Raw genomic sequence first — 130,756 nt, 5'->3', positions numbered from 1 at the left:
ATAACACTTTTACTACAGCCCGCCCTGAACAGCTAACACAGCTAACAGTCTATAGTCAAGTTGCACTCAAATACAATATTGATTAAGTACATCAACCTCCTGACCCAAATTGATAGTGAATCTCAATGGGATTGGAACTGAATACACAATCTAATATGGCTACACAGGTGATGTACTTTAAATTAGCAAGCAATGATCTTTTTGACAGAAGCTATCTGTTAGTAATCTTTGCCAATAATGCTGCTGCATACTAATGCTTTTAGCAGAATACACCACCTGTGTCACCATATTAAATATGACAGCATTCTCTTTATAAGTACTGTCTATAAGCGTCTTCATAGGAGATGAGATATTTCATTCAATAACAAAAGCAGCACACAGTACACACCACATCCTGGCATCTTCCAATGCTGGGTGGAAGCTCTTATTACAGAGATTATTGACGTTTGAAATTGCTGATTATATTTTAATGTCAGATATTTTTAAAGCAAATACAAAATGATGCATGGTGCCCATAAAGCTGTAGACACAAATGCAGTGTTATGGTGTTTCTGGGTACATTGAATAAATGATTATAATCTCATGTGGCCTAATGGTGGTGTCTAATTCCTAACGATTTTCCTTCTATCTCCCACTCCAAGTCAGCTCTTGCTTGTCTGCGCAGAGATTTGGGGTCTATGGCTCCTGCGGTTGCCTAGCAACAGTGACAAGAAGCCTGCCTCTTTGATTATGTGTGTGCTGGTTTTATGTTTGGGCTCATATCAGTCTAAATAATGACTCACGCTCCAAATCAGGCACACACACTTCCACATATATGCGCACATGCACAGACAAACACTTCAGTGCCGCTGGCATGAACATTTTGGCCATGATTCATTCTTTCATTCATTCTTTTATGAGATCTAGAACTGGTTGCACCTGAAATTTTTTTTGCATTTATTGTTGCTTCTCTTAATGCACAGACACATAAACGTGGGTGTGATCAGATCTGCTCGTGTTGTACAGACATTGATACATTGATTCCTTCGCCTCCATGTCCACAAGGCTGCTTAGAAAGGAATAGTATTGACAGACAAGGAGCCCTCCCTCCAGAAACATAATCACTACTGGCAGCTTAACAAGCTGTGAATAAGCAGCACACAGCTCACACAGCTCTGAACCATACATATCATTTATTTTGTGGAACGTGTCATTATCTCACTTCTCAAAATTTAAGCTGCTCTCATAGATTGTGGCATGGATTCCACAATATGTTGGTAATATATTCCTTTGAGATTCTGGCAATATTGACATGACTGCATTATACAATTATACAAAGCACTTTTTATGCTGTGAATGTTTCGTTCTACCACATCCCAAAGGTGTTCAATGGGATTTGGCTCGGTGACTGGGAAGGCTATCGAAGAACACTGAACTCTTTGTAATGATGTTCATTACACCAGTTTGCGATGACTTCTGCTTTGTGACATGGTGCATTATCATCCTAGATGTAGTTGGATTAGAAGATGGGTAAATTGTGGCCATGAGGGGATGCACATGGTTGGCAACAACATTCAAATAGTCTGTGGCATGTCTGACTGGTATTAATGAGCCCAAAATGTACAAGGAAAACCTTGCCCTCACCAATCGACACCATTGACCCAAGGCAATGGACTTGTCTCTAAATTCTGACCCTACCATCTGTGTGTCCCAGCAGAATCCAGGATTCATAAGACCAGGCAACCTCAGCCTTCTGTTCTTGGCTGATAAAAGTGGAGCCAGACATGGTCTTCTGCTGTGGTAGCCCATCCACCTCAAGGTTGGACATGCTGTGCATTCTAAGATGCTCTACTATTCACAATTCACAATTGTTCAGAGTGGTTGGCTGAGTTACTGTAGCTTCTCTGTCAGCTCAAACCAGTCTGCCAATTCTCTGTTGACTTCTCTCCTCAAATGTTTCTGTCTGCAGAAGCGCTGCCCTCTGAATGTTTATTCTTTATTATACCATTCTGACTAAACTCTACAAGCTATATTATCTATATGTCTTCTTGCACATATGCATATAAGATTAGCTTATCTTAGGCAGCATATACTGCATCCTAAACAGAATCTTCCATATCTACATAAAAGATGTATTTTAATGTCTTATATATCAGTCTGTTTTCTAGCCACCAAGCTCTCAGAGCCTTACTCTGTAAGCGCACAGCAGATGTGGCACTGCAGCAGGAGACTACCAACACTGTGAAACAGTGTGTGCTGCATCTACGTCCTCCTACATGGGTCACGATCCATACAATTGCGCATGCAAATGTATGCTAATCTCCTGGTCTAATTGTTGAGTTGTGCATGCAAATCATGACTATGCACAAGAATTATGAGCACTTGTAACAATAACTGATATTACATAGCAATATTCTACTAGTATTACACACTACAGTTTATGGACAATTATTCCAATAAACTGGCATTTTGGAAACTAAGAAAAATCTGAAAAGGCAATGTGGTTTTTTTCCTTGTTCTTGGAAACCTTCCCCAAACCAGATTTAAAATAAATTATGTAATGTAATTTTGTTTAAGAAACATTTTATAAGTTTATAAGTTAGATGACTTCTAGATGATTGTGGTCATTGGTTTGTATCATTTGTCTATATCTGCATTCTCTTCAAAATTGTATTCACATTGTTATCTATACAGTCGCACTGACATCAGACTCAATATACTGTATTGGACGGCTTAAAAAATGAGCTGGCCCACAATTTGATTTCCCAGCTAATGCGTCTATGTGGGGCCTGTATGTGTAGCCCAAATAGAAACCAGAAAGTTGTGTCTTTGGGTTCTACATTGGCCCCACATATATGTATGCCCACCAGGGTCACTGATGGCACCAGAAGGGGTTACACTTGCACCCCATTTGGGTTATACACTGCATATGGGGCCTAGATGGGACCCATGTGAGATTGAAGTGGTCTGTAATGTACCTGTAAAAACGTATGCACAAACCCACTCAAAGCCCATGTCCATCTGGAACCCACCTAGTCCACATGAACATGTTGGCTGTCTTGTTATTTGATGTTCGTAGACTTACACATCTCTGTACCCACTTGTAACAATCAGCTCCAGTCTGGAGTGTCAAAACTGGCTAAATGGAAAAGGAAACCATAACACACTATAAAAAGCACCCACCCTCACTTTATCATAAGCACTTGGTGACCACCGAGCTGAACAAAGTAACATCAGCACCTGTCACTCACTGCACAGTCTAATGGCAACACCTGTTATGCCACAATGGCAACCTTTCCCCACAACACAGTCAGCATCACCTTTTTCCAGTGAACAACAGCTGAGGATTTGCTGGGATAATAGAGCCTGGGGGTTAGAGGACAGTGAGCTTAGCAGATATTGATCAGAGAGGCTAATTAAAACACAGACACCCTCCATCTTTATTTGGTTCATAAGCTTCAGGCGTCTGGGTAAAGGCTGTATTTCACAGAAGGGTGTGTGCCGTTTTATCTTTGTAGGAGCAGAGGAGTCAGATATGGAGGAATATTAGGCAAATGCATTGTGCTTATCATGCAGTACATTAATGCAGTGGTGTGGGACCTGACGTGTACTGATGTCACTAACCCTATATTCAACGCTACTGCATAAAATCAAACATATGCATAAAGACAAATAACTACAAACATTTGCAACTACAAATGCCTTTGGAAATGTGTCACAGACTGACACACTCAGCTAGTTGATTACAAGGCCTACGAGAGAGAGAGAGAGAGAGAGAGAGAGAGAGAGAGAGAGAGAGAGAGAGAGAGAGAGAGAGAGAGAGTTCAGACAGAAGAGGCCATATTGTTCTATACAGTTCTCCTGAGGAACCCAAAGGGATTTATTCTTGAAATAAGTGGCTAGATGATGTGCAGTAATAATACCAGCTTAGAAATTGTAACTGATTGCTAAAACAAACATTCAAAATGTCACATAATCTACAGAAGATGACCTTAATTTGTAATTTGATCTAAGACAAATTGATATTCGCCTTTCTAAGAATAAAAATAACCTGATTTAATCTTCCTATCCTGCTTTTCTGTGACTATAGTGTGCTGCACCACTTTCTTGATATAAATATCGACCATTCAGACTAGAATAGACCTGTCTTCACACCTGCACTCCTGCCAGCAGCAGGCAGCTGATCAGTGACCTGCTAGATCAGAGTCTGCCCCCTGCTGGACTGAACTGAACAGGAAAGTTTGTTGAACCATCCATTAAACATTCTGTAATTTACGTACTGAATTAAATTTATTAATTTATGTAAAAAAAAATATATATATATATATCACAAAATCTTTCTCATGGTTTATTAATACACTATTTGTTTTTATGATATGAATGCAAAATATGAAAACATGCATGCTAATCAGCTTCAAAAACTGTATATATGAGCTACAGTAGAGTGTTTTAGATTTAGTTGCTTGATCTAAAAAACATATTTCGCCTACATTGTCAGTAACTTGCAAGTACAGACAAATACTTGCAGGTATATTTATGAAAATCATGCTTCATTCTTCTAACTGCTACCTTCACTAGGCAAATACATTAGCTTTGCCACTGATTTTGCTACTTATTCAAAGGGCCTCTAACTGATGGGGGCCATTAAAAGTTATTAGAGTTGTAGGGACCAGTGTAATATCTTTTCATGAGGTCTAAAATCCATGGCAGCGCTCCCGTTTATACCTCTCAAGCCCACGCCTGGCATTAGGCATGGCACCGAAAGCCTTATGTTTATCTGCTCCAGAGAGTCCTATTATACTGGTAATACTTCTCTACAGGGAATAGATACACTGTGTAGATAAGGAGGTGGCAGGCACGGGGTATAGAACCTAGACTATGTAATATAATAACTAGTAATATAACTAATATTACTAATAATGATAAGAATGTTGCAGCATTACTTCAAACTCTTGTATTAATTCAAAGGGGATGTAAAGGGGACATCCTTTTGTATCCAACCTCAAATTGAGCCCTGAGTAAAACTAAACCAACCTGCAGCACCAATCACTGTCGTCTCATCAGCTGACAGTATCAGTCATCACTATCTTAACACTCCTTTCAGCAAGAGACGTAAAAGTACAAGCCATCCCCAGAGAAGTTCATCAGCAGTGAGCCAAGGCCTCTAGCCACCAGAACTGACACTGACAGTGAAGAGAAGCAACAGAAACAGGACCGGAGCACCATGTAATGGAGACATGGGAGAATCATTGCAGTAATAATGAGAGATTAAAGTACCTGATCATCATTAGTACAGACAGCTAGAATGGCCTGGTGAGGTCATGGCACACAGTGGCCCTGTGACTGAATTGGTTTTAATGAGATGCAGTTGGCAAGACCCGTCTCTGAATCAGCACAGCCGCTCTGTCTCCTCACTGTTGGGAAAGAATGATTTGTGGGGCTTTATAATGAAATGCAGAGACATGCAAATCTTCCTGTCTATGGAGGCAGCCTCTTTGAGGGGATCTGTGTGTTCCTGTTTAAGCTGGTTAGAGTGTATCAGCTAACCGCCTGCAGACTTGGCTAACTAAGATAAGCCTCTTCATAGAGTCTGCATACCCGGAAAGTGCATTGGGTGAGACTGATGCACTAGATGATAACTTCTGCTTTAAACAGATGCTAGCCGCTAGAGGTTTGTAGTTCGGCAGCTACATGGGAAACCAACACAAGATCCCAGGCGAGAGGTTGAGGGTACTTTAAAAATTCACTTTTTAAAATATGATCTAATACAGTGCTGACTGCAGTACGAACTTTAAAGGAGCTGTTTAAAAAACTTATATTACTGTAGTTAATAGTAGACAAAACTGATATTGTCGTAGGTATAAGTAGTAGGTATAAACCCACATATATTGGATATTACCCAAATTTCAAACACAATGTTTAAATAATGACCCAGCTGAGCTGTAGCTTGATGCATCCATAGCATAACCACAATTTTTGACCCAAAATGTAAGGTTACATGTGTCTGTCAATTATATTAAATAAATAATTTTATATTATTTTCTTTTTACCATACAATAACTACTGATTGACTGGGTGAAAGCTCTGTGATGTCAGATTTATTAACAAGCTTAACCATCTCAAGTCTTTTTCTAAGGTAATTTATTTGATCATTTGTCATATAGGATAGGCAAAATATTATATATAAGGAGCCAACCTGGTTTGACAAAACGGACAAAACCAAAAGTGGTCTGTGGTGCTGAAGAGCAATGTTTATTGATTAACAGTACAGGCAAGCTCAACTGAGGCTCATACTGGGAAGAAGACACAAGATGCCGTTCCCAAAAGGCTTTTCTGGCCTGGAATGTCAATAGATATTGATAAATGGGTGATTAAGCTTCACAACCAGCTATTGGTAGATCCCAATCCTGTGTCATGGTTGGGGATGTGAGCAGAACAGACAGTCTCTTGATTGATCACCTTCAGCATGTTTCTCTTTAACCTGTATATAAAGCATAAGTGTGCAGACATCATTTACACACGTGTCATACTGTGCGGTGTGCCATAGACCTTGCACACCTGGCTAAGGCCATGTCCCATTACTCTCCCTTGCGCCCTTGCACTCTCGCACCCCGCTAAGTGTGCAAAGCTGTAGGGTCTCCTATTTCTTTAAATTTCACCAACAAGGATGCTTACGAGCGCCCCCTATGAACACTAGATGCGCCCCTCCCGTATGTCTGCATCAGATCACACATTCGTGAAGGCAATTACCCATGTTCCACTGCGATCCGACGAAGTTTCTCATATAAACTGAATGAATAAATCGTGTGTGTTTTATCTAAACTGAAATGACTGTGATAGTAACGTATTTGGAAATTCTTAAGTTATGAGAAAACGCACTGTTTAACTGCGTTAATTGTAATGTTTCATTTACCTTAAAGTGATTCTCTGCCATCAACCATTTATCCCCTTTAGCAGCAGCACAGTGACAATAGCAGCAGACCCTATAGAGGTGATGGGACCTGAGGCAAGGTGTGTCCCAATTCTTCAATTTGACAACTTGAACAGTGCACTTTCTAGAGGGGCTTAGGGCAAGAATTGGGACAGGGCCCAAAGGTCGCCTCTACTTTGAGACCTGGTGGAGTCGATTCTTCATCACTCGATTCCGGCGTAGCCGCTGGTAGGAGTGTGGCAAGCGCCGGAGGAAGCTTTCAATCAGTCGCCGTAAGTAATTTATTCTACTGGGTAAAACATCTTCTTCGTCTTCAGGTGTAGGTGTTGTTAAATATAACAGGGTTTTAAATAATCATTTTAAAAATAGCAACCAAGTGTCCGTCTAAGCTCTCTGTCGTACACCTGGCAATGTAAGCATGCTTGTGCTTCGTTCGTTTCATCTGAACTCGGTAATACTCCTAAACAAGTCTCTTACTAACAAGAAACCACACAATTCTGATTTATTCTTTAATTCCATTAAACGCCACATCGGAGCAGCATGAAATTTAGATTAATATAAATTGGCTTCATTCAGATCAGATTGCTAAACCTGAGTGGCTCCAAAACACTTCGATGCATTTGGGCCTGTGCGTTTGCGGGGTAAGGAGCACGTTTGACAGAATTAGCTACATTTCCATGAAATTGTATTGTTTCTCTACATGGATTGTATTCGTGCAAACGACTCACTTCCCCACTATTAAATATCTCGCTAGTTCTCCTGAGAAATGATCTGCTGACCTGGGAGTAAAACAGGGTAAAATCTTAGATAGGCTCAGTAAAGTCATGCAGTAAATAAGCCCCAGGCTTTCGTGGCAGAAGTACTAAATACTGGTACAAGTTTAAGGGCTACAGTTACATGCTCCAGAAAGTACATCTGGTTATCACAGGGGGGTTAATTATATAAAAAAAAACCCTATTGTATCATTTTAACGGTGATATAAACATTCAGACTTTTTTGAGCAGTCAGTTCATTGTTTTGAACAGTTATGCATATTTTCAAGACGGATAGGAGTCGACTCAGGAGTCGTAAACATACTGCTTTTGAACAAGTGATTCAAATTATTTATAAATTGATTTAAAAATTAAAATCTGATTGACTAAAGAGCTGCTGTGTCTAAAGGTTTCTGTTCATTTTAAACACTGACTGAAGTAGAAAATGGTATTTGAATTTGAAACTGTGAGCAGTTGCCATTAATTCCTTAATTATGTCAGCCTGAGTAGACATCCTGAATAAGTAATGTAAAACTATTCTTTTCTAAGATATTACGGCCCCAATTACATAATTAAGTGCTGAATCTTTGATCATGTTTGCTCTGTAATTTGTAACTTTTTTTCTTTCTTTCTTTATTTCAGGCCTTTAATGCTGTGTTGGCACTGCAGTGTTTCAGTCCCAGTCAGACTGCTGTCCTGAAGCACTATTGACTGAAGCTCTGGCAACACACCAGAAGCTCATCTCTACTCCTACATGCAGTTAACGGAGCAGTCAACTGTGTGGCAGCAGAGCAATGCATAAAGTCCTGCAGCTTCAGGTAAATGTGGGTCAGAATTTGGTTTTATTGGTTTAGATAATTCTGATATTTCTTAATAAAACAAAGTGAGAGGATCTGGCTGTGATTTATGGAATTTATTGAAGTCAATAAAATAAAATGTTTGTAAAAGTGTTCTGTGTGACTTTTTTATTTTTTAATTAGACAAACGTTTTGCTATTTAGGTTTAGATTAGGTCCACTATATTTGATCAAGAATCTAAATAAACAAATATAATTTCAGTTTAGAACTACAACAAAATTGTGAAAACATTTACTTAATAAGAGAAAGAGCTTACAATATAGTCAAAACATTTGCCATCACTTAATTCACTATAGGATTGCACACAAGCCTTACATCCTCTAGGCTTTGACACATAGCAGTGCACAACAGCGCCACAGCTGGACAAAGTTATACCCAATCAAGTAAAACTTTGGGTCATAAAATGGGAGGATTGGAAGGGATGGTGGCCCAAAGCGAGAAAGGCTTTTAGGATTTCCGTAGTCCCACAGTACTCACTATATCAAATGGCAAAAAAAAACTTTTATCTAATAAAATTACATGCCTTAAAGGAAAACTTGTCCAAATGTACTGGCTCAGTTTTCTTTACAACGGGTGTGATTACGAACTACAGATCACCATGTTTCCAAGACAAATACAGCCATTTGATTTGCTGTTCAAAAGCACCAGTGAACCTAAATGTGTCTTCTGACCTTTACATGTAATGGTAAATATAGGTATGAAAAATAGGTCTGCTTGAGGGCTTCAGCATTCTGCATTTATTGAAAAAATGTTTGTGAGCTATTTTTCAGAATTACTCTGAACATTGTCAGGCAGTATATTCATAATGTTATATGAGGAAGTTATGTATTTATATATATTATAAATACATATAAAATGATATAATTAGTAAGTAGAAAGTGGAATTCCCATTTTAGGATTCATAGTTTCCCCCTAAAACTCCATGTGCAATGCCTACAAAACTACCTGCTCAACCTAAATGGCTTTTGTCCAGTTGCACTTGGTGTATCGCATATCCGGAGAGCCATTTCATCACCTGTGACAAAAAGCAAGGTGTTGGTATTAAGTGGCCTGGTAGTGGTCGGCCGGGCAGAGTTAGTCAGTAAGCAGCTGCCTGGCCTCTCTCTGCCGACTGCACAGGAAAGAGCCTGGAGGAAAACACCAGCCAATGGGAGGACAGCTCGCTTCCTCCATATGTCACTCGTTTTGTCTGTGTGCAGCAGGTGTGTAGGTGCAGCCCCAGTCTAATCTCACTAAGTGCTACAAGTACTGTATATAAAGAACTTCACTGATGCCATGAGTACAACACAACAGAGCACAAAACACAATAATAATTATAGGAATTTCATTTAACAAACATTTAAACCAAGTTGGATAAATACACATGTATCACAATTCATCTGATGCAAATCAATGCATCTCTCAAAACATTAAAATCCAAACTAAATGCAGTCCTAATAGACTGTGACAGATCTATCAGTCTAGGGGTGTTTCCCATCTTTTTTTTAAGAAGCTTCCGTTATAAAAAAAAGCCTGCCCTTTATGAACTGATAGAATGGATGTATCTATAGATCTGTTTCAACACAGCTAAGAAAGAATAAAAAAGCTTAAAGTATGATAAATATTTAAAGAGCACTATCGGTTTCCTCATGGTTGGCTTTCTCAGTAACCATGGCAGAGCTGCATGCATTATTAACATATTAACGGTAACACTGGCAATGAGGCTGCTGGAGTCTAGCTCAGAGTGCAGCTTTTTTTCTGGAGCACACACTAACTGGAATACTCTGCTGGGAAATATGGAGAAATAAATGCCTGCCTGCTTCCACACAAAACTGGAAGATTAAAGGCCAACAGTCTGTGGGAGATGTAACCTATCTGGATGTTTCCAATGGAGGGGACTCTGCCAACGGGGGGCGTTGAGAAGCCCCAGAAGCGGGTGAGGTTCCGGGTGGCGTCCGGGAATAGCGGGCGGGTGCTGAAGGAGATGTTTAAGGATGAGGGTCCAACAGACTCTCTGGACTCTGACTGCACCAGCAGCTCAGAGGCAGACCGGGCCAGCACGCCCTCCACCAGCGGGGAGCTAAACGGACACCCAGGGGGCTACCTGGGCTCAGAGCTGGATGACAGCGAGAGTGAGCCTGATGACCTGCTGCTGTTTGCTGGAGGAAAGGACAAGGACAGAGTATTCAGTACCAAACGGGTCAATATCCTCAGCAAGAATGGGACAGTGCGAGGAGTCAAGCACAAAGTCAGCGCTGGCCAAATATTGTTCGACAACCTGACTAAAGTCGGCGGGGTGAGTAATGAATAATCAGAAGAGGTGGACGTTCAGGACTGTCAGGCCTACGGTGTCCAGCAGGTCACAGACTGGCACACTGAACCACCTGAATATTTCATTCCAATTTACATTTCAGCTTAAACACTGTCATGCAGACCTGTCAGCAGTCCCTGACCTCAGTTCCTCACTCTCAGAACTACAAAATCAACCAATTAGTGCCACCATTGTTAGTAAATTATTGGCAGTAGTTACTGGATAAGCATTAATAACATGCAGCTCTTACTCTACCAAATCACCATAAGCTCATGCATAAGCAAAATCTAGCTCATCAGTGTACCCAATTCCAGCAACTCAGCAGCCAACTCTTCTGAGAATCATTCATCCTGAGTGTCCTTAAGCGGGTCAGAGTGTCCTTCCTGTGCAGCGATTGGTTACAACCCTCTCTCTCATGCTCTGGCTGCACTGTCTCAGTGAGCTGTCTCAGAGGACAAGGTCACTGTATGATTAAACATTAATGATACATTTCTTTAAGTGTTTCAGCTAAACTAATCAGCTTAATGAATTCCCATGACTTCCACTTTCTACACACTGAGCTAACACCAACTTTTCTTCAATATCGAATTCGATCCAGTTTTACAAATCCACTTGAGTCTAAATCGGTCGTTAAATTTGAAAAATCGAAACTTGAGAGCATCACTTAATTCATTGTATAACATATTGTGGTGTATAACATATATCAACAGGGTTTGTAATACACGAATACTACATACAAAATGAATCACTTGCATCAGATACAATATTTGTGCTTCATGAACCACTTATGTACAGTAAAGGAATACTGATGCTGATTTTAATGGCTGTATTAAGGCATTTGTGCAGGTTTTCAGTGCAGAAGTTGAATGGCTGAATCCTTGGCACAGAGCAGATCCTAGATGGGTGTTCTCATTCTGAAATGTGGAACAAGGCCCAGTTTTCAAAAAGCACCTTCGCTGGTAGAAAGAGTGTTTAGTGCAGTGCTCACTCTATCATTTACAAACAATCTTTTGCTAAGGTGCTTTTGGGAAAGCAAAAGGTGTAGGTCTCACTACATAATTCCACCAGTACAAAAGTTTGAAATCACTTGTCATGTTAATAATGCTGTTGTTTTAATTGAATAATAAATGAAATTGAACTCAGACACTATCAACGTTGTACCATAAAGGTCTAACATTTCTTAATTTCCTGGCTAATTGTGATAAATTTGTAATAGCCTTATAATAGAGACAGTTCATACCAGTGTCTCCAACAAACTGGTTTAATGATATTGTCATTATTTAATTATAATGTTGAAAGCTTCAAGTCCAAACTTTTGTTAATGTTGCAAGTATGACAGAAATGTGATTTTTTTGGGCATGAGTCTGAGCTGTGAGGAGTTGGGAAGCACTGGATTGTGTGAAATTAAAGCAGGTTTGAGTTTAGACATGAATTACAGATTTCCAGCGATCGATTTCTGAGTGAAATACATTCCTATTTAGGCGGCTTTCCAAAGTACAAATCTTTTGTAGTTGTGCTGTTAATAATTACAAGAAGGCAGATTAGCATTATCCGCTAATCCAGTGATTTGAGGTTGAATTAGGCTTTTCTGTTCACTGTATGATTTAGCAAAGCCTAATTAGCTGAAATATGCACAACTATGGGTGAAACACAAAATTCCTTCTTCACTTCCTTCTTCAGGGTCACAATTACAGATAATTGAGTGTTATGTAAATATATTAGAAATGACATGGTTGATAAAGATGCCAGTTTTAAGTTACCTGATATTTTTGGCGTATGTTTATAAAGAATATAAATATAAACAACCATCTTTAATTCATCTCAAACAGACACACTTCTGTTCTCATTGCATTTCCTGACTTTGGCCTGCTAGCACCCTTAAAGGTAAAAAGGTAGTAAACTCACTATCTTGTGATCAATGATCCAGCACTCTAATCGCTGAGCCACCGCTGCACTGCTGTAGTAGCTGTCTTGATCTACTGGCTGAAATTGGTTCTAATCTTTATATTTGTATATAATTGTAATATTTGCTGACTTAATAGTTAAAATGTTGAAAGGATTTTTGAGGTGTAAAGGTGCTATATTTAAGATTCAAGGTTAAAGAGTTTTATATTTATAACGTTGCTGTCCAATAAAAAAACATCTCCAAGTTCCAAGTAATTTAGAGCATTTCATCTATTTCATCGAGTCTATTCATCCAAAGTTATGTAACTATTACTTTTACTAACAACCCTTGAATGCGTTTTAAGACTGTAGAGTTGGTTTTCTATGTAGATGATAAGGGATCATTTAGACAACAGTTATTTTGCTACATTTTTTTTTTCAAACAAACATTTGGCTACATTATTCAGGCATTCATCTCCTCAAACACACTTCATGTTGATCTGTGTGCTTTGTTTTGTTCACTGTGCCATAGCCTGAGCTGACTCTGGAGTTTGGGCGGATTGTGATCTACACCACCAGCTTCCGGGTGGTCAGGACAACGTTTGAGCGCTGTGAGCTGGTGCGCAAGATCTTCCAGAACCACAGGGTGAAGTTCATGGAGAAGAACATTGCTTTGGACAGTGATTATGGAAAGGAGCTTGAGGTTCGTTGCAGGAGGGTTGGAGAACCCCCCTCCCTGCCTGTGGTCTTCATCGATGGACACTACCTGGGGGTCAGTGCTCTTAACAAAACCTTCATGACCCCTTGTTTAATCCTGAATTGAGGTTTGGGCACCCCGGCCAAAATGTCTAATACTGTGAATAGCTGGATAAGTAAAAAAGCAAAAGGCATTAGGTTAAAGATTGAACATTTATTTAATGTTTATTTATTTCTATTTTTTACAGCTTCAAAATAACAAAAAAGGCAAAGGACCTCGAGCATAAGGAGAGTTTTTGCTTATTTTTTCTTACAAAGGCTTCTAGTTATGTAAAATTCTTGGGCCATACTGCTGCACTGCTCTTATGACGTCTATTCACAGATTTTACATGTTTGAGGACACATGAAAGGTTTTCTTTGGGGGACTTTTTCACAATGGTCATATTTGCTCAGGTGTTGCGACACAGTAGAACAGTGCACCAACATACAAGAGTCTGAATCTTGCTGAAGGTCTTTTTCAAACAGTGGTTTTGATTTGCCTTTCTAGCAAGCATATGAGGTCATACAGACATTAACTTGACCTTCACCGTTCCACTTGACCTTTCCTGCCAACTGCCATTTCTTAATTACACTACAAACTGAGGAAACGTCTACCTGGAAATGCGCTGCTGTCTTTTTTTAGCTGGAGTCAGAGTATTTATAAAAGTTTGAACTTTGCATCACTTGTCTTTCCTGACGAGGATTGTAAACATTCCATAGCTTTGATGAGCTAATTGAGATCTGAGAACTTGGTAACAGTTATCTTAAAGCTCAGTTTTTTTGGGCCAGAACATTTGCATGGTGCTCCCTTTTTTCACTATAAGATTGTTCTTGGAGATCAGTTCCCCTGCATTTTTCCCCATATTTAGAAAACACATTTTAAGTCTTCCAACTCGTGTAATAACTTTCTGTAATGTAGCTTTTAGAGAGAATACACTCTTCAGATGTCTGGTTTCTATCAACACCACTCTGAACAATCCTGACCAAACCATTTAGAATGAGCTGTAACAATCCTTTTTAAAAAGCTGCTTAAAAGCCCCTTTAAACCAAGTCCATGAAAGCACACTAAAATGTTATATTCTAATGATATATGTGATATATACCGTATGGACAAAAGTACTAGGACGCCTGTTCGTTCATTGTTTCTTCATGATCACTAACTGATAAAAGTTAAGAGGCCTTGGCCTTGGAAAGGTAAAAGTTGGGGGACTTTATACCCTACTTGCCCACACCTGGCATTAGGCAGGGAACTAATAGTTTCATGTTTATCTGCTCCAGACAGCCCTATTGTATTGGCAATACTTCATGGACTAGACAAGCTATGTGCATAGCATTTGCATATCTGTCTCAGCAATTTATGAAACTTAATGTAGCTAAATGCATTCATTAGAAGGAATGCCCACAGACATTTGGACACATAGCATACCATTATATTTTTAATACAATATTTCATGTTACATTGCTTCATGAGAGAGACGCCTTTACAGATACATTCAACAGTCAAGGTTCTGTTTGTGTTTTACAGGGTGCTGAGAAAATCCTGGGTATGAATGAATCTGGGGAGCTGCAAGATCTCCTAACCAAAATTGAGGTAAATAGGGGTCAGATTGTTTTGGTCACATGACACATGGGGAAATTGAAGAGATACAAGCAGCTCCAACTGAAGAGTAGGGGAAGAGAAATCAGTCGGTGTGAAGGTCTAGAGCTGAGACCCGTTCAGTAAAGGGTGTCAGCATCTGAGAAAAAAGCATGATGAACTATGAATAATACATCAGTGAACTGTCATACATTTTGCATAGACATCAATAAATGTCCCATGAATAATAAATAGTGGCAATATTGATTCAGTATATGAACCAGCAAGCCCACTGAAACACACACACACTTGCAAGCCCATTCAGCAGTTGTGAGTCATGCACTGTGACTCAGGATTACTGACAACGCCAAAGGCAATGAGCTTTCATAAACCCTGACCCCCCATTTTCGCAGCAACCTTCCACTATGGCATGTACACCATCTAAATCTTCAACTGATACCACTTTTGTGTTACTTCGTAGAAGGAATAAACCGATTTGTCAGTTTATAAGGTAGACTATACAGTCATGTGCAAAAAAAAGCAGTCCTGTTTAAAGTATGTTTTACTGATTTTCTGTGAAAATCAATGAAAATAGTAACATTAATTAAACTAATCCTCTACAGACAGCACACCTCCACACATTTAACACATAATTAAATAAAGTGTGGTATTTACAAAGTTTAAGGCACATTTTAAATAACTTCTTTTTAAATGCTATACACTTATTTTCACTGAACATAAGTGTATAGTCAATAAAATATGTAATCTGGAATGGAATATCTTGTATACAATCGAAAGGTTTGGTTCCAAAATGGATTAAAAGCCATTTTCATCGATCAGTTTTTTAACACACAACAAATTTCAGTTCTACACATTTAGAAAAAAGGGCTCTTTCACTCATAATGACAGTGGAACCCTTTTAAGTGTGACAAAGAACCACCTGCAAAAGCTTTTTCACCAATCAGAAAACCTCTTAACCAGGGTAAGAACCACTTCAGCATCCAAATGGTTCTTTTAATTGCCACAGATCTGCACAGTACCATAGTGCATAGTATTACTATCTTACTAAATTACTATCTTACTAAATTACTAAAAATCCTTGAAGAACCCTCTTAAGCATGTGTTTTCCACCATTGGTTAGTTGAAGTTATATATATATATATATATATATATATATATATATATATATGGTCTTTTTCACATTGACAAACAGGCTTATTTTATTTACGAGTCCCACAAAACAATTCAATTCTCAGACAAAACACGTACATGCAGTTAAAAGAAGAAAAGCATGTCTCTGGTTTTGTTTTGGACAAAGCTTATCGGTACACAAGTTAATCAAGCAGTGGTGGTGTAGTATTTTAATATTTGCACAACAGGAGGGATAGATAACGCCTCGAAGCATCTAACCGTTATGGCTACAAATGTGTTACTGCTTCAAAAACCTCGTTCTGCCCATCCCTACAGATCACTGTACTGACCAGATATCAGACAGTAACGTCCTGTTCAAGTCTGTTCACTCGGTGTCTGTCGGGCAGTTATTTCCAGTCACACAAGACCAGGCTCCTATATCTATGATTGGGGAAAGACCAAAATACTTGAAACTTAAGGTCCAATTACAGTTTCAAAACGTATTTTAAATCACTAATAAAATCTGACAAATATATGAATAGTTTGTAGCGTTTGTCTCAATAATGCACATAAACGGATTTTTCGGCTTGTTCTGGCTACTGCGCTTGTGCAGAGCTCCACAACGTTGTGCGCTCCACTAGCCTCTTCCCTCCTCGGCTCTTTTTGCTGAAAGGGCCATGTTGAGCTTGAAGATAACTTCAATTCATATCTCAAGCAGTGGTCTCATTTATAACGTCACTGACATTATTTGGTTGGTCAGTATTCTCAGATCAGAAGCAACACCAGCATAATAATGGCACTGTAGAGTGTGTGGTGCCTGTACAAGTCTATGTTGGGGGTTTTACACAACCTGCACTTACCGGCCACCAGTTGTACTGGTCTGTGTGTACGATTAAAAATGATAGCTTATCTCATGCCCCACAATTTGTGTTTGTTGAAATCTTACTAAGGCTAATTCTTGCTGCATTGTTTGTGCTATTTCACAGAGGGTACAGCACCCCCACGCATGCCAGACGTGTGGCGGCTTTGCCTTTGTGCCCTGCTCTATGTGCCATGGCAGTAAGATGTCTGTCTTCAGAAACTGCTTCACAGACTCGTTCAAAGCTCTCAAGTGCACGGCATGCAACGAGAACGGCCTTCAGCCATGTCCCAGTTGCTCTCACTAAGGTCCTCTTCAAGTGCCGGCTTACTTAGCCCTTATTGCCCCTCATTCAAGCCTTGCCCTCTCGACCTTTTGGCCATGGAAGCGACTGCACCAGATAGAGAGATGACTGCTGTTTTTTTTTCTCCTGTGGGGATTGTGAATAAATTTTGTTTATTAAGAAAACATCATTGTCGGCTCCAGTATGTCATTTTTCTTTGTTTTATTTGAATTGACAGCATATCTGAGATGACAGGTTTAACAGGCTGTTTGCAATAAACCAAACAAGCCATAAAAAATGTAAATAGCTTAACACAACTAATATACCAATCCCTCAACACAAAAAGCACCTTTTAATGACTACTGCAGCTTTAGAACCTCTTTATAACCCTTTTGCTGTTATGAACTGCTGCAAACGTGATGCATAGCTGGCAGTGTTCCTGAGAAATCTGAGCTCATTCCTCACAGGCAGTGGCCTCCAGTTCACTAAAATTCTTGGGTTTATGTGCTGCAACTGCCTTCTTTAAATCCCATCAAAGATTTTCTATAGGGTTCAGGTCAGACAACTGTAACGGCCACTCCAGAACCTTCCAGGACTTCTTCTGAAACTGAGCCTTGGTGGACTTGGTGGAGGTTTGCTTTGGATAATTCTTCCAAATATACCTGCAACATTTCAGTTTTGCTTCATCACTTTACAGACCAGTTTTGGGATTATGTTTTGTGGAACGATGAAACAAAACTGCAACTTTTCTGACCTATGGATCAGCGGTATGTCTGGAGAAGGAAGAATGAAGCTCACGCTGAAATAAGCACCCTGCCTACAGTGAAGCATGGTGATGGCTTGGTGATGCTCTGGGTCTGCTTTGTTCTTTTGGTACTGAAAACCTGGACCATGTGGAAGGTAAGATGGATTCAGTCAAGTATCAGGAAATCCTAGGAGGAATCCCACCTTGTTTGTGTACCTTTGGGTGCACAGTTACAAACTGTAGCTCTATAATCTGTAAGTAACTGGATTGTGAGGCTTTTTTGTTATTTATAGTACAGACCTATAGAGAATATGCATGTCCACTTTGGGTGAATTGTGTACAGCCCTCACATTTTACGGTAGTGACTTGATGTGTGGAGTGGCTGTTAAGTTTCTTTCTGGAAAGGATATTTGCATCAATAGTGTTGCCACTGTTTTTTAACATGAGGGCAAAATGAAGTAATGCCAGTAAAGCTGTCCATAATGATCTTTTAATGTTATAATGGCAAAATTATCTTAGGGCAGAACACAGTGCAGAGTTTAGCAGTACTAGGCAGTCATAATTCAAAAATCACATCATCTGTTAATCATGGTGGCATGGATATGTATGGCTACCACTGCAACCAGATCATTCATCCTTATTGATGTGTCCAAAGGCAGGATGGATTCAGAGTAGTACAGACACAGAAGCATCTCGACATCTAAATCATTTGCTTCAAGCATTAATCTTATTTACTGAAGACAAAACTGCAGGTCATTAAACTGTAGGCTATATAGACCGTAGACATCACAAGTGTCTACTGGTGGCTCTATTGGTGGGTCGCAGCTACCGGGGTTGTAAAGGGTTGTTGACTGACTGTTGAAGGACTGGCACATGAAAATACATTGACATACATATTTCTTTGTCCAATTATTAACCCCCTTAAATGGATGGTTTACACTATATGTCCAAAAGCCTGTAGACACCTACTGATCTAATGGTTTGTCTGAAATCAAGGGTATTAAAAACAAAGCTGCAGTATCATTTTCTCCTCTTCTAAGCTTTACACTAGATGTTACAACAATGGCATTTGATTGAATTCAGCCATAAAAGCATTAGTGCGGTCAGGTACTGATTTCGGATGCTTGGTCCTGGATTAGAAATGCCAATCCAACTAAATCCAGAGGTACTGGATGAAGCTACATCAATTCAGAGAATGCAATTCAGTTCTGCTCCACAGCCCAGTGCTGGAGGTGCTTTACACCCCTCTAGCCAACACAAATGTCATTGTGCAAGGGGAGCTTAGACTCATCTGCTCCACAGCATCTCAATCCATAGACATAGCTTTTCTATTGAGATTATACAAGCTGTTTGTATGCAATAGGCGACCTGTGGACAAAATATCATGCATACAACTGATGATTCCTATAGGGTTCCTACAATGTAGATGCAAACATTCTCCAAATGAAAGAATTCAAACCTTTCCATTCAAATGCACTGTATCAAAAACTGTTACTGTCCAAATACTTACGAACGGAGTGCATCCTTCCTATGCAGCAATGGGAATACACAATGGAAAGAAGGCCAAGTGCAAGCTTTAACACAAGCAGCAATGTGTCAGCAGTGAACAAGAGGTCAAATTATCTGTCATTTCCACAACAGTCTCCTGTCCTCAGTGCTGTACAGTATGTCCATTTCAGGATCGCTCACAGAGACGCTGATGTGTGTGTACAGATGCTGTCATTGCCTGGCAGTCCGCCGTGTCCCAGAAACGCAGGGCTCCTTTTCTGAAGTGTGTGTCTCTGTGCTGTCATAGCCCTGTACAATGCTGCTTGATTCTGATGCCACAAGGCAGCATTGTAAAGAGGCTCAAAGCGCAGAGCAGGATCGGCACACGGTGAGGGCGAGCTCGATTCCTCCTCCTCCTCCTCGAGAGAGAGAGAAACTGCAGGGTTGAAAAGGGGCTCCGAAAATAGGTGGAGAAAAAAAGAATCGTGCAAGAAACGAGATGTTTTAATGCCCAGATCCCGCTGTCATTTCCAGTTTTCAGAACATAAAGCGAGCTACCAATGAATGACGGTAGATGGGGACAAGACTGGACATGTTACGGTAAACAGCGCCACCTGATGGTGTGTTTGTGTGGAAGTACAGGGGTTAACAACATACTAAGAAAATGCACAGCTTCCTTAAGATAGGTAAATTAGCTGTTTTAAACATGCCAGCAAACAGAGCAAACGGACTTGAATTAGGATTAAATGATCTTTAGATGGGTTTATCATCGATCATTTTCGAGAATCGTCTTTTCGTACTGCCTCAGATTTTTTCTTTTTTTTTTACCAATATAAACAGCAATAGGTCGTAAAATAGAGCTACACTATGGAAATACCTATGATATACAAACAAGATAGTACAAACAAGAATTTCTAAAGAAATCCAATTAGGAAAGTGTGATTTTAAGCCATTTTCTCTACTATCCTAAAAATACAGTGGCTAAATATTATAAGGCATCTCTACAGGAATTCTATTATATATCTATACTACTGTCGCCTACAGTAATACTACAGTAATACTACAGGTGTATTAAACAGCTCTACTGCAGAAATACTGCTGCTGCTAGCTAATATTGTAGATTTTCCTGTAAGGGAACAGAAGCACCTCAAGCATCCTTGATTGCTCCGCCATCTTTCAACACGGCATATAGCTGACATTTACCACAGAAACCTGCCTGACGTCTCTTCTCTTGACATAACGCATAGCGGGTGATCATGTCCGTGATAGCAGGAGGACAGGCGCCGCTGAGCCGCTGCAGAAGCTTCGCAGCTCGGTCTCCTCCAGCTGGGCGACGCACCGCGACCTTCTGCATTGAGCACTGATTAAAGGAAGGTTCTGAAACCGTAGCCATTTCCAGTGCTGAAACATTGAACACCTCACTCCCCTCCTAGTTATAACCCTTATAAAAACCCTTCATCTTATACATATAGACTCACGTAGCTCCCGAAATACGGCACCATTTTGAGGAAACCATGCATTTTTTGATTTAGGGTAGGAGTTCCCATGGTATTTTAGTTTTAATGGAAAGATTTCTGAGCCAATCCAAATGTTAGTAACGTCTATTGATGATGCGGCTGACCAATGGCTTCGGTTCTTTTCCAGTATACTGAACTATATACATATACACACATTACACACACAATATATATATATATATATATATATATATATATATATATATATATATATATATATATATATATATATATCCAAGGTTTGCTTGGACAGTGTGTAAAATAATTGCATGTCAATAAAGAACACAAAACATTAGAATACAATAAAAAGGAGACAAAACAGGAATAAATACGGTCTCATAAATTAATAGCAGTTTATTCATTCAATTTCGGTTAGAGGTCCATTGTGCTAACCACACATCAAGCTGACATATTCAATAAACATTTAATAAAATATAGAGGACCTTTAATTAACCTAAACCCAGCCTGAACAACAACAAAAAATCTTAAATAGCTCTCACTGAGAAAACAGGACTTCATCCTTGATCTAAGCTCACAGAAGTCTTCATTCCACCACATTTGGCTGTTCTGGAGAATGTAACATTGAGTTCCTGTCACTGAGGGGAATATGCAGTAATACAGGTGTAATAATGTCCAGTACGAAGCACAGGTGGGAGCATACACTAGGTGACTTGTCCTCACTGAAACATGAGCAAGAGAGAACAGCCTAAGGTAAACTGTCGGAGAACTTTCCCCCTAACAGATCACTGCAAGAGACATGAGTGTTAAGCACTGACAGAGGATTTAGCTGAACCTGGGGTTTTGTATCCTCCTTAATAAACACCACTACATTCACAAGGACTTGTAGGGAGCAGGGCTATTTTCACAGGCTATTATTTACAATGGAGAGAGATGCAGAATACCTGCTGTGTTTGGATGTTCACTCATTCGCTAAGATCCTTTGTTTCAAAAGGGTAACATGGAGAAGGGTGCATTTCCTGCATAATCTCAACAGTGTTTTTTGTTAGCGTTGTGTTAGTGTTCGCAGAGAAGGAGGATGAAGATGAAGAGTATAGTCTATCTGCAAGTTCTTTACATGAACAGAAGAGCACCAGAAGGTTACGCAATGTTTGCATCTTTATCTGGCATCAGCAGGGCTGGGTTTTATTTAAAATATTGCACCGCTGATTTCTGAAAGTTAATTGTTTCAGTACCTTCTTTAAAACTACAAACTACTAACTGAATTGGATGCTGGAAGTGGGTACACTTACTGGCCGTAACAGACGGCAGAATAATGAAGAAGTGATCTGCAACCTGCAAAAGGAGACCTAGATTTTGAAATGTGCATGCTTACTGAAAGCGGGTAACACTGACTACTCTGGTATTGAAAGCCATGGACTTTTTCAGTACTCAGGCGTGTTTAAAAGGATAATCTACATTTTTATTTTATTTCCCTGAAATCCAGATGACGTGTTATTATGTAGCAAACCTGGTCGAAAGTTAGTTATACATGGCTATGTCCCAACCTCTGTTTATGCCTTTAAACTAAACAGGCTGCTTCTGGGCCTTTAAGATTGGCAGTGATGTAATGACATAATACATAAACAAGCTCTGTTCTGATTGGTTCTCCAGTATAGTAAAAATATGTAACTTCAGCATGAAGTGGATGGGGCTACACTGCTGTCCAATGAATAATATGATATATGCAAGCTGGTTTGTTTTTTGATAATTTTTGAATTCCAAATGGGCTGCTTATATGGACTGTGGGGACTGAAAATGGGATCTGAAAACTGAAAACATACACTGAATACTACACAAAACTCTTATTTTAGCAAACAAGGGAAATTCAGGTTTTTGTGAAAGGAGCCCTTTAAATACAACGGTTGGAAAATCAAAAACTACAGAAGTAGTGAATGCTGATACCCAGCCCTTGGCATCAGAGTGTTTCCATCAGTATTCTGAGAATGACAAAACGTCATCATAACTCATCCACAGACATGTGCATCATTCTTTATGTAGGGCCTCACAATACACAGAAAATGAAACATCTTGCTGCAGATTTCTACATAAAGAACATTTGCATAAACATGTCAAATTTGACATGAGTGATTTTAGATCAGTTTCAGGCTCTGCTTTCATACCGCATGCTTTTCATGTCCTGATTCATGCTGGTTATTAAGACCAGGAGTGGGCTAAAAGGCTGAACCCAGATCAGCGCTCTGACATACAGGATAAAATTAACTTAAAGGAAATTTACAACAGACATGTACGCAATATTAAAATAAACAAACAAAAACCTTTAACTTTGACTGCTTTAGAGTTGCTCTGACTGCACGCTAAGCTCATCTTCTCTCAATATGTAGCTCAGCATATCCAGCTTGCTCTTAGAAATGTAAAAACTGATCACACCTGTTTTAAACAAAGCTTGTATGCCTCAGTCCTTATCACTATAAACTGAATGATCATGACTAACAAGAACACACAGTTATTTATCTGCTTCAGTTACTCCTCATCAGAACATCAGGGAAGTATGGTCTATACGTTCTACACAAGCATCCACTTCCAAAGAAGCTCCCCCCCACCATATCTGCTTTGCACTGTAAATAGAATACTTGTGTAGTAAGTAGTGAGACATTGTGTTGTTGTTTGGATGAGAAATGATACTGGTCCTTTTAGTTATTCAAGTCCAGTCCTGCCCATGACATCTCATACTACAAAGACCCACTGACTGTGCTTTGTTTGGTGCTTCACCAAGTTCATTAAAAGAAACTGCAGTAACTCACAAGGTGATCGTCACATCAAAGACCCAAAATCTTTAAACAAGAGTCAGAACTGTCCAACAGGTTAAAGTTTTGCCTTCTGTTTAAAGCTCTGTGCTGTTTCAGGACCAGTTAGTCACTGAAATACTACTGAACACAACTTAAACAGACATGATCCTGGACCAGCACAACTGTACATTAACCTGAGGTCAGTTTATGACTGCTCAGTGATAAAGGTCCTGTATTGATTGCTCTGTGTGATTTCTTCTTTTGTGCATTTAGCAGCAAACCTCGTAGAGCATCAGTACTGTAAGCTTACAAATGAGTTGTCATGCAGCTCTGGCGAGCACTTTGATTGATGATTTGGGACTCTGAAAAAGTAAGACTTTGTTTGACTGGTGGGTCTGAGCTGGGTCACTCAAGGTCCAGATTGCCTGTATCGTTCTTCCACTATCCAGCATTTTTCCTGTCAAACTGACGCTGCTTCTCTCCTTTGGTCACAGCATCAGAGGATCTCCAGATCCACGTGCCGCACTTCCGGATTGCGTTGCTGTTTCCAAAACAACAGAATGAGTCAAATTCTACAAACTCAATGTCAGAAAGTGTAAAGCAAAACATATGCCGGATCAGCAGGCCGTTTTTAAATCTGAGGTTATAGTCAGAGGACTGCAGAAATTTGCATATTGCATAATAATATAAAACTCCACTGACAAATGACTTTGACACAACTTCATAGCAGGTCAGACAGCTGTCCATTTCAATTACTAGGACAGCATTCCATACTAGAATAGAGTTCCATATAAAGTCATTTACAGTTAAACACCAAGTTTTTTCCCCCGTCAAAATACAATACTGAGAAAAGGGAACTACATTTCAGTTTATTTGAAAAGGCTAAATGGCTCAGCTAAGTCAGCTCGTTCTGATTTCAAGTGTGTGAGGTCTGTTGTATGCAGCTCTAAATCTACTCTGACAGCACTGGTTCAGCTTTCATATAAAAGAGGAAATGCTGACAATCTGTAAAAACAGAGACCAAATCATCTAGAAATCTACCAAAGTTACCAGCAGCAGGTAAAAATGCTCAGCAAGCACTGTGTGCTTTTTACCTACTACAAATAGGCTAAATTAAAATTACACCATAAAATGTGTGTATCTGTGTGTTAAAGAGAGGAAAATTTACACACCTTAAGCTCTTTTTCCAAACGGTCCACTTCTGCTCCCAGTGTGTCTATGATGTTTTCCCCGTGTTTCAGCATAAAAGCCTCCAGCTCTTCTGGAGTCCTCACCTGCTGAATATCCTACCAACCACATTCACACAACAGTTCCATTTCTTTGTTTTTGCACAGTGTAGCGTGAACAGAGAATAAATAACGGTAAAGATTATTTGAATGCTTTAATAACAAAACCTGTTGATACTACTCTACATTTTGAAAACAAGTGTCATTAATATTTAGTGCATAAATACTACAAGCAGTGCGGAGAGCAAAATGTTCCTGTGTTTGTAATTTTGTTTTGTACGTACAGTAAGGATCTGATCAATGTCCTGCTTTTCCAGATAAGAGCGTGTAACCACCCGCCCGTCAAAGTCCACCTCAGCCTTAAACCGCACTGTACTCAACCCCATATCCGTGGCCTTCACATCGTGAATCGCCCTGGAACACAATGCAAAAAGTCATGCATACTAAAATTAGGAAAAGTTTCTGATGAGCAGTGTGGGTCTTTGTGGTGCTATGGGGCAGTGGAGGCTGACCTGACGGCAGGGTCACTCTCTAGGAACTCTGTGAGCTTTTGAACGTGCTCTGCCTGAATGGAGCGGCCCAGCAGAGCCTCAGTGTTGGTGTAGATGAGGAACGCAGAGACCGTGCCCAGCAGAGCGCCCACACCCAGAGAACCCAGACTGTCGTAATACGGACTACCTGAGTGAGAGAAAAGCAAAGTGACAAAACAAACAAACAAAAGCATAAGTCAGGCTAAGTAGTATTTGTGCATATTTCTATGCAGTAAATTTAATCTTAGATCTCAGGTGTTCGGAATACGGTGGAAGAATACATAAAAACGTTTAAACAAACTACATTTTGCTAACTCACAACATACAAATATTTAAGACTAATTCTGCATGAATTACTGACTTTGGTAGTATGAAAAGTCATGCAAATCAACACAGCAAATCCATACAAAACTACTCTGTTTTGAATCTCATGTTTAATTTATTTTTAAAAAGGCAATTTATTGAGTCCCAAGGGAACATACAGGGATAAGCTCTTCAGTCAGTGTCTTTTGGGCACATGACAATACCAACAATATACACAGAAATGTCTATTGGGATATAATTTATTGTGATTCTATCATATTGGTATACACCGCCACCGCTCACTAATCTAATTACTAAATTACTAAATACTAAACTAATCATTTGTGATGGGTCTACTTACCTGTGAGTGAGGTCAGACCCATACATCCGGCAGCCAGCATCACTCCCAGAACAGCTGCAGCATCCTCCAGAAGGACCACATTGGTACTTGGGTCTCGACTCTGCATTACTGAAACACACACGTCCGGCACAGCACACCAAATAACAAGTAACCTCCAGTTAGTTCAGACACATGCCCTCCTCTCCAGAACATTCAGGCTCAGTATACAAGCCAAGAGCAACAATGGCTCAGTGTGTGAGCCTTGTTACAGCACTTCTGAGGCAATTTCATAATGTCTTGCGCAAGTACAGCAGCCTTGAAACAAAGCAAACCTGCTCAACAGCTCGACCATTACACAAGACATCAAAAAAGCAATACAAATAACACCCAGGTTTCATATTAAATCCTGAACTGAGTTGAATGGATGAGTCTTTCATACCATATTCATAGAAGGAGATTCCTTGCTTATGAGCACTCTTCTTGATCTCATTGATGGCCACCAACAGTGTTGCTGTGAGAAGATACCAGAAAGTAATGCATAATGTGTCTTACCCTTCAATAAATCACCTGAAATAACCTTTCTCCTTCATAGATAAAACCAATGCAGCTTTGTCAAAGTGTGAAATTTATGAAGACAAGTAATTACCTCCTTCAGACACCAGAGATCCAGCCAAAATACAGTATGCCTGCAACATATGAGCAGATTTATGAGATAATTCACAGGTAACACTAGCTAGACTCTTTCACATCTAAATGGGAAGTCACCAACCCAAAGCAGTGATTCCATGGGTTGTGGATGCAGAAGTCCCATAATGCCATGGTACCAGGACAGACCAGCACCCATCATGAAGATGCCCACTCCGCTGATAAGGGATGCGATGTAGCGCATGTTGGAGAAGCCGTACCTTTGAGACACAGAAGAAAAGAAACCCTGTAAACAATGTTGTCCATTAACAAATTACAGTAGCAAAAAAAGTATGTGGACCCTTTGGAAGTTTATGGTTTTTAGCATTATTTTGTCATAAAATGTTATCTGATCCTCATCCAAGCGTATTGACAGATATAATATAATATTATATAATATATAATAATATGTAATAACACCAAAAAAGCTTTGGTACTGTGGCCTGTCAAAATAACCCCAAGAGCACAATCGAGACTCATCAATGAGGTAAAGAAACAACCCAAGTGACAGCCAAAAGGCTTCATTGGTACAGGCTAATCTGTGTTAACAAGTCTAGTTTGTAAAACCTTATACAAGCAGGGTGTCTATGGTAGGACACCACGAAAAAAGCAACTTCTTTCTAAAAAAAGACACTGCTGCACGCCTGAAGTTTGCGAAAGAAAAATCTGGCATATAAAAGGCACTGCACATCACCATGGAAATATCATCCCATTCGTAAAGTATGGTGGAGGGAACAGTATGATTTGAGCATGCTTTGCTGCATCAGGGCCTGGCCAGCTTACAATCATGGAGGGGAAAATTAATTCCCAAGTGTATCAAATAATTCTACTGAATAAATGAAGGTCTGTACAGCAGCTGAAACTCGTAAGTTGGGTGATGCAAGGGGACAATGACCAAAAACCCCAAAGGAAGTCAAGAACAGAATGGCTTATGAAAACTAAAACTCACCTTTTGGATGGTCAAGATCTGAGCCCAGATCTCAACCCTACAAAAATGCTTTGAATTGACTTGACGAGATATACACAAGGCGTCCAAGCAACATGACTGAGCTAAATCAGTTCTGCCAGGAATAATCTGGTCTGATACACAGCTACAGGAAGTGCGTAACCCTGGGCGTAACCCAGGGTTCATTTACTTTGTGTGTGTGTTCAATAAAGACCTGCAAGACCATATATTGTTAAAGTTCTTATTTTAGGCACATTGTATTTGTCAGTACGCTTGACTTGGATGAGGATCAGATTACATTTCATGACAAATTCATGCAGAACACCATACAATTCCAAAGGGTTCACATATTTTTCCTGCCACTGTGCATCCAATTCTTTCATGTATTTGTAAGAGTTGGAGTGACCAAATTCTTACGGATGAACAGGATCTGGGTTGCGTACAGACTGGCTGATGCCCAGTGCAAGAAGAGCCTAAAGGACAGGTTGAGTAAAAGAGAGGTAATACAATGAATTCAGAAAACACAGGCACTCAAAACTGCACTTAAAAGCTAGAATTGCTTTTAAATTAGGAACAGCAAACAAACAGATCTAATATATATATATATATATATATATATATAAACATAAAATGGGGTAAATTAAATCAAGGATGAGTTAAAATATGCATTTAATGGTTAAGTATCTGGTAGAGTAGAGTGGGAGAGGGAGAAAGACAAATGCTGGAGAGGTGAGGAGGAAGACAGAAGCTGTGTCCCGAAACACAGGCTGCAGCTGGGATTGCAGGCCGAATTTCTCTGCCCCTACAGCATATACGGCTTTTCTAAAGTGAAGGATCCTTTGTATACAGCCTAAAAATGCAGCTGATGACAACTGATGTATCCTTCCAGGACTCTAGGTTACCCACAGTTATCTGTGCACATACAATGCAAGAAAAAACACCACCACCACAGCACCACGAAAATGGTAGAAAACGAAGCCTCCATTAGCAGAATCTGTTTAAAAATGTTTATTACCATGAAATAATAAAGGCTACTAAGGAGTTTTCATATGACAGTCCTACCTGGAATCTGCCCCACCTCAGCTGCAGCCTAGGCTTTAGGATGCAGTCAGAGAGTGCAATGCAAAACAGAGTGTGTATAATACCTGGTTACATGTATCAGCCAGGGAGTGGATGGCTTCTGAGAACATGCTGGCTGACCCAGTGTACACCCAGGCAAGAAGTTTGAAGAAGAAATTCAGTCCATTTCTGAGGATCAAGACAGAACGAACACTCAAATCGATCCATAAACATTCCACTGAACATCATATATAAATATAGCAACTATCATAGTGATAAAAAAAAAAAAAAACTTCACCACACTTTTTGTTTTTTTTTAAAAATGATTTATTTATTTATTTATTTTAAACATAGGGCGCACTACCTATTACTTTGCCGTTTTCTAGGTTTATTTAAAACAGATGAACTACACTGATCTGATGGGTTCCTCATGTGAGTGCACGTGTTTAACTCAAGATCTCCTTAATCTAATAGAGAAACAGGACACAGCCACTTAGTCTCATTACAGTGTCCCATTCCCTTCTTCCTGCTGAATTGACATCTGCATACTTAGAAAGGAAAGTGCTCCAGTTACTGAACTATGTGGCACATGGATGCATTTTCAGTGTTAAGAGAACAAAGCCTAGTTTCTCAAAAGTGTCTTGGTGTTAAGATCATCTTTACAGGTAGAGATAATGTACAGTGTCATGCCTTCATCCGTAGATGCCTTTGGGGTAACTCAGCTTTGACAGTTACATAGTTTTTTCCCCCCAAATTTATGCAACATTTAGGTAAGTTAGGAAACTCACATGCAAATAGCTACCATCACCACTTTTCCTGGGCCCTGGAGGAAAGTTGCCCTCTTGCCTGACCGCGGCTGTGGAAAAAGGTTCCAAACTCCTCATGTGAGATAAATTAAAAACAGCAGACAAATGCTGATGCATTCCTTTTCCTTCACCCAATAATCAATTAAGAGTTAATTAACCAAAATACACAGCGACATTGCAAAGTACATAGCAGATTTGCACATATACATCTTCTTAACTTCTTAACTTTAAATTAAAATAGACATATTTTCTTACTTTTGTATTTCCCCAGAAGTCTTTGTATTCCTTCAACAATTTCTGATTTCTAAACAGATCTAAGAAAGAGAGAGAAAGCAAAATAGAGATTATTATGACAAACATCCACCGATCAGATTTTTATACTTTCACTACATGAATCATGTAAGCACAACCTTTAACTAAGTCTAGAGCAATACTGCAGATGATGGTCCAAAAAGGGGGAAGAAGAAGAAGAAGAAAAAAAAAAAAAGGGGTGCAACTGGACTCCTAAATATGTAGACATGTGTGATTTCACTGGCTAAGAACCACACTTACTTTCTTGGTACTGTCTCTCCACCTCACTCCTGAGTTTCCTCTCCCGTGCCAGTGCCTCCATACTGCCCCAAACATCCAAGGCCCTACCAAACACAAGCAGAAAACAAACGGCAGCATAACCAACCTTGCTTTACCAAAACGTGAACACAGTATAAACGTCATGGTTTTGCAGGGATTATAGAACTTACTTGGCCTCCACATCTGAGCGTAGAAAGACTGTGAATGCCTCTGTGTCATCATGGGGGCTGCGTCGCCGGATCTTCCTCAGCTGCTCCAGGTCACTGAAAACACAAACAAATGGCCAATACAGACACATCCGGGCCTGTCTCACAAAACAGGCTTTCTTGATTAGCTGGCAAACCTTAGACGTAGTTCAGCTGAACTCTGAACTGAACAGCTGTATTTTTTGCTCATGGATCTCTGTTTTCCACAACATACACTATACATCTAGCCTGCTTAGTGACAGGTTACATTAAGGATCTTAAAATTACTCTTGGAGGAAAAAAGTTTCAGAAATTTCAGATGAGCGTGGATACCCTTCAGTCCTTGAAAGGTGGATGATAAAATAGGGCGAACGTCCCCTTTAAGTCAAGACATGCATATCTTCTACCAACAGAGAATGTCACAACTTATGAAAAGTTACACACAGTTTGTTAAACTCTACATTCTTCACAAACATAAATGGTAAAGTACTTATCTACTTAACTAGCACAAATAAAATGTGACAACTCTACATTCAAGTTAATCCCATGCCAGTCTTTATCTTGCTCTTGTGAGTGAACCTTATAAAACTGGGTTTACCTATATTTACCTGGGTTTGAGACAGAACTCGTTCATTGCCCTCACAGCCGTGATGAAATTGTTCTGGGTGTATCTGGTACCATATTCCCTCTTTTTCAGAACAGCCCTCACTGAAAACAGAATAGCACAGGGTCTCACTCTACAGGCCAGAATACACAAACCAGATTGTTTACAGCAAACATGTGACAAATTGCATTACCTTTGACTTGAATGTTCTCTGCTTTTGTCAGGACCTGAGATTTGGTTTCTTTAAAAAATATAAGAAGAACAAACACTATGAATTAATACTTAATAATCACAAACATATATATAGGCTGTTTTTATATGCATAAACATATGACAATCACTTACCAGAGGAAATAAAGAAAAAACAATCATTAGATATTGCCTATTAAAGACAAGCCAAGATATCACCAAGATATAAAGGTCTCAACACCTTTAATTAAATTTGAACAAAAACGAACAATGATGCTACTACCAGTTGGCTCTTTGGAGGGCTGAGCAGTGGAGACTTTTTCAGAGGGTTTTGCTTCATTACTTTCTGGTGGTCCATCCTTACTGCTGCCCGCAGTAGAATAGTACTGAACCTGTGCCCAAACCAAAGAGGTCCCTCTGTGGTCAGGGAAATTTAGCCACAGGCTGTGGTCCTTTCCTCCACTTTGCCAACCTGCATACAGAAAGCCAAATGATCTACAATGAAAGCTGAATACACAGAGGACCAACACATCTGGCCATTTTTAAAAGCCTCCGTTGCCATGAAAACACAATGGCAGATTGAATGATTGTACAGCAAGGCTAGTATTAATCTGTATCTACAGATGAGTGCAGTGTGTCCCACAACAATGCAAAATGATCTGGACTGACAGAAATGTCACAGCAACGAATTAACCAAGCGACTTACTATAACATGGCCGTGTTATTCTAGGGGGAAGCTGAGACAGATGGGCTCGCTGTTGCAGGTAGATCCTGCAGAAGACTTGCCATGGTCTATGGGCCAGGCAGGGAAACATCCTTGCAGTGGCAAGATGAAAAGAGCAACACTGGATCTGGCTTGGGATTCACATGCAGAACATACAAAGCAGGATGGTCCATTAGGAGGTTTAGAGATTACTTATATCAGAAACTGTACAAAACTTTATGTCTAGTCATTCAGTCCAATAGCTAGTGAACACAATCACAATTCACAATGCTCTAAATCATGTACCGGACACTTTATAAGTGCATAACTAGTACATGGTTATATATTATAATATCTACATATACATTCCCACGCTGTAACATACACCACAGGTACACTTACACTTTTACTACATGCACTTTTCCGATCTGTCTAACTTGTGACAGTTAGCTAGCTGACACATAAAACCTAACCGACTAATGCTGTGTTAAATAGCTAGCTAGCTTTATAGCAAGAGAGTCAGTTAGCTAGCTAGCTTAGCTAGCAAGCTACCAAAATAAGCACCAGAACCACAATAAGCACGTCGTTTCTCAAGGGTTCGGTGCTTGTTTTATGGAAGCTGGACTAAGAATTAAAAATAATGATCTTCAGTCCATCACACAGCTTAGCCAAGCCGCCGTGAGATGCAGAGGAAAGGCAGCAGTAGCTAGCTACAGAACCTGAGCTACATTTAATCAGTGAGCAGTGTTGCAGCTAACGACAGCTAGCTAACTTCATCTGACCTAGCTAGCTCAGAAGTGGCCTGAACAATACGTTTTACCCACAAGCCAGTCTTTCTGCAAACTAATAAATAAGCCGGCATGAGCTTAAGACTTTAAAACGAAACAAATGAGAAACTGCCTGCAGTTATCAGTGACTTGTTAAACTCTTAGCTAGCTAGCCACCACCATCGCCTCTCTGACCGGTATCTCGAGCTTCCTGTACCGTTAGCCGAGTTAGCTCGCCGGCTAGTCTCTGAAAGGGAACTAAACACTGCTGTTAAAGCTCGTAAATTACAGCACACTTACACTAACATGCATGAATGTCATAGTATTTACCTTTATGCAGCAACTTGCCCTCCACATATCTTACTCCATCTCCTGTGTCTGACAGCTTGCTTACATTTCGTCCAACTCCATGAAAACATTCACAGTACAAGTGGGACCAGTCCAGTCTCGCGAGACGAGCGGATTATTAGGTCATTAGTAAACGCATTGGGCGCATTAAAAAAGGGTCAATTTAATAATTTTAATAAAATAACTCTTTAGTTTTTTTTATGTTGTTAGTGAAAATAAACATAATTTTAGATGTAAAAATGGTTTCCTTAAAAAAGGTGGTTCAGTTTACAGTTTTCCATTAGTTACCTTAAACATGGTCGATTGGTCAAGCCATATTTAGTGTCAGATGTTTTCTTCTTTAAGTCTGCAGTGGAGCTCCGACGCTAAAATACTGATTATATATCTGTTACCAAAACAGATTTTAAAGTTAGACTACTTTTTCCCACATTAGACCTCATAGCACCACTGCAAAACTAAAGAAAGCCTTTAAAAAAAAAAAAACTTTAGACACTAAACATGTCGTGATCAGTTGGCTATGTTTGGGGTAATGGATACATTTTGTGTTAATTTAAATTCAATAAACAATTTCTGTTGAGCGCACACATTTGGTTGTGTTGGTTAAAATGAACATAATTTTAGATGTACAAATGTTTTTAAACATACAGATTTGTCAAGAACAACATAAGGTTTTTCTTACAGAAAGAATTTACAAAAATACTTAGTTTACAATTTAGTTTTTCCATTACCTCAAAAATGGACGATTGGCCAAGCCTTATTTGGTGGTGACTTGTTCTTTGGTTTACATTTGTTGGCATTCATGTGTTCTTGTCCACAAAGCAATGTGAATGCTTCAAGCCCATTCACAAGACTCCAGGTTTTTCCAACTCATTGCCACAGTATGACAAAAGGAGCTGACAAGTTGGCGCCATCATGTGGTAAAAACTGATGCATGCTTTAATACAGAAAATGGTGAACACATCACAGAAAGTGAGTTAAACCATTAACTGGTGTAACTGTAAGAACACAGTAATCAAAATATAATAAAAAATAAAATATAATGTCTGGAATTCAAACAATCACTTTAGTTTATCAAACAAACAGGTTTGTGAAAACAGAACTGTGCTAAATGCACAATATTGAAAACTGATTACATTTATTTATTTTTTTCAATCCCAATTGGATATGTTTTCAACTTCCTGAAGCCATTCCCACTCAACCTGAACAGACACAATAGAAAGCAATATGAGAGGACACCAAACTGCAACAACATATATATAAAACAGTACAGTAACTATTCCTCTTGGTAGCATTTTGGTTAATGAAATCTACATACATCAGAATCATAACCAGAACCTCACCTGTTGATTGTTCTGTTCAATAGTGCTTTGGGAGGTGTGTGATGATCTTAATAAGTTCATGTCATGCTGACTCTGTGACTGTTGTGAAGAGGACAGAGGGTTAACCTGGGCGTCCAAAGCCTCCCAGCTGCTCTCAGAGGATTCCAAATCCCCATCAATAGCCCCTGAACACCATCTCTTTGAGATTACAGGAAACTCCTCTTCTCTTTCAGCTCTCTTGCCAGGAAGGTTGGGTTGGTCACAAGCAGGCAAAGTGCATGACAACCCACCAATAAGCAGTGATGACCCTGCTGAATTATTACAATGTGCCCCCATTAAAGACATATCAAAAACATATATCTCTGAAATTATTATTTAATAGAAGTAGAAAAAAAGTTTGTTAATTTGCTGTGATGTGACAATATTTTATTTCATTCCTATACCAGAGATCATTTATTGACCACAGAACTACTGTCAGGTGAATAATGTTGTGCTGTTTAATATACACTGGTCTTCATGTATGATCCTATGCTTTAATACCTCTTGTAGTAAAAAATAGGACATTTTATAACATTATCATAAAATGTGTTTTTCAGACTTTTTACAAATCTAAAGAAACCCTGTAAAATTCAGCTTACCCGCTTTAACTCTCTCACTGTCGTTCTGCCCTGAGACTGCTGCATCCACAGCCTAACAGAAAACAAATTGCATTTCTATTGACTGGAATGATCAGCTTCCTCAATTTCTAATACAATAAATGAAAACCTCCAAAAAGATGAACAACTAATCAGTACGTCAAACCTTTCCAGAAGTACATGAGGCACTAGAAACAAGACGGCCACTTAAAACTCTCTGCAGATTCTGATGCATGGCTACAGACAGATCAGTGGTGTTTTGTACCTAAAAGACAAACATATATACTTATTATATGTTTATTATTATACATATATATTTAACAGGTACACAAATGTTATATGTAACTAACATATATCAGTTTGAACATTCCCTCTCTACTCAAGTACTGAACTAAAATGCAAATAATAGAGAGTCCAAATGACCCTAACTGTGATCATGTGCAGTTCATTAGATTTGTTTTAAATGGCTGTGAAATACCTTCATGCTGTTCAGACAGGCAGAGCGAAACTCTGCACTGCTGCTGCTGCTCACAATACTGCTTACTGACCCCACAATGACCGACATGGCAGACTGCATCTTTTCTCTAGACTACACTCGCACATAACATACAAATAAGCAGGTAAACGAACCAAATAAGCAAATGTGCAGAAGCACACACACAAAAAGGAGTGAAAAACAGCTAAAGTAAAACCACAAAACTGTAATCATGCTTGTGTAGTTGAGTGTAATGAATCTGTAAAGCATCTTGCCTTTTTTCTACTCAGAAATCTCTTGAGGGTGTTTTCCAGTAGAGACTGCAGAGCTGATCTCACTTTCTCTGCATTGCGCCAGAGCACCTTGTCCAGCTGTCTCTCTAAAATCTCTTCACCCGCTTAATACATTTCATAAAGCAAACCAACAAACAATAGTTCTTACATAGAATGAGAAATGCTCTTGGCAACAACAGGTTTATCATCTGACAGAGAACAGCTGAGAAATAAATATTCGTAATTTTTAACTATCCTGTAAAAAACCCTTACTCTAGATCAGCACTTTCCAAACCCCTTCCAGAGTTCCCCACCCCAGTATCAGATCCATTAACCATGCATAGATGGACATAACAGAAATTAACACTGACTGTGGTTCCTCTATACCATAACAGGTATTGTTCATAATTAATAACAGAAATGTGTCTCATACTGATAAAGTCGAAGAGCTGAGAGTGGAAGGGGTCGCTGTACTGAATGAGAAGAAAAACAGTGATGGTTTGCTCCACAGTATGGACTTCTGACTTTAGATCCTCACTCACAGCCTGGCTACATGCAGGCTCAGTTTCTGGCTGGTGTTCATCTTCTGCAGAAAATGTCATCTCATAGAAGAGGATGCCTGGACAAACAAAAGCATTCTTTTAATTTTTCAGGTTAATTAAATATCAACACTTGTTATTAAGTTCTTATTAAGTAAATGGACAATAATGCATACATTTTTTCACTGATTCTGGTCACATGAGGTCCACTTAAAAAAAAAAAGATGTAGCTATAATTAGATAATTGTAAGGCAATTCTCATGTACTTTACCCTGTGCAGTGTGCGTATCAGCACAGCGAATTCCAGTCAGACCCAGTTTTCTCCAAAATGGCAAGTCAGCCAGGCTCTGGAGGAAGCTCAGCTGTATCTGTCCCTCTTCTCGCATTATGGGAATTCCACTGGGACTATATACTAACACGTGCTACGGATGTTGAGGAAAAACATTAATAAATTAGTGAAAGCAAGGTCATTTGTTCATAAAGCAGATGTACACACACTTATTTAAGTGCCTGGCTAACTTCACAATCCCTGTAGCCATTTAATCTACTGGGGTGGAGATGCTCTAGTATCCCCCATGTGGTCCTACTAGGCACCGCACAATGCAATTCACGAGTCAAATTAAGACTGCTTGGAATAGGTTGCCGATAAGAAAATCCTTTCTCCCAATTGTAGTCAAACATATTTTAACCCATTGAAATTAAATGGAATAAATTGTAAAACTAATAAAAATCTCACTGTAGGCATCCTAAACATGTATGTTTACAATGAGAACTCTCCAATCACAATTAACAAAGAGAGTGATACTGTAAATGTAAAGAAAAATAAATACATTCCTTGTCAGTAAGTGTCATATATTAAAAAGGATATATGTATATGTGAGAGGCGAGCTGGCCAGTTGGGGTAGAGTTTCATGCAGGGGCCGAGGGTTGCCAGGCTAATAATACTTATTTCCCCACACAACCCAGCCTCCACAGCCTCAGTGGGAAGCAAGAGAGGGAGTCTCTCCCCCAAGACTAGGTGCATCTGGCAACAGGAAGGGAGATGGCCCACACTGAATGGACTCCTGAGGAGAAAAAAAAAGAAAAAAAAAAATCTGACACTGAAAGCATAGACCTGGATATAAATTTGGAATTGGTAAACATGAAGTAGTCAATCTACAGATTCTACTGTTGTGGTCACAGGTTTGTATGTCTATCTGGACTGACCACTGATCTTGAGGTTAGATTTTGAGGTTAATCAAGGACATAACAAGCCTGATTTTGTTATTCCAAGGCACATGTAAATAACTTAATAAGGTGAAAAGTCTGAAACAATGAGAACGAACGAACGAGAAGAACGAACTGGGCATATGTCGCACAGTCCTTGGAAATAAAATGATCCACCACGCATCTGCTCTTGGAGCTACTAAAAAAAAAAAAGAAAACCCTTAAGAAATACAGTCTTTCATCATTGCGTTTTAGTTTTACACTGTGAACAAATATATGTTTTATATTATTTTACCTGAATATTTGCTGTCGTGTGAGTTCTTTGTTCTTCACTTGGAAAATAACTGCAACCTGCATAAATTAACAAAAAAAAACAGCATATTCAGGCATACATCACTTTCAAATTGTCTGTAAAATGATTTGTGTCTTTGGCCTGACCTGAGAATTAACCAGACTGACTCTTCGAAGAAATCTCTCAGTCTCAGTCTCCGCATCCTGGCTCTCATGGTCTACCTATAAAAGATTAAATTAAAAAGCACAAAGAAAGCTTTTGGTAAAATTCACTTTCCATAATAGTAGTTGGCAAATATACCTGGAAGGAGCAGACGAAATGCAAAGACCCAAAGTTGTCTGCGAACTTGTGGAGCTCATCCTGATCAGGGCACTCACAGACAGAGATAAAGGACCGAAGTCTCTCTAGAGCCTCTAAAAAGGCCAAAAACACACAATACATGTAGGATAATCTGAGTTTGATACTGGGCCATTTGGTCTTAGTCAGAAAAAAATAGTAAAGACCTGCCATTCTGTCTTTTCTGGCAACTCTGACAAACCACTTACCAGCAGCAGCAACTGTGAATGAGAAAAATTTGTTTATTTATTGATATAATGAGGAAAATGAAACAAACAAACAACTCAAAGTCTGCAAAATAATTTAAATAGAAATACACTCTATGTCCAAAAGTATCCAGACACCCATTCTAATTCATTCTGGAACATCTTCCAGTACCTGGAGTGGAGTGGAGTTTGTGGTCCAGAATTTATCATCCAAAATCAGATCCTACCTCACTTATGCTACTGAGTATGAATGCAATCAAATTCTCACAGCAGTGTTTCAACATATAGTGTAAAGCATTTCCAGAAAGGTAGATGCAGTTACTACAGAAAAAAATAAGACAAGGTCCCTACAAGTAACCTTGCTTCTACAGACTTGTACCAGTGTATGTCAGCTGTCTGTAAATTGGCAAGCTGGACTGGCTGGACAGCAGAACCAGTAACCCTCCTCCTCTCTGAGGCTTGTTGCGTTTACACAGAAACATCAGCAACCTAATAACCTGAAAGAAATGCAATACAAGAGAACGCAAACACCACTTATTATAATGAATAATTACAATTAACACAGTGTTAAACGACTATTCAGTTACACTAGTTCACGCTGGGTAAATTTGCAGGATTAAACGATTTAGCAAACAGTTAGCTAGGTAGTGCTAGGTAGCACGCCTACACTGCTAGCACTACCTATCATACTGTTAAATACATTCTCTCGACTACGAAAAGTGTGACATGGTAGTTAGTTAGTTAACCCTGGGCTAGTTTTTAAGCTTTAGAATAACACAATTAATTATCTAACTAGTCTATTTGGTTCATTTTCAAGCTAGCGAGCGTTAGTTAGCCTAGCTACCTGTCGCAGTTCAGAAAGCATCTTCTCTGAAGCTGTGGAGTCGAGACCAGTCTGATAAAGCTACGAAATCCACATTTGTCTTGTTTTATTTTTCTCCCAAATGTTCACTTAAGACACTTTTCAGGTTTTAAAAATACTGAAAACTCTACCAAGTAAAAAAAAAAAAAAAAAGGAAATATGGAGAAATTAAAAGTCAAAAAAGATGTCAACATTACAACAGAATAACAGGTGAATTAGGAGATTTGTAAGCATTTTCATTTTATACTATGATGAATTTGATTGTGTTTAAAAAAATATAGAAATGGTGCATTAAAATATTTGTAATGAGCACTAAACACAAGTCTGTGATTAAATTTAATGAGTAAAATGTTTTCCTCTTAGTAAGAATCTTCCAAAATAACAAGTGTAGTGCCCAAGTGTGTTTACTTAAGTATTCACTACCCTCTCCCCCACTGAAACACCCCCATCCCCAAACTCACTGTCACATTTTAACATCTACATTTTCACAACCAACCTATCTTTACATACTGTATGCTTCATTTCATACATTTAAATACATACGTAAATGTGTTGGTTTTCCTCACACTGACAACAAAAACAGTGTTTTTTTATTTAACAACAAATCCTACTTATGATATGGGTTCTTTATGGGGAGCCATATTTACCCATCTCAATAGACTGGCAGTGTAATAACATGTTGGTACATATGAGGGGTCTCCCATCCACAGCATTAGCTATCCTTTACATTGTAAAAACAGTTGTAAACACATTGGTTTAAAACCTTCACATAAGCATATAGCTATGATTTCTTCTTCTTCTACATATTATTATGGGTATCAGCAATAATTCCAACATATAGGTATGATGGAAAGGTGTCCACATACATTTTCCTATATAGTGCATTTCCCAAATGACACTGTGTAGCCTATTCAGAACTGACACACAATGAAAATATCAAAAAGCTCTTTAGGCAAAGTTTATTTTATCTGATTTTGCAGCCATTGATTTTCCATCTATGACACTGTTTCAGAACAGCTGATTAATCAGTTCCAGTCGTTTAAAATAAGACATTTCCATTTCCTGTAAGCCTTAATAACAGACTGTACATTTCTCACAACTCATTAAGGTGCAAAGTAAACAGAAGAACTGAGGACAATACAATAAAACCACACATTAGGTAGGCTACTTTAGAAATGGTCCAGCGTTAGGTGGACGGTTATACTCATGTGATTCACAGTGTGTTTCCTCATTTGATATGGTCCCTATTTTAAGGCATCAGCATGCCTAGTTGTTGACTCTCATCAGAATCAACAGTATTCAATCTCATAATACCCTTATGCTGCAAAATGCTCAAAGCGCCTTTCCTTCGGACCATTTAAGGCTATTTAGATCTACATATACACAAAACAAGCCTTTGAGCATTTGGAAATCGTCTATGACAACCTGCAAATATAACTCAATTAAACCAAGTCCTCCAAAAAGCCTTTAGATATATAATCCATACAACTCTTTTATAATCTCATTTTGCCCAGACTTCATTCAGCAATTTCTCATAGCAAAACAAACATTTTACAGCCAAAATTCTTAACAGCGTCTATACGGTATATCTTTCATATACATTCCCTGGTTTGATGCCCTTATTGTACATAATATAAGGTGCATTTCGTCAAGTATTCCCGAGTGGCTTGTGAATAAAGAGACAGCAAAGCCAGGCTCATCTCCCTGGAGAGTTACAGGATGGCGACGAATGCTCTGATGCATTATATTATTCATGTACAATCTGCAGCATCTTTGCAAATTCCCCTGATCTAACTGCTTTAGTCTAAAATCAAGCAATAAAATAAGATGAAGAACGGGTATACAGATCAAAATAATCACTGTAGAATGTGAATCTCTAGTTATTGCTATACATAAGTTCTTATTGTTTTCCTAATATACCAAACACACAATTGTCTCTGCTCTTCCAGTTAATGCGTAAACATTGTTTTTCACTTGAGACGGCACATTTTTCTTCATTTTTTTGCGTGCAATCCACTCTTACACTGACGTTCTTGATGTATGCTATATGTTCATGCTCATACTGAAGGCAGTATCAAAAACCGTTTCCCTTGTATCTTCAGCCAGAAGCCGTAGCAATAAATAGATGTGAAATAATGCATAAAAAATATGGCACATGAATCCTGGAACAGTACCAAAAGAAAGTTAAATACAACAAGTATGTCACACTTATGGTTCCAAGTGTATTAGGCAGACATGGTGTTAAACTTTAAAAGTCTTGATGGCCGCTTCCTGAAGAAGTGTGCATGCCTGGATATTGGACATCGTTCCAGTCTTTTATTTCAAGAAAACTGTATGCGGAGGAGTAATGCCCATTGTCTTCATGAGCTCCACAAAATCTCAGCTTTTCCCACAGATTTCAGTTTGATACCTAAAGAGTAAAGAAAGAAAGGAACAAAGCATATTAACCTACCAACCAAATTCTATTAAAACCATGTTATTTTTAACATAGTACGCGATATAGATGGATGTCACACAAAAACTTTCCATTTTACAGTTTGATGATAATTTGGCAGTTGTTCCTTCACATTATGGTCAAATTTCATTATGAATAGAACTACAGAAATGCTCATATAATATATATATAATATATATTTAAAACAATTCAGACTCTTACAATTACAGTTGATGTTCTAGAGCTAGTATCCCAGACCCACATTTAGCTTAAACATAGACTAAAAAGAATTTTCAATGATGATTCACATTGGCACTGCAACTGCAAATAGACCTAATTCATGTCTGGAAAAAACGGTGCAAATTATTCTTCCTGAATCCAGTGCTGCTTTCTTCAGTGAATTACCTAACATGTCCAGCAGGGGGCATCAGACTGGACTTCCCTTTCTGTAACAACCCTGGTGACACTTGGAGGCCTCGTCTTTCTGATACCTCCTGGAAATAAAACAAAAGACTACTCTGTTAGCACCTCTACTAAAACAATACATATTCTATATTTTCTTGAATTTTAACATATGAAAGACATCTGCGATTAACTTGATTAACTTGATGTTGATGTTTTTGTTGATGTACCATTAAGACTTATTTATGTAAACAACTGCTGATCTGATAGACTGTTCTGTATAGAGCCTCATTCAGAGGTTTGGACTGAAACACTCCTTATAACTTCAAAAGGATTTGAGAAGGTGATGGTGGGTCTGGGTTATTAAAAGAGGCATTCTACAGCAGAGGAAGGACACTCACCTCTTTGACCTGAGGGGGTTTGTTCACAGGGCAGGGTGGGGGAGGTCTGCTGGGGGGGCTTGGTCTGAGTTTGGGTGTGACTGCTGGAGATGGATGTGGACTGGAGGTGATCTCTGGGAGTGGACTCTGCTGTTGTAATGCGTATGCTGGGATTGGTGGAGGTTTCACAGTGGGTCTAACAATGGAGTGTCTCGATCTCGGTGGACCAGAAGGACTAGACCTTTGGCTAGCCTGGCAGGAGGAAACACAACAGTACAGCTTTCCTTTAATGCAAAAAACACAACACTGGGTATAGATTCTTCATTAAATATGTATGTATAAATATAAATATGTAAATCAGTTACATCTGTATGTATTATCCTTATTTAAACATCCTAGGTAAATTACAGAAGAAGTGGAAAGGCTTCTTTCTGCTATTATGTGGAGATAAACTGTCTTACCGGTTTCTCTGTGTCAGACTTCTTCAGCTGGAATGTTGGGTTGGCGTGACCATTCGCAGGAGCTTTAGTGTCTGGTGAACCTGGCACACTGAAGAGCAAATAAAAGGCACTTCAGACAGAAGCACGATGAGAAGAACAGAACATCTGTAGTACAGTAAGTGATGAGTTTGTGAAAACCATCAAAGCTGTGAATTTCAGCAATTACTTAATGCATATCCGAGGAGGACTGTGAGCTGTCTCCTTAAGAGAATGCAGCTTCTTCTTGTAGCACCACCAGAGAAACAGGACAGCCAACCCCAGGACGAGAAACAAGGGCAGGATCACCAGTACAGGAAGTAAGTTGCCTACAAGACCAAAAGGAAACAGGTCAAAAAATTCCAAAATACCAGAATGGATTAACACATAAATAAAGCAGTATACTGCTTAGAAAAATGACTTACTGTGTGTGATCACTGGACCACTGTCTACACTGCCGCCAGTTCCTGCTTGCTCACAATATGGTGGTGCCCAGCCTGCATCACAGTGGCAGTTATGGTTGTTGTTGCAGAGCTACAAGAGAAGAGAACATGCAAACTAAATCTATAGTGCCAGCACCATCAGTTGTGTTCTCTTAACCTGCCTTTAGATATGCCTATATAGATATGATTTTAAAAGAATTTAGTTTCTGCTTGAAATTGCTTTAGTGACCACTCCTGAATGTATATCTTGCTCAAACATATTAATTAGGTTAAAAGTGAATGGAAGTTAGAAGCCACCACATAAATACTTGTCTTTAACTCCTTATGTTCTGTGACTTTTAAGCCAGATTAAACACTCCCACAAATAAAGGTTCTTTGAGCATTGAAGAACCACTTTTGGTGGTTGGAAAGAGATGTGTGAGTGTGCAGAACCTTTCAATTGGAAATTACTTTAAACCTTTCTAAAAAAGGGGCTTGACACTCACACGTCTTGCATACAAGAACCATTTAGTTCAACCTTTACATCAAGTCTAAATTAAACCCTTTTAAAGGTTTTGCAGTCATATATCTAGTTTGCATGCATGGATCTTCATGAAACCAAAATAGGTCTTTCTATGGCATTGCTCAAAGAACCTTTTACAGCATTATTTTAAAGGGCGTAGCATATCTGTTACATCTGGAACATTGTTTGACAGTTTTTCTCTGATAATGCTGATGGTGTGATGGAAGGACAAGCATTTTCCTGGCACAGTGAATCTAGGCCACCCACACATGCTAAAGGTCTGCCAGTTCTCTGCCAGAAAGACAGTGAGAGTGTCCACCTACCCCATGGCCATGACACTTGGCATTGCACTCATCCGCTTGCAGGAAGGATGCATTTCGACACTCTCCACCGAAACAAACCTGCTCCAGGAGACAGATGAAAAATTGCATTGTTATTTATGACCAGTAACATGGTCACTATTATGTTATTACATGAACATATATTTACATTTAACTTAAATTCATTTATGTATATTTAGCAAAATGGGCAAAAAAGTGTGGAAGTTCAATGGATGAAAACTACCTTGTTTGTTTATCAGAAGTAATGGGGTATGTAGCCAGTACTCACAGCATTGTCCCCACACTTTGTCCCAGTCATGACCAGCCCTGGGTCTAGTGTATCTCCCTGGCTCTCTTCTTCTTGGTCAGGCTGGTAGACGTGTGTACCTCGGCACAGGAGCTTCTGCTGGCCGTTGCGGACGGTAGTGTCAATAGGGACAGCATTGTTCCCAATAGGTTTGGAGGCAGCACTCAGACACTGAATCTTGCCACATTTTGCATCCCTTTGATGAAAACATAAACATGTTTTGACATTTTTTTTAGCATTTATTTTGGTTTTTACATCAACTTTATAAAATGAACTATATACACACACTGTTGCTATTGTTTTGAACAGTCTCTGTGAAAGACACTCACCTTTCAGTGCAGCCCCTGTATTTTCCCATCAGGTCTTTGCCACAGTTTCCAAAGGAATCTCCAGCCTCATTCACCTTAGTGAAGCACAGATCCGGAGCAGGTCGGGCATCTGTGAAGGCACAAGAGTTGGTCAGTTTAGTGATATAAGCCCTAGAAGCTTACATGTGCTCAAATCTGCAGCAAATGCCAGAGGATCTAGAATTGGACAGAGTTTTAGAAAGGAGCAGATGGCATCACCCACTGTACAATAGGTATCTTCATTACTTCAGCATGGCTTTCACTGAGCACCTGCTGTACAACCACTGAAGTACCAGCCAAACACAGCATCCAAGTCTGTTCAGATAAATCTTCCCAACACAATGCCATATTACTGATGGCTTGCTATTCTGACTAAAGCTATAAATACATTTTATTCATATTTACAATAATATTACATTACATTATTAACCAAGCATAATAATTTGATCGATTCATATACAGTGCTGTGTCAAAGTCTTAGACATTAGAGAAAAATAGATGTACGAGTGTTTATGAGCTCAAAATAGAATTTAGAATTAGAATAAACATTAGAATAAATACAATGATAATATAATACTCATGATAATATATATACATATGCAAAATATTTAGATGCTAGTTGCATTGACATGCATTGACACCTCTCTGGACCGCATATTGGAAGTTCCCATCAACGTTTACCAAATGCAAATTCAACATTTGGAATCAACTCCAGAACTTTTATCTCCTTAATTTGTCATTACATAATGATGAACCAGGCCACACCTGACCATAAAACTGTCCAATTACTTTTGACCCTGTTAGAATGATGTGACTATGTAAAAAAATGGCTGTAATTCCTAAATGGTTAATGCAATGCTTACTTTAGATCCATCATGGCAAAATTACAAACATTGTGTCACTGCCCAAATACTTATAGACACTCTATGTATTACCTTTCCCCCAAAGAGAGAGGCACTGCTGCTCTAGGGTCAGGCACATTCCTGTGTAGCAGTAGGCTTTGCCATGTGCACATGGGCTGCCGTCCACCAGGTAGAAATTAGCAGGGCAAGACTCTGATTTCCCATCACAGTATTCAGGCAGGTCACAGGAGCCTGAAGGAGGGCGGCACAGCAAACCGGGACTTTTCAGCTGAGGGAAATGAGCCAGAAAGGGACATGAGAGAAAAAGACCATGGTCATTTCTACAGGAAGTGGTTACAAGTCATAAGTGAAACATGAGGTCATTGAGGGAAAGCTAGCAAAGTGGAAATACCTTGCAGTTATCACAGCACACTCCATGGGCACATTCAGCACCTGCTTTTAGCGTGCAGTTGTTAGCATTACAACATGGACTGGAACACTCCTATGATATGCAGAGATAGATGCATGTGAGACTGTCATCAAGACAAGTCAATGAATATCTGTTGTACATAATATAGACAGGGTCTGAGATGACATCAAATTCAGTGTTATTTTCAGTATCTTGGAGTGATATGAACATTTGTAAAGGAATCTGTATTATATTCAGATGCATATAATCCTGACCCTGCTGCTGTATTTGTCCTGCTACATCTAAAAATCCTCTCTACTATGTCTATGTATGGAACTTTGATATTAGTTTCAGAGTAGTTACTGAATATTTCGTAGTATTTACTAATAACAACCCTCTCAAGATTACCTGAGTAATAAACCTACATTTTCAGTGTGTGTAAAAAAGGGAAACCATTACATTTTGCAAGGTGGGGCCTACTACAGTAGAAAGGCTGGTAAATACTGGTGTATGTACTGGTGTTATAACAGTCTCACCTCCACTTCTCCACAGTCGCACTCCTCTCCCTCCTCCAGGTAGCCGTTGCCACAGCGCTGCCCCCCATACATAGCCCTGGTGTTGGGGGGGTTAAACAGACATTTCCCACCGCCTGAGCTCAGATAACGTTTCAGCTCTGCCTGGTTACAGGGGTTAAACACACGGGGGAATGGGTGCCTGTAGACATAAAGTTACATTAAAAAACAGCTACTTCACCAGTCAATGCTGTGGAAACAGCTCATGTCTACTACAGGGAGATATAGACAGTATGGAAAGGATGAAAGAGTCAATTTCTACTTAGTGTCATGGGTCTTACCCCGTAGCTGCGGCCATGATGCAGCCTCCGTCCTCTGGCAGGGCCTGGCAGCAGCCCTCACTGTCATGGCTCATTCCAAAGTTATGCCCCATCTCATGGGCCATGGTAGCTGCTATACCAACTGCACTTTCAGAGTGGTCCTAGAGAGCAAGACATAGTCAGACATTTTTAATTGCTGTACAAATAAAAAATGGATTTGAAAATTGGATGCCATTATATAGTGCTGTGAGTTGCTATACCGAGTTAACCCCGCCCGACTGGTATTCAGAGCACATGGCTTTAAGTGGGGCCAGTCCAATAGTGGTGCCCTGGAATGACATACCCCTAAAAATACCAAAGAAAGATGTTTAGATTCTCAATTCACAAAACCATTTTTCAGCTACAAACTAGCATGCAGAATTTTAGTTATTAAAGATTAATTTATAAAAAATTAATTTATAAAACAACTCCCCCTACTCCAAATATAGTTGATTAACCAAGAAATGTTAGGTATCTGGAGTTTGCTTCTTTAGTTTTGTTCCAGAGCTCTGCTCTTACTTGCTAACTAGCCCAAATATGGTAAAAAGAAAAAAACAGACTTTAAGATGGCTGCTACTCATTTTTTTATCTATGAATTTGTCCATTTTTGATACAGTGTCCTGAATCAGAACTTAAGGAAGTGTGTGATAATTTTGTGCTAGCAATGCTAACTGGTTGCTATAAGCATCCACTACATTTAAACATACAAGCATCAATACAAGCATCTATATAAGCATCCATTACATTTGCCTTGTAGCTTCTTTGCAGTCTTGGCTGATCAACTAGGTAAAGGTGATTTTGCAGAACTTCCTTTAGATATGGTACTTATATGGAACCACTTTTCACAGAATCAGTACTATTTCATGAAGGACTGACGTGATGAGCTGTGCGTTGTCATTGGGAAGCTGTGGCAGCTGTTTCCTCCTCCAGGTAAGGAAAGCTCCGAGCGTGCTGTAGGGGTTGTCTGTCACACTGATCTTATTCTGGTCATTCCAAATCTCCAGCCAGATCAGCGCTACCCGGATATTCAGTGATTTGTAATACTGACAAAGTCAAGAAATACAGAGTGTTAAAAGTGAAAAAGGGCCAATAGGACAGATATGATACTCATTCTGCATTACGTGTTCCAAAACAAATATAAAAAGCAACATATAGAGCTTAGCCTACCTTGTCCACATAGTTAGCTGCTTCAAGTAGCTTGGCCTTGGTCTTCTCCAGGCTGTGACCGAGTTTCACAAACTGCAACAGAGGCAGCAAGGAGGTCAAAGTACTGTTCTGACCTCAGAGTCCTCCCAGTTACAAACACACAGACACATATCACACAGGCATCATTAAGGGTGCACTCCATGAATGTGGAGCCAGATGAATGATGAAAGGAAATAGGGCTCTATGATTATCTGTGGCTGCACTACTAAGTGAGTCATCAAACAGACAGCGCTTTAGACTGAAACAGAAAACCAGACCAGACTCAGACTGGAACTCGTTGTGTGGTATAAGCAGAGGAAAGGAGCCAAATTCATCAATGCTTTTTGCACACCATGCTACATTTTTACCATTAGCGTGGCAAGATTGATGGCTGTGGCAAAGATGAGATTACACATTTTCCCCCAGCACAGATGGCTTCAAAGCAATATTCTTTCATTATTATTCAAAAATCAAATTTACAGTGTCCTCCTTACCCTAAATTTAACACTTCATCTACGACATGTCTGATGGCTTTCTTGCACCCTGTCCTATATGACACCAATGGTATCTTGAATACAGAAGTAAAGAAATACGACTAGGCTTTGAGAAGAGGACGACTGTTCCCTAAAAGCATTATTATAACACACAGATCACTGTAAGATGGCACAGCAGTTTCATCACAGAGAGCATTTCAGAGAGAGCACGGCTTTAATCATGAAGGTCTATAATAAAGGCTATGCTTTTACCGCAGCATGATCAGCCACCAGCATCAGCTCCACATACTTCATATTGCGGCTGATGTCTCTCCTCTCCTGTGGGGGTAAAGGACAAGTGAAATGGGGAAGGCTACAATGAAGTGTTGTAGTGTGAAGTGATGAGTCACTGCTCCTGAAAATAACCGACCTAACAGACATAATGTAAGGGGTTACTCATTTAGACCCTTCCTGTGTCACTGATCTGTATTAGTGCTAGAGGTTTCTCGTTGCCTGATTCCTTCATTTAAATTATTGCTGCTATTTACCCTAATGTAATATATTTAAATAATGTGGAAATGACAAATCAAGTCAATTCAATTACATTAAATTGCATAACATTTTGCAAAGACATAACAGGCTTCCTAGTACTGTATCTTAAAGGGTCACTTTAAGGAATGTGTGATCAGTTATGACTCTACCCTCTTGGCCTGGTAAGCCTGCGCAATCCCACCAATCAGCTCCTCCAGCCTGTGCGTGTGATTCTTGTCTGCATGGAGATGGTCGCAGGTGCCAGCCTGGATTTTCAATTTCTCAGCGCGGAAGACTGCATGGCTCTGTGAGGCTGTTTGATTGGCTAGAGGCTCAATCATGTAGGTCACACTGTGATTCAGGCTTATCATGCCCCTGTGGATGGCAGAAGACATAACTACTGACAGAACTACACAGAGAATACACACCATATGCATACACACACAAACTCAGAAAAAGGCCAGAGCAATTGAATGAAATTAGTGGGTTTCCCTGTTCTTAGAAAAGATACTACAAACCAAAGTCAGCAGGGTTTCAGCATCTATTTAGAAACATTATTAATGTAAACGAGTTTTCATTTTCTCTGTAAAAGCACTAAAGTTATTGTCTGTGGTAGTTAGTGATTTGCTTCAGATGTGACAGACTACATTTAGATAAAGTTGGGTAACGCTGTATTATTGCTTATAATACAGCAATTCATCATTTGGGTTTGAGACAGGCATAGCTGACCAGACCAGTAGGACATTTATGAGAAGCTAAATAGCAATTTATATACTGTTTGTGCAACCTTTGTCAAAGTGGATGTTGGTCAATCTAATTCTAATGTTCTACTGAATCTAGAACATACTGTTGCACATTTTAAAGCAAAAGGTCATGTAAACATAATGTGAACATCAACAGTACTAGGGAATATACTGTATCTGTAAAGGATTTCATAGTTCTAGATAATGGGAGGAGGCAGGGGAATAGTAATTCAATTGGTGGCCAACTAGTGTTTACAACACATATAACTAGGTCACCTAAGCAAAAACAGATTGCACTGCTCCCAGGATTTTGAGTGCAGCAGCACCCAACCTACACACACATTAACAGATGTGCGCACACACACACATATATACAAGAATGAAGTATATAAAAGAAACTTGCAGATGTGCAATCACTAGACAGTGAGTACAAACAAAATACTACAAAATGTAAACGATCTGGAAGGGCAAACACATTCACAGACAGATAGGAAAGCACAAAACACACACACACACACACACACACACACACACATAGAAATAAATCATAAAAATATGCAGAAATACACACACACACACTTATACACACACAAAAGAGTTCCTCAAATGTAGGTTAAGTCTGCAGCTGCAAAAAGCATCTGGAAGGCTGTGTGTATGTGTGTGTGTATAAGTGCCTCCCACGATCTAGATAGAATCCTTCCATTCACCAGCTTTAAAGGCCAGAAGATGCCCATTAATTTGTAAATGTATTCAACCCACCCTGTCCCTAGTGGTAGCCACATTGCAGTATCAGCAATGCGAGCCTGTTCTGGTGGCGTTTGTCTCCTCAGAAGAACCCAGGCAGGAAGCTGGCTCTCCACAGGATACACACAGCATGGAACAACACTCCATACAGCCCTGTCAGCCCACTAAGCTGCACACATCCAGCCGTACTCACATGCACTGAACCCTCTGAACTCGAACATCCTAAAAGCTGGGGTGACCCAAAAACAGCCGCTGCTCGTACTACAACCCTGATTTACTGCAAGACTTGCACAACTGTTTTGGCATGTGGAAAAGCAGTGACATGACCGTTCGCTCATGCAGCGAATATTTATTGGAGTTGCACTGAAGGTCTGCAGGCTAATATAAAACTAGTCCCTTTTCAACATTAAAAATAAAGGTGGCAGAAGGGCTATATCAAGCACTGCTATGGAAGAACCTTCTGTGCTTCCCTAGAGAATCAGTTTTCAAGCTAGTATCTGTGGAACAGAAAACTCATTCAAACTTATAATAGAAGCCAGTTGGCAGGATGTTTTGAGTGAATGGGGTTTCTGTTCATATGCAAACTACAAGAAAAAGTGTCTAAAGTATTGTCCATGCTAATCAAAGCATGCTACATGCATGTGTGGCAGATTAAAGCTAGGTTGAATGTCCACTGAAAGGTTCTTTTAAACTGCCCTAGAATAAAAACTCAAATTTTCTTCGCATTGTTGATTAATGAGAGTAGGATGAAATGAATGAGGATTCATTTAACTGACATACTGGGAACATTAAACACTGTTGTCTCTTCTTTGAAAATCTGGCAAAATCAAAAAAGAGCTGTAAAGTGGGCCAAACTTAAGTGCGCCAACCCTGTTTCATAAAATTTACATCACTAGCGAAAGCCTTTCGAAACCTTAAGCTGTGACACAGTAAAATGCAGTATCCACTCCAGGAGAATATGCTGTTGTTGATACGTTAAGACTGAGACAGTCTTTCCCCTGGACAGCCTTCACCTTTTCAGACTCTGCTAGTTGTTGTGATCACGGCTTTGTCTATGCTAGTGTCTGTAGAAAGGTAGCTTAAATTCGATGAGCCAGGAAGCTGAAGCCAGAGAAGTGGTAAAAGTGCAAAGCCTATATTAATAAACTACCTAATGCTCCAATGTGGGCATACATACGATATAATAATTCTGTCCGATGTTAATAATCAATATTTTTCTACTGAGACTAAATGTACACTATATGGACAAAGGTATTGGGACACCTACACATTACATAACACAATGTGCTGATCTCAGCTCCCAGTGACACCCCCCCCCATAACTTGTACAGATAGTGTAAAATTAATTACAAATTAATAAAACAGAGAAGTTATTGTACAAAGACTAGCTCCAACCGCACATTCCATTCCAGAGTACAATAAATATATGTCATCATATATCAACCTACTTTTTGTATGTACCCTACTTATCTACGCTCTGAGAGTGAATAACCCTCACTCTAACAGCCAAACGCTGCACACCTCTCACCCCCTCTGACCTCCAGTTCCTTCTTGCAGAAATGTACTACCCTTCATGCTGTATCATTTCCTCATTCAGGCAATGCAAGAGTTTATGACCTATAAATTAAGCCAAAGAACACTATTTTCTTTTACTGTGTCTAAATCCCTGAATATGAGAGGTTTCTATTAGCACTGTTGGTAGCTGTATGGTCTATGTATGGGTCTTGTAGTCCACACAAGGAATTTGGCTTATATGTTAGGGAATTCCATCCTTTTCTTCAACAATTTTCGTCCTAATAATTAAATGGTTATGAGCAGCATAGCCATTCAGAGTGGTTTGGTCCAGGAAGCTCTGCCCTAGAGACAGTGGTAGTGATAGGAACCACATGTCCATTTTTGTCAAATCTAGTGCTTAATTACACAGTGAATGGGTCAGTAGAAATGGTGGAAAATGATTCTGGAAAATAAATCTTTATTTTACATTGACTTCTACTGAATGTTAAGGATGTTAATTTCTTCTCCTGTGAATTTGCTGTCTTAGAGAAACCAGATCTGAACAGTTTAATGTCTAAAAGCTACGACATAGAAAGCTATACATGGAATGGTTCTGCATACTTGAACACACATTTAGAGCAGAGAGATACATACAGGGTCTTGTTAGGTAAAATAGCCCATAAAATGTATTGTTTCTTTTCCAAATATTTGACGTTATTATATTGTTGTTAATTGCCATTAGATATAAAGCTCAAAAAACATGCGTAGCCTCACTGGTGGTTTTATAATAGACATGTTAAATCTTTGATGATGTTTGAAAACTCCCCTGGAATTACCCTGTAATGGTAAACCAAGGACCTTTTTATATCTTATGACCGAGTAAGTAGGTTTCACTCTAAAGAAGAACCTAGCTATAGTTGGCTTCAGAGCTTCAGATAAATTAATATCATATAGATGAGGTAGATAAATCTGCCATGATCATCTTATTTGTGAGTGGCTCTGACTAGTTCCCTTATTATTAAATTATTAACATCATGATGTCTCATTTTTGCATTTATACTATCAGTAAGAATAAATGTAGCAGAAAGGGTTTTTTTTATAGTGACGGCAGAGAAAAACTACTTAACGCTCTAAATCTCAGTAGTTTTTGTAAATCAGATGCAAAGACCTTAACATAAAGTTAATAGTCCATACCAATTCAACATGCTTCCTAGAACCACGTGTCTAAGCCAAGAACCACTTTTTCTTTTTTAAAGTCGAAATGTTATATTCCTGTAGAAATTCAGGAATTCAGTATGTGTGTGACTGTTTTATGGTATAGCTAGTCTGGTCCTTACCTCAGTCCATTGCAGGTGCTCAGAACAACACTAGAGTCCTCCACTCCTTTCACCTCACCATGGTAATAACAGTGCTCCTGAAAACAAGCACACAAAGCAACTTCAGTTCATCCTCATCATTACAAACTGAGCTACTCTCCACATCAAGACAACTTCAGGCAAGTTAGAGTTGTGTTTATAATAAAAGATCATACAAATGTCTTGTATTCAAATCTGAGATATGAAAGCTATTCATTAACCACAAGGTTCCTCTCAGCTTCTCTCAGCATTCAAACTGCATCACTGGTTGTAAAAGCACTGATAACAACATAACAACTGGCCTCCTCCAGAGTTGTGTTGAGGCTCTATCATGTGATTACAGAGACAACGTAAGGTATTCATTTGTTATGAGCTAATGTTCATAAATTCCATCTGCTGTGCATTGTTTTGGAACAGCTCCTGGACTCACCCTGTTGGATGGGCTGGAGAACTGGCGGGCTCCATTTGAACTGTACCATATTTCTTGGAAGTCCGGGGCCAACAGCTCACTTTATCAAACAAAGATCAGAAAGAACATATGGTTTAATATGGTACAGTACATTTAACTATATGTCTACACCTAATCCTTGGGTTGAACATTGTTAATATTGGCACTCCCTCCATCTCTCGCTGAAGGGAGGATTATAAACATGTCACGACTGTTGCTACTCCTCTTCTAAAGTCTAAAGTAAATGAGGATTTCATCCATCAGTGGCTGGAAGACCACTTTAATTATCTAATGTGTTCTAGGAGGATTTCTGAATGAGAAAATGGTGGAGTGCGATGGAGAGACACTGGGATGCTGCATGGCTCTTCTCTAATGGCTCATAAAACATTCATTGCAGCAAAACAGCAATGCAGTGGAAGTTATCCAGCAACATAAGGGAAAGCAGTGTAGAGTAATTTGCCTTAGCATTTTCACTGAATTAGTTTATTATACAATTAAATTATATAATTGTTGTCAAATGTCAACATGTTACAATGGACCTGCAATCAGCATTAAATCATATGATTGTAGTTTCATTGTCACATGCTGCAATGCAAAGTACATCCTTCCATTTTCCTCACCCCAAATCCAAAATTCAATCATGAAATGTGTTCATATATTTTATAAAATATATAAAATAAAATTCAATATTGTAATAGAAATGACAGTATGTAAGTAAACTATAGGTAAGCAAACCAGAAAGCAATGTAAAGTCTCTGTAGCATTTTGTAAATTATATAAAAAACAACAACCACCTTTTTAATCATTTATATTGAACACATTTTTTCAGTACATGATTTACTCAGGACTCTTAACTATCTGCCAATATTAATATTACCACAATTAACCATCATTCCTCTCATTATTGACCATCACTGCCATGACTATATTAAGTTATACTACACCATGATTATTATATTATGATTATGAAGATGTTGCACACCTGAGCAGTACAACAGTTTAGGTGGTTTGGTGACTTTTGTCAATAATCTATAAATAGTTCTGACCAGAGGAGGATAGATGGGTCCCTCTTTTGAGTCTTGGTTCAAGGTTTCTTCCTCCAGCTCTCAGGGAGTTTTCCCTTGCCACTGTTGCCATTGGCTTGCTCACTGGGGGGTCACTTTGTCATGTCTATTTATGTTGTTGATTTCTTGTCTTTCACTAATTACGGATTGTGTAATTGCTGCTCTGTGACACCAGCAGGTATAAAAAACACTATTCAAATAAATTTGACTTGATTTGATTTGATCATTATTAGTAAATGTTAATTTTAATACGTTTTCTATTTGTATTCCTCTATGTGTCTTTAAACTGAGTTGGCTTTTGAGATACAGTGCACTATGTGCCCTAAAGTTCTCACCCACCTGACACTAACCATCAATGGCTTTGCAGTTCAAATTTAAGCTGATGCCAGGCCTACAGTACTATATTACAGTATACAGGTCACAGCCTCACAGTAGCTGGCACAGTTTTGCTGAAAGCTATGTGTTGGAACAGTTTCTTAAAGATGCATTTTATATTGAATTGGACATATTTGAGATATAATAAGATGTGTAAAGTTCCATATAAAGTATATAAAGTTCCAACAGTTGCTTGTACATTTCAGGTGCTTGCATTCTAGACAGAGAACCTAGACAGCTACCGGTTTATATATTGGCTCTTTCTAGGAAGAAATATTAGAATAGGCTATTACATTCTTTTTACAATCCACATTCCTACTGTTAATAGTCAGTTTTACAAATCTCTTAGTAGCATGGTTTTATATAAAGTTAAGTAGAGATCATGTAATGTTTTTCAGTGTTGAGATTTCAGAAATTCTGTGATATTGATCAGTGTAATATCAGACATTATAATGATTGAAAGGATTATAGTACTGTACAAATGAAGACCCAGTTTTCTTTAGCTGACGAAACAGACAGTAATTCTCACAGTGGGAACGATGTCAAGAATAACTGGTGACCCCCATCCTCACCGAAATAACTGTTTAGAGTTTCAGTGGCCAGGGTGGGGCCGGTGGTATGCACAGCACTGATCTCCTGCACGGTGAGTTATCTCCACACACTGCAGCCTAATTTAAAGGTTACATGCTTAGACATGCTTGCATAGAATGCTAATAAATTGTCCTTTAGAACTGTAGGGATATTTGTCTTAAATCTCTGATTCTACGTTTATTTACCTGCGATAAAATATTTGTGTGTACAGTTCTGTACAGATGTGGGATTTTAAAACCCAACAGCTATATATATATATATATATATATATATATATATATATATATATATATATATATATATATATATATATATGGATCACCACTTTAGAAACAGCTGCAATTTAAAACCCAACAGCTCAATTGCTAAACTAGACAAATAGAGTTTCTCTATTAAGCAGACATATCCACCCCGAGCAGAGGGGATATTTATGGGTCCATCACCTCCCACACACACACACACTAAACCACACACACACAGTGGGTCTGTAGGGCAGGCTGTGAGTGTACGCTGACTGCTCAGTGTCAGCCGGCCCGGGAGGTGCACTGTCTCTGTGTGTTTATACTGGAAACTTCAACTCAACAATACACTGGAGACAGTCCAGACCCACTGGGATGTGACCCCATGACCACTACACAAAAACACCCATACTGCTGAACCTCCTGAGTGTACAGGGGATACTACTGGCTTAGGTTCTGTCTCCACTCAGCTGAGGGGAAATGTAGGCTAGACAGTTAAAAAGGGGCACTCTTGTTCTGATGTACAAGCAGTTAGCATTATTCACAAGCAAATGCAAACAGCTTTAAAAACGAAAGACAAAGCGAGACCTAAAACAGCATAAAAAGTAAACTTTGGCTGTCTTCAGAGACTGGCAACGGGCCTGTAGATGATATCAGCACCTGAGCACCCACTCGGCCACAGCCATAAATAGCTTTACAGCTCGCTAATGTTAGCAACCCCACAACCCCATGATTAAATGCTTGTGGGTGAGCGCTGACAGTCAGTTGTAAGGACCTGCTGGCACAATGACAATGAGTGCAGAGAAACTGCCTGGTCCTAAAAGCGGTTTAGAGTGCCCTTGACCTAATAAATACAGTCCTGTATGTATTCCCTAAGTATAAGTTCTGCCAAGATGTGGAACCATTCAGTCTGATTGTCTGACTGTTTACATCTGCCGCCACAAAGACAGAAGATCCTGCCATCTTATCTTGTCACCACTGCAGCTCTGTTCATGCAAAATGGTCATTCTGCTCCTAAGGGCAGGAAGACGGTTAGAGAACTGAAGGCCAGTGCGCAGGGCAGTGGGGCAGTGTGCTGTGGAACAGTTCTGATGTAAACCCCTCCAGCAGCAGCAGCAGCACTCGAACAATGGCCTCCTATTAAAGCCATCACACCATAAAGTGCTTCAAATGAGGGAGAAACAACGGCGGCTCTCAGCCGGCTGCAGAATGACCCCCAGAGGACGCTATATCTGGCCCGGCCGGCAAACAGCCGCTGGCATACAGGGGGATTGTACACGACAATTAACTGACACAGGCTCAGCATGACATCACTGACCCACAGGCACAGAAAAGACGAGATGGGGTGCGTGTGTATGAATAGAAAATATATCAAATAATATAAAATGTATATGTATAAGCTTATAAACAAAAAAAGCTGTGTTTTTTTATGTCTGTGTTCCAGTATTGTGTAAACACAGTTCTTTAAGCCACAGTTGTATGCTTAGGGTACGTGATAATTCTGTATTGTACCAAAAAAATTGGATCAAATTAATATCCGGTGAAATTTGAGATTCATTGCACTGAATTGTTGCCTGAAAAATTGTGATTAAATAAAGGGCACACACACAGACATACACACACACACACACACACACACACACACACACACACAAAGTTTCAATAAATGTAATATATGAGTCAGTGTGATTTACTGATAAAGCAGGGTGATATTACAGAACCAATAAAGGATGAATTGTCGAAAACAATCAAACAAACAAAAAAAGCAACAATAACCTACTTCATAGTGCATTCACTTTTAATATGATACCAATTTCATACAAAACGACTGAAAACACAAAAGCGGAAATGACCGTATACCGCATGTATAAACATATGGACAGTCAACTCTTAATATAAGATGAAAGATATCTGCAGCTAGAGCTCTCTACTTATTGGAAGCCACGACCATAAACAGACCTAATCTATTCAGAAAACATGACCTTTGACACAGATAAAATATCATTAAATTGATATCATTACTCTAAATGGAGTTTTGACAAAAACCTGAGCTCATTAGGTTAAATGAGATTTTGCTCAATTAAACAAATAAACCATATAGCAGGATCTAGGCATGCATAGGTCTGTATTAGGTCTGATGACTTACCGAGCCACACCCTGATATCACTGACCTACAAGCACTGTCTGTGTGTGTGTAGGGGGTTCGTCTTGTCTTACACATTGTAGAAATGCTGCTACTACTAAGCTAGTGATTGACTGGTCTTTGTAAGTGACACCCTGACAGAAGCTTCAGCCAAGCAAGCACTCCCATCTCTCTAGAGAGGCACGCCATAAAGCATAAGCAAGCAAAAATAGCCCACTGTATTACAGGACAGGCCTAGTAGGCTTACAGTAAATTTACTAACGCTGATGGCAGCAGATTAAGAGGTTCTCCAGATAAAGCTCCAGACTGCGCCATGTTACGGTTTAGCAGCAGGAGAAGGTATTATCACAAGCAAAACTGCTTGTTACAACCCATGTTGTTCTAGACTTCTCAACAGTCCTCAACACTGAACTGACCTCTTACCTACCTAGGTTGCCCCCTACAAACAAAACCTACAAAACCACAATTGACATAGCCTCACTCCTCATATCTCCTTACACACTTTTCTCAGGTAATGTTTGCTGCTAAATATTGTATTTAGTTTTTCTACCTTAGTAACTGCTGTGTTCATTTATGCTATAAACTGACTGTCAAATGCTAGTATGTTACATATATCTGTGTCCTGATGCTGTGTCAGCTTTGCACTCTCTTATTGTGCCTTTGGTATAGATCTATTTAATTTACGTTAATTACTTTCACTGACATTATACTTGTAGAGTATCCCATATCCCAGCTCGGAAAGGGTCAGCACCACAGAACAGTATTTATAAATAAAAGTAGTGTTTAAGAATCTTAGCAAAAGTATTTAAGAATCTTAGCGGACACAGGTATCAAACCCACAAACCTGTGATAAGTAACTCTGTGCTTTACCCACTAAGACACCACATATTTATTGCAATGTCTTTACTATTGCAGTTTATGTAGGTCTTGTAGTGTTGTGGTGTTTTGTGCTGCACCACGATCCCTGGGGAACGCCATTTCGCTTCACTGGGTCTTAACAGCTGAAATGACAATAAAGCTTCTTAAACTCGAACCGTATCTTTTAAATCATTGCTGTTGTGACAAAACCTTATATCTATGAAATTGTATTTTTACAGTAGAAGGAAACTGTCATGTATGCTAATGTAACAAGATTTGTACCATTTTTATTAGCATATTAAATTAATTGTGGGCTGATGCAGATATTGCGCATCATGTGAGATCAATAAAAATGTCATTAAATATTGGATTGAAATATTCTGGCAAATTCTGCACCTAACAACTGGGGTTACACATATGACCCAGCCCAGTCCTTTATCCCATAGTCTATCATGCACTACATCACAAGCTCTAAAAGGTAGGCACCTCCCTTTGTCAATAGTTTGCTGAATTAAGCCCACTTCTGTTCTCATTCTTCTATGTTGCTGTGGCCATTTATGATCTGATACACGGGACTGTCAAGATTCTGCTTCTAACAGTTAAATGTAACACTCACCCAATTGTACCATTGTAACCAACCATTGTAAAAATACCACATACTGCGAAAGCATCTTTTAGACAGACGCTTCCATTTTATTGTCCTAAAATCTGTCCACTACGCCTGTCAGTCTGGCTTCTTTTCTCGTCTTTTCTTTTCTTTTCCCCTACACATTTTGTAAGCAGCGCATTACTGTATCACCCCATCAAACTGTCGGATGAATGGGGCTGATTTTGCATGAAAGCAGGTCTAAGGAGCTGGAGCAGAGCCAGATGGGCGGGCAGATAGGCTGTTTCAGTAAGGGCTGTTTAGCAAGAGCTGAAACAAAGAGCACAGTTTAACATGGGGGGCTGAAGGGTGTATGGGGGGTGGGCAACATTCTCTACCAGCACTAAATGACATCACTCTAAGCAGTGGAAGCGTGAAGGGAGGGAGGCTGCGTAACACAGAGAGACGAAATAAGATCAATGAATAAATTGAATGAGGCTGTGCGAAGGGAACACAGAGAGAGGGGGTGGGCATACCGAGGGAAAAAAAAGATATAGGGGAGAGAGACAGGCCTCTATTCTCTGTTTGACAGCCAGTCCCTAAGAGGGGTCACCCCAAAGTCAAACAAGCCAATCTACAGACAAAACAGAGAAGAAATGAACATCTCAGGCACAGCCAGCACGCTTTATTATCATTTCCCTAACACATAAACATATACAAGACGGAGGACGCAAAGCCCTGTGGGAGGCTACATTGTCTGGACATTCCTCTTCTGAAGAGGAGAGGAATGGAGAAAAACACTCAAAGAGGGTTGGATGAATAGGGAAGATGGGAGAGGTGATGAGAGGTCGTTACCCGTCAGGCCAGAAAAGCACGATGTACAGGCTACGTATGAAAGCGGAGGACAGGAACAGTGAAAAGGGACTGATTAATGAATGTGGGTTCCTTACCGTCAGCCCTCCATGCCTCTCCAGCCTCAGAGACTCCAGTGGGAGTACAGGAGATTAATTACAAGGACAAGTCTCAAGTTTCAAACTTCAAACGTCCAGAGAACATCCCATCTCACGACCCACCTTCTGCTCTGAAGCTATGATACATTTGTACTGGGGCTAAATGCTAATCATGCCTCTGATTTGACAGGAAAAAGAGCTGTATGATACATGGTTTGACTGACTTTTGTAACACTTGATATTGCAGAATGCTGCAATATGCAGATGAGCTCTTAAACAAGTCACTCGATGTTTCCACTCTGATCAGTTTCAGATGTTCTACATGAATGTTTCTTCATGTGTTTACATCATCCAACAAATCCAACCAACTAAAATAGTTCTATATAGCAATATCATGCTGCCCTACCAGACAACTTCCCTCCCCTTTATACTACAGTCTGAACAGCAGAGATAGTGATAGAGATACTGAGGGACAAGGTCATCCTTCATCATCGTTTTTGACTCATGTGTTTACATAAAATCTGTTACAGCAGTGGTTCTCAAACTGGTCTTGAGGGCCCTTAGAGGTTCCACACTTTTGCTCTATCCTTGTGCTGGAGGTTCGGTAAAGCATTTTTCTCAAGGGAAACTGGTGTAACTGCAATTTTGGCTATGTCTGGTTGTAGAACCCTGGTCCTGTAGAAGGTCTGCAGGTTAAAGGAGAAGGGCCATTTAACCAATGGGAGTATTTGCTTGACTATATCCATCCATCTGGATTAAACAGTTTTTAATGGGTGTTATCAAGATTTTAACCATTTTGTTCCCAATCAAAACCTAAAAATGTGTTTAGAGCAGTGGAAGCATGTTAGGTCTAGACGATCCAGAGGCTGCACTACTGGTGTGTATTTCAGCTATATGTTTCTATGCCGGTGCTACTGAACCTATTCAATTAACAAACATTATACTGTTCACCCCCATCCTGGAGCACCCCTGCCTTGCATATTTAACGAGCTACTTAACAAGCCCATCCTGAGTGAGCAAAAAGGTTGTTCAAGACAAGGGTACACTAGGGATTGGTGTGAAAAACGGCAGCACATTAACATCTGCTTGACTTCTCCATTCACTGTCCTGTAGCCGTGCATTGTCCTCCGGTCCTGGTCTAGTTCCTCCCTCTTTATCTGAGATGTGAGTCAGCACAGCCCTGCATGGCAGCATGGCACCAGGCCAAATGGGTTGCTCTGGGCCAGGGCCTGCCCGAAAAGCATTCATTAGGCTAAAAGCTTGGAGACACTCACAGCACACACACACACACATGCAAATACACACAACCTGACTGAGACAGACCTAGCTTGGATGACAGCCATTAAATACAGATGCCTGCAGATTCACTGCTGCTTTTTTACATTCTAGACGAGTGCGCTCTCTTGCACACAGAGCATGTGCTTGACTATGAAGAAAGAAGGGCTACAGCAGAGAAAACGTACCTAATGCTTTCAAAGTAGTCACACTTTTATACATGACAATAATGTGCTTGGTCCCACAAATCGAAGCTGAGTAAATCCCAGTTGAAAAGTCAGCCTTCATCTTGCAGAACCAACTGGGCACTTGCTGAGATTTCTAATGTTCAGGAATACAAAGCCCTTGTTTCCTGGTTTGATAATGGAAAACTATGATCTAGGGCATTAATATCAAACTATGCAGAACCTTTTTAAAACACTTACACTTACTGTAAAAAATATTAACTAGGGTTTTTTTTAAAGTAATTTATTAAAGCAGCATTATGAGAGAATTGGTATTTTTGCTCATGTGCTCCTACAGTTAGGAGGTGTAGTTCACACTATGAGCCACCCCTAAAGGACACACATTTCTGGACAAGCTCAGAGATACAAAACCATCACTGAAAGCATGTGGACTGTGGTAAAGTAATATTACAGTATTTTACACAAATATTACTTGGGCTACACAGCGTTACACAGTTCTCAAGTATGTTATTCTCCCTGCTTTACGAAAGTTACATAGTGCAGTTAGTGCACATAGTGCAGGCATCAGAGGCATTATTCTCTCTATCACAAGCCAGTGGAGCATCACAATGGTTTTAAAGCTCTTGCTTCATGATGAAAATGTTTACTTTATTTTTGCAGATTTTATTGTGTTCGGGAACGGTTGGCGATCACAACTGCTGAATCATCACGAAGTTAACTGCTGTTAAAAACACTTTGATATTTTGTTTAATTACGTTTAACTAAAGGCTTGGATATGATATCGTGCTATTCTAAAATTAGGGTCATGTTAGGGATACACTGGAAGAATTCTGAGCTTTACACTTTACTTCATGCCATTTCATTAACTGGCTGTGAAATTACACCAGCACATCCCTGAGATGGATGACAGACACATCTCGGTCACCCCTGAACTCTATTTATAGGTTCCTAAAACAGGCCTGAAATTAGGGCGTAATCAAAATCCAGTTCTGGTTCCAAGAATAATGCTGCAGGCAGAGGATGCTACCCTATCTTGGCAAATCACACTGTTAAGATGTCAAAGCCATTTATAACAACTTAGAGATACAGTCGCCTCATTCCCTATTTGTGTCTGCTCATGAACAACATGTTTGAAATGGTAGGGATGACAATACGGAAACCAATGCTTTTTCTGTATCTGCCAATACTGAGGTTCAAAAAGACTACAGCTACTCGGATTAGTATTATAATATAATATACAGTGGAATAAATTATCATCACATGTCAAATGTTATCACATGTTTGTTTTTAAGTCATTATCTGCCAATACTGACATGAATTCAGTACCGTTGTATGTCGCTACTGAATGTCACAGATTACATGCACTGTGGCAATATGTACAGGTGTTTTTATGAAGCTTAATGTCCAAATGTGCAAGACTAAAAAGCTTGGGAAGCACTGATCTAGAGCAATATGATCTAGTCATACTTTAACTAAATAGCCTTTTCAGCTTTTTCATTTTTTCATTCAGGTCTTTCACCGCTGTCACTGCTGTTTGGCACACTAAGCCGCCAGTGCTCCTGGGCTTTTTAAACAGGAAACTCAATTAGTATGGACTGCCTCCACTCAGAGAGAGAACCAGAGACATGAAGGCAGAGGAAGAGGGAGAGGCTGAAGGAGTGCAGGGTGAGATGGAGATGGAAAAAGAGAGTGATACAGTGAGATGGGATGGGAGACAATAAAGATGAAAGAGACGGAAAAGAGAGACAGAGACCTAGAGAGAGAGAGAGAGAGAGAGAGAGAGAGAGAGAGAGACTGAATGATAATGGTAATGATGAAGGCCAGAAAGGAGAGTGATCAGAACTACAGCAAATGAATAAGGAATGAATAAGAGAACACAATGAGTCTCAGCCACAGTACATCGAAAATAGGTCTGGTACATTAATGAACTTATCTGAAAAATGTTCAAAAATACTTTCAAAGACTCTTTGTGTCATGAAAAAAGCACACTTCAGAATGAAACACAGTTTAGGTTTAGGTCAGGAGTTACTTTGCTATACTGCTGTAATGTAATTATGTTATTTGAGCTGTAATTTCATAGTAATTTACATTAAAAACATTGTGTAGGTCCCTCTCATGTCACCAAACCAGTTCTAACCTGTCAATGCATAGATTTCCAAAGACTTGAGATCTGAGATGTGGGGAATTTGGAGGCCATATTTAGAAACTGACGAATATAATAACTGACCACTGCATACTGGAAACACTCCACAAGACCTGCCTAGTATTTTAAAGATCTGTGTCAAAGTGCCTTAGATTCTCATCATGCCAACCTCAAGAACTGGTTGTATAATTGCAGCCTAATATGTTTCAGTGGTTTTAATGTTATGGCTGATCAGTATACATTTCATATCAACTGGCTCAAGCCTGTCTTTCTGTCTCTTTTCTGTTTGCTGGTGACAATTTGGAAATCTGAGAGCAATGGTCCAACGCTTGCGATCAGTGAACAGGACAGGGTGCCTATGATGATGAATGGTGTTGTAAAATGCTGGCCAGAGAGGACAAAGAATTTAGAAATTTGAAAACCAAGGAAAATCACAACACCCAATTAATTTCTCTCCATTTCACAAATTCTCTTGCATACACGAGGTAGCCAAGGTCAAATTGCAGCAAACTACACCTGCATGAATTTTTCATGACTATTAATCGATAGGCTTTTGATAAGAAGCATTTCCAGCTGTTCAGACACAATGCTACAGTATTAAAACATCAGAGTACGCCTCATATGGTATCTATATACACTGGCAGCCAAAAACAATAGCTTAGATGTACATGTGTCATACACAGATGTTTAGCAGCTGTTCTGGATGAGATCAATCTCTGTTCTTTTTTTTTTACGGATAACCACAGAAAATGATGTATTATGGCAAGCAAACAGGGCAAAATGCTGCACTGCTTATACATTAATAGAGTGGGATGAAGACTGAGGAGGTCCAGGTGGTGTTCTGTGGTACCACACAATCACCACATTTAAATCCATTGAGAACCTAGAGATTGAGAACCTAGAACTACTGCACTCTTAAAAATAAATAACAAAAAATGATTTGAGCGATGCCACAGAAAAAACATTTTTGGTTTCATAAAGACCATTTATTTTATAAGAGCTCTATGAATGATGAAACTTTAAAAGGTTCAAAGAAGTGGATGTTCTTTGCCAATGTAAAGGCTCTTCACACTCACAGTACCTTTAGAAAAATGTTTCTAAAGGTTCTAAAATGGTTTTAAAGATTCTGATGATTCTACAATATGGTTACCCTTTATAGAAACTCATGCAAAATATCACAAAGCGGTGTGTGGCAGTTATCAAGACCAGAGGGTAACTAACACAATACTGACAGACACCCTTAGCTGTCTGTTTTTCCTTTTTCACCCAGAGTTTTGGTTCGAAAAATTAAGCGTTGACGGCCAGTGAGGCAAATCCCTCAAAACTATGATGCAAAGAAACAACTATGGACAAGGACACATTGCATCACTTAAGCACACTAAGTACACTCCAATTTCTCTCTAAGGATGTTGCTACCTCTCAGTAAGTGGAAGTCACTTTGCAGAGTTATCTTGTAAAGTAAGTGTCACATCCTTCCGTCTGTGAGCTCAGAAAAACAGCTAATTTTACGAAACTAGCTAATGCCTAGCACTGATGAAATTTTGCAGTCTATGCCGGTAAACTTAAAGGAATACTCCAGGGTTTTCAGCCTTAACACTGACTACCCCATCTGTAGCATATGTTTATAATATGCATACACTTACTTATAGCAAAAGCACAGTTATAATAAATAGCCAACTGGAAACTGCTTCAGGACCTGCCCATTGACTTCTATAGTACACTATGTTTGTGTCTAAATGTTTGTGGACAACCCTTTTAATGGATGTGTTCAGCTACTTTAAGTCACACCCATTGCCGATACAAATGCACACACACACACAGCTTGCCTAGTCCCTGTAGAGAAGTGTTGGCTCTCTGGAGTAGATAAGCATGCACATATTGGCACCGTGGAACCTCACAGCCCAGTAGGTGATCTTGAAAAGACCTGAACCCAAGACAGAAATCCTCCAGCGATTTCCCTCCCTTCCTCAAGATCCCCCCAGGCAGAGACCAGCAGTCAGACGCTGTGGAGTCATGCTCTACGTGGAGCTTCAGCCCTGTCTCTATGGCTTTTCCATCTGCTAATGAGGTTTCATGATGGAGCTTCAGCTATTAAGAGGTTAGAGCCACAGGGCTTCAGCATTACCAGAGGCAACAGTGCTCTGAACTAAGCACAACAATGGAAACAACAATGGAAGCATTTATCTTCTGAAAGGCTTTGACGAAGCTGGAGAATAAGCAGCCTATTCTAATTTAACCGTGTCCTGATGCCCATCAGAGAGCTGTGGATTAGACAGTTGCTCTCTTAATGGCCAACTCACACCAGGGGGATGAAGAGCCATGCGACAACCATATGTTCAACTTCCTGTGTCCCTGAGCAGCAGGATCAGGTATCATTCCCCTACAGCTCTGAGTGTCCACACAATGAAATGCTCTCCATCAGCATATGGACATCTGCTCTGTCCAAAATCAACACAGTCAAACCAGAGGGATACACACATGCCCTCCTAAAAAAGGCACCACAATTCAAGCAATGCTATTGAGAAGCCTGTGTTTGTAAATTCGATGTGTGAGTGTGAGGAATGTTCTAAAGGTTGAAAGAACTTTTACATGGATTCTCTGTGTCTTAAAAGAACCACATACAATATGTACAATATGTCATATTGGTGTAAATGTCTGAGAGTGAAGGACCTTTTTAAGGTTTAAAGAAACTACAGAACATAAAGTTTCTGGACATATCCCTTAAATTGGTGGAATTTTCTTTAAGTAAATATAGCTGTTGCGGAGAACTTTCTTAGAAGAAGCCTTACTTCTAGCTGGGTTCAAGGGGGTATTGACCTTATTTCACATTGGAGTCTCTTCGAGTAGTTATCAAGTAGTTATACTGTATTTATAAAGTAGTGATTTTAGGCACCACAAACCGCTTTATATCAATTGGTTAATGAATTTCTTAACAGTAATTAAAATATAAATATAATTGCCCCATACTCCAGAACTCCCATTAATCTGAATCCACATAACACACCGCACACAAACGCCTCGGCTGACATGGACAAAAATGCGTCAGATACAAACTGAGGTGAGATGCTTATCACTTTTTTGAACACAGCAAGTACTCACTCATTCCTCTGTAGTTGGAGAACCAGCTCCACTCCCTCTGCGGTTATCTTGACTTCTGCTTCTGAAGGATGCTGGTGGAGAAAGTGAGTACTGGTGTTATTGGCCAGTTATGGAGCATTTGCACACCTTGCTATTTTTGAATGAATGTGCTGTATGTAAGTGGTGTGACAGTAAACCATGTGCTGCTATTTGGTCTCACATGCATGGCCTGTAAACTGAGGTTCATGTACACTATATGTCCAAATGTTTGTGGACACCCCATCTAATAAATGCATTCTGCTAAATAAGCTGCACCAATTGCTGACACAGGTGAGATGTGCAAATGCACACACATACACACACAGCTTGTCTAGTCCATGTAGATAAGTGCTGCCAAAAGAATAGGACACTCTAGAGCAATTACACATGAACCTACTGGCACCACACCTAATGCCAGGTGTGGGCTAGAGGGGTATAAAGCCCCCCAGCATTGAACTGTGGAGAGGTGGAACTGTGTTCTCTGAAACGATGGTCGGTGCTCCATCCAATACTTTTGGGATGAGATGGGGATGATACTGGCCTGATCTCACTAATACTCTTGTCGCTGAATACAATCGAATCCTCACAGCAATGATCCAAAATATAGTAGGAAGCCTTCCTTCCTTCCGTACAGTAGAGAGAGTTACTCCAACAAAAGCAGGGAACATTTTAATGCCCTTGATTTCAGAAGAAACAATGAAGGAGCACATGTCCCAATACCTTTGTCCATATAGTGTGTATAATGGCTGAGACTGGACCTAAAGGTACATGCCTTTGTGTTCATCTGGGATCTTTTGTGTCTTGCTGGGCTCAGCCACTGGGGGGAAGTGAGCGAGTCTGAAACCACAGAGAACAAGAGAGATGTCAACTTCCAGTCAGTCAATACGTCAATACTACAGAGAAATCTGCTGAGTCCGTGAGAAGCGCACAGCACAGCAGATAGCCAACACGTCCCTTCAGAAATAAGTAGTCCACTCAGCCTTGACCAATAAGCCCACACTGTAAACAATAGCTCGCTTACCTGTGCTCGCGCTGAAGGCAGTGTATTGCACGAGCAGAATAACACAGAAGAGATAAGGCCAGGGGCTGGAGCGTCCGGCACGCGAAGCATTGCAGCCCTCACCCATCATGCCCAGAGCACAGCGGGGGGCAGGCAGCTGCACGAGGAGATCCGATCAGGGCGCGTGCTCCATCCGCGCGCGCTCTCATGCACTGCGCCGCTCTGCTCTCCCAGTGCTGATAACAGCTCTGTGTGCTGATGACAGTACCAGCGCGAGACAAGCCAGCCGCTTCTCCGCGCTTTTTACATCACCAGCAAACGGCCACGCCCCTTTCGGGTCTCCGCGCGCGGCGTAATAATAATAATAACAATAATAATAATGTACATAACTGAACGTGGCTAGGACACTTGTCTATTATTTTTTCGGATTGTGGAATGGCTGATTTTTTAATTGTTCTGAGATCTGTTTGAATCCCTGGAGAAGTATTGCCAATAGAATAGGACTAAAACATTAACCTTTTGGCACCATGCCAGGGTGGGCTAGAGGGGTATAAAGCCCCGCGGTACTGAGCTGTGTAGCAGTGGAACTCCTGCAATGGATCTCTGGAATGATCATACTTTTATTATTTATCCAAATACTTTTGGGATGAGTTTGGGAGTAGGGGATAAGGTGGTGGTCATCCAACATGTTGCCGCTGAATACAATCAAATCCTCACAGCAATGCTCCAAAATCTAGTAAAAAATCCTAGTAGAAATATATATATACATATATATATATATATATATATATTCCACTTCATACTTAATTCAGTGCTCTAATGGTGACACACGGTAATGCCTTTAACATGCCCTCCATTCATCAAAAGCTTTTCACTCTGGACGAGAGCGATGCTGCTCCTCTGTGCTGGGTGGGGTTTGGCCCCTCTCTCTCACAGCTGTAAATGCTGACTGCTGCTTCCTCTTCATAAGAAGGTCAGCAGAGAGAGGAGTGTGTGTTCATTGTGGAATTAGTAAGGCAGACTGGGAGTCAATGTGTTGCGGATGGACTGAGGATTACAAGGAAGCAACAATTTGGTCATTTGAGTGCTGCCGGCTCAGCTTAAAATAGAGCATCATTTATTCCATCTCTTCAAACCTCACAGCGGTGTCTGAGGTCTACAGGCCATGTGTAGAGAAACTGGAGCTGTTGAAAGTACAAAGACTAAAACATATGGGTTGGATCAGTGGAATTCCCCCAGAAGCAATAAAGAAAATGACCATGTCTTCAATGAAGGCAACCAAACACTTAAACACTGAAGGCAACCAAAAAATAAATAATTATTATACAAATTATTAAACAAAATGAAATTATATATATATATATATATATATATATATATATATATATATATGCATCCTTAAGTAAAAGGATAGAGATCACACAGCCGCGCAAAAACATAAAAGACCACATGAAGGTTGATTTGGACCACAACAAAACACCCCAGAAGACTGAAACTGCTACCTGCTGCCATCTACTGGACACAGCTGAATGTACAGGGCGCGCTTCAGTATCGAGCAAGCGCATTAGTTGTACCGTCATGTGGTTTCTGTATCAAAGAAAACAAACATGGCAGTCACTTCAAACAAATGCTCTCTATAGCGCAGTGGTCTCCGGCCCTGCTCCTGGAGAGCTACCTTCCCACAGCCTTTGGATCCAACCCTAAGCCACCCCATCTGATCCAACTAATTAATGCCTTTTGATGTCCTTGATTAGTTGAATGGGGTGTTAGATTTAGGTTGGAGTTGAAACCTGGAGTACAGGCTACCGCTCCCAAAATTAAATAAAAAAATAGAACCTCAATTTTATAACTGCATATGACTTATTGCTCAGTTCTACATCATCATCATCATCTCTTCAGGTCATTATGTAAGATTTAGTGTTTGTCCAGACTGCTTAACAAAAGTACATGGGCTAAATTGCAATGTTACTGTCAATGTATCCCCAGACACTTTTTTTTTTATTTAGTACAAATTATTTATGTCAGGCCTCAGTGATCTCCCTTAGAGTTTCAGCGTCCTGATGTACATGCATTCACAACTGTATCCCAGCACCCCTTGACAGAAGACATTTCATAAGGTTTATAATAACAAACAAAAAAAAAAACAATCAGACAGCTCTGTTTTATCAGCATTTAATTAAGTATCATGTCAAGTACATTGTCATTCATATGTATCCATCCAGAAAATGTGCTTTGGTATTCAACAGATCACAATTCATACTCTTTGAACAATGGTGTTTGATACTTTTCCCAATTTCATATGAAATTCATGTTATTAACATGACCTCTTACTAAAATATACCACAAGTGGAAAGGAGACTATCGACTCGAGCTGCCATGCCTTACGAAGGCTTATTGTGTTGGTTATACAGAATGCTCCAGCGTATTTTAGTGTGAAAGTAGTGCTCAAACAACTGACAAATATAGCTGCAAAAATCTCGGCAATTGGCGCTTTTGTGGTATAAAAGGGGCAGCCGTGCCCCCCGAAAAACAATCCCTGAGGTTTCCAGAGGAAAATGTCCAAGTGTTGTCACAGTTTTGCAGATCGGTTTCAAGTCCATCAACAATGGAAAAGTTCCTGCATATTTCAACATTCTGTTGTGGTACAGACGCATCACGGAGAACAATCTGTGTGTAAACTCATCGCTAGGGCTGGGTGGGAGAAGCAAAAACAAAAATGTACTGCAATTGAAGATGTTTCTTTTTGCTTGCAGTGAGATTTTCAGGACAAGCTATAGTGAAATTAACAGCTTCTCTATTGGTCTGGTGAGTTCCCAGTGAGTGCAGGGGGTTGTCATCTTGCTTAAACAGTGGGCTAATACCCAGAAAACATGAGGTAGTTGAAAAGTAACAGCTAAGCACAGCTTGTTGGAATGGAACAAAAAGCAAAAAAAAATCATTTCATATCTTAACATACCAAAACATGAAGCATTACCCCAAATAAAAAAAACAAAAGAAACAAAACAAAGCCACAGCATTTTGACTGAGCAGACGACAGGAGCAACCAAAGACGAACTAAACAGCCCATGCAAGAACCACCAAACCCTGGAATCAGTGAGCAACCAAGCGATTTCTTCAAGATACTCAAACAATATTTACAATAGTTCACCAACAGTTCTTTTGGTCTCATATCAACAATGGTAGATGTATAAATGTAATGTTTGATGCAGAAGGAGATTTGGAAAAAAATCAACATCGTACATTAAATCAAGTCAACAGTGGAGGCATTAGGGTAAGGGGGGGCAGGAGGGAGGGAGGGGTCAACATAGATGTAAAACTGCGAAGAAACACATAAATTAGACTTACACTTAAATACGTATATTGTAAGAATATAGATTTGGTTATAGTAATACAGTATTTCAACATCTTTCAACATTCATTATTTCTTTGGAACTGTACATCAAACATGCCTAAATGCTCCTCGAAACTCAAGAGGTAATAACCCTTGTTCCACTAATGCTTAACAGATAACAAACCTTGTTCATCAAAAACCTTATATTGGTTTTCAATCTATCCCTCTCGCTGTGATAAAGGCAGTGTATTTTCTTCTATTGCGACAATCACTGTAGTTTGTTTGGGATTTATATCACTTGCCAACTAATGCTGAGACGCTGGAGCAATCAATGAAAGGATAACGGCGTTTGTTATTGAGGAATAGGTCCAGATTGTGTAGGTGAACATAATCTCAAAGGGCTAGCATTTGAGGGTTTGGGAGGTCAAAGCTGAGGTAGCAACGTTCGCAAGCGTATTCAAGTAAACAAGAGTTTTGTTTTCTGCAGATAAAGCGCAACAATCTACAAAGTTCTGCATTTTAACCGTAAAAGACTCAATAGCAACATCATGAGTGTTACATTCACCCTTTCAAAAGTAACTGGTACCACAATGAACATTCTGTAGTTTATATTCAGAGAAAAGAAGTTACTTAAACTAGATATGAGGTAATGCTGTTTTATCAGACCAGTAAGCTTAGCTGAGAGGCTTGAACCATTTGATGATATAACCTAAGCGTATCCTCTCCAGCCCTGGCCTAAGTTGGCGAGGTATGCATTCGCATGTGGCTAATGAGGTTTCTTTGTTGTGTAAACTTGCCCCCGCAGATTTGACACTCGTAGGGCTTTTCTCCCGAATGGACCCGCATGTGCTCGGTGAGGCGATACTGGCGCGTGAAGCGCATGCCGCACTCCTCGCAGGCGAAAGGCTTCAGGCCCAGGTGGCTGCGCATGTGGCGCGTCATGGTGCCGCGCTGGGTGAACATTTTGCCGCAGATGTTGCAAGGGAATGGCCGCAAGGCGTCAAGCTCTTTGTGGGACTTCAAAGGGCTTTTGTCAGTGGTGACCAGGGTTTCTTGCGGCGGTGGTGCAGCAGAATCTTCATCTGCCTCCTCTTCCTCCTTGGTACCATCAATTTCAACATCAATGTGGGATTCTACGTGGGTGTTGAGGCTTTCCGAGGACGGGAATCCTTTTCCGCAAGGAATACAGACATAAGGGTTGTCCCCTTGAGGTTGCTTGAGGTAGGACTCCTGCCGGTAGACAAAGTTAGGGCTGGCATCGCTAGACCCTTTATTCTCGGCCTGGTCTGGGGCACCCTCTTCACATTGGCTCTCTTTATCATCAGGTGAGTCTGATTTGAAGACAAGGTTTTGGCTTATGTGACTTCCACTCTTGATAACAGGGAAATAACCGTTGACGTTACCTTTCCTTCTGGAGCGCTCCCGGGGAGGGGTTCTTCTCCATTCCTGAGCTCCATCAAAAGAAACCAACCCACTGGCCTTCTCCGGCGATCTCTTTCCTTCCAGACCAGATGGGAGGCTGCTGGCAGTGGTCCTGGAAATGGAGGACTGAGAGTAACCCTGTATACTGCTCACCTCATTTCTTAGGGAAACCACAGAACAGAGTGAAGAGCTCTTCTTGGTCAAATCCAGTCCAAAGCTCTGTTTGGTATTAGGGAAAAACTTACTCTCGCCATTGTTTCTCTTCTTTGGAGGGACCATGCTCACGTACACTTCAACGTCAGAGGAAGTGTCTTCGACCTCACGCTTGGGCACAATTTTCGAGGCGGGCGAAAAAGGCTGACTTTGCATTCGCAAGGAGCTTTTGCCAGTGGCTGACCCACCAGGATCGAGCTTGCTGGAACATAGACTGGCGAGGTCATGGAGCTGGAGGTAGTTAGCTACAGCGAGAAGGGCGCTCAGGTTCTGCTTGCGTTCGGTTCCCTGACTCTCATCAGACAACTTGCCAGTATAAACGAAGTCCAGGATCTTCTGGAACACGTCTGGATCCACCATCTCGGAGTCGAGGTGAATGAGGTTGTCATGGAGGACCAGGGACTTGAAGTAGCTGCTGGTGGCGGCGAGGATGCTTTTGTGCGCCCGAAAGAGCGTGTTCTCCACCATGATGACGACATCACACAGGAAGCCCTTGGCGCGTTGCTGGTTGAGCTGCAGCAGCAGTTGAGTGGCATAATTTGAGACCTCCATCTCCTGCCCTTGATGTTTTTCATTGAGGTGACTATGAGAGAGGAGAAAAACAGACAAGTGTGTGTTTTATTATTTATAATAAAAAAAACAGCAGTTTTTTTAATACATTTACAGATTTTGTAAAAAAAAAAAAAGATTTACACAGCAATCCTGAAGTATGAGGATGTAATGGCTACAAACAAGGAACAAGGACCCTTAAGCTTGCATTGATTAAGGAAGCCCAGCGTTGGGACCAGCCCCCAACCTTTACTGACTAACGTGCACCAGAAAAATCAGTTTCTGGACCACACGATGTATTTATGCATTTACAGCACATGCTAAAATGAAAAAGGGCGATATAGGCATGCCAGAAACCGTAGGTTTCGCCCACCACGGCGGGGAAGCACAGCAAGCCGCGCCGAGGCTTTGCTGAATGCGGAACTACGGCTGTAAACACTAATCGCCTACAGGCAGATAGAGCCAGCCACACTTCTCCATCTGCTTTACGGTATTTAGCACGACATGGCATGTAGACTGGCACAGGCGTGAACTGGTAAAGACGAAAAGACGATATCACGCATTTAAGGAGGGAGAGAGAGAGAAAAAAAAAAAAGCCAGTCCCACCTTGCCAAGCTGGTATGTCTAGGTGGCTGCAGGAGGGGATAGCCTGAGCCCGGACTCAAACGATTCAGTCGACAACGTTTCAGCCACTTCTACTGGCCCCCATTCTCTCACCCTCCACACGACAGCTTCACGTTCGCGTCTAATATGAGGCGTTTAAATCAGACGCAGGAATAAACATAATCTCGGTATTAAAACACGTACCTTTCCAGCAAGGGCAGGGGTCCTCGTTTCTCGCGTCGTCATCAAAACGCCATCTTAGCAGCTTGTGACGTAGGCGGAGCCTCGTAACCCCTAACCCAGTTTAGTGGAACACAGAGCGCCCCCTCCATCAGACCTGAGCAGGTGAGCTCCTATAGGCCTACCTACCGCGTCATCGGCGCAGGCACGGCGTGCTAATTACAGGTACAGTGTGAGTATGAATGGATTCCAGACTGGATATGGATATCATCCCTACCTTTAACACGCCGAGTACCGGTTTATTAATGATCAGTGGGGGAAATTGGAGGCGAGTGTGTGTGTTATGCCCCCTAGTAAACACAAATTATGAGTTTTACTATAGTGAAGTATTTACAGTATTTACTATAGAAACAAGTAGAAATAAACGATCTTATCAAATCCGAACCTTAAAAATTCACTAAAATACAAGTTTGGATACCCCTTTTAGATTAGTTACTTAGTAGGTTTAAGTGAAAATTAAAAAATCCTCTTCAAATAACACACATCTATACATTTCACAGTAGTGTATAATGTCATTTTTAAATAATCAACAAATAATAGTGCAAACAAAAATGACATTTAAATGTATATAATTTAGAGGATTTGATCACGTAATGTAAACCAGTGCCTCCAAACCTTTTCTTATGAGGATGTTTCTTTTTTATGCAGTTCTAAGCCCTTTATACTGAGCTTTATATAATTGACAACACAAAATATCAAATGTGTATATATACATTAAATATACAGTGAATGATTATATAACATCAGTTGAATTATAATGTACCCTGTATGTACATTTTCACTTTCTAATAAAACATTTAAAAATACATTATCAGAGACAAGAGTTCATTCAAAATGGCAAAAGTGAAATGTAAAAGGTGGAGGGGTGGGGTTACGTTAGTGGCAGTAACCAGTAGATGTAAAATCTTTTTTGTCATTTTAACGCTTGGGCCTGGAAAGGATAGCCACTTAAGTATAGTAGTGATTAAACTCCTTTAATACAGTAGATTGCCAAGCCAATATTGAAACCAATTGTATGAAAAAATACATTTATTTAATACAGAGAACCTGAAAACATCTACTGATGTTTCTCCACAACAAAGACATTTATGTACATACAGTCTAAGTGCTGTAAACAAAGAAAATAAAGATATTTCGGAACCATTCTGAAACCTCAATGTAAAAATATGACAGCAGGCCTAAATGTCAACATGAAGAACTCAAGATTGAGAGAATAGTCACAGTAAAACTAAACACTGAATCTTCATTATATGCTTTTGCAGTAAAGTTTTATATTAATGCTCTGAATTTACAAACACACCTAATGTCCAGAGATGTGACAAGTAAATGCAGCATGAACATTCACATCTTCAGGTAGGTTTAGTATTTAGCCAGATTAACAAAGTGCAATATTTGTTTTTTTTTAGCAACAGGAACGATGTGAGGTAGCTGTCTTTGCAGTAAAGGCTAAAGGACCATGGCCTCACCGAAAGCTTCCATCCACCTGTGATAAAAACAAATGCATATGTTACCACTTTGGATAGCCAAGGACTTAGTAAACAAAGTTTTGAGGTTGTAAGTTCTGTAACTCTAATTACAAACTATAATGCTAGTGTACCTGTGGTAGATATGAGTGTCATCTGTCTTAAAGATGTAGAAGAGTTTGTCTTTGTGGTAAAGCCTAAACTGCTGGGAGGATTCAGTGTTATCTTCTTTAAGAGAGAAGCCCAGTAGAGGCAGACTCTGCAGGGCTGCTACATCCTGGAGGAGCAAACACAGGATACTATGGTCATTTTGTACGATATACCCTTCAAATCAAAGCCTGGCCATCTGTAATGCTCAGGAAACCATGACCATTTGCAGTGCAAAGCCCAATTAATGCTAAAACTCAGTTAACAGTGTCTGTATTTAAGAGCACAGGAACAGTTACCCAGTTTTCTACCTACCTCACTGGCAGCATACGTGTACAGCACCTTGTTCTTGATTACAAACCAAAGCTTCTTCCATTGTTTTTTATTAGGCTTCATCCTTTCCAAATAGCCACTCATGGACGACTCATCTGTATTGGCTGAAACCTGCAATAATACAGTGATCCAATTTAACAACCAATTAATCCAGCTGCTCTCAGCATGCCCTGTGAGTACTGGGCAATCCCTGCAATGCACTATTTAGTGTTGTCCCTGCTCCACCACACTTGATTGATCAAGCTTGGGAATAATCTCATCAAGCAACACAGATGCATCAGAGCAGGGAAACACTTAAACACTCAATTGGTCAGAGCAGGAGTGAATTAAAAGCCAATGAATGAATTCATCAAAAGGGTTGATCATCATAGTATTACAATGAGCAACTAGAATGACTAGAAAGTGATGGATGGGCTTTTACAGCTTTCATACCTCTTTCAGGGCTGCTGGGATCCTCTTCTGCTTTCTAAAGTGAAAGCCACCAGAAGGCTTAGCATTTGGAGAGAGAATACCACTACCTGCTGTGAACAATGAAGAATAGACTGTCAATGAAAGTAAATACAATTATACAAATAAATTATTTCTGTGTGGTCAGAGTGATAATAAAACCATTAATAATATATAATTATTCTTAGATGATATAAAATTACAACAATCATCAAAATGTCAAAAATAAATGCCACAAAATAAGTGAGGGAAAAACAGGAAAAATGTAAGACCCTGGTCCCTTTATGCAGATATTTGCAGACTGTCGTGGCACTAAGCAGAACTATAAATAGATGTCTAGGTGTCAGACCTGAGCTGTTTTGCTGAAGAGTCTCAAAGCACTGATCACACACTCGTGCTAGCCGATTCTTTAGATACTCCAGAGGGTACTTGTTAGTTGAGCAGGCCTGACACACCACCTATTACACAGACAGATACACATTCAAACCAAAACAGTATTACTTCTATCAAGAGCTGGAGAGTCCAAATTCAATGAACTGCTTAGCTCCACTGTACCTTCCCACAGGCTCTGCAGTGATGTCTCCTCCAGGTCAGAGTAAACTCACAGGTGCAGATCATACACATTGTGGCCCGCAGATCTGGGATCCATATAGGGGCCTTGGAGCCCAGATGGGCTGTATTATCCAAACCGTCTCTGTCCCCCTACAAGAGGAAATCAGATCCAATGCTTTAGTCAGTATCAAATAAATTCCCTGACTATATCAGTGCATATCCTGCCCTCTTATGAATGCAGAGGACCTACTGACCTATTATCACAAATGTGTCATAACTTGAATTAAACAAATTAGTTCATAATTAATTACTAGTAGTTCTCATTCATTTGATGTTCCAAGTAGCAAATAATAGAGAACTTATGAGTAACTTAACCTCTTCAGGGCTTTTGCTTGAACTGAATGAGATCATTTTCTTGGTGTAATTGTCAATAGCAGTGGAGATGACCTCCAGCCATTCATCTCGAGCAGTAGGAGAACTATAGTGGAAGAGGGTTAATGCCAATCAGGAATCCACATAATTTTTCATTCAGATTTATACAATTCAAATGTGCTTCTAAATAACACTAACATATGTAGTGTGACAAATTCTCACCTGGCAGACAGGATAAAAGAGCGTTCAACACTTTCAATGTTGAGCTCATTTTGATGACCTTCCTGGCTGGGCTTACTGACCTACATGTTAAAAGAAAAAAAATGTAACGTCACAAATACACTGATTATATAACACAAGCTGTCCTGTGGATTAGACCCCTGTTTTATAGCAAACCACCACCGCACCGAATTTTAAAACTAATATGTTTTTTATGGAATTTCTGACATTATCCCATCAGTTCCAAGAGCAAGGCGCCAAGCAGAACTGAGCAGCAGATGGCGCTCCAGTTATACACTACAGCTCACCTTCATCCCAGCCAGTGACAGCATATTGTTCAGCTTGAACTGGCCTGACTGGAGTGGTGTGGTGTACAGCAAGGTGTCATTAAACTGGCCAAAACAAAAGAGGGAAAAGTTAAAAACAAACAAACAAACAAACAAACAAAAACACGCTTTCAAGTGGTTATCCTCTAAAAAAACAGGAACTTGAGCTTCTGTATTCTAACATGACATCTTTGTATTTAGTCATTAATGAACATTAACTGAAAGGATTGTCCAGTTGTGATGAAAGAAAGAGCCTTCACACAAAAATATCCAGTATACACACAAAAAATATCCAGTATCCAGTATATACTATATTATGACGAGTGCTACTAAAATATCTGAGAAAAATGTCAACCCACATTGTTTATTTATAAAGATTAAATTAGGGGTTTTATCTGATTGACTTACTAAGAAGAACATCCGAGGCTGCATGACTTTTCTAGAGAGTTTCATCAATGTCCCCTCTTTCAATAAGACCTAAAAGGAGAATAAAAGTTTTTGGTAGGTTTTATCTAAGGCATTGGTTCAAAGTTTTAATAGCTCAATATTGTAGTTTTAGTTCCAGGCAAAACAAGGACTTCTAGAAAGCAACCACAAGTCTTTTTTTGCCATTTTACGAAGAACATACTGATGAGCCCTGTACGGAATTCCCCTACTGACAGTAAAGAGCTTTCACTTCACCAGGAAGATTTACAGTGAATCAGGGTTTCAGGATTCTTATACAGGCTGTTACTTACTCTTCCAGGCTGTACAATCTCATGATGTCCAGTCAGTCTGTACTGGACTTGAATCAGTTTCTGGAAATTATCCTGTTAGAAAAAAGCATATATACCCTCATCTCACACCTGATCAGGCCAGAGGCAGTCCAGAAATTCTTTATAGTTCAGAAATTCCTTCTCACCCCTTGTCTCATGGTTTCATTGGCATGGTTTGCCACGTTCTTTACCAATCTCAGGGCATCTAAAAAAGGCAGACAATTGTTAAATTTCACATGAAGGAAACACACAAACAGCCAGAGCTAGTAGTCTGATTGCTTAACTTATGTTTAAATGGGTAGTTAACCTGTTTAGGAGGCAAATTAACTGCCATGGTAACTTGATGAAAATGAAATACGGATGGCTCCGTTTTCACCTTGTGTGTCTTTGTAGTCTGGAGAGTTTTCATTCAGATTCTTTACATAATCTGTAGAACAAAAATAAATAATTCTTCATAATAAATGCAACACAGGAATGAGCATTAGTTTGCAAAAAAAAGTTAAGATAGGCCATAAAATTCACGATTAAAATAGGCCGTAAAAGTCAAAGATTAAAAACTGTATATTGAGTAAAACCGGGTAATACTGGTACTATTCAAAAGCAGTATTCAAAATCAAGTAGCGGAAGAGACATACTGAGTGAAGAGGTAGCCCGTTTTTAGTTTTGATTTGAAAGAAGTAACAGAGCAGTCACAAACAGATTGGGGAAATGCATTCCAGAGTTTGGGTGCTACAGCACTAAATGCCCTGCTAACTACAAAGCCTAGTGTGAGGTACAACCAGCAGATTACTGCCAGAGGCCCCAAGAGTGCATTAGGGAATGTAAAGATGGAGAAGTACGGAAACCTACGATGGAGCAAGACAATGAATCGTTTTTGAAATGGTTTTTACATATGAGGAAGTGAATTTTGTAAGTGTAGGGAAGGATGCTCATGTATTTCACAAGTTCCTCTGAGCAGAAAACCAAAGTCTAACAAGGACGCTCACTAGAGTTGAGGTGTATTTTACATCTTTCATCACTAAGAATAACCTGCTATTCCAGGTTCGCAAGCACACAGACAAGCTATTCAGGGAAATGTTTCCTGATTCAAAAATGGCAACAAAAAAAATAAAATAATAATAAGTGTGCCCATCAACCTAGACTGCATCATTATGAACAGGGCACTAGACCCTGAATGTTCAGAGAAAGGTCATCCAGAAAGAAAATGGGTCATACGGTACATTGATTGGTGGAAGCATAGAGGCAGACAAGTACACATACCAGCGTGCGATGGTGCCTCAATGACAACTGCAATGTGATGATATCTCTTTCTTATCAAGAGTAAAATCACAGGCCTTTCATATTTACAGCACTAGCTGTCCAAGTCACCTCATCAACACGTGTGCCAAATTAGCAGGTAAGATGCTGTCAGTGTCACCTGAAGAGCTTTTACTTTTATAGACTGATATATTTGTATATGTGCTGCACTGTACGCCTGCTCTGCCTGGAGCATTTTAAGAGCAAGCTTAAGAATCAGGAACACATGTTCATCAAATTTCTTCCCGTTCCTTAAAATCTGATTATGAGGGTTGTATGTTTTTTTATGACTTCGAGGTCACTGCAGGGCGCAATGGCCAGTTTGAATGCGACTATTATTGGCTAAACCTTATATATCCTATACATATAATACACTGCAGGGCCTTTACTGACCTGAGAGGAGCAGTTGGTACTGGGGAAGTCTCTGAACAGGCTTCAGCATGTAGTGTTTGACTGCGAGATTGGCACAGCAAGGACTACTCTATAACATAAAGGGCCAGAGACAGAATAAGGCTGAGGAAGCTGAATCATCAATCAGCTCAAACTAAAATAGGATGTAGCTGCATTTGGTACAACAAAACCAACAAGAACAGCAAACACCATAGCAAAGGGAAGAGTACACATGGGCGCACATGCACGTGACGACAAAGTAAACATGTGGGTGGAAAATCAGGTCGAGTCGGTGTTATTACCTCAAATTCCCGAACTACTTTCGCAAACGCTGGATTCTTCCTGCATTGCTCCTCTAGTAGGGCCACATTCTTGTCAAACTCACAGATGTAACTGGAATACATTTTCAGATACGGCCCTTTCTTTAAAAAGATGTCAGCCACACCAGAGCGCTCATTCCTGATGCGACAGGGAAACAGACCATTGCAGGGTGTTACAACAGATACAGTATCAGAGTCTGTTGGAAGATTAAATGACTAGTTTGTTGACTTTTACAAGATTGAAGACTAGCTCTGTAGACAAACCACAAAATGAAGATACATTAAGGTACAATAAAAAAAATAAATCAATATGTTATAAATGTGTCTAATCAGAATGGGGATGTTTCCCCTTGTAGTACAGTCCAGTCAGAGAAAGTCAAGAGAAAGGAAGGCCAGCCTGCTGACCTACTGTACACTTTTAAAGAGCCCATGTCAAACATTTATCTTGTATTTCCTTAAGCTCCACTTGTAATGTTTGTGTGTTTTTACCCTATAGAGAGAATCAGGTTGTTTGTATTATTGTGCCCTTAAAACTGACATATGTAAATGAGGTCTGTTCTGTATCTGATTGGATACCCTGCGTTATGCCTCATTCAAGCTGCATTGCCGAAACATTTCTCAACACTTCTTATTCATTCTACATGATTGGGTGGGCAAACCCATCTCTAGACTGAATAGGAGGATATTTGCTAATGCTGTGCTTTTTGTGACAAAATGGATTGCAAAATGGAGGTGAATGATACATTTGGAAACGTTAACAGTGTTTACATGTCATACAGACCTTATTAAAAACTGGTTTTATAGTATAAGTATAAAACAAAGGGTCCTAAATGATTCTTGGACGTATGCTTATTACAAAGCTTTACATCATGTACTTTCACACTGACAAATATTCATAAAACTTGTCTTTTAAAAACTTTCACTAACAATTTGTCAAAAGCATCCCTCCAAAGAACCTTTCTGAATATTTACTTACTCAAATGCACTGTGGCAGACGGTTCACTATAATACAGGGGTGCATTCAGTGTTTATCTGTGATCAAGGGAGCAGCCAGGGATTGTGGGCCCCATGAAAAGATATTACACTGGGCCATACAACTCCACACTATTCTACCAAAAATACTATATATATATATATATATATATATATATATATATATATATATATATATATATATATATATATATATATATATAAAATAGATAATAAGATAATATAAATAATATATAAATACATTATTTTTTTAGGACCCCTAGAAATGTCCTAACTTTTCTGCACATACAGCACCCCTGCTTGTGATGTGTATAATGTTTTTCTGCTGTATGTGTTGCCTTTTAAACTGTGAGTTTTTTCCTGATCATTCTGACAAATAAGGCTTCTAACCAACTAAAGGTTGACACATATAAGAAAATGATTTTTTGAAGAAAATGCAGTTTTTATACCAGTTGGCCACACGGTCCTCCAGCTCCCTCAGTAAGTTACAATTCAGCTCATAAAGCTGTGGCAGTGAAAACAGAATCTGATTGAGAGTTCGTTCATCAATCACTGCTTTCCCAGCCTGAGCAGAGGCCTTCGCCACTGTGTCCCGGAATGTCTGGAAAACAGAAAGCCATTAAGCCAAAGCAACACACTGCAATGTTGCTGAAGGCATGTTTGAACACAAACAATCAAAGGCTTCAAAGTAATGAGTATTAAGTTGTCTTGAAGTGTCTAGGTTTGATAACTTTCATTTTCATTCTTTATAAAGTCAAAATACTGTATTTCCTTGAATAAATACTGATGTATTTAGCACTCTTACTTTTGTACAAATTGTACATTTTAGTAGTGTACGTTTAGTATTTAATAATAATAATAATAATAATCATATATTTACATAGCACCTTTCACAATTCCAAGATCGTTTTACAAGATTTACAGCAGATAGAATATGAAAGAAATATGAATATGAAAGGCAGACAGAATTATTATTTAAAGAGGAAGGTCTTCAGGTATGATTTGAAGGAAGAGTAATATAGGCTAGGAGAGATTAGGATAGTAAATAGAAGAGTTATGGTGCAAGTGTAGTCTGGGGGACAGTTTCTGGTATTTCTAGTTCTCTAGTGCAATGATACATTATTATAGCCTTAGTAGCTTTCTTTCTTTCTTTCTTTTCCTTGTGTGAAATAAATTGGCAGCAAGAGTTATTTTTTTCTTTGCAACAGCAAAGTATTGTGTGGTTTGACAAAGTCCAGAGAGAGGATTATGAGCCCTGTGACCGCTGTGTACCTAGTGTGTGACCTAGTGTGTGTACTTAGGATTCATATGATTTTTGTAAAACAAAAGGTATTACGTTTACCTAACCATGACCCTGCCTCCCCCCTCCAAAAAACCCCAAACAAACAGGAGAATCCCATTAGGGACATGTTCAGCACTGGGCCTGACACACACTTACTATGTGGAGAAGCTTCAACACATCCACAAACCTGTCCAAAAGAATTGATAAAGCATTAGTTTAATCAAGTACAGAAGGGGCCTGACTGATGTGAATATTCTGTGGCGAAACATCTAATAATGAATAACTGTCTGTCATACTTCATATAGTCAAAAGCAAAGCCAAACAGGTTCATGGCTGTTAAACAGTGCTTTCTGTGATAACTGATATGATTGTCAGTTGTATGTGATGGTCATATTTCAATCTTTCAATGTCCAATCACAATGGGTTTAAGCTTTCTAGAATGTGAATTGGCTTTATTGGTTTATGTTGACCATGGTAGTGTTTGGTATTGGTGGTGATTAAAGCTTGTATCACTAAAACATAGATTTTAGAAATTTTACTGATACAGATAACCTCTATGAACAGACAGGACCTCTAAATCAGCTGATATTATTGGTCAGGCCCAAGTACAGAATTACTGTACCGTCTTTTCTAGTAATCATTGGACTGGACTAATGCAAGGACTCACACTTTCTCAGAACTCATTATCTCTCTGGCTATGTGAGCCAGCTTGGTCCTCTTGGCGTCGTTCTGAAACAGAAAGACAAAACAGCTTTTTGTGACCTGCAGACCTGTGCATGCCTGGGCTGGGTATCTAAGACCATAACAGTATGCATGCAAGATAAGCAAGCCCACCATACCTGACTTTGCCCTTTGTCAGAGTATGAACTGCCATCTTCTTCTACTTCTGAGTCACTATCAATTTCCTCCTCTGAGTGAGTATCATCTGAGCTTACCATCTCTTCATACACATTCCTGATGAGAATAGAAGAGGATAAGAAGATACTGTGGTGAGGCCAGGAAATGAAAGAGAAAATACAACTGAACCAAAACAGGAATGAAAAAGCAAGAGAGTAAGTTACTAAGTTTTCATTAATAAATCTTTTGCTAAGATAAGGAGTAAAAGAAGTACATACTACATGTGCCAAAAGAAATGCAATGTTGAAATGCTTGCAGGTTCTATAGACTATAATTATGGACTGCTCATACAGTCTGGTATGAAACCTGGTATGAAAAGTATTTACTAATCAGGTCAACAGATACTGGCATGAACTATTAAAAAAATATTTCGCAATATCCCAGAGACTTGTCTTGTCTAAGAATCATTTTTTTTTTTATTTTAACAAAATGTTTACCCTAATTTTTCAGTTGTATCTAAATCCCTCCCAGTAGCTAGGACTCACACTATCACACAATACCACCAAGCTAGTATGTGCTTCCTTCAAGTCACCTGAGACAAGCCACCGCATTTTTATAAACTGCTGCTAACCAACACGTCATTGGACAGCCAAATGTGCTTTAAGGAGAACACTAAACACCAGTTCTATTACATCGGCAAGACAGACGGCCATCTTACCCACCCAGAGGTTCTTCACACTCACTCTATTTTGAACAGGATTCTTTATGAAACCAAAAGTGGTTCTTTTATGGCATTGCTCATACAACCATTTGAAGCACTTTTTTAAAACAGCGTAAGGCCAATGATTAGACAGCTGTGCCCCTCAGGAGCCCCTAAACTGACCTCCTGTTTAATTCATGTCATCATTATATGAGCAGAAGAGTAAACACTCTACTGTAAGATTGATGTTAAATGTGAATCCATCCTCATATACTGGTTTGCGAACTGTAAGAGGGGTGTGGCACACAGACATATCTGCCATATTTTTGCCTTTGTCTGAGAGCTCACAAAATATGTCTTTCGCATTTGGATGTAATGTGTTCAGACTTGCGTTGTAAAACAGCTGTGAAGTAATCAAATAGCAATCATACATATAGACCTATTCAGTATCAGTTGCATCTAAAAATAAAAAACAGGAAGGTTAAAAGTGCTGATCCAATGGCAAAAAGGTTAGAACTCATTATAAAAATAGTATATGTTCCTTTTTTGTGGAGTAAGTGTTTCCATTTTGTAAGTATTGCCATTTTACAGACTTTGCATTTAATGGTAAATGTATACACTGCTTAAAGGAGCAGTCCTTAAGATTTTTGTGTTTCAACAGAAAGCAGTAGTGTTTCTGAGTGGGCAGGGGTGAAAATATTTTAATAAATAGTATCAGTTTGCTGCGCGACCATCCCTGCAAAGGCCATGCAAACATTCATTCTAAAACAGAGTGTTCTGGTAGGTTTTTGTGAATTTTCCTGGCCATGTCAGGCTTTTACGATCTTCCGTCACATGCACAGCACCGTTTGCTGGTTACCTGAGCAACCACGGTGCTGATAATGGTGCTGATACAAACAGAATGGCTACAGAGAAAGCTACTGCAAATGTGGAGATTTCAGAATGGCAAACTCAGTCTTCATCTGCTCATTCACTCACTGTCAAACCATACAAACTGACTAAATGAAAACTTGCAATGTTTAGATTCATCCTTTCTGAACAGAGACCACAATGCACATTTTAAGATTCCCCAAACCCCCAAAAATGTACAGACTCTCTCTTTAAATAAGATTAAATAAGACCTGCTTTTGGATGCTCTCCCTAAGCTGACTGAAGACTCTTATGTGTATCTAAACTCTCTTTATGCTTTCCAAAGCAGTACTCTTACTTCTTGGCCTTGGCCCATTTATAGAGATGCAATGCGCTATCTAGTGAACCTCAAAATTAAAGATGCACCAATCTGGGAATCTTGAGCCAATGCAGCATATTTTTCATGTACATATATGCAGGTGCTGAAACAAAAACATGTATAACTGGTAGAAATTGGGACTAAATCCCCCTGGATCAGGAGAGAGAGCGGACATTTGTTTGTACATTTACTATAAAAATGTATTTGATATGACTCAAAATCAAGATCATGATTAACTGAACATTGTACCCCAAAAATGTCTATTTTAATGAACGACAGACATGGCATTTGTCTTTGATACAAGCTTCTCAGGTTGCTTAGTTGACTTGGAGTTTAAGTTGTCCCCCATGTTGCATACATGACCACACACAGAGGGAAAGTATTCAATATTCAATAACAATATCTAACAATATCTAATACAATAAAAACACAAAATAACTTGGAGGTTAGATGTTCTGAATGTCTGTTTTGATACGTTTTCAATCCATTGCCCTGCCTTATTTTAAATCTTTTGCTAATAAACATATGATTCTGATATCATTGTGCAGCCCCAAAATGGACCTTGTTGTGGCAAACAGTAAATGTGAAGAAAGTATTGATCTTAGGACCTTCCCTGCTTACCTCTCATCAATGGGTGTGCTTTCTCCAGTAGAGTCTGGACCTTCATACAGATTCTCTGCATTATTGGATAATTGTCTCTGCTGGATTCTGTTTGGTCGTGGGGTCTTTATCGCTGCATTACTTGCAGGAAGAGAATCCACAAAATCTGAAGGATTCTGATTCAGATAATTAGTTTTTGCTTTTTCCAGAACATCTTCTCCATCCACGCTCTGTTCTTTGACTAGGTGACTTCTATACTCTGGTATTTGTATATAGGTTTCATATTGGTTGCTGCTGCCCTGTCTATCCTCATCCAATGGGTGCTCATTCTTGACCACTGTGCAATCCTGAGTCTGCTTGTTCTTGGCCCTTTTCATCTGAGGGTCGAGTTCCATCATCTTCTTGTGGAATGTTGTCTTCTGAGCCTGAAGCTTGTCTGCTGGGCTGAAAGACTTAGCTTTGGGCTTCAGACCAGTGCCAGGCCTTTTGTCCTTTGTGTTATCTGGTGTGCTGTTGTTAGGTTCCTTGTTTCCAGAATGGGACACCACTTTTTGAATAGGTTTATCTCCCAAGCTTCCCTGAGGAGGGACAGGGAGATCACCTTTTACAGGCCTGGTGTTATTCTCAAGGACTTCTTCCACAGACATGGGGATGATTCCCTGTGGTTTCTTCTGGACTTCATTTGCTGTGATGGTTTTAGGATTTGGATCTGGACGTTCTTTTTTATTAGAATAACCTTCCACCCTTGACTGCTGCTTCCTGTCAGCATGTCCTGAAAGTCCACCATGGTGTGCATTCTGGGCATGTAATCTTTCGGCAGCAGGGGTCTTCCATCGTGGGTAAACCACATTGTCACTCTGGGTTTCAGTGACTCCTCTTGTGGATATATTCTCCTTTGCAGGAGGCTTTAAGAGAGTAATAGGTGGCCTTTCCCTCTGAGACACGGGTGTGCTCTCTATCAGTTTTACAACTTTAAGCCTCGTCTTAGTAGAGCTTTCACCTGAGATGATCTCAGTCTTGTCCAGGTGCTCAGCACCGTTGTTCTTTGGTTTATTCCGCATAGGCAGTGGCGGAGGTTTTTTAACTGGGGTTACAACAGAGGGTGAACTGCCATTTTCTCTGCCAGGAACATGTCCATGATGTTTGTTGTTTATTATGGTTTGTCCTGAGGTTCTGGGTGGTGACCCAATGACAGTAGCTGGAGGCCCATGAGCACCACCAACACTGCCTTGAGGTTTTTCCATTGCATGCGTCTCAGAACTTACTGATTTATGAGCTACAGCAAAATTCTGAACATGTTTTACAGCCCCAGGGCTGCGGTTACAGACATCCCTTTTTTGCCCTGGCTGGTCACAAGAAGAACTTTGTACAGAATCCTTAAGAGGAGCCATAGGCCCTTGACCATGATTTGTCACAGTTACATGCAGAGGTTTGGTCTGAGCCAGAGAAATGTGATTTTTGGGTCCTTCTGCTCTATTGTTCTGACATGGTTCAACACTTTTTCCCTGCTGGATGGGTTGTCTGCTGTTTTCCTTAGGTGAGCACTCTTGACACTTCCCTCGGACACAAAGACAAGTTGGAATGACGTAATCCCATTCTTGCTTTCTGAGTTCTGAACCAGGTCCATTTCTGGAATTTAGTAAACCCACATGCCTGAGGACCTCAGATTTTTGTTGTAAACATGCTTGGTGCTCACTGTCAGATGCTAGAGACTTGGACTCCGAGGGAGGTGCAGAGGATTTAGAAAGATATAGTTTAGGTGCAACAGCAGGTTTCACAGTGTGTCTTGGTGGTGGGGAAACTTCCAGGTTAAGTGCGTGTTTTGAAGCAGCAGAGGGCAGAATGGTTTTTGGTGGTGGAAGCACCCTCGGTTTAGGGGCCACAGGTGGCTTCTCCAAAAGCTCTAAGTGCACAGAAAAACAGAAACACAGAATAGAGAGCTGACAACTGTGAACGTCAAGTAGTTTTAACCAATAGTGTGGGAACAATGGCCTTTTTTTTAAGGGTTGCAGTAACAGCATGGCGCAATGTTTGTGATGCCCAATTCTGTATGAACGCAAAGCAGTTCCTTTTTTCAGTGCAATTCATCCACTAACAGGAAATCTTTTTTTGTTGTTGTAAGGTTACGGTTGAAAACTTACATAAAGCAAAACTCACTGTGTATGAAAACAGCAGTAATGTTTTACTGACATAATGGCATACTACTTTACAGCCATGTTGACACAGCTGTTGCTAAAAATACAACCACTTTCTGAAAATAACCTACTTCACAGGGCATCTTCCTAAGTTTTAGTGGAAGTCAATGTAGAAAGATTTTATTCCTTTTGGAGCATGTCTCTTAGTCTACTAGTCATGAGTAATTCAAGAATATATATATCTCATTCTTAGAAGTATTCAAATAATAAAATACACTTTATTTATACATGGAACCAGCAAACAGGCTACAGTTCTCGTTGTAGAAAGCATATTCCCCCCTACAGCAGAAACTTTTATGATTTTTTTTTATGGGACAGTTTATTATGCTTTCAACTACAGTCCTGAACTCGTGCGTCCATAAAGTCAGAAGACTGTTGACATTTGTTATGGAAAATATCTCGGCAAATTGTAAAATACATGTGAGGTTAGACCTGAAACTGGTGTTAGGTGTTTAAACTGACTGTAACTGGATTAGAGATATTTACCAAGTGCTGTTTTATCACTCACCTGTCCTCTCCATAGCAGCGGTAGCTCCTCTTCCTCCTCACCTATCTCACCATCATCACAGTAGTGTTTAGTTATTTATCACATGGTAAAGAAAATCCCATTTATTCGTCGCAACGGTGTCGTTCACCACAATAACTCATCCTGATTCAGTAACATTAGGAGAAAACCGCTCTTGAGCTTCCAGTCTGTCTGAACGTGACGCTGGTGGGCGGGGAGAATTCCCAACAACAATAATCCCTTTGAAATGTGCGCATCCTCCCTACGCACGCGCACTCAATCCCCGCCCACTGCGCCACGATTGGCTAGCCTTACGCGTACGTGTGATAGGGGAAACGCAGCAGATTATACATTCAGTCCCTTAATACTCCTACAACAGCGCAGATCCGCGTAAATGACCACATGAGTTGTTTTATGTTTTTTTTATTTTTTAATAAAGAGGTAATATTGTCATGAGAGTGACAGTATTGGGAACATTTCCCACACAGTCGTAGAAAAAGAGGAGGCGTGGTTTACGGAAAACAGGTGCGGAAAATATAACGCAGTCAAGGGATATCGTTTGCATTTCACTGGAACCCGTGTACCTCCATTCAGGCGTACTTAGACAAACATGCTCCACTTCAGGGTCCATTTCAATGCATTTCCATACAAAGATCTCAGATGAACACTTGTTGCACCTATATATCTCAAATGAATCATTACTGCCCCCTTCTGGATTCGAGTAAACAGTCCGACAGTACATACACATACAGTCCAGGCTTATTATATTATATTATGATAAAAATACCTAATTTGCATGTCCTTACTGGCCATTTGATTAGAAACACCTACTACATAACTACACTTTGTAGGTTTACATTTACTGTCAGCAGCCCTTATTATTATTAGTTCCTTATTATGCCATGTATCAATACGAAGGGACCACCATAGAAACACAGGTGACCAGATATGTTATTAACAGCGGATCATGCTCAGCACAGCAGTGACAGCATAACTTGTCAGTGGCATGTTGGTGTCTCTGGCACTGCTCTGAGTATATCAGGCAGAGTGGCAGTGTCGTGGTAGGGGTCACTTTAAGATTGAGAGTGTTAGTGGCCCACCACCCAAAAAAAAATCCGGTGGCTCTGTGGTCAAAAACTGACTCCTGGTGAAGGATAGAGAAAGACTAACACTAACAGCACATCAGCAAAATCAACAGTCTCTAATGATACATCAGCAAGGTGGATCTCAAAGGTAGGGGTTTATAATAAAGTGACCAGTACACAATACTATATATGTTAATGCATGATGACCTAAAGATCACATCTCCTTTGCTGACCCCATTTTTGAACAGTTTTTCAGTCATCTCAACAAAACAACTATATATCAACTTTACAACAAATATCCAGTAGCAGATATACACAGTGCCTTTCTTCTGTTATTTAATATTATTGACTAGGCCTTACATTCTTTATTACACAGCAGGTCTGCATGAATTTCATACTAACTTACAAACCCATTGGCACTTGTTTTTCCAAACATACAGGCACAGGTTTATTTAAACTATGTAATGCAAATTTAGCTTCTAAATGTTTCTCTGAATTTGTATTCATTAATTAGACTCGTGCAATAGGCACTGATGGGTGGTCTTAAAGGTGGTTGGAACATCATCTGCTGTGTTTAATAACCCTATTTTAACAAACAGGAGAGGCATCTCATACACAGATTAACAATTTCCATATGTCTAGATAATTTAAACCCATGTAAAACTCAATCTGAGAGGGGAAGTATTTCCTTTAAGATACAGTCAGTTCAGCTTGAAGGAGAAAGGGCAGTAATGTCCAGGGTGATCAAAGAATGAAAAAGGCTTGTTCAGAGAACCCAGGTTTGACAGACTGCACCCACAGTCTGAATGATCTGTATCCCAGCTGAGCATTAGTCCTCCTCATACTGCTGTGCCAGTTTACGTAACTTGTCCACTAACACTGGAGAAAGAGGCAGAAACACATATCATCTGGTTATTGAAAGGAGGAACCAAATATGACATTTACTTTCCTAGACTTTGGAGCATTGCTGTGAGGATTTGATTGCATTCAGTGACAGGAGCGTTGGTGAGGTCAGGATGTTGGATGATCACCACCCCAACTCATCCTGGATTCAACCAAAAAGTATGGTTGGAAGTTTGTATATAAGGCTAATCAATAAAAGAATTAACTGAACAATTACAACCATTATGTAGCTTTTTAAAGACAATGATTAATTGATTAATCAATTAACCTGGAAATAGTAATATAAAACAAGAGAAAATATAATAGTTAAATTTGAACCAGTCAAATAGGGACAGAGTAATAAAAACATAAAAAATAAAGGTGTGGAAGAGGAAAAGCTAACCACATTGGAGTAATCTGTCTTCCCCTTTCATGACCAGTTCAAATCATCCTATTCTTGTGGGGTAAAACCACAATATCATTATCCCTACTCTGTGGTTAGCTTTTCCTTTTTCTTCAGCTACAGTCCCAGTCACAAGGGGACCTATCCATCCATGCAGTCATATTCCGGGTGTAAGAGTTGATGACTTTGCTATACCTCCTGCACTGGGCCTCTGGAACGGATTATACGAGCGGCAAGCGTCGATAAGGTCTTTAAGCTCCCTCGGACAGTCGTTCGGTAGCGGCTCCATTATCTGCTGCTCACATACTTTCTTATAGATCTGAGTGTGGGACGTGCAGTCTGAGTAGAGAACACAGTGAATGAGTGAGCTTGAGTCTGGTATTAGTTATGGGTTAATTCATCATGAGATAAAGTTAATAAAATGGTTCCACGTGCCTTTAAAGGGGACTTGCCGCGTCGCAATTTCCCACATGACAATTCCAAAACTGGAAAAATCACAGAAGCAATGTCACTATCAGTCAGTGAGACTGAGATGGCAATGGCGTTACTACACTGTGGCATACAAGAAATGTGATAGTTGCTAGAGGTGCACTGCTCATGACTGATTTCAGTTCCAGTGTCTTTACAGCTAAAATTGGCCAAAACAAAATGCCAGTTAGCTGATTTTTTTCATATCCAAAGCAACAGGCAACAAAGACACTGCTTATTTGCTCTTTACCCAAACTACATGTTTACCCAAACCATGGCATTGCCATATCCATCTTCTTATCCACTTCTTTCTAGTTAGAAATCATTGGGTGCAGGGCAGGATTACACCCTGGACAGGGCACCAGTCTATCACAGGGTACAACACACACCCATTCACTCTATAATACCTAGGGGCAATTTAGCATAGCCATTTCAACTGGAGTACCTCTCACCTCAATAAAGGTGGGAGAAATACAAAGTACCTCTCACCTCCAGAGTACCCAGAGGATCTCCATGAGGACACGGGGAGAACACACCAAAGGTAGTGACCAGAGCCAGAATGTAACCCACACCCCAAGACTGTGGAGCTACTGCACCACCATGCGACCCCTATTTGTATACATGGATCCTGACCTGTACATCTCGCAGGCCTTGTCATATGCATAGTTGATGTTTTCCAGCTGTTGTGGAGAAGTGTAGATCCTTGAGCTGCTCTTGTTATTGTTACTCTTCTTAAGTGATGTTTCTGTTTTTGCCAGCTCAAATCCAGCCAGCTTAAAAGCACACACACAGAGACATGCTGAGGAAATTATTCGTAAAAAAACACGTATCCACACCACAAATAGTCTATGACCCCATTTACAACTGGTCACTTCATGTTTGGTTGCTTCACGATTTTATTCTGATAAGATTTTGACCACATGCATTTACGCTTAGTAGTCAGATGTGTCTCTGGTTAACTATTACTAGTATATTGCTCTGGGCAATTATTACTGGTGTTTGGGTTGTACTAGGAGGAGTTTTGGTTGTGAAATGAGTCTTGGCAAGTCGGATGCGTTTACATTGCTGTAACATGTGGCTCAAATGCGTCTCAGACCCCCTCCTGATGTGGTTCGAGTAATTGGATTTGGTTTGATTTGGTTTAAATGAGTCTTGAGTGAGTTTACACTTGCATTTTGATGAGGCTTGACCTTATCTAGACATAATCCTGATACTCAAGACGAATGACGAGACCAGGTGAAAATATATAATATCCATTTAATTGGTATACAATGGGTCATGAATATGGCAAAACCATTGCATCGCAAAGCTTGGTTATAACAAGGTAGAAAGACATGTTCCCAGGGCCATAGAAGTACTGACAATACCCACTCACTTATACTCAGAAGAGTGTACTGTGGTGTAGGTCACAGTTCAGATAATATTGTCATATCTTCCACTATTATAACACATTATTGAATTGTTGAATTGAAATATTGAACAGTTTGAAACTACACGTTATGAGACATACACACAAAAACAGTACCTTCACTCTGTAGCCAGCAGCCACCAGGAACTTGCTGCTGTTGATGCACCCATGCACCTTGAAGTTCTCCTCAGACTGGTGCAGCCTGCAGTGGGACAAGAAGAGGTCATTATAAGGATGTAACAATTATTATGATATATTATTATATTTATTATATCTATATTTCTTGACATATTGATGTTTGGGGGGTTGAATCTATATGAGGCAGTTCAGGTTCAGGTTCAGATCTTCTGATTTAATAAAATTAGAGCGAAGTAGAGCCAAGACATTTTTAACACACACGATGCAGAAAATCAAACCAACTCCTGGTCATAAAACCAAATAGCATTACACCACTCAAGTGAATGCACTGACAGGCCTTGGATGAAGATTCTGCCTTAAAAGGTAAATACAATTTATATGACTGTGATCAGAGACAGAAGCAGGTGTGGACCTGTAGAGCCCTTGAGCCGCATCCAGACACATTTGGGTCTTTCTGTCCCAGAGTAGTTTGCTTGGACTATCCAGCACCTGCCTCAGATTGCCCTTCTCACAGAATTCCATTACTATCAGGTAGTTTGGGTTCGGTCCTGCAGGACAAACACAAAACAGAGAACAATGGCAACTGGTTGTCAAAAGTCCATGATAAAGGCTAACAGCTACACATGAACACATATAAATGCATTAAGTCATACTGAAACAGTAGATACATGGTTTACTATGACATGCTATAGCCTACACATAAATGGAAAAGGAAAAAATGAGAGTTTAGTGAGGAGACAAATTCACATAGTAATGTACCATTCTCATCCTGGACACAGATCCCGAACATTCTCAGGATATGGGGTGACTCAAAGCGCTTCATGGTCTCCACTTCTTTGCTAAATATGCACCTCACTTGGCTGTGGAGAATGAAGAGATTCAGTATGACAGAAGGAGGACAGTGCTGGACACTGATACGGAAGTAAAAGAATATGTTTGGCTCATTAAATAAGGTAACAAATAATAAATTAGTTACTCAACCATAAATAATTAGAGACTACTACACTATATGTCCAACTGTGTGTGGACACCCCTTCAAATTAATGCATTTAGCTACTTTTAGTTGTGCCCATTGCTGACACAGATGTGCTAATGCATACACACACACACACATGCATAGCTGGTCTACACCCTGTAGAGAAGTACTGCCAATACAATAGGATTCTCTAAAGCAGATAAACATTAACCTATTGGCACCATGCCTAATGCTTAATGTGGTCTAAAATGGCTTGACTGAATTGGGGATGAGGGGATGTGATCATCCAACATGCTCCTGTCACTAAATGCAATCAAAACCTCACAGCAATGCTCCTTCATAATCTACTAGAAATTCTTTCCTGGACAGTAAAGACAGTAACTTTAACAAATGCAGAATAAACTATTTTGAATGACCTAGATTTCAGAAGAAACAATAAATAAAAGTGGGGCAAGTGTCCCAGTATTTTTATCCATACAGTGTACCTTGGACTGGTGCTGACAGGATATGTGTATCTCTTGATGGCCACTGTGAACTTGTTGTACTCTCCTTTGAACAGCTCAGAATTGCAACACTTCATGAATGGTTTGATGGGAAACCCATAGGTGATCTCTTCTGGCTTGATCTCTCTGATGTCCTGCAGATGAATGCTGGGTCTTCTCACTGACAAATGCAGACAATACAATACTTTTTTGAATTTGGGATTTTTGCACACTCACACAGAACCAAAAGAACAGTCATTATAAACCCATGACTAAAGAACCAACTTGATGGTCATATCGCTAAAGAGATTTTTCAGTGTTAATCCTCAGTTTCACACTTACACGATTCCAGGATGCCCTTTATGTCCTGAATGTCTCTGTGAGTTCGATCCACTTTTACATGTACAGCATCCACGCTCACCTTGTTCTCGTGATTCTCCTTCGCTAATGACTGGAGCACTGTGTAATTAAAAAAGGATATTTCACCTATACAATATACACAGGGTGAACTGCCCTAATGTGAGACACTGCATAAAAATATCCCACATTAGGCTAATTCACCCAATATTTCCATATCTGCTTTGATATGTGGACAGTTAAGGCAAATATATACACACAGTCATATCAGAATATTAGGATCGCCTAATAGTTATTGCCATCAATGGTCTTTGGGGCACCAAGTCCATTCTAGGTACACCTTCACTACAGCAGCTCTAGAACATCCCATAAAATTAGCATTTTCCATAAGATGCCACCACCCTTCACCCACTGTCACAGACACATCACAAAATTAGGACCACCCCTGGTTTGGACAGAATATGCAATATGCCAGAGACATCACAGATGCCATGTAACAGGGTTTGCTGCACAATTAAAAAAAGCGAATACACCAGTCATTCATAGCAACAGGCCATCAGTGCCAGAGCAGGCGATGACTCCAGTGAGTGGTACAGAGACACACCACAGTGGACCAGCGAACCTCTACTATGAACACCTTCTGTCACCTAATTCAGCCCATGCCACGATGTCTCACTAGTGTCATCCGAGCCATGGGTGGTTATTCCCACTTTTATGTAGGTGGTCATAATATTCTGATATGACTGTCTTTAAACATCTACATATACCTTAGATTTAAACGAGCTGGGTGTTTTTTATGGTGCCTGACTGCCTTGTATTGCACCTCATTCAAGAAGCAGGCCAAAATCTATAGTAACAGCACTCTTCATGACTTTTGTGCAAATGATCAGGCCAAACTGATATCGGTCAATGTCAGTGTTTAGATGTCACAATATGTCACATATTTTCCATATGAGCTGTATGAATTGTGGAGTGAATTATTTTGGTTTTACATGATAAGAGTTCAATTAGACCCTTTGAAAGCCAGTGGATACTCACAATTTTGGAGCTCCTCACGGTCACATTTCATGTCCTCCTCATCTTCTTTTCTCCTGCTGGCCTCTTGGAACACTCTCTCCATCCTCTCCCTCTGCTCCACCTGCAGTGCCAGCGAGAGAAGCTGGGCAGCATCGTTCAGTCTCTCGTTCAGACAGCCAAACTCTTCGCCAAGGTCATAGGCCTTCACAATGCGCTTGAGACAGCTGGATGAGGCGTATTTCTTCACCACATCCTGCGCAGACTCAAGGGTGAGCTTGAGCTCCCGCAGGCCTCGCTGCACCAGCTCTGGCTGATTGCCCAAACCTTGCTTCTTTACGGCCTCCACCATCGTAGCCAGCGCTAAAACACGCTTAGCTAGCCGCCCACACCGCTTCTTGTTGGCTTTTACTTCGCCACAGAGGTCGTATAACTTCTCTGCCATGCCCAGGATGGGGTCTATGAGATCCATGGCTGCTACAGCAAGCAAATCAACAAAATGTATTTTTACTTATCTGTGGTCATTATTATCATATTATTTGTTGTCAATTTAATACATCAGTTAGCTTTTAAAGATGATTTTACTTTAAGACTCTTCTTCTCTCCATAACTTTTTATTATTTTTTTTAACCATATCTATTATACATTACTGGTGTCAAGAGAGCTTTATAGAGATTAATTTGTCAAATATATGGCTCCTTTAGGGCTTTGTTAAAGTGCTTATAGTAAGCACAGTCAAGTTAATACTAACATGCTGTTACTGTCTTTAACCAGAGGGCCACTAGGGCTGTTTCTGAAGCATAATAAATGCTGCCTACTCTGCCAGCATTCAAAGGCAGCAAGGTACAGAGTCATGTGCAAATTGAATGTTTGTATAAAATACAAGCCATCATCTTGCTGATTTGCGAAGGCAGCATAGGTATATCCTTCGCTGCCTTATGTATCCCAAGATTCTCTGGGTTAGCGCCGGCTCAGCTCAAGAGAAAAAGCAACATGGCGGACGCAAGCAGCAATCTGTACAAATGTAAGTTATTTAGTTATTTAATTTTCCCTTAATATTTCATTTTTGACAGGAAACTGTCAGTGTAATATTAGCAGAATTTTGGATTTTTTGTTTAACGATTTTAATTAGATATGTCACCAGCTGACAGTAGTTGTTGGTATCCTGGCAACATCATGACCTATTGCTGCCTTTAAAGTCCAGCTTAAATGTGATGCGGTTGTAGGTACCTTCATCACAAGGCTGCCTTCTAAGGTACTGACTTATAAAACAGGAGCTGTCTAATTATGAAACCTTGTCTAATTGTGTGAGTGCAAGTGTTTCAGTGTGCTTAGAAGATTAAAAAATTAAAAGGTTACAAAATTCAAAATTGAAGATGGTCAATGTGGAAGTATGGAGGCAAAAAATTACTTGAGTGACAGTTAAAAAGGATCAACATTTAAATATTACACATTTTTTTATTCCATTGCTTGAAACAACCCATTCCGAGCACTGTTATGATGATCTTTAGGTCAGTAACTAATGATGGATTTACTGAGAGCAACTAATGCATTCTGTGACTTTTCAGTGTCCTTAAATTCAGAATTGTATCTTGAGTATGAGTGTGAGTAAGGAAGTGAAACTTGCTTCCACTGAGATGCCTGAGGTTTTAAAGGAAATGCTTCACACTGCATTTAGAACACTATTGTTTTAGTATTTATTCTTTAACATGAAAACCCTGGAACTAAGTGAACTACAGACTTGAGAGCTGTAAAACTATAAGATGGCAACATGAGAGTTTAAGGAGGAAATTAACCCACTCAGATCCCCAAACCACTCCACTGGGAAGGACTTCCTCTGAAAGGACTGTTTAATCCTTACAGTTACACCAATTTTAACCACTGTAACAACACATTACCTAAACGTGTTTCTGCTGGACAAACAACCATGAGCCAAAGAAACATTCTGTATGCAATGCAGATCCCACTTAATTCTGTATGTAATCTTATCTTCTCTGTGATGTTTCCTTTAAGTTTTGGTTTTGGTTTTACTATGAAACACAGCCAACTTTATTTGAATAAGTCTAACTTAGGCGTCCTTAGGTAAAACATGTCGCAACAAGCCAACACATACCACTAGAAACTTCCCCAGTGAAAGCTCAGCTGAAGTCAAGTTTTGCTGTAAGGTCATTTTGGACATGTAAGGAAACACAGGAATATTTGCCTCTTTTGGTTAAACATAAGAAGAAGGTCACCACGTGTTTGAACCCACCAACATGTTGTGGAAAATGTTGTGGAAAAAGAGAAGAAAATGATACTTACTGTGGTCTGCTTCTTGTCTCAGCTCAGATAAAAACTACACTTCGGCTATACAGAGGAACTGAATCCACGCCTTTGTTTCCATGGTCACATGCTCCTCCTCTTACCACACTACTTCTGCTGTAAAGGCCATATTAACCTTCAGTCATTGTAGGCTTAAAAGTAGCAACACTGAGTAATCATCACACTACTGATTGGACTACAGGTAGCCCAGAAAACCATTACATTACCTATAAACTATTTGTCTAAGAAGGTTAACTATATGACATTAGAACAGTAAGTTAATAATAAATAGTAAATAAACAAAAATACATTTTGAAATACATTTATTGAAATCTTGGTTAGAAGAACTCCACACATGTGAAATGTATTCAGTTCTACCAGCAGCTCACATGATTGAGTTTAATAAAGGACTGATTAGATAAACTAGGTGTTGGATGGGAGCTGTAAATAGTAGCCTTCCTCCAGGAGAGCACTGCAGAGGGTTAAGCTAACACACTGTTTATGGGTATGTGTTCTAGTGTTCATGTTCTTATTTTTACCAAATAAAATCTCAGGTAAAGAGCTTTAAACACAGTACAGTATATATTCACAATTTTGTTAGTTTTTGTTTTGACCTATGTTATAAAATGTGTGCCTGTTTAGGTCATAAAGTTCAGTTTCTAAATGTGACCCAATTAAAAAAACTAAACCCCAAAGAGACTTGTTGGTTCACGTTACAGATGGGTGCAAACTCACAAATGGAAATCACAGTCCCGTTCATGTTGAATGAATCTAAAAACTGAACATTCATCTCAGATATGTGACAGAGTAGCTTGTACTGTTGTATTAGATAAATAAAAGTAGATTTAGAGGTCTGAAATGTCAGGTTTAAATAAATAATCCTCCATATTTCAGTCTAACCCACTATCTCTGCTACTGTAGCTGTAGTATATTAAACAAAAACCTTGTATCTATGTTTTTTGCAGTTTTTCACTTTTTAACATAATGCAATTCTGGCAGTTGTTATTTACATTGTTCCAAAATTTCATAATGAATGGACCAATTGAAATGCTCCAAAATTGCTTCTTTTATGAGACATAATGATTACCACAGATTAAAAATTTGATGTGTTTCCCTGCACTTAGTGCACTTAGTAGTAGAAGATAAAATCTATTGAGTCAACACTTATAATAGAAGACAACAGGAAGGTGACCAAACCCTTGCCAATTGGCTTTTACTGAAAGTGTGTTTTCAGTTCCTTTCAAAGTATAGGGGAATTATTGTCTGTGGTAATCAGTCTTATGCTACAGATGAGCAGAAAGATATTAGATTGAATCATTGTGGAATATTTCTTTAAACCAGCGGTCCCAGGAAACATGGCTTCATTATTCACGTGGTCCAATCTGAGATGACACCAAACGTGTTGAAAACATCTACACTGACAATTGCGTTCATTCTGGATCTAGAGCTTCCCCAGCGCCACTGACCCAACATTTTTTTCTTTCTTCCTTCCTATTTTGTTGAGGGGGAGTTGTTGTTGTTTTTAAATCTTTTGTCTCAGCAGCGGGGCCGGTCACTATCTGTTTGAAAGAACCTCTTGAGGACAAAGAGCTGGAGGTATCCAGATATAACGATGACTAAGCTTTGGAGAATGGACCAGGTGAGTACGTAGTTGGACTTTGACTGAAGCAGGTAGTAGTCAGCCCCTCTGCGCATTCGTGCTACATTATAGAAGCGCCACATATGCTGGATTCGAAGACGTAGCTTGTTTGAAATGCCCTGGACAGAGAAATAGACATCCAGATATTATTGCAAATTTTAGACCTGGGAATAAAATGTACACCTCTAAGAATATAGTATCTTTTGGGCTAGAATGTAAAATAGAGTAAAAAAATGAAATGAAATTTCACAAAATTTCACAACCTGCATGCTGGAGAGGGTGCTGTTTACATGCTCTTCTTCCCATTCATTCTCCTTCTGGATCTCAGCATACCCCTCATAGTATACCCCGAAGTTCAGAAAGAGTCGCATTTCACCAAAGCGGTTGTGATAGTTGGCAAAACACACCTGATAAAAGCCTGATACAGATTTAACAAAACAGAGAGAGAGAGAGAGAGAGAGAGAGAGAGAGAGAGAGGGAGAGAGAGAGAGAGAGAGAGAGAATGACCCCAAGAACTGCACGATTCAGCTGCATTTCCTCTAGCTGTCTCTAGCTGAGAAGGCCCATTTTGGCACAGTTTGGCCTATTAGGGATGTACTTTTGTGATCTCATATTACTTTATTACAGAATCATTTTTAATAACACACTGGATACATATTACCGATGTCATGCAAAAACCTCATCTCTCCAAAACAGTAACCTTACAGAAGGAAAAAAACTTTTAATGGAATTAAAAAGTGTAAAATTTGGATTCCAAATCATTTTAGAGTATCACACTCATCATACATTCAGCTGCATTTTACACTCATAATAGTTATGAAATATGTGATCTAGTATCCTATATTCATTCAAACTTTTATGGACTAATTTGAGCTACCCTAAGATAACTGGTAAATTCTCTACTTGGCTGAGAGATTTACACCACCTGTCTCCTTCACTTGGAAGTTCATTTGGCCCTTAATATCATCAGCGAAGGTGATGAGGATGCCCCTAGGTGAGAGAATGGACACAGCTACATGTCTGTCTGCAATCATCCCAGACACCCACAGAACCTGCAGACATAGCACATAATATATCACCTCAAAACTGTGCTAGAACCATGCAGTGTTAGAACATGATCTGTACAGGCCAACCAAATAATTCCCCTCCCAATCAATGTTATCAGCAGATTCTGTTAGTCCTCAATGTTGCAAAATAGGGTCTTCATGAATCGCATAAATGAGCCTTTGCCACCCATGACCCTGTCTTTGGTTCACAAAGGTACTTCCTTGGATCACGTTTGGTAGGTTGGGACCACTGCATACCAGAAACACCCCACAAGACCTGCCTGATGTTTTGGAGGTGCTCTGACTCGTCTAGCCATCACAGTCTGGTTCTTGTCAAAGTGGATCAGATTCTTGCGCTTGACCATTTTTCAGAACTTCAAGAACTGATTGTTCACTTGCTGCCTGGTATATACCACCCGGTGACAGGTGACACTTTAACAAGATAATCACATTTTCTTTACCTCACCTGTCAGTGTTTATAATTTTATGGCTGATATGGCTTCTTAAAGCTTCAGCAAACTTAAATCTATAAGATGCAAGTACAATATGTACTTTGTTATGTAAAAATGTATATTTGCATATTAGGCAAAAAAATATCTGGTAAGACTTTGAAGACATTTACGTAAACATATATTATTGCTCTGTCGGCCATTCATTAAAATAAACAAAATGTCACAAAAGTGTCATACAATTTTGTAGTGCTGAATCACTACATATAGATTTGTCTTTCAAATACACTTAGCATTTAGAATAAATTCAGCATTGAACAAGAGTCATTGTGCATGGATTTCTAAAATATGGTTCTTTAATAATGCATCTTAACCAGCGACCAGAGAGTTTTTTTAACTGAAAATGTTCTATTCTATTATCATAGTGTTAGTGTTCAAATTCTATTACCAAAGAATAGCCCCACAAGTTTTTACAGAAGTCCTTGTAGTTACTGAATAACACATTAGTGTGTAATAAGCATTTCTACGTTAGGGGGTCAATATTAAAGAACAACAAAAAAAAAGCACATCAGATAAGTAAATAGCACAGCAGCTCTGATAAGCAAAAGGAGAAACTGCACAAGGTCAGTTAGTGTGATAAAAGCTTTTTCCTGTCCACTTATTACAAGAAGACTGTTCTCCAACAACCTGGAAGCTTCCGCAAACACACAGCTCCATTCAGGGAAAAAACTAATGCAACCCACCCCAGATATACATAAGACAAGATTGATGTCTACACATAATCCAAACTCACCATGTAAGTCAAGTAAAAGCGCCCGTCCATACGTGCAAAGTGCCAGTAGCACTGCGACTCTGTGCCAGACAGCTGGAGGGCAAAGTCATAGTGATCTGACCACTGTAAAAAGCCTTGACCTTCTTGATGCTCATCTGATGCGGTGTTCTGACTCCCACTCTGATGTCCCACAATGAGCAGAATGAGAAGTTTTAAAGTGTGCATTTCTCAGTATCCACACACACCTACAAAACCGACCTGCTTTGCTTCAAGGATGTGTGAGGCAGTATTAACCCTACGTACAGACTGGTGTTAAATATAAAGGCCTGGGAAATGATTAACTTAGCCCTAACACTAACCACACAGCACCTGGAAAATGCATCACTGTATGTTATTAGAATAGACACAGTAGAGTAAAAAAATATATATACATATATATGATCTTTTAACAGTATTTTTTTACAGTTTCAGAGGAAATTCTTGAATAACCATTTATGTAAATAAGGTGTGGAATTATAAAAAACCTACACTCAGTGCTAAAGTTCTGTCCAGAACTGTATAGTATATTCAGGCAAAGACATTTTAGGATCCTTCACTTGCAAGTGGCAAGACTGCGTAAAGCATTTAAGGATTTTATTTAAGTATTACATTGCAAGATTTCCCAGCCAATATGTTCATGTAGGGCTCACATGCATGAAACATGTGGGTTCCAGGTGGCCGTGGGCTCTGAGTGGTTTTGTACATACTTTGTACCTCTGACCCAGTTGGGCTTCCCAAAAGGGTCCCATCGTTACTGCCCAACTTAGTCTTGGTACAACCCGGATGAGGGCCATGTTTAACCCCTCCTGATCTGACCTGGTGGGCATCCATATGTAGAACCAACATGGAACCAGAGTACAAAACTTTCTGGGGCCCTGTTGGGCTACACACACAGGCCCCACATGGACATGTTAGCTGGGTTGTGGGTATAATTGATACTGGATACTTGGACATTGCATTTCAATGAGAAAATGGACATTGTATTAAGAGAAAACAAGGACACAGTGTCATTGCTGTGATGCATTTACAAGTATTCTAATACTAATAACTCTTTGCGGAGAATCTTAAGTCTGCTCAGGATGAGTGAGTGAGTTTCAACATAGGTCCATTAATATTATAATATAAATGTTATACTTTAAAGTACGGGTTTATTATTATTAGTGCTACTACTACTACTACTACTACTACTAATAATAATAATAAAAAAATCATGTAATCTGCTCAAACATCCCACTGCATCAAACAACCTATTCCACCCCTGGAAAACAGTGAGGAGAACCTTTTCTGAGTAAGTGTGTCCAATTACGCTGCACTGTACCAGAAACCCAAATTACAAGCATTGAGAACCAGCCAATGAGCTTTATTCATGTGTGTTGTGTCTGAGAGAAAAGGATAAGAAGGCAGACAATAGAAAGGCAATTTATAGCAAACATGTCCTTCATGCCCTCAAGTACATCAGGTGGGAAAAGGAGAGATCAGCAGCGGGGCTTTTCCGTCTCTGTGGTGGGCTTGGTCTCGAAAAGCTTCTTGAGGAAGAAGAGCTGCAGATATCCAGCCATGATGATGACGAAGCTCTGGACAGCTGACCAGGTGCTGATGTAGTTGGAGTTGGACTGGAGCAGGTAGTAATCTGTCCCTCTTCTCATTCGCTCAAAGTTATAGTAACGCCACATGTGGAACACAAAGGCCTGCACGCGGGAGGAGCTTATCTGTGCAAATGTTAAACAATCGCAGAAAAAGACCGGATTTAAAACTGCAATGATGTTTTCCTCTTTATGGTAATACGTAAGTGTAACTAACCTCAATAGTAGTGAGGGTATTGTTTAAGTGTTTCTTGTCTTCCTCTTTCTTAAGCTCCTCTTCCTCTTTTTGTTTTTTGACGTCATCCGAGTCTTCATAGTACACGCCGAAGTTCAGAAATATCTGCATGCTGCCAAAACGATTGTGGAAGTTGCTAAAGCACATCTGATAGAAACCTGGAATTAAATACCCACGTATGTGGAGACATGTTACTATGAAAGGAAGAGTAAATGTGACTGTTATATGAGTAACAGTCACATTTAAAAGTTTTCACAACTTTTTGCACAACATTTTTGTGTTATTTAATCCTAAACCCTTCAGGGGTCACATGTGGGCCCACACTTTAGTTCCTCACTCTCATAGCTATAGAACTTACACATTAGTTTCATGGGCTACATTCACATTGCCAGGCTGAAGTGACTAAAATCTGATGTTTTGTGTTAATGTGACAGGTCTGATTTTTTTCAGGGCTGTGTGGACATACTCATCCAATCCTTACTTTCCTAATCCTGATCTTTCCTAATGCCAAATCCTCATCTTTTCAAATCAGAATTGAGTCAATTTTGTATGTGGTTCTAGATCAGATACATGTCCCATTTGTGGGCATGCAACATAAATATAAACAGTCAAACTGGATTCTTGCTTCTTTTTGCCTGTCCACATGCACTTAGTGCTGTTGGTGATGAAGGCCAAAGTGCTTATAGGACTTATAGGTCTCTTTAGAGGCAGCGTGCATGAACCTCAATTTTCAAATTTCAGGGCCAGATTTGTTCACGTTACAGACAGATGCAGGTCACTTTATGAATGTAACCCATCAAGATAGCCAAATCTGATCTGAGTTAAAAATCAGATTGGTTAAGGTTTGTAAAGAGAACATAGTTACTGAAGTGTAGTTAAACTGTAGTGTAGTCTAGTCTAGTCCTGGCTTAGAAAAACCCATCGCTACAGTTGAAGGAGTTAAGAAAATGCCAGTTCTTATTTTCGCTGAACAAACATAAAACAGTATGAATGCTGAGCTTTGGAGATTTCTTCAACTTCACTAATGTATCTCTAACACAACCACTGATACCTACAGATAATGATTTTATCACCCTGCTCCCTCTCACTCACCGGTCTCTCTAGTGTTGAAGGCAATCTGACCGTTGGCGTCATCCTCTGAGCCCACGACAAGACCACTTGGAGCATTAACAATGACAGAGAGGTGCCTGTCGACAGCCACTCCAGTCACCCACTGAACCTGAACACATATGCCACAGACAGTCCACAACTTGCTCGGACATTCAGTTCATTAAACATGCTTAAATTGGCCAAATATGACCACATACAGTACTATGCAAAAGGTAAATACCATAAGAAAGTAGTATGTAAAGCTATTAATCAGGGCAGTAGGTGTTTAGTAAGAAAACACAAACATAATTACACTCAAACGGTAACTTGGGGGATGCCCTAAAGGAACCACTTTGGTCCCAAAAAGAACCATGTTTGTAATAAAGATGTGTGAAGAACCTTTAAATTGGCAAATAAAAAAAAATAATTCACACTCATCTCATCACACATCCTACTCACATCACACACACTATTACAAACATTGTTCACTATGGAACCAAAGTGGTTATTTGAAGGGGCATCCCTCAAAGAACCATTTAAAGTATCTTTATTTTTAAGTAAATCAGGTGAGCCGCCGGTGGAACTAAACAAATATATTATATATATATAATAAAATGAAATTCAACACTAGCCAGCATCTGCTCTGACAGATCCCGTTCTTGCACATATGGCAGTGGAGACAACTCACTCAGGTGTTCTGAGTGAGTTCTAGAAAATCATATGAAATATATTTTAAAAGTACTTCTAAAACCACATATGCAAACATATATCTAATGATTAATCTTCAGTAGTACAGTGATTTTACAGGTGTCATGGTTAACAACAGAACATGTCACCCACAAAATGACAAATGACATATGCAACATCCACAAACACACCAGTCATAGTCATAAAGTATCCATAAGGTCACATTACCATAAAGTCAAGGTAGAAGTGCTCTCCTTGGTGAGCAAAATGCCAGAAACACTCAAGGCCTGAAGCAGGGACCACGATGGCAAAGTCATACTGATCTGCTCCCCAAAACAGCTCCTGGTCAGTCACATCAGGATGCAAGTCCTTCACTGCTCCAACACAATGCCATCCCAACATTAGCAGAAGGACAACAGAACAATCCTTCCCTAACATTGCAGAGCTACAGTGTTCACTGACTAGTTTACTGAATGAAGCTTGAACATCTGAAGTTCCAGACCTTCACTCTCAAACCATAGCAGATTATTAACTCTGGCCCTGATGGGTGGCTCACAGTGTGTGTGCAGCCTTTAGGAATGGGAAAATCCATGTCAGGACACAGGTGCTTCTACCTTAGTCCCCCCAGACCACACTTTAAATGTGTTCATACATTTTACATACCAACAGTGACTGTTTTTCAAGCTAGGGTGGGAATTCTGGGGAATTCCATTGAATCCAGTATAACAGAGTACCTTATTGCCTGTTTAATGGTTACATAACAACACAAAGAAAAACATCTTGGATGGTTTACAGTTATCAGGACAACCTATTCTAGTGGGTTCCAGTGCATGCAGACAATGTCATGACGTTTGAAGCCATGTTCCCAATCAAAATCGGAGCAGAGACGAATGTTATCATGTAAAATATTAAGGCTTAATAAGTCTCAGTAAGTCAGTAAGTTTCTGAGAATAAAATACGGAAGTATGGCAAGACACTTCCAGTATTTCCATATTTTTTTAGAAAATACTTCTTGTTGCTCAAGACAGGTCAGTGTAAACTAGCATACATCTGCAGACATCCTTTACATAAAAGTCAACAATACAACCCCTGACAACATAAACAGACTGACCAAAACCGATAAACACACACACACACACACACACAAACACACACACAAACACACACAAATCCTTCCTCAAATCAATAATTTGCTCACAGGTTGTACAAAAATAGGAAAAGTAAACATTACATGCTGCAAAAAGCTGGTGTTTATTTATATACCAGGAGTTCTAACATAACGTCCTTTTATCTGTCCACATATGACACTTCAGCATACCAAACAGGTATGGACGGACACTCAGGCTGGGTATTAGCAGCTGGAAATATGTGATACCAGCAAAAGAAAGAATTTGCTAAAACATACAAATCTCTGGCTTAACACTTCCCCAGGACTTATATCTAGGACAGCCACAAGCCACTCCCAGGGTTTCCCATGACTGGTAACATTATATCTTCACATTTCCAGATTTTCCAAGACACGCAGGAACTCTGTGTTTACCACAATGTGGATTAAAGAGGTAGCTAACAGTGACTGTGGCCATATAGGTGAGGTAAACCCTTAGGAACAGTGTGCAAATGAAGTGATTGTGAAATCCTCCTCTAAAACCATCTTCAATTTAAACTACACAGCTTCTCACTTGATAACATCTGATTATTTTCTGATTTTAACTGGTTCTGTTATTCACATCCTCTGACCTTCCTGTTGTTTCTAATGCCCTGAAGCTTGCAACCTTTCAGCAACACAGATACAACACAAAGCACAACACAGAAAATGGAAAATAAAAATATTGTAAATAATTACAGAAAATAAATAAATATTACAAAAATTACATAAAATATTTTTAAAAGAATGTATAAAATAGTCTTTAGGAAAGACTGCACAAACAGTTATTTCTTTAATATCACCTTCAACCAATATGAAAAAGGGCCTTGATGTGAAGGTCTTCACTGAGTTGAATAGGCTTCTTATTCTTCTCACTGTAACTATGATGCTGAGGCAGCCCAGACACACAATCCTCATCAGAGGGAGGTCCATTCTGTTCACCAGCAGCAACATTAGTGCCCAGAATTTTGTGTGTTAGTGTCAGACAGCGAACTCAGGTCCAGCTTTTAGTGTGCGTGAAGTGATAAGTTTTCTCAGCCGCAGCCCAGCAAAAGGGTTGATCCAGAGTAAAGATGGCTGACCTCCAAACACAGTCTTCATTCTCTCCCAGCGTGCACGTCTATCTCTATGAAACTTCTCACTCTTCGAACGTTCTGCCACCTAGAGGACATTCAAAACACACATGCAGCCATACACATTATTCATGTCAAAATACAAAATACAACACTGGTATCTTTTTGCTGGTAGAATTAGGTTACAAAAATCACTATTATTGAGACCAATGTAGATTGTAGATTTATTTAAACCTTAAGAGTTTCAGTCAAATAGTGCTAATGTCCCATATGAATCTCACAGTCATAAATAATAGAAATCTTGTAGCAGGTGTTGTATCATGCTATTCCCATGTTATTACACATGCTTAGTGTTCAGGTGTACAAATTGATAAAGGGCTGTGCCTTTTCTGTGATATTTTTCCAGAAAAAGTCATGGTCAACCGATATCTCTCCTAAGCCCTTGTTGGTTTATAAGGGGACTGCAGTCCACTGCTGAATATTACATTGGTTAACGTGGGAAAATGTAGAATGATCTGATGTTGACTAGGTGTACCAGGAATGCACACTCTAAAGATACTAATAGCCTAGATGTTAAAAGTTCAGAAGCTTCAGGGTCAGTCAGATAGAGCTTGTTGCAACTGCCTAGATCGTAAAAGTCCTAAAGACTGACCATTTGTTTAAAAGAATACACATTGTTGCCGATCCTTTAAGTTAAACAAACTATAAAGCTGTGAGACACAATACTGAATTTAAGGGAATTTAGGGAAGAACTTTGGGACTCTTGGTGGAAGCTTAGGGTTCTGCAGAACGGACAGTGAACTAAGAGCTCCTGCAGACAAATGAAACAACTTCATTTCATAAGTCTCTAGCTTTCTTTCTTCTTCTCTGCACGAAAATACAGGCATACTACATCATCAACGCTGCCACGCAAAAAGCTTGTATCTCCATTTCTGAAGTTTTATTACTTTTTAGTTGTTCTTTAGACTGGGTTCAAATACCATGATTAATGGACCAACATCAGTTATCCAAAAGGACTTGGAATAAAATCTTTTTACTTTGACTTTCATTGAAACTTAAAGACGGTTTCTCCTGTAAAGATGCCATTTAGATGCTTTTGCTTGACAGTGATGAAATACACACACCTACAGTTGCAGACACACACAGTACAATCATAAAGTGTTTTTTACCAAACACTTCACATTCACTTCCGCAGGATCCATTTTAGCTCAGTTAGTCTCATAAATCATTGTGGTGATGAATTAATATAAATGTTCTATAAAATAACAGCAAACTTGTCAGGCTGAACTGTATAAACCCAACACAACCCACTATTTCCATGCAGAGCAAATTACAGGCATTTAACAGGTGACAGCTGGGGAGTGTGTCTCACTATCTCATCGCTGCAGATGGACTGGATCTGTGTGCTGAACATCACCCCAGTGAAGGTGAGGAAGAGGATGGCCTCCAAGAAGAGGAAGATTATGAGCAGCACAGCCACAGGGGGAGAAAAGTCACTACATTCTGCAGAGAAAGAAAATGTACAGACAAAAAGGTTAAGGTCAGTTGTAGAATAGAACAGGTCCAACTACCTCATTTTCCGTTCTGGAGAAGGAGGATGATGGTTATTGGCCAACAGATATGGATACAGAGTGGTGTACAGAACAATTCTCTATATTCTCTACATAATGAACTGACTCACCAGTCCACTCAACCCTGACGCATGTGAAGAACTGAATCATACTCAGGACCAGAGCATGTGTGGAGATCATGGCTATGTACATCTGCAGAAAAAGGAAAGTAGACATAGGAAGTGATTTGTCAGTCAGTAGTGTATTTATCTTAAGGAACTCACAAGCTGAAGTGCTGAAAGTGCAATAAAGGTTATGTTGTCTATCAGCCTGGCCCAGTCATTTAGCTTTGTTCTTTTTTAAGCTCAGGTGCAGATCCAGACAACGTTGACAACTTAACTCCAGGAATATATTTTAGCTATTAACCATAAGACTCACTATTAAGCAACAACTATAAATATGGTGTAAATATGGTGTAAGACATGGTCATAATTACTTTACATTACATTACTACATTATAAGTATTGGCTTTAAGGGGTTCTCATAATCAGTAAGCTGCCTCCATTCTTACAGTGAAGAGAACAAAAAAGCGCTGGTTATTCTCCCCCACACAGTTGTTTACCCAGGGACAGTGGTGGTCCATCTTACGAATACACCGCTTACAGATACTGCAGAAAGAGGGAAAGCATTGCAGATTAATACCGTCGAAAAAGCCTTGACAGAAGGTGATCTCAAATATTCGAAGGATACATGACAGTAAACAACAGATTCCGCTACTGCAGACTTGCTGTTGCTTTTAATGGCGCTTGGGGCCCTGATCACCTCCTCACCTGCAGTGATGTGCTCTTTCTGGTTTGATGCTGCAGCATTTAGGGCACTTGTACAGGACTTCTCCTGGTTTTAGCTGCAAGCTGTTCATGAACTCCTTAGTGGCATTGCCCTTGGGGACCGCTCCCTGGAGGAAAGTAAAAATTAGAAACAACAGGTCAGTTTCCAAGGCCCAGATGAAGCTCAACCATGGACTAAAAGCCTTTTTAGTGGACCATAAGTGGACCATATCTTAAACAATACTACTTTCTAATTTCATTGGGTGGGCCTGTGATCAATCAGTGTAGGCCCAGTCCTTCCCAAGCCCACCAGGAACCATATCCTGCAGATAGATATTATGTTAAAAACTAGAGTCAGGATAGGGGCGGGTGAACTTGTACCTACAAAGAACTACAGAAAGTTAAGACTTTCACTGAGACTTTCCAGGAACGCTATTGAAATCTACAGGAGCCAAACTGCTGTGGACAGAAAAAAGCTGCAGTTAAAAAACAGACCTGTTCTAAAACTTCTTACCGGGTCAGTAAGCATGGTGCGCAGATGGGATGTCAGTGCTAGGACTGCCAGACAGTTAAACAGCACTCCATTGACCACTGCATATGCCATGCTTTTAGAGGGCAGCAGCATAACGAAGGTGACAACAAAGTCTGCGTAAAGCACCAGGAACCAGGTGATGAAGGCACAGACCATCCCACAGCCATCCTGAATAAACCATACTCGAGCAGAGACTTCCCTGAAAGAGCCTGTACCAGCAACCCTCTCCAGCAGGGGGTGCTGCTGCTGCTCTTCGCTACGCAGTCTGTGAGACTGCATCCTGGAGGAAAGAGAAGAGGACAACACAAAGGAAAAGGGGATGTGGAGGAAGGTCAGAGGAATCAGTTCATACGTCATGTTTATAAATGTCAAGCATATTTCTTAATCCCTAATATTCAAGAGATCATCACTCAATTCATGCTCTTACTGAAAAAAAAAACATGTGAATAAGAAACATGGTTTTTGACCACATGTTGAGATCACATGTAAAAATATGCATTATCACATGGTAGAATATGCATTATCACAATTCACATCTGGCACTGAGACTTAATGGAATAAAAAAGACATTTACACAATTTCCCCATTGACCTAAATGTAATCAAACACCTTTAGATACACATGTTAATCTACTGTATGGGAAAAGGGGCGGATTGTTTTAATGAAATGTTTGGTGAACCACTCTGCATGCAAACATACCTCACTTAAGTCTCCACACCTGTTTAAAAGGTGGCTTCATAGCTTTCATTGGTCTCTTTCAAACCTCTGTTGACCCCAGCTGCGTTAGCCAAATCTTAAAATTCACCAAAGAGCCGAGAGTGTGTTTTTGGGCAGGCAAGTCCTGTAATAAAAATAAACAAGGACAAATCATGGCCTATCAAATCACTGTCAAGCAAGTCATCATCCAATGCATAGAATTAGCCTTAATCCATAAAATATATGTCCTATAACATACCACTGTTCATTGTCCACCAAAGTGACCCAGAAACCTATTGTTACTGTGTGTTGCTGTCTGTTGGAATTCACAGTGGAGCATCTACAACCTACATTTCCTGTGATACAATGTGGATGAATATAAATACGCAATTCCTTGTCCACATATTGACATATTTAGATATGATCTCAGTCTTTCTTCATACCCATACCTCTACCCCCTTTCCTGTAAATACTACTCCAGTAGCCAGTTAGCTAAACTGCTAGCTACATAAAATCAGGACGAATCCGAGGATTTCAATCGTAACATCGTGCATGGCTTCATATTGTTTAGATATTACTGGACGGGCTTACCACTGAGGCTGGAGGTCGCTTTTCCTGGACGTTTCTACTAAATGAATGAAAATTGAAGTCAATCTGCACCGCACTGTGAAGCCATATTTCCATCATCCTTTGCTCTGTCCATAAACTACACTGTAGTTTTTTGATTGGCTCGACTCGTGCGCTAAGGCCCAGTGTTAACTACATTTCCCACAATGCGCCGCTCTGTCCGAGCGTTTTCCCAGTAAGCGTCAGCTGATACACCCCTTCCTTTACCCGTCTACTACAATGCCAGAAGAGCTATACTGAGAGTTAAAGCTTGAAGAAAATGGACCTAAAGAAGAGGGTTGTAGAGCGCTTAAAGAAATGTATTGGGGAGGAGTCTTTGCGCTTACCTGACCTGCCGAAAGCTTCAGTGCTCATTCCTCTTTTCTTCAGAGACGGAGAGCTCCAGGTGCTAATGACCCTGCGCTCCACTAAAGTGAGTGAACTTTGCACACATCTACACTAGTTCAGCCTGTTTCAGATATTCTGTAGCCCTATGTAGAGTCGTGTACTGTCGTTTTGTGCTGTACGCGATGACACATTTATTTGTAAGTCCACTGTAATGTCTACAGAACTGTCACTAATAAAATAAATGTGTGATTTCTGCACTTTTGTTCAGGTAGGTTTGTGTGAGTGACATTGTTCATCTGAAGCTACAGTAAAATTTTGACCAGGCTTTTATGAGTCATCCAAGCAAGCCAAAAGACAAAGAAGAAGATAGACAGTCCTGTCTTTAGACCTACTGGTGTCTAGTCTCTTAGTTGAATACCTGTAAATACTAGTGTCTGCCAGCTAATAGCTCATACAGGTGCAGACACCTTAAGTCCCACTTTAACATCTATTTTTTCTATTCCTCCTGTTTATTTTTTCAAGCTCAAACACAATGCAGGAGAGGTGTGTTTTCCTGGGGGAAAATCTGAGAGAAATGATCCAGATGAAATTCACACAGCCTTGAGGGAGGCAGAGGAGGAGATTGGTCTTCCTCCGGATGGGGTAGAAGTGGTCTGCAGATTTACTCCAATTTTGAATCAGGTACATTTCCCTGTGTGAAGTAATCTGAGCTATGCTCCGTTATTTAAAGAGGTGATATTCTACTGAAAGTTGTTGTAGACTGGTGGGTGTAAAAGTACCTGCCCTGTGCTATGCCTCATTCAAAAAACGCCCCTTATAACCTCAGCATGAGTGGACGGGCCTAAACTGCTGGAGACTCCAAAGAGATTGTTTCTGAAGCCTAGTTTCCATATTTGAACTGTATTGACTATACATATTGCCTATTAGTTTTTAATATTGTAGATTTTGACATAGAAATGTATACAAATATTTGTGTATTGTGTAGAGTTTGTATTAAAGAAAACCACTCAGCAAACAATATGTATGGCTGTAATTATACTGTTTTTTTATACTGATTACATCAACATCCTACAAATGATTCTAATTAACATATCTTGTCTCTCCTCTCTTTTCATTTGCCATACAACATTCTCCGTAGAGGGGACTTCTGGTGACCCCAGTGGTGGGTTTCATCAACGAGTCTTTCCGCCCGCACCCAAACCCCGCTGAAGTGAGTGACGTGTTCTCTGTTCCTGTGGAGTTTTTCTTGAAGGAAACTAATCACACAGCCTATCCCGTACCCAACATAAGTGGCAAGATGCACAGTTTCATCTTCACTGACCCTGTTACGGACAAAATCTATCAGATCTGGGGACTAACAGCCAGTCTGTCCATACTGATGGCTGTTCTGGTCTTTAACAGGCAACCAGAGTTTGAGGCTGGGTTTGATGTTGACAATGTAATTGTTACATTTCGACGCGAGCTTAAACAAAGGATAAGCAAGCTATGAGTTTGTAGGGAGGAGTTTGGGGTGCAGTAATGAATTAAACTGATTGTATATTGCACCTGGTGTAACATAATAGTTTGTAATAATAGTTTTATTTCCTATTTAGCTTAGGTTTCTTGGCCTTGACTGTGCAAAGCCTATAGTATAGCTTAACTCAGGATTTCACACATTCTTATTTCTTCCACAGCCAACACGCTGACTATAAGAACTGACTGTTCAGTTACTGGCTAATATGTATCCCAGATCTGTAGTCATAGGCTATGTTCACATTACCAGGCTGACGTGAATCAAATCTTCTTTTTTGCTTTAATGTGACACAGATCTGATTTTAGGGCAGTGTGGACACAACAAATCCAAACTTTTCAAATCAGATTTGAGTCACTTTCACATGTGGTCTGATATTGGATACATATCTGATCCATGCTATGTGAATGTGAATGGTCAGATTTGGAATAATTGTTTCCTTTTGTCTGTACACATGCATGCTTGCCCTTTTTAGGGTAGATTGGGACACATTATAGACACTTGCAGGTCACTTACATTTATGAATGTAAACCGTCAAGATAGCCATATCCAATCTGAGCAAGAATTGGTTATTGAGGCTTGTGATGTGAATGTGATGTAGCCATTATTGTATTTGGACTTTCTAGTAGGGAATTCACTGATAACTCTAAGTACTCTGAGCCTCAGTCTATGGAGGGCTTACTGCACAGCCACAACGTAGGACAAAGACTTCATATCACTCAATTCTTCTTTAGGACTTAAAAGCTAAATTCATTTTTAAATGAATCGGTTTCTTTTTCTTTTTTTCAGTTTTACTAAAGTTTTACTGTGCTTTTATTGTTCCACAGTTGCTAATTCTATCGATTGTAATGAGGGTAGAAGTTATTTCTTTCTTAAAACATACAAACACATCTCATTTGTTTTGAGGTGTTTTTATTTGCAGCACAGTGTAAAACTTTTAAAGTAACACCTTTTGCCACATGTTGTTGGTCAATATTGGCTCTATGAGGTAACAGGCAATGTGAGCAGGTGGACTCCCGCCAGCAGATCTCGGCTTCATCAGTGAGGAAAGCTGTCTCAGCAGCTTCTTACGAATGGACGGATAACTATTCATCACTTACCGTGGCATTGCAGCAGCAGCGAGGTGAAGCAAATTTTGTTTTAACTCTCTCATGAATAACGACCTATCTATTTTTCATGGGTGTAAAAAAAGGGGAGTTGTAAATATGCCCAAAGTAAATTATGATTGGAGTTGTTCTTACAGTGTGCTTACAGAATGCAAATGTTTGTGTGGGTTCATTGACCATTAGAGGGCGTAGTAGCACTGCACTTTAAAAAATAAAGGCGCTTCACAGGGTTCTATGAGCAATGCCATAGCAGAACCCTTTCCTGCTAGGGCTTCATAAATTTGTTTGTAACAGTGATGTGTGAGTGCAAACAGCCTTTACATGAAGTGAAGGTTCTTGGTATTTTAGACCTTCTTCATGCTCACATTAATTTCTTAACCAGCAAAACTGGAGTAAAAGTAATAAAAAAAAAGCTACAGTTAAACACATTTAAGTGTATAAAATTAAAAAAATACTGATAATGTGTGGTGCAGCACCTAATTAGTGAAATCAGTTTTTGCACAAAAATGAATTATCTATCCAGGCTGTGAGTTTGATTCTCTATCCAGTTGTTTGGTGGGATTGTATGGGTTTCCGCCAGGTAGCCCACTGTGACACTGACAACTGAATTACCAGGAAGAAGTGGATAAGAAGATGGACGAATGGATGGATGAATAGATGTGGGCCATTATGATTTACACTGATTTGAATTTGGTTGGATGTTGTCATAGAAACAATACATTTACAATTATTGGATGTCAGCAAAATTGTCTGGCCTTTTTGATTTGTAGTGTAATGGTATGAAATAAAATGTAAAATATGGTTAATAAATACACCCCCACCCACTCACCCCTGCCTCTGCCTTCAAAGCTGTGTAATGTAATTTTGACATTTTTGAGTTTGATGTGAAAGAGCTCGGAGTTTCTGTTTTTCCAGATCATTTAGCATGTACTGAAAACAGACTGCCCTTGAATGATAAACATAAACATTCATGTTTCAGTAAATATGTGCACTGGACCTCATCATGACCCTAACCTTTACTCACTTTTTACATTAGTTTCGCAGAAATGCAGTACAACTGCCTCACATTATGTGCAAGTTCTGTGCAGTTAGTAAATATTAATGGAACTGTTTCATGGGGAACAGTTGCTCAGGTTTTACAGCCTGTAAAATACTCACTGGAATAGAGTTATCCACTCAGCAGCTTTTAGCAAGCATCTGGAGCTTCTGTGTGATTGGTATTCTTTACTTAGCACCCTGACAAAACACAATGCAGTGAGACCTTGTCACACCATCAAATGACCATGTCTATAGGAGCTTTTCTGTATTGTTTGCACTGTAAATATGCAGTGACTTGGAGTTGGTACCCTCAATGATTGTTGATGGCATTGTAGCTTCATGTGTTTGTCCTACCCAACAAAATCATGAGTGTATACAGTGTGTGCAGAATTATTAGGCAAGTTGTATTTGAGAGGATTATTTTTATTATTGAACAACTATGTTCTCAATCAACCCAAAAGACTCAATCAAAGCTTAATATTTTTGGAAGTTGGAGTGGGCTTTTTTTTTTTTTTTTTTTTTAGCTTTGGCTATCTTAGGAGGATATCTGTTTGTGCAGGCAACCATCACTGTGCAGAATTATTAGTTTTAATAAAAAACTAATATATACCCATTTCACTTGTTTATTTTCACCAGGTAAACCAATATAACAAATTTAATAAACATTTCACATTCAAAAACAAATCAGTGACCAATATAGCCACCTTTCTTTACGATGACACTCAAAAGCCTTCCATCCAGAGATTGTCAGTTGCTTGATCTGTTTACGATCAACATTGAGTGCAGCAGACACCACAGCCTCCCAGACACTGTTCAGAGAGGTGTACTGTTTTCCCCTCCCTGTAGATCTCACATTTTATGAGGGACCACAGGTTCTCTATGGGGTTCAGATCAGGTAGACCAGGGGGCCATGAAATCATTTTTCTTCTTTTAGACCCTTACTGGCCAGCCACACTGGACTATTTGGATGCATGTGATGGAGCATTGTCCTGCATGAAAATCATGGTTTTCTTGAACGATGCCGACTTCTTTCTGTACCACTGTCAGAAAGAAACTGGCAGGAGTTGAGCTTCACTCCATCCTCAACCCAAAAAGGTCCCACAAGTTCATCTTTGATGATACCAGCCCATACCAGTACCCCACCTCCACCTTGCTGGCGGAGTCAGAGTGGAGCTCTCTGCTCTTTACTGATCCAGCCTCGGGCCCCATCCATCTCGCATTTCATCAGCCCATAAAACCTTAGAAAAATCAGTCTTTAGATATTTCTTGGCCCAGTCTTGACATTTTATCTTATGTTTCTTGTTCAAAGGTGGTCGTTTTTTAGCCTTCCTTACCTTGGCCATGTCCCTGAGTATCGCACACCTTGTGCTTTTTGATACTCCAGTAACGTTGCAGCTCTGAAATATGACAAAACTGGTGGCAAATGGCATCTTGGCAGCTTCACGCTTGATTTTCCTCAATTCATGGGCAGTTATTTTGTGCCTTTTTTTTCCCCAACACGTTTCTTGCGACCCTGTTGTCTATTTGCCATGAAACGCTTGATTGTTCGGTGATCACTCTTCAAAAGTTTGGCACTTTCAAGACTGCTGCATCCCTCTACAAGACTTTTCCCTCTGCAAAATTTTTGACTTTTCAGAGTCCGTCAAATCTCTCTTCTGACCAATTTGCCAAAGGAAAGGAAGCAGCCTAATAATTAAGCACACCTTATATAGGGTGTCGATGTCATTAGACCACACCCCTTCTCATTACAGAGATGCACATCACCTGATTTACTTGATTGGTAGTTGGCTTTCAAGCCTATAGATCTTGGAGTAGGACCACATTTATAAAAAGGATGATGTGATCAAAATACTCATTTGCCTAATAATTCTGCACACAGGGTACATATAAATGTTGGTATTAAATAAGTAGTGTTTGTGTTGCTTTAATTTTATTCAAACGAAAATAGTTGTCATATGGAGCCCCTAACGTATTGAGGTATAACAATAATATTTAGATGCTTAAAACATGACTATCATGTACTGTCCTGACTCAGTGTTGGTGAGAGATGCAGGTATGATGTTTGATTGACAGGCGTCTGCGAAGAACAGGACCACGCCCACAAGCCTCACCATCCATTTATCTGAACTTCAGGGGGAGCGCCGGTTTCTTCTCGCTGCTCACAGTTTGGTGTAGTAAATGCACAGCAAGAGGCACATTAACACAACTTTAGTGGATATAGTTGAAGCTCATTCTAATGTATAATTGTGCAAAGTTAGTTTAACTAAGTTATGTTCGGGTTAAAAAACCTCCAGCTGTACGTTAGCTAGCTCATTTGCAGCGTTAGCTAGGTAGCATTAACAGGCGTGAACAGGGCTAGCTAGCTAACTGTTTTCTCAGGTAATTTCGCATAATTACTTCAGATGTTATTTCAGCTTGGATGAAGTTTCTTAAAGCAGTATTTTGTAAGGGTATTAAACAGATTTGAGCTTTGTGGTTTGAGCTTGGCGAACTAAGCGTTGTTTGGTGGCTAATTTAGAATGGTCTGCTGTCTGTGTTCGTTAATGCCCCTGGATGTTTAAAGGAACCGACTCTTTTGAAGTGTAATGTTGATTCATTGGACGCGTGTTCGAACGTCCTGTTCAACCGGGGCGAGATTCGCTAAAACACACCTGGCCGAATAACTGGCTACATGAGTGATGCCATAAGCACTTAGGCTCTTGTACAGTTTCAATGGGTTTTTTAAATGGTGCCGCGGTGATATTGCAACGCCCTCACAGGCGCCTGAATGCAAGTGACCATTTAATTTGAAGCGGTAAAGTCAAATTACAGGCTAGTGTTTAGAAAGCTAGCTTCAGCTAACTAGCTAACTTCAGGCTCATTCACCACAGTAGATTCTGCTGATGAATATAAAGAGGTCATGTCTCTGATGAAACACTGGAAACACTGATAGTACACTGGTTAAGGTCATGTCCTATACCATGTCCCTTGGTTTTTTGATTAATATGGCATGTTATGAACAACTAAATTGCATTATGTCTGGAGTTGTAGACATTAAACTAGACATTAAACTGAGTTTTAAAATAGTTTTGTTGCATTTCAGATGGTGCGGAGAGGAAGTCTGAGGCAGGTTGCCGAAATGACATTTTCAAGATAATCGCTGACTGCAAACCCCTGTTCTGTAATTAACATGTGGAAGACCTCCTTTCATCAGGTTGAAGAATCAGATCACAGTAATTTTGTAAATGTTAATTTAGTCCATAAATATGTGTTGGACATGTGCCGTTAACTAAAAGCAAATGTTCTTTTTAAAGCCCCAGGGTGTCACAGTAACCTGATACCCTCTTGCTTCTTCTCATACCCCAAACACCCAGATAAAAAATAGGAAAGATCAGTGCATCTGAAGGTAAGGACTGTCTGATGAAGTTATAGAGTATGTTCTTTAAACCAGATACCAAATTTGATAAGTTGTTTCCGTTTGTCTGCATTGCAGTATACTAGTATACAAGGTGAATGCATTTTTAGTTATATGTTGTGGTAATTCATTGTGTGCAGTCCACAAAATTTTGACAATTCAGGTAAGTATCGTCAATGTTTTACAAAATATAAACCATTAAAATATACTTGGCCTCATGCTGCGTGATCATATCAGTTTTGGAATAAAAAGTCTAGTAGTGCGACAATCAGAGTGAGCATTTTCAATATTGCCTTTTTTTCCACTAAATAAATCTTTCATTTGTGTTGATTTAAGATGCTACAGGCATTGATGGACAGTTTTCTTGCAATATGGATAGTAGTGTATATAATGTATCCTACTGCAACTTTGTGTAAAATGCCATGGTATCAACACAGCAGTGTCGTTCATAAATAGCAGTATGAAGCATAATATATCAATTCCTGTTAATTTTCTAACCCCACCCCCATGTTCAGTGTGTTGTGGTGTTCATTTACAACTGTTAAATTTAACTGTAACATGTTAAATTTACTCAGATTTGGAGTTGAAAAGGGAACACTGGTGAGCAAGTGTAAGTGTAAATTTAACTGGTGTGATGAGACACACACACTTTTCCCGTGTTAAATTTAACTGTGTCAGTGTTAAATTAATGCTGGTTATTTTGCTGCGAGACGCTCCGCAGCATTCCTTTCTTTACGAGCTCTTGTGGTTTGGCCAGCCTTCGTTTGTTGTGTTCTAATATTATATTGGTAGATAGTGAACCGTAAATTAACTCTGGCACTGCAGACAAGCTTTGGTTTCTTCACAGCGATGTTGGAAAAGGGTTTCTATTTTCAGTTTTAACTTTGTGTCTGCCCAGTGTCAGTTTTATGTTATGTTTGATTGTGTTTCAAGATTGCAGTCCAAATGCGGCTCTTTGTGACCAGGAGTGGCTGTCTTGTGTTAAGTTTTTCGGCATAAGGATTCAACTGAATGCTACCCAAGAAAAACAAAAGCTGATCAAGAAAAGCGGAAACCAAGAAACCAATACTGCAGAGCTGCTATAAACACATGCTGGTGCTGTATGTCTGTTGCACAGTAACAGAGATTACTCTGTGTTCAGGCTGCTGCGTGTGTTTGCATGATGTTTATTTGGCATACTCATAGTAACTAATAGGGCCCTAGTTTCCCAAAAAGTGCTTGGTGTTTTCTGTTAGAGAGATGTTCAAGGTGGTGCTTGCTCTATCATTTAAGAATAATCTTTGTGCCCCCCCCCCAATCTATTTGCACCTGTAAATGGATTGTTACTGATTCCTTTCACAGAAATGTAAAATATACATAATTTTTTTGCATAGACAACTATTTGCTAATATTTTAGATACTAATATATTTTACAATGCTTATCTTAGTTAGTGGTTATCTGTGTGACAAAGTATAATTTTTTCAGTGTCTCGCTGACAGGCCCAGGCCTCCATTCTTTACTCTTGTACCTCAAGAATAACAGTGACTTTGTACATTGATCAGCCATAACATTAAAACTACCTACTTAGTATTGTCTAGGTTCTCCTCATGCCACCAAAACAGCTCTGACCTGGCATGGACTTTTTAAGACTGCTGAAGATGTCCTGTAGTATCTGGCACTTGACCCAGTGAGACATGATCCTGATGCTGGTTCACTGGTTGTCCCTCTTGGAGCCCCCCTATCAGCAATGTACCTAAACCACATTTGCTCCCTGGGCTGTGAGGTGGCTGCCCATCGCTCCAGGTATGTGTGCACATTGTCCTTGGTTGTGTGTGTGTGTTTAATTTCCACAGGGGTTAAAATCTTTTGTGCTGTTCTGCAGTGGCTATAAAGTGTTCTTAAATTGTAAGTATTTGGTTATACAGTAAACTTGTTATAGCTTTTGTCCTATATCAAATGTAGTTGTGTCTGAGGCCTAAAGCAAGGTGTCACCAACCCATGTCTTGCTTTCTGCCGCGTGTATTTGGGATATTGTTGGTGTCTGAGGATGTACTCACCCTAAGCCCAACTCACTGCTTGCCAGAACATACTTCATTATCCAGTCCCAGCAGGCAGAGGGCTCAGTGCCTGCCGTCCCTGAGGCCATTTCACACATGAAGTCTTTTGGCACCCCCACCGCGAAAACTTCTATTAGCTATTTTTAGCCCAACAAAAGCAGCCTTTGTTCTCTTTTATCAGAACCCTCTGGACTCGTTTCACTTTTTTTCCCTTTCTGTCAAGGTCAATATTGGGCACAGACAGCAAAGGAATGTAGTGCTGTGGAGGGATTTTTGTAAGATTGGTTAGTCAAAGTGACCATGAACGTCTGATTGTGTTCCCTAAGGGACAGCATGATTGTGAGAAAACAAGGATGCAGTGGAAGCCAGGGGAATATGTATTCAGTGTGAGCGAGTATGTTATTGGAATAGTAGTCCAGGCCCACAAAACAGTAATGTTATAAGGCATACTGTGCACTGATCTTAATAATGTGATGTTTTGCAGGTTAGTACAGGAAATATTAACAAACTGCACTGTTTTAATAACAGTGAAAAAATAATAATTATAAACAAAGAAAACTGCATAAAAGATTCAATAGACCAATTAATGAGACCAGCATTATTAAGGTCATCATTGAGGCACAATGGAATTTAAACCCATTCATGTTTAAACACAAACATCAGCCACCTCAGCGGTCAGGGAGCAGTTTGGGTTTAGGTGCCTTGCTCAAGGGCACCACAGGCATAAAGGTTATAGGAGGGGTCCTTCACACCTGCTTCACCACTTCTTTCCTGCTTGTTTAAGGAATCAACCCAGAAGCTTTGCACCAACTGGGGTCAGGTAGTTGTAATGCTGTGAAATAAATTTTTTGTTTGTAATTGAGCTGGATAAGTCTAAAGAACCTCCATGTAGTTTAACTGTTCTAAAACAACTGAAAGCGTATCCTAAAGCTTTACTTGAGAGTGCACAGGGCTTTTTGTGAGTCCTTAACTGCAAAATTAACAGTTGCATGCAAAGGTTTGGCCACCCCTGTTCATATTGTTGACTGAAATATAGCATTTCAGTCTCAGTCTGTTTATTTGCTGAATTTGTAAAATTAGTAAAATTGCATTAGCCTTTGTGCAAGCCACATGCGTTTCAGCTTATTTGTTACTAAAAAACAACATTGTAATTTGAACAGGGATGCCCAAACCTTTGCATACGAGTGGCCACTTTTGCTTCAAAGCAGTTCCGGAGTCATTAATCTTAAGATTATTAACTGAATAGTAAGCCTAAGGTTCAAGGGCTTAAGTAAGAATATGAGAGGGAGGACGCCCAAGTACTGCCAGTACATTTTCTGCTAGTAAAACCTTCTTCAGGCATACTTTATTAGCTTTTGTATCTCCTTTACACCTGACAGAGTGTCTTCCATCCCTTCTATGAGTTTATTGCAGCACATTCCTTCAAAAAGACATATAATATTGACTTATTTTGTGTCTTAGGTTTCGTCTCCATTGCTGGGTTCTCTGTAATCAGTTCTGTAATCAGTCAGCTAAAAATCGAACATGCCGCCTGAACAGAGCTTTGAGTTCTTGAAATGAGTGTGCATTTCTGAAGGTTCTCAGCTTTCTGCATATCTATGGCCGCAGACCAACACAAGGCTCTGTGCTTTCTTCACATGTCCTTTCTTATTTCATTTTTTACTGGTTTAAATGAAGTGAGCTAACCTGGTTTAACATTGTTTCACTGCACCTCCACCAGCTGCTCTCATTTGCTCAGGCTTTACCCTTTCTAAGGTAATGTTTTGATGCAGAGCATCTAGGGTGGTACAAAACGCTGTTGACTATCTTTAAAATGTTCATCTTGAGATTAAGCACACAAGCGCAGGCATGCCACAGTCTGCAAGCTCGCTCATAAAAAAGTGGCAGAGTAAACAGACTGTAAGTTCATCTGGCATGTGTGGGTGGAAGTACAGGCCAGTACCATTTGGTGTGCTTTTTGTTGGGCTTGTTTTTTTTATTCATTTTTATTTTTAAATTACATCATTTTGTCTTTACAGTGTAACTTTTATGTTACTTTTATTATCTATTTATACTCTATTGTTTCAAACAATATGTTTTTTGTTTTTCTATGAGATCCCCCTGTGATATTTTTATATACCAAAACAGTTATTATGCATTTGACCCCAGAATTGAGTAGACTAGGCATATCAATGTAAATGTTCTCTGTTCTGTGCTTAACAAAATTGTTCAGACTGTAAAAAGCCTGATAAAGTCAATAGAAATTGGCTGGGCTAAAACTATTAGAATAGTCACATTACATTTTTAGTCATACATAATTTATCACAAAATTTGATTTTAAAACAGTTCATGAGTCTGAGCAGTTTAGTTGCTGTTTATGGATCTAAAACTACCAAATTGTTTTATGCCACACTCCCATGACACGTGGCCACCAAGCGTCTGGAGTGGCTGAAAAGGCTAAAAGCTAACTGTAGGCCAGCTAGAGAAGGTAGCATGGCAGATTGGCTGCTGCGGCTGTCTGTGCTAGGTGACTGCGACGTGCAGAAGTCTCTGGAGTGGCTGAAAATGCTAAAAGTGAAAGGAAGGAAGGAGGGAGGGAGGGGAGGGTATTTTATATTTATTACTAGGTTTAAAGGATGAGCCCACAATAAAAAGGAAAATCAACAGTGTTTTGCATTATAAGGCAAAATGACAGGGTTGTGAGTGTAAATTGTAAAATCTGAGCATGTTTTGCCCCAACCAAAGTCACATACGTAAGCTTAAATATTAGCTTAAATATAATATTAGTTATATTAAATATAACTTAAAATTCTTAAAAAAAAAAAAAAAACAAGCCAATACTGTGAAAATAAAGTCTCATTGCCTGTTAAAAAGGTTCTGCTTGGTGGAAAATCTTTTGTAGATGGTTCTCATATCAAAAAAGAAATGGTTTTGCTATCATTGAGTGTAAGCAACACACTTTAAGCAGCACTTTGTGCTGTGCCTTATTAATGAACACTGTTTCTTTGTACAACGCTGTCTTCATTTGATGCCATTAGAGCAGGACCATGGTCGTGACTCATTCACTGTCTGTGTGAGCTGCGTTCTACAAAGCAGTCGGGGGTGAACATTGAGTCATTTGCCGTCTTGATAACTGCAAACCTCTTCTGTGCCCATTCACCTAAGATGGCTGTTAAAATGAACTGATTATGTGGTACTGCATTTCTAGGCAACGGAGAAGCCTGCTCTTACATCCGCTGCAATCCGCTGTGTGGGTTTAAGACAGCTCTGCTGTTAAATGAATTCTGCCTTTCACTCCTATTCAAGGACACAAGTCTTTCTACAGCACCAAATGGCAGCAGAATTGCAGCAGGGGACGCGAGTGCTAGTATAAAGGCACACTACAGCAGATTTCTACCTATTCTTCAGTATCTGTAGCATATGGTTCAGTACAAGTAGTAGCAGTTTGCTTGTTTGTAGAAAAAACACACTGATCGCAATTAATTTCTATTTTAAGTTGGTTCCAAGTTTTTTTGTTTTAAGGGCACAGTTGGTTGAGCAGTTGCATCTTGTCTCTGTCCGAAATCTGTCAAAGTCTGTTATTTCTTTGTTTCTTTCTTTATTTTATTTAATTTGAAAAGCCCTATTATCTGGACATATGCTGTGAAGCATCCAGGCCAAGTCCTCCAGCCTTCTAAGCAGTTTCTCCTCAAAGGCGGTTCAGGCTGCTGAACAGATCTACCTCACAGTCCTTTCTACAATGCAGACTGAACTGCTTCCTCAGCACTGTTCTTCACTTTTATCCACTGCAGTACATCTACTGCCTGCAGTAATGCTAACAGTGTCACTTTGAATGCATGTAATTTCGGTGTGGCGAGTGTATAAAATGTTTTCTGTGGAATTCCTGCCAAAATTAGTTAGAAGAAAACAGTAGTGTTGTAATGCAGTGTGTTTTGTATAGTTTGGTAGAGTGTTTCCTGGGCTGGAGGCCTGAGTTCATGTTGTGTCACACCCACCCTGTCTGTACTTTGTATAGTGTTTTGAGTACTCGATGTACTCGATTGGACTGGCGATCCACTGATCACACTGAAGATCAGCTGATCGGCCCATCCCTAGTATTTACTGAGGGTTTGGTATCTAGTGGTGTGTTGTGTGCTTCATAGCCTCCTCTGCATGCTTTTACCTGAAGTATGATTCTGTACTCTGATGGACTCCTGCTGATTGCACCCACAGCAGGCTCTATTTTATGCATACAATTATTCTTCTTCAGCTGCTAATATTAGGCCTAATATTTGTTGTGTGTGAATGGCCATATGTTGCCACGGTGGAAGTCATCATGACGCAAGCGAACGATTATAGTGCACATCTATCATTACTGTTCCCCACACATGTACGTCATTAAGGTGAGATGTAAAAGAGGAAGGAAGGCTGTAACCATTGCAACATTGCAAAGGCCAAGAAGCACACTGCTCAACATCTTTCACAGTTAGACAACCACACAATAATAAGCTGGAGTTTCTAAGTGACTGGGCAGATGTCCGTTGCTAGCCTCATGTTATCCTGCATTCTGCTTCGAGCTCTTTCTGCCTGGGTGTCTTTAATTAACACCTGAGTTCTCTCTTCCCCCGGCAGCCATGCTGGAGAGCTGCGGTTGCCAGGAGCTTGAATAGAGGCGGAAACCAATTACTGCAGGAGCCTGAGCCTGTCATTCACCTCACTGCATTTATCATTAGCATTTTACTGTGTGTGTATGTGTGGGAAGTTGTCCTGACTATGTAGGAAATACAAAAAAGCAATGCTTTCCTTAAAGATTAACAAAAAGCAATGTTTTTACAAACATGTTGTGAGAAATGATCCAATAGAAATGACTGGTAATAAAATTTTGTTACAGTAATTTAAATTTTACATGAATGAGTTCTGCTGTAAAGGAACCATTTGCGATATATGTGGTCTTGCTTTGACAGGGATATTAAGTAATACCACTTTACATTGTAGAGGTACTTGAATGTATATATACAGATGTTTTAAACACCTAAGCTCTAAATACCTAATAGTATTGATCTTTGCAGTAAGCTTAAAAGCTCTTGCTTGTAAAAACCTGAGCTCTCATTAAAACAGAAGCAAGTAAACATAAATATGTAAAAGTAACAAGAATTACTGTCATTTTGAAGAAAGCAGTTGGGATCTTTTGAGCTAAAAACAAATCTTGGTTCCAGATTTTCTCACCTGATTAAACATCATTAAGCACTGATTTACCAAATCATGTGCTGAACGATAACTGTTAATACTATACTCCCATTTTAAGCAAATAAAAATGTACTTTATACTATGTACTGTATTTTTTTTCTAATTTTTATTCTAATTTGTGCAGATGGAATGAAAACTTAATGTAATATTTGGTATACACATGTTCTCTCTGGAGAAATTAGCTGATCATTAGTCTTATTTTGCCTTAGAGTGTTTTGCATGAAATTCCAAAACTTCACACACAGATGTTTGATGTTCCCCCATAATCCAGCTCATCCCTGCAGACATAATTGCCTCTCTGTGCAAATCAGCACCTTTTGTTGTGACCCATTTTGGCTGCTTTGTTTCGACATCAACATGGAGCCAAATTAAGGTGCTGTCGCCTGAATACATTCTTGTCATCTAAAGAAAGTAACAGTAATTTCTATGCAAAGCTAGCATAGCACGTACACAAGACACATGCGTGCGAACACAAACACACACACACAGGCTGATCTTCAGCTTCACTGCTGTATTTTTCTCACTGCTTGAACATGTTTGTAGGAGGCAGCTTGTTTCTCAATGTGTCAATATCAAAACTGCTCGCTGTAAATGAGAGAGAGGGGGCGGGGGAGAGAGGGAGGACGGACAAAGGGAAGAATAGGGGTAGAAAATCTGCCATATTCTATCCTGTCTGTCATTACTGTCATTAGAACACCGAATTGGCCTCTGTGTAAAAGCTGCTGCTCTATACACCGTGTGAACATTTCAAGACAAACAAATCAAAAGATTTTTTTGGTATCGTGGACAACTACATACTCGGATCAGCAAACACTTATCGTTAATATTACCAACAATATCAACAATATTAATATTCGACCATTCCGTTTGTATTCAAGACTCCTGAAGGCGTCTTGTGGTATCTAAACATTCTAAAACATTAGCAGCAGATTCTTTAAGTGCTGTAAGGACCACAAGACCTGCCTGATGTTTTAGACATGTTCTGACTCCGTCATCTAGCCATCACAATTTGGTTATGATCCAAGTGACAAGAATATATCCACCCCCTGACAGAAGTCAGTTCTAGATTAGGAAAAGAATGGTTTTCCACGGTCCTAATGTTATGGCTTATTTTTCTATTCGAAAAAAATCTTGGCATGTGGACTTCATTATTTAATATTTTAAAATGTACAGTTCATGCTCCAGTACATATAGCCCATTTAGAGTTTAGTGTTTTTGTGAAGTTACAGAAACTGTACATTTACATGCACATTATCTGCCTGTTTAGCTTATAGCAGTGTAGCTCTGCCCATTCAGATTGAAGTTGTAAGGAGTGTTTAATTGAGACTGTGTTTTGATAAAGGCACAAGACCAGAGCAGCCAATTACAACAAATGACATTTACATATACAGTGGAGGGGGGGGGGGGGGGAGTATTTAGTCAGTCACCAATTGTGCATGTTCTCCCAAAAAATGAGAGGCCTGTAATTGACATCATAGGTAGACCTCAACTATGAGAGACAAAATGAGAAAAGAAATTCTAAAAAATCACATTGTCTGATTTTTAAAGAATTTATTTGCAAATAATGGTGGAGAATAAGTATTTGGTCACCTACAAACAAGCAAGATTTCTGGCTGTAACAGACCTGTAACTTCTTCTTTAAGAGGCTTCTCTGTCCTCCACTCATTACCTGTATTAATGGCACCTGTTTGAACTCGTTAACAGTATAAAAGACACCTGCCCACAACCTCAAACAGTCACACTCCAAACTCCACTATGGTGAAGACCAAAGAGCTGTCGAAGGACACCAGAAACAAAATTGTAGACCTGCACCAGGCTGGGAAGACTGAATCTGCAATAGGCAAGCAGCCTGGTGTGAAGAAATCTACTGTGGGAGCAATAATCAGAAAATGGAAGACCTACAAGACCACTGCTAATCTCCCTCGAGATTTTGAGTGCAAACCTCCTTCCATCAGCATGACAATGATCCCAAGCACACTGCCAGGGCAACCAAGGAGTGGCTTTGTAAGAAGCATTTCAAGGTCCTGGAGTGGCCTAGCCAGTCTCCAGATCCCAACCCCATAGAAAACCTTTGGAGGGAGTTGAAAGTCTGTGTTGCTGCCGACAGCCCCAAAACATCACTGCTCTAGAGGAGATCTGCATGGAGGAATGGGCCAACATACCAGCAACAGTGTGTGCCAACCTTGTGAAGACTTACAGAAAACGTTTGACCTCTGTCATTGCCAACAAAGGATATATAACAAAGTATTAACTTTTGTTATTGACCAAATACTTATTTTCCACCATTATTTGCAAATAAATTCTTTAAAAATCAGACAATGTGATTTTCAGAATTGTATTTCTCATTTTGTCTCTCATAGTTGAGGTTTACCTATGATGTCAATTACAGGCCTCTCTCATCTTTTTAAGTGGGAGAACTTGCACAATTGGTGACTGACTAAATACTTTTTTCCCCACTGTATGAGTCTTAAAGGAAGATATCCTGCTTAATTTGTTGATCAGGTGCATAAACAAGCTGACAGGGCCTCTGAAAACTAGAATAAGGCCTCTTTGGCCAACAGATGTTAAATTTATGAACATTTTTATGTTTAAATATATGCATCTGTAATTGGTCGAACACTACACACTGCTGTACCCTTACAGGCATTTTAATCATTTCATTCTGAACATTTGCCCCTGAATCTCACACATCATTACCTCAAGCCATTCTCCACTCATCTCTCCACACGCAGCTGCTGAATGATTAGCTTGGTTGGTAAATGCTCCTTCATTCTGCGCCACAGACAGAGCATGGTTTATGTCCAGCTGCCCACTGGCTAAATGGACGTGAAGGTCAAGCCGTTAACTTGTGTGACGCAGGGAAGAAGTGTGTTGGAAATACAGATTGTGAATAGAAATATGTGAGCAAAGT

The 130,756-nt window shown here is 39.7% G+C and overlaps 11 protein-coding genes and 1 long non-coding RNA gene across 15 annotated transcripts; 2 read left to right on the top strand and 10 right to left on the bottom strand.

Annotated features, from left to right (window-relative positions):
* Positions 1-10,386: 10,386 nt before the first annotated feature.
* Positions 10,387-17,301, top strand: grxcr1a (glutaredoxin and cysteine rich domain containing 1 a). The gene is made up of 4 exons (XM_072663402.1): positions 10,387-10,794; positions 13,226-13,465; positions 14,954-15,019; positions 17,122-17,301. Exons 1-4 carry the CDS (start codon positions 10,387-10,389, stop codon positions 17,299-17,301), a joined length of 894 nt encoding a protein of 297 aa, XP_072519503.1.
* Positions 14,847-19,877, bottom strand: LOC140540937 (uncharacterized). Its single transcript, XR_011977896.1, has 2 exons — positions 19,533-19,877; positions 14,847-15,164 (listed from the first exon to the last, which is right to left on the bottom strand). It is a non-coding gene; the product is annotated as an uncharacterized lncRNA (long non-coding RNA).
* A 1,479-nt stretch (positions 19,878-21,356) lies between these two features.
* Positions 21,357-33,122, bottom strand: slc30a9 (solute carrier family 30 member 9). Its single transcript, XM_072663786.1, has 19 exons — positions 33,017-33,122; positions 31,923-32,071; positions 31,500-31,688; positions 31,221-31,268; positions 31,032-31,131; positions 30,409-30,501; positions 30,221-30,303; positions 29,924-29,982; positions 29,651-29,718; positions 28,949-29,051; positions 28,221-28,276; positions 26,943-27,078; positions 26,820-26,859; positions 26,613-26,684; positions 26,195-26,302; positions 25,513-25,678; positions 25,285-25,414; positions 24,947-25,060; positions 21,357-24,315 (listed from the first exon to the last, which is right to left on the bottom strand). The coding sequence occupies exons 2-19, from the start codon at positions 32,029-32,031 to the stop codon at positions 24,271-24,273; spliced, it is 1,719 nt and encodes a 572-aa protein (XP_072519887.1). The 5' UTR covers positions 32,032-32,071; positions 33,017-33,122; the 3' UTR covers positions 21,357-24,270.
* Positions 33,123-34,228: 1,106 nt separating this feature from the next.
* Positions 34,229-38,282, bottom strand: top6bl (TOP6B like initiator of meiotic double strand breaks). The gene is made up of 13 exons (XM_072664208.1): positions 38,276-38,282; positions 38,073-38,185; positions 37,919-37,993; positions 37,776-37,831; positions 37,617-37,679; positions 37,143-37,338; positions 36,546-36,693; positions 36,169-36,354; positions 35,739-35,860; positions 35,467-35,577; positions 35,155-35,253; positions 34,992-35,043; positions 34,229-34,233 (listed from the first exon to the last, which is right to left on the bottom strand). The coding sequence occupies exons 1-13, from the start codon at positions 38,280-38,282 to the stop codon at positions 34,229-34,231; spliced, it is 1,233 nt and encodes a 410-aa protein (XP_072520309.1).
* A 1,186-nt stretch (positions 38,283-39,468) lies between these two features.
* Positions 39,469-68,640, bottom strand: adam19b (ADAM metallopeptidase domain 19b). Of its 2 annotated transcripts, XM_072663800.1 has the most exons (23): positions 68,430-68,640; positions 68,181-68,245; positions 67,391-67,461; positions 53,865-53,943; positions 53,417-53,493; positions 49,269-49,473; positions 48,841-48,906; positions 48,077-48,148; positions 47,786-47,952; positions 47,131-47,215; positions 46,892-47,031; positions 46,575-46,752; positions 46,042-46,131; positions 45,723-45,918; positions 44,770-44,878; positions 44,423-44,636; positions 44,137-44,214; positions 43,294-43,402; positions 43,059-43,197; positions 42,854-42,941; positions 42,414-42,644; positions 42,016-42,104; positions 39,469-41,586 (listed from the first exon to the last, which is right to left on the bottom strand). In XM_072663800.1, exons 1-23 carry the CDS (start codon positions 68,536-68,538, stop codon positions 41,556-41,558), a joined length of 2,688 nt encoding a protein of 895 aa, XP_072519901.1. In that variant the 5' UTR covers positions 68,539-68,640; the 3' UTR covers positions 39,469-41,555. The 2 variants fall into 2 exon arrangements, with proteins under 2 accessions (XP_072519901.1, XP_072519902.1); XM_072663801.1 differs by lacking the exon at positions 42,016-42,104.
* A 1,926-nt stretch (positions 68,641-70,566) lies between these two features.
* On the bottom strand, positions 70,567-74,783 carry hic1l (hypermethylated in cancer 1 like). Its single transcript, XM_072663383.1, has 2 exons — positions 74,731-74,783; positions 70,567-73,957 (listed from the first exon to the last, which is right to left on the bottom strand). Exon 2 carries the CDS (start codon positions 73,924-73,926, stop codon positions 72,475-72,477), a length of 1,452 nt encoding a protein of 483 aa, XP_072519484.1. The 5' UTR covers positions 73,927-73,957; positions 74,731-74,783; the 3' UTR covers positions 70,567-72,474.
* Positions 74,784-75,630: 847 nt separating this feature from the next.
* Positions 75,631-89,942, bottom strand: LOC140541411 (uncharacterized). 2 transcript variants are annotated; one of them, XM_072664026.1, is made up of 21 exons: positions 89,730-89,942; positions 87,048-88,929; positions 84,501-84,615; positions 84,329-84,390; positions 83,818-83,848; positions 82,829-82,980; positions 81,369-81,525; positions 81,070-81,157; positions 79,757-79,807; positions 79,527-79,585; positions 79,363-79,434; positions 79,034-79,102; positions 78,608-78,691; positions 78,303-78,382; positions 78,084-78,186; positions 77,712-77,858; positions 77,506-77,614; positions 77,142-77,230; positions 76,692-76,820; positions 76,364-76,506; positions 75,631-76,249 (listed from the first exon to the last, which is right to left on the bottom strand). In XM_072664026.1, exons 1-21 carry the CDS (start codon positions 89,740-89,742, stop codon positions 76,213-76,215), a joined length of 3,672 nt encoding a protein of 1,223 aa, XP_072520127.1. In that variant the 5' UTR covers positions 89,743-89,942; the 3' UTR covers positions 75,631-76,212. The 2 variants fall into 2 exon arrangements, with proteins under 2 accessions (XP_072520127.1, XP_072520128.1); XM_072664027.1 differs by having other exon boundaries at positions 77,142-77,227.
* A 231-nt stretch (positions 89,943-90,173) lies between these two features.
* Positions 90,174-97,411, bottom strand: LOC140541038 (mixed lineage kinase domain-like protein). Its single transcript, XM_072663550.1, has 10 exons — positions 96,964-97,411; positions 95,911-96,027; positions 95,572-95,749; positions 94,870-94,970; positions 94,523-94,658; positions 94,090-94,174; positions 93,198-93,337; positions 92,532-92,581; positions 92,292-92,435; positions 90,174-91,690 (listed from the first exon to the last, which is right to left on the bottom strand). The coding sequence occupies exons 1-10, from the start codon at positions 97,409-97,411 to the stop codon at positions 91,641-91,643; spliced, it is 1,449 nt and encodes a 482-aa protein (XP_072519651.1). The 3' UTR covers positions 90,174-91,640.
* Positions 97,412-100,776: 3,365 nt separating this feature from the next.
* On the bottom strand, positions 100,777-103,371 carry LOC140541394 (transmembrane emp24 domain-containing protein 6-like). Its single transcript, XM_072664005.1, has 4 exons — positions 103,168-103,371; positions 101,805-101,931; positions 101,143-101,297; positions 100,777-100,998 (listed from the first exon to the last, which is right to left on the bottom strand). The coding sequence occupies exons 1-4, from the start codon at positions 103,369-103,371 to the stop codon at positions 100,777-100,779; spliced, it is 708 nt and encodes a 235-aa protein (XP_072520106.1).
* Positions 103,372-104,529: 1,158 nt separating this feature from the next.
* On the bottom strand, positions 104,530-107,217 carry LOC140541253 (transmembrane emp24 domain-containing protein 6-like). The gene is made up of 4 exons (XM_072663820.1): positions 107,008-107,217; positions 106,096-106,222; positions 104,986-105,161; positions 104,530-104,894 (listed from the first exon to the last, which is right to left on the bottom strand). Exons 1-4 carry the CDS (start codon positions 107,215-107,217, stop codon positions 104,661-104,663), a joined length of 747 nt encoding a protein of 248 aa, XP_072519921.1. The 3' UTR covers positions 104,530-104,660.
* A 293-nt stretch (positions 107,218-107,510) lies between these two features.
* LOC140540894 (palmitoyltransferase ZDHHC7-like) lies at positions 107,511-113,290 on the bottom strand. Of its 2 annotated transcripts, none has more exons than XM_072663349.1 (8): positions 113,193-113,290; positions 112,605-112,746; positions 111,888-112,185; positions 111,377-111,501; positions 111,118-111,214; positions 110,678-110,759; positions 110,369-110,499; positions 107,511-109,084 (listed from the first exon to the last, which is right to left on the bottom strand). In XM_072663349.1, the coding sequence occupies exons 3-8, from the start codon at positions 112,182-112,184 to the stop codon at positions 108,905-108,907; spliced, it is 912 nt and encodes a 303-aa protein (XP_072519450.1). In that variant the 5' UTR covers position 112,185; positions 112,605-112,746; positions 113,193-113,290; the 3' UTR covers positions 107,511-108,904. The 2 variants fall into 2 exon arrangements, with proteins under 2 accessions (XP_072519450.1, XP_072519451.1); XM_072663350.1 differs by having other exon boundaries at positions 108,934-109,084; positions 110,331-110,499.
* A 140-nt stretch (positions 113,291-113,430) lies between these two features.
* nudt7 (nudix (nucleoside diphosphate linked moiety X)-type motif 7) lies at positions 113,431-117,048 on the top strand. The gene is made up of 3 exons (XM_072663548.1): positions 113,431-113,640; positions 114,078-114,236; positions 114,694-117,048. The coding sequence occupies exons 1-3, from the start codon at positions 113,488-113,490 to the stop codon at positions 115,042-115,044; spliced, it is 663 nt and encodes a 220-aa protein (XP_072519649.1). The 5' UTR covers positions 113,431-113,487; the 3' UTR covers positions 115,045-117,048.
* The last annotated feature ends 13,708 nt before the right edge of the window (positions 117,049-130,756 follow it).

This window comes from Salminus brasiliensis, chromosome 19 (assembly GCF_030463535.1).
Source record: "Salminus brasiliensis chromosome 19, fSalBra1.hap2, whole genome shotgun sequence".
NCBI lineage: Eukaryota > Metazoa > Chordata > Actinopteri > Characiformes > Bryconidae > Salminus > Salminus brasiliensis.
This window is presented reverse-complemented; position numbering and strand designations above follow the sequence as displayed.

Excerpts from the sequence above, each read along its gene's own strand:
- grxcr1a (XM_072663402.1), top strand. The coding sequence starts at position 10,387 with ATGGAGGGGACTCTGCCAACGGGGGGCGTTGAGAAGCCCCAGAAGCGG. Across the intron at positions 10,795-13,225 it reads ACCTGACTAAAGTCGGCGGG|CCTGAGCTGACTCTGGAGTT; the intron begins GTGAGTAATGAA and ends ACTGTGCCATAG. Across the intron at positions 15,020-17,121 it reads ATCTCCTAACCAAAATTGAG|AGGGTACAGCACCCCCACGC; the intron begins GTAAATAGGGGT and ends GCTATTTCACAG.
- slc30a9 (XM_072663786.1), bottom strand. The coding sequence starts at position 32,031 with ATGTTTCCCTGCCTGGCCCATAGACCATGGCAAGTCTTCTGCAGGATC. Across the intron at positions 25,679-26,194 it reads GGGTCTGACCTCACTCACAG|GTAGTCCGTATTACGACAGT; the intron begins GTAAGTAGACCC and ends TCTCTCACTCAG. Across the intron at positions 25,061-25,284 it reads ACATTGATCAGATCCTTACT|GATATTCAGCAGGTGAGGAC; the intron begins GTACGTACAAAA and ends TGTGGTTGGTAG.
- top6bl (XM_072664208.1), bottom strand. Across the intron at positions 37,680-37,775 it reads ACACGACAGCAAATATTCAG|TAGCTCCAAGAGCAGATGCG; the intron begins GTAAAATAATAT and ends TTTTTTTTTTAG. Across the intron at positions 36,694-37,142 it reads CTCGCCTCTCACATATACAT|GTGTTAGTATATAGTCCCAG; the intron begins ATATCCTTTTTA and ends CATCCGTAGCAC.
- adam19b (XM_072663800.1), bottom strand. The coding sequence starts at position 68,538 with ATGATGGGTGAGGGCTGCAATGCTTCGCGTGCCGGACGCTCCAGCCCC. Across the intron at positions 47,216-47,785 it reads GACAACGCACAGCTCATCAC|GGGTATGTCATTCCAGGGCA; the intron begins GTCAGTCCTTCA and ends TGGTATTTTTAG. Across the intron at positions 44,879-45,722 it reads CCTCTCTCTTTGGGGGAAAG|ATGCCCGACCTGCTCCGGAT; the intron begins GTAATACATAGA and ends GTGCCTTCACAG.
- hic1l (XM_072663383.1), bottom strand. The coding sequence starts at position 73,926 with ATGGAGGTCTCAAATTATGCCACTCAACTGCTGCTGCAGCTCAACCAG.
- LOC140541411 (XM_072664026.1), bottom strand. Across the intron at positions 84,391-84,500 it reads CTGACAAAGGGCAAAGTCAG|AACGACGCCAAGAGGACCAA; the intron begins GTATGGTGGGCT and ends TTTCTGTTTCAG. Across the intron at positions 76,507-76,691 it reads ACACGTATGCTGCCAGTGAG|GATGTAGCAGCCCTGCAGAG; the intron begins GTAGGTAGAAAA and ends TTGCTCCTCCAG.
- LOC140541038 (XM_072663550.1), bottom strand. The coding sequence starts at position 97,411 with ATGGATCTCATAGACCCCATCCTGGGCATGGCAGAGAAGTTATACGAC. Across the intron at positions 94,175-94,522 it reads GCGGCTCAAGGGCTCTACAG|GCTGCACCAGTCTGAGGAGA; the intron begins GTCCACACCTGC and ends GTCCCACTGCAG. Across the intron at positions 93,338-94,089 it reads CTGCTGGCTACAGAGTGAAG|CTGGCTGGATTTGAGCTGGC; the intron begins GTACTGTTTTTG and ends TGTGCTTTTAAG.
- LOC140541394 (XM_072664005.1), bottom strand. The coding sequence starts at position 103,371 with ATGCACACTTTAAAACTTCTCATTCTGCTCATTGTGGGACATCAGAGT. Across the intron at positions 101,932-103,167 it reads GCTTTTACTTGACTTACATG|GTTCTGTGGGTGTCTGGGAT; the intron begins GTGAGTTTGGAT and ends CTATGTCTGCAG. Across the intron at positions 100,999-101,142 it reads GCACCCTCTCCAGCATGCAG|GGCATTTCAAACAAGCTACG; the intron begins GTTGTGAAATTT and ends TTCTCTGTCCAG.
- LOC140541253 (XM_072663820.1), bottom strand. The coding sequence starts at position 107,217 with ATGTTAGGGAAGGATTGTTCTGTTGTCCTTCTGCTAATGTTGGGATGG. Across the intron at positions 106,223-107,007 it reads ACTTCTACCTTGACTTTATG|GTTCAGTGGGTGACTGGAGT; the intron begins GTAATGTGACCT and ends ATATGTGTTCAG. Across the intron at positions 105,162-106,095 it reads CTTCAACACTAGAGAGACCG|GTTTCTATCAGATGTGCTTT; the intron begins GTGAGTGAGAGG and ends ATTTAATTCCAG.
- LOC140540894 (XM_072663349.1), bottom strand. The coding sequence starts at position 112,184 with ATGCAGTCTCACAGACTGCGTAGCGAAGAGCAGCAGCAGCACCCCCTG. Across the intron at positions 111,502-111,887 it reads GCACCATGCTTACTGACCCG|GGAGCGGTCCCCAAGGGCAA; the intron begins GTAAGAAGTTTT and ends ACTTTCCTCCAG. Across the intron at positions 109,085-110,368 it reads CCATCTGCAGCGATGAGATA|GTGGCAGAACGTTCGAAGAG; the intron begins GTGAGACACACT and ends AATGTCCTCTAG.
- nudt7 (XM_072663548.1), top strand. The coding sequence starts at position 113,488 with ATGGACCTAAAGAAGAGGGTTGTAGAGCGCTTAAAGAAATGTATTGGG. Across the intron at positions 113,641-114,077 it reads TGACCCTGCGCTCCACTAAA|CTCAAACACAATGCAGGAGA; the intron begins GTGAGTGAACTT and ends TATTTTTTCAAG. Across the intron at positions 114,237-114,693 it reads TTACTCCAATTTTGAATCAG|AGGGGACTTCTGGTGACCCC; the intron begins GTACATTTCCCT and ends CATTCTCCGTAG.